This window comes from Telmatherina bonti, assembly GCF_933228915.1.
Source record: "Telmatherina bonti genome assembly, chromosome: 5".
NCBI lineage: Eukaryota > Metazoa > Chordata > Actinopteri > Atheriniformes > Telmatherinidae > Telmatherina > Telmatherina bonti.
In genome coordinates this window covers 31,012,921-31,157,099 of record NC_136623.1, presented here as the reverse complement: position 1 = coordinate 31,157,099, position 144,179 = coordinate 31,012,921, and the positions used below count along the sequence as shown (strand labels likewise).

Sequence of the window (144,179 nt, the reverse complement as noted above, 5' to 3'; positions counted from 1 at the left end):
TCTTCTTGTCATGTTTTTGTTTGATTGCATTGTGAATTTAATAACACGTGAATGATCATGCACCTAATTTGCATCTAGTGATTGATCTCTTCTTTGAGCTAATTTTACCATTAACATTGCTGAGGTAATACTTCATATTAACTTGCTCTTAAACAAGTGTGTTTTGGCCATGATCACCAAAGTAATAACAAATTCACACTGTTTTTGAGCTGGTTGATGTAAACTATTACCTTTAACCTGTCATGCTTGATTATAATCCTTTCTTTACATTTGCCTCCACTAATACAGAAAGCTGCACAGAAACTCAAAGCGGAAGAGCAGAAAAAGATGGCGGAGATGCAGGCTGAGTTAGACAAACAGAAGCAGTTAGCTGAAGCTCACGCAAAGGCCATTGCTGAAGCTGAGAAAGAGGCTCACGAGCTGAAGCGCAGAATGCAGGAAGAAGTGAGCAAGAGGGAAAACGCTGCTGTAGATGCAGAAAAGCAAAAGCACAACATCCAGCTGGAGCTGCATGAGCTCAAAAACCTCTCAGATCAACAGATCAAAGATAAAAGTCATCAGGTGGAAGAAGCACTAAAAAGCAGGTCCAAAATTGAAGAGGAAATCCACCTAATCAGGATCCAACTGGAGACGACTGTGAAACAAAAGTCTACGGCAGAATCTGAGCTTAAGCAGCTCCGCGACAGAGCAGCTGAAGCAGAAAAACTTCGAAAGGCTGCTCAAGAAGAGGCTGAGAAGCTCCGAAAACAAGTCAATGAAGAGACCCAGAAAAAGCGCATGGCAGAGGACGAGCTCAAGCGTAAATCAGAGGCTGAGAAAGAAGCTGCTCGGCAAAAACAAAAAGCTCTTGAAGACCTTGAGAACCTCCGAAGGCAAGCCGAAGAAGCTGAGAGGCAGGTCAAGCAAGCAGAGATTGAAAAGGAAAGACAAATCAAGGTGGCTCATGAGGCAGCACAGAAGTCTGCTGCTGCTGAGCTCCAGAGCAAACACATGTCTTTCGAAGAAAAGACCTCCAAGTTGGAGGAATCACTTAAACAAGAGCACGGTGCTGTCCTTCAGTTGCAACAAGAAGCGGCTCGTCTCAAGAAACAACAAGAAGATGCAGAAAATGCCAGAGAAGAGGCAGAAAAAGAACTTGAAAAATGGAGGCAGAAAGCCAACGAGGCCCTTCGTCTGAGACTCCAAGCTGAGGAAGAAGCACACAAAAAGAGCGTTGCTCAAGAGGAAGCTGAGAAACAAAAGGAGGAGGCAGAGCGGGAGGCTAAGAAGAGAGCCAAAGCTGAGGATTCAGCACTGAAGCAGAAGGATATGGCCGAGAAGGAGCTGGAGAGGCAGAGGAAGGTCGCAGAGAGCACAGCTCAGCAGAAGCTCACTGCAGAACAGGAGCTCATTCGGCTCAGAGCAGACTTTGACAATGCCGAGCAACAGAGATCTCTCCTCGAGGATGAACTTTATCGTCTGAAGAATGAAGTTGCTGCAGCTCAGCAGCAAAGGAAACAGCTGGAAGACGAATTGGCCAAGGTTAGGAGTGAAATGGATTTGCTAATCCAGATGAAGTCCAAGGCCGAAAAGGAGTCCATGTCCAATACAGAGAAAAGCAAACAACTTCTCGAAGCAGAAGCCATCAAGATGAAGGACCTGGCTGAAGAGGCAGGCAAGCTGCGAGCCATTGCAGAGGAGGCCAAGCATCAGCGGCAGATTGCAGAGGATGAGGCGGCGCGTCAGAGAGCTGAGGCCGAGAGGATTCTCAAAGAGAAACTTGCAGCAATCAGTGAAGCCACCAGATTAAAAACAGAGGCTGAAATTGCGCTGAAAGAAAAAGAAGCAGAAAACGAGCGGCTCCGACGGCAAGCTGAGGATGAAGCTTACCAGAGAAAAGCTCTGGAGGACCAGGCCAACCAGCACAAGCAAGAGATAGAGGAAAAGATAATCCTGCTGAAAAAGTCGTCTGACGCTGAAATGGAAAGACAAAGAGCATTGGTAGATGACACACTAAAACAGAGACGGGCTGTTGAAGAAGAAATCCGAATCCTTAAGATAAATTTTGAAAAGGCTTCATCTGGAAAGCTTGATCTGGAGCTAGAACTGAATAAGCTCAAAAACATTGCAGAGGAAACTCAACAAAGCAAGCTCAGAGCAGAGGAGGAGGCAGAGAAACTGAGGAGGCTTGCCCTCGAGGAGGAGAACAGGAGGAGGGAAGCAGAGGAGAAGGTCAAGAAGATTGCTGCTGCTGAGGAGGAGGCAGCCAGACAACGTAAGGCAGCCCAAGAAGAGCTTGAACGGCTAAAAAAGAGAGCAGAGGAAGCCAAACTGCAGAAAGATGAAGCTGACAAAGAAGCAGAAAAACAGATTGTTGCAGCCCAGCAAGCAGCTTTGAAATGCAGTGCAGCTGAGCATCAGGTGCAAAGTGTTCTGGCACAACAGGAGGAGGATAGTCTCATGCAAAAGAAACTTAAGGATGAGTATGAGAGAGCCAAGAAGCTTGCTAAAGAGGCTGAGGCCGCCAAGGAGAAGGCAGAAAGAGAAGCAGCTCTCCTACGGCAAAAAGCAGAAGATGCAGAACGACAAAAAGCTGCTGCCGAACAGGAAGCTGCAGACCAAGCCAAAGCTCAGGAAGATGCCGAGAGGCTGAGAAAGGAGGCCGAGTTTGAAGCTGCAAAGAGAGCACAAGCAGAAGCCGCAGCACTCAAGCAGAAACAACAAGCTGACAGTGAAATGGCAAAGCACAAAAAACTAGCCGAGCAAACTTTAAAACAAAAGTTCCAAGTGGAGCAAGAGCTCACAAAGGTTAAGCTTAAGCTCGATGAAACAGACAAACAGAAGCATGTCCTCGATGAAGAGCTGCAGCGCCTGAAAGATGAGGTTGATGATGCTGTTAAACAGAGGGGCCAGGTGGAGGAGGAACTTTTCAAGGTCAAGGTTCAGATGGAGGAACTACTCAAACTTAAAACCAGAATGGAGGAGGAAAACCAACGTCTCATCAAGAAAGACAAAGACAACACCCAGAAATTCCTTGTGGAAGAGGCTGAAAATATGAAAAAGCTTGCAGAGGATGCTGCAAGGCTTAGTATTGAGACGCAAGAAGCAGCCCGCTTGAGGCAGATCGCAGAGGAAGACCTCAATCAGCAACGAGCTCTTGCAGAAAAAATGCTCAAAGAAAAAATGCAGGCCATACAAGAAGCATCTAGACTCAAAGCTGAGGCAGAGATGCTCCAAAAGCAGAAAGACTTGGCTCAGGAACAGGCCCAAAAGCTTCTGGAGGACAAGCAACTAATGCAGCAGCGTCTAGACGAAGAAACAGAGGAATATCAGCGCTCACTTGAAGCAGAGAGGAAAAGACAATTGGAGATCATCGCTGAAGCAGAAAGGCTGAAACTTCAGGTTTCTCAGCTCAGTGAAGCACAGGCCAAAGCTGAAGAAGAGGCAAAAAAATTCAAGAAACAGGCTGATACAATTGCTACTCGCCTTCATGAGACTGAAATTGCCACCAAAGAAAAAATGACAGCAGTTGAAAGACTGGAATATGAGAGACAAAATACCAGCAAAGAGGCTGATGATTTACGCAAAGCTATCGCAGACCTAGAGAACGAGAAGGCTAGACTGAAAAAGGAGGCTGAAGAACTGCAAAATAAGTCTAAAGAGGTATTGTGTCAAAAATGGCATAGCAGAGCAGCTTATGTCATTGTTAACTCTGTCAAAAGACTAACTCACTTCCTTCTTAAAGTGTCCTCTATTTTTCCTCTGATCACACTAACCACAAATCTGAATTCTTGATTTTGAACATGTCTATAATTTGAATTTATTACAGTGCACTGTGCTCATGCAAATCATTTCCTGAATGCCTTCTCGTGTCCTGGAATGTTTTGCCATTTTAAGACATGCAACATTTTGCTTTCAATTTCAAAGCTCAATCAAACATCATCCCCTAGTGGCAAAGAGGAAATTGTTGTGTTTTGTGTCCAAAAAAAAAAGAAGAAAAGAAATCAGCCTTGGTTTGAATTATCAGCATGGCTGGTACAATTATCATCCTAATTGTTATTATTATAAACAGAGACTTTTTTTTAAAGCTTTTGTTCCATGGGAATTAGGTTCGCCTTTATGAATAATCTTTCTAACATTAACATTGCCCTACAGTTAGATTTAATAAATGCTTAATATAAAATTCTTTACTGAAGTGTCTAAACAAGTGTTAGACATTAGAATGAATTTTAGATTAAAAGCACCATTATTTCAATAAATGCAATTAATTTCAGTTTTGCAACAATAAGTGCTGATTTCAGTCGAAATCTTGTGTTAGTTTATATAGAAATGACTGACATTTCACGTATCCTACAGATTGTATCACTTTAGTTTTAATAAGCATTTCTGAATTTACTTTAGGCCCTTGAAGTGCCTAGGAAGCCTCTGAATTTTTATGCATTTCTGCATGATTGCAATATAAACATCACCAGTTTAACAAGACTAAAATACTGTATATGGTCATTAGTACATTGAGAAAAATGAGTCCATATGGCATATCTGTGAGAGGTATTGTGTGAACCCCACTTTTAGTAACAACTGCATTAACATGTTTTAGGTAACTGTTATTCAGTTGTGTGCTTTGGGAAATTTTAACACATTCCTCATCTGGTTTACACTCTCTTTTGTATATAAATGTGGCCCACTTTCTCATAGGGTTAAATTTTAAGACAGTGATCCAGATGTTTCTTTATCTACATTGTATGGTGTTATTATTGTGTTTTTGATCCATCAATTTTTTTAACTGCTTAGTTTAGTTAAGGTTAATTGGGAAACTGGAACCTATTCCAGCAATCATTGGGCGAAAGGCAGGGTACACCCTGGACAGGTTGCCAGGCTATCACAGATATTTTTTTTCTTTCAAATTTATTCTTCGTTTAAGAATAATGATGAGAAACCATCCTGGCCCAATTCAAATGAATGGGCCCAGACCATAATACTATCACCTTCTTGTTTCACAGATAGAATAAGGATGAAATAATATATGCTGAATTGTAGCTTTTAAATAATTCTATTTTTCTCAGCCACCTGTAAAAAATACAATAAGCTTCTGGATTGTTCACATAACATCTAAGTGGACAAATGAACTTTAATATGATCTGTTGCAAGACAGGTCCTGAGTAGCTGAAATGATACCTACATTACTTTATACCTGGAAGACTACTAAAGGCCGTGTTCCTGGATTTGATGATTGCTGTTCAGCAGTTTCCACAAGGTTTAGTTCAGACTATAATACATTAATACTATTAAAAAGAAATTAGGGTTTCACACACACCTTTATTTGGAGCAAAAACACCCCGACTTAGTGGTTTGCTTTAAAAATAAAAATCACTTTAAATTCAGATTAAAATGGTTTTAACAATCACTGTATATTTGACAGTTTTCTCAATATACAAATATGAACACATATTTTTGTCTTGTTTGTTTTTTCTTTATGTATTTTCAGGACTTGGTTGAATACATGGTGATGTTTTAAATATTTTCTATGTAGAAATATATAAAAATTCAAAAGGATTGGGAAAGTTTCAAGCACTCGTCTATTTCAGTCGACGCAGACTTCTACCTCTAGTTTGTCAAAATCATGTTAAAGGGTTTAAATTCTCTGGGCAGAAACAGAAGACAAATGCACTAACTTTTCAATAAGTTAATATTTTTATAACTGTATTTATATTTGTCAGCTGTCAGTAAAATTATCAGTAAGCTTATCAGTAAGTTTACATTTACTGAAGAAAAAAACTCAAGTGGTATAATTATTTTAGCGATTTTATACCTTTAAATGCATAAGCAGAGTGCATTGTACAAACAATTTTTATATTAAATTCAATAACCAAAGTTAACGTAGTTTTAAAAAAAAAAGTTAAGTGTTAAGGCTATAAACCGCATCGTAACTAATATTCTCCTTTTTCTTTCTTTGTCAGATGGCTGATGCACAGCAAAAACAAATAGAGCATGAAAAGACAGTGCTCCAACAGACATTCCTGACAGAAAAGGAGATGCTGTTAAAGAAGGAGAAACTAATTGAAGATGAGAAAAAGAGACTAGAGAGCCAGTTTGAAGAGGAAGTCAGAAAAGCAAAGGCTCTCAAAGATGAACAAGAACGCCAAAGACAGCAGATGGAGGAGGAGAAAATGAAACTTAAGGCCACCATGGATGCAGCCCTTAGTAAACAGAAAGAAGCAGAACAAGAAATGCTAAACAAGCAAAAAGAAATGCAAGAACTGGAGAAGAAGAGACTAGAACAAGAGAGAAAACTTGCAGAGGAGAACCAGAAATTACGCGAGAAACTACAGCAGCTTGAAGGAGCCCAGAAAGACCAGCAAACTGATAAAGTCCCAGACAAAGAGCTCATCCATGTAACAATGGTTGAGACAACAAAGAAAGTTTACAATGGTCAAAGTGTTAGTGACATGGAAGATGTGGTAGATGGGAAACCAGATCCATTAGCTTTTGATGGCATCCGTGACAAGGTACCTGCAAGCAGACTTCATGACCTTGGTCTTTTATCCAAGAAGGAATTTGACAAGCTGAAAAATGGCAAAACCACTGTTTCTGAGCTCAGTGAGACCGATAATTTAAAAAGAATTCTCAAAGGAAAGAATGCCATTGCTGGTGTCTTGACACCAACTAATCAAAAAATGTCCATTTATCAAGCATCAAAAGAAAAGAAGATTACCCCTGGAACAGCCATGATACTTCTTGAAGCACAAGCAGCCACTGGTTTCATTTTAGACCCCATCAAGAATCAGAAACTTCCTGTTAATGAGGCAGTTAAGGAAGGCTTAATTGGGCCTGAACTGCATAACAAAATGCTTTCAGCCGAGAGGGCTGTTGTTGGCTACAAAGATCCATACACTGGTGGAAAGATCTCTGTTTTTGAAGCCATGAAGAAGGGACTGATAGAACATGATCATGCCATCAGAGTCCTTGAGGCTCAGATTGCTACTGGTGGTATCATTGACCCCATCAACAGTCACCGTGTACCCAATGAAATAGCCTATAAACAAGGACAGTATGATGCAGAAATGAATAAAGTTATGCAGAAGCCTTCTGATGATTCAAAGGGATACTTTGACCCCAGCACTCAAGAACCTTTGACATACTCTGAGCTGATAGCAAGATGCCATACAGATCCAGAGACTGGTATGTTACTCTTGCCAATCACAGACAAAGCTGCTCAGTGCTCCAGTATCTACACAGAAGAAGAAACTAAAGACGTATTCAGCAAAACAACTGTGTCTGTGCCATTTGGAAGATTTAAGGGAAAAAATGTCACCATTTGGGAGATCATAAACTCTGAGTACTTCACTGAAGAGCAGAAGAAGGACCTTCTTCGTCAGTACAGAACTGGCAAAATTACAATTGAGAAGATCATTAAGATTGTGATTACTGTGGCTGAGGAAAAAGAAAAGAAGAATGAAATTACTTTTGATGGTCTGAGGGCACCTGTCCCTGCCAGTGAGCTCCTGGAATCCAAAATCATTGATAAAGATCTGTACAACAAATTGCACAAGGGAAATATTACAACCAAAGAGGTCTCTGAAATGGAGCCAGTCCACAAAGCACTGAAGGGCACAAACTGCATTGCAGGTGTAATAATTGATTCATCCAAAGAGACAATGTCCTTTTATCAGGCTATGAAGAGGAACATGATGAGGGCTGGGCATGCCTTGAATATGCTCGAAGCCCAAGCAGGAACTGGGTATGTGATTGACCCTGTTCACAAGCAGAAGTACACCGTTGATGAGGCTGTCAAGGCAGGCGTTGTTGGTCCTGAGCTACATGAAAAGCTGTTGTCTGCAGAAAGAGCTATCACAGGCTACAAGGACCCATACACTGGAAAGACTGTATCTCTTTTCCAGGCCATGAAAAAAGATCTCATTCCCAAAGAGCAAGGTATCCGACTTCTTGATGCACAGATGGCCACTGGTGGCATCATTGATCCTGTTAAGAGTCATCACATTTCTCATGAGGTGGCTTGCAAGAGAAATTATTTTGATGATGAAATGAAACAGTCTCTGAGTAGCCCAACTGATGAAACTAAATGTTTCTTTGACCCAAACAAGAAAGAACGTGTCACATACTCACAACTTTTCAAGCGATGCGTAACTGACAAGAAAACTGGTCTCCAGCTTCTCCCTCTGTCTAATGAGGCGATCAATGATAAGGAGGAGACAATGTACAGTGAAGCTCAGATGAAAGAAGCTATGACCCAGGCAACTCTGGAGCTTGATTCCGGGCCATTTAAGGGCAGGAAGATGACCCTCTGGGAAATAATCAACTCTGAGTATCTGACTGAGGAACAGAGACTTGACCTGCTCAGACAGTATCGGTCAGGAAAGGTGACAATTGAAAGGATTATTAAGATTATCATCACAATTGTAGATGAGAAAGAGGCCAAGAAAAGGGAACAGTCCACCTTCAAAGGACTAAGAGCTCCTGTCACAGCAAGTTCCCTGTATGACTCAAAAATCATTGACAAGGTAACATTTGACCAACTTCAACAAGGCAAAACAACACCCAAACATATCAGTGAGAATCCCAGTGTTGATAAATACCTTCAGGGTACTGAAGGCATTGCTGGGATTTACCTGGTACCTACAAAGGAGAAAATGACCATTTATGAGGCAATGAAGAAAAAGCTCCTTAGACACAACACTGGCCTTTCACTTCTTGAGGCTCAAGCTGCAACTGGATTCATTGTAGATCCAGCGAGTAACCAATACCTTTCAGTAGATGAAGCTGTGAAAGCAGGCCTTGTTGGTCCAGAACTTCATGAGAAACTGCTTTCTGCAGAAAAAGCTGTCACTGGATATAAGGATCCATTCACAGGCAAGAAAATCTCCCTCTTTGAAGCAATGCAAAAAGACCTCATTCTGAAAGAACATGCCATGCCACTACTGGAAGCACAGATGGTCAGTGGAGGAATCATTGACCCTGTAAATAGTCACCGTGTGCCGATAGATGTTGCATATCAAAGAAACATTTTCAGCAAAGAAATTGCTCAGACTCTATCTGAACCATCAGATAATAACAAGGCCTTCTCTGATCCAGAAAGTGACGAGAATATAACGTATAAGCAGCTTAAAGACAAGTGTCAAAGAGATCCAGACACAGGCCTGTATGTCCTCCCCATCTCAAAGCCTCAGTCCCCAACTGTTGTGGAGAAGACATACCTATACACAGAAGAACAAACCCAGAGTGACCTGACCAACACTCAAATTGACATTCCAATTGAGGGCCTTGCTGATAAACCAATGAGTCTCTGGGATGTCATGAACTCAAATTTGCTTCCAGAGCAGGAGAGGCAAAAACTCTTGGATGAATACCGCTCTGGTAACATCACTAAAGAAAGAATGATCATCATCATTATTGAGATCATGGAGCAAAGAGAGATCGTCAGGAATGATAGTCCTCTGTCGTATATGACCATAAGAAGAAGGATAACAATTGAGGAACTCTACAATGCCCGAATCATTGACTTGGAGACGTACAACCTTCTCAAACAGGGCAAGAGGAATATCCGTGACATAATGGAATTGACCAGTGTGAAACAGTATCTCTATGGCACAGGCTGCGTTGCTGGTGTCACAACAGACTCTAGCTCCAAGATTAGCATATACCAAGCAATGAAAAGAGGTTTCCTTAAACCAGAACTAGCCCTCAGCCTCCTTGAAGCACAAGCTGCAACAGGATTTATTGTTGATCCAGTGAAGAATGAGACTCTTACTGTTGATGAGGCTGTTCGTAAGGGTGTTGTTGGACCTGAGATCCATGACAAACTTCTTTCTGCTGAGAGAGCTGTGACTGGATACAAAGATCCATACAGTGGTAAAATCATCTCTCTTTTCCAGGCAATGAAAAAAGATCTTGTTCCAGAGGACTATGCTCTGAAAATGTTGGAGGCACAAACAGCCACTGGTGGCATTATTGATCCAGAATTCCAGTTCCACCTGCCAACAGATATTGCCTTGCAAAGAGGTTATATCAATAAAGAAACCAACGAGAGACTGAATGATGAAATTAAAGGGTTCGTTGATCCTGTCAATGATGAGAAACTGTCATATGCACAACTGCTGAAGAGATGCAAGCTGGAGGGCGGATTGCGCTTACTCTCCCTGGGAGATAAGAGATTGACATTCAAGGGTCTGAGAAAACAGATTACAGTGGAGGAGCTTATTCGTTCCAACATTATTGACCAACAGACTGTCACTGAATTAAATGAAGGTATTCTTTCAGTGGAAGAGGTTAGCAATAGACTGTCAAGGTACCTTGAGGGTACAGGTTGCATCGCTGGTGTATTTTTGGAGTCCTCAAAAGAACGTCTATCAATATACCAGGCCATGAAGAAGAACATGATAAGGCCAGGTACTGCATTTGAACTCCTTGAGGCTCAGGCAGCCACAGGATATGTCATTGATCCAATCAAGAACCTAAAACTGACAGTCAGTGAAGCAGTAAAGATGGGAATTGTTGGTCCAGAATTTAAAGACAAGCTTCTCTCTGCTGAACGTGCAGTTACTGGATATAGAGATCCTTACTCAGGCAAAACAATCTCCCTGTTTCAGGCCATGAAAAAGGGCCTCATCCTTAAAGATCATGGTATCCGTCTCCTTGAAGCCCAAATTGCCACTGGTGGAATTATTGACCCTGAGGAGAGTCACCGTGTGCCAGTTGAGGTGGCCTACAAGCGTGGCTTCTTTGATGAAGAAATGAATGAGATCCTGTCAGATCCATCTGATGACACCAAAGGCTTCTTTGATCCTAACACTGAAGAAAACCTAACCTACCTCCAGCTAATGGAGAAGTGTATCACTGATCCTGACACTGGTCTGGTGCTCCTGCTACTGAAAGAAAAGAAGCGGGAAAGGAAGACTTCCTCTAAATCCTCTGTTCGTAAACGCAGAGTTGTCATCGTAGACCCAGAGACTGGCAAAGAAATGACTGTTTACGAGGCCTACAGGAAGGGACTCATAGACCACCAAACCTACTTGGAGCTTGCTGAACAGGAGTGTGAATGGGAGGAGATCACAATGACCTCCTCTGATGGCACTGTAAAATCTATTATCATTGACAGGCGATCAGGCAGACAGTATGATGTGGATGATGCTATTTCACATGGACGTATTGACCAGAATGCTCTTGATACATACAGAGCTGGAAACCTCTCTATCACAGAGTTTGCTGACATGCTTTCTGGAAGCTTAGGGGGCTTCCGTTCCCGAACATCGTCATTCGGTTCCACCACTGGTTCCACTTACTCCTCATCCATGAGCCCCATTCCCTCTGTTAAACCACCTGCAGTCATATGGAATGACCCAACAGAGGAAACTGGACCTATAGCAGGAATATTGGACATAGACACATTAGAGAAAGTGTCTATCACTGAAGCAATTCATAGAAACTTAGTAGACAACATCACAGGACAAAGACTGCTGGAGGCTCAAGCCTGCACAGGAGGAATAATTGACCCCACAAGTGGAGAAAGATTCTCAGTCACTGAAGCCACAGAGAAAGGCTTGGTAGATAAAGTCATGGTTGACCGCCTCAACCTGGCACAAAAGGCTTTCAATGGATTTGAAGACCCCAGAACTAAAGTAAAGATGTCTGCCTCACAGGCTCTAAAGAAGGGCTGGTTGTATTATGAGGCTGGCCAGCGTTTCCTTGAGATCCAGTATCTGACCGGTGGACTTATTGAGCCTGAAGTTGAGGGCAGAGTGTCCATAGATGAATCTATTAGGAAGGGAACAATAGATGCCCGCACTGCCCAAAAACTGCGGGATGTCAGTGCCTATTCAAAATATCTAACATGTCCTAAAACCAAACTGAAAATCTCTTTCAAAGATGCCATGGACAGATGCATGGTTGAAGAAGGATCTAGCCTAAGGCTTCTGGAGGCATCTTCACAGTCTAGCAAAGGCCTTTACAGCCCCTACAATGCCAGTGGTTCTGGATCTGCATATGGTTCTCGAACTGGCTCAAGAACCGGATCCCGAACAGGCTCCAGAAGGGGCAGCTTTGATGCTGGCTTTAGTGTGAACTTGTCAGCATCCTCCTTCACATCCTCATCTACCTACACCCGTAGATTCTGATTAGCTCGCTCTGTTCTTAATAACTAGTGCCTAAGAACCAACATTACTAATGCACTTTATAGCTGCATTTCTAACAGGAATAAGATAGTTACATTAAGAAAGGAAATATAATTTATTTATTCTTCATTGCATGTGTCCACAACAAGATTTGTCTAGTCTATTGATTCATTTTATGTATACATAGCATCAGTGTAAACATGTGCTTCAAATATGAGGACATAAGCAAGAATTGATAATGTAGAAAATAGTCATTTCCTCCAGCACAGATTATCAAGTTGGTTCACATTTTTTTCAAAGCAAAGCATTATATTTTTGCTGTTTTTAAGCAACAATAGATTTGTCAGTTTAACACCTGTTCAAAAGATGTACACTAGTGCTTTTTAAAACTAATATATACTGTATGTACTTCAAACAAGTATTTTCCTGTATTTCTTGTTTCTTTTGAAATTCAGAATTATTTGTCTACTTTCTAACTTTTTGACAGTAGTAATGACATACTGAATGTCCACATAGCTCTAATGTTTTTAACTAAAACATAGATGCCTTCAAATTTCTGAATGTTTGTAGAGTTTGAACAGAAGCTGTGTTAATGTTTTTATGTTTTATGTTGCCTGGGTAGCTGTAGTTTTACCCAGAGTAAACACTACAAAATGAAACACGATATAATGTAAAATTTAAAAACAAGTGCCAAAATTAAAATCATGCAGACTTTTCTAAAACTACTTTCACATCTGTCATCATTTATGATCATTCACATTCAGTGAACAGTTTTATTGTTTCATTGTTCACGCCAAATGTTGGATTGCTCATATTCACCATCAGTCAAGTGTTTCTGCCACATCCCAAGATGAAGTCAGACTTGATCCCGATTCCCCCCCTCCAGACCTGCCACCTGTTGTTTTCATTCCTGTAAGTTTACATCATTATTTTTAGATTATTTTCCCTTTTCCTTTGTTTGTTTTCCTTAGTTGATTTTGACCACATCTAAGTTTAGATTGAAGCCTTTGTTTCTGTCTTGCATGCTACTGTGGTGTCGTGTGGTGAAAGCATTATTGTTCAAAACTCATTACCTCTGAATTTTCTTCTGTCTTGTTTTATTTTCCTAGATGCCTCAGTTACTCAGATTCCAACATGTGAGCACAGATTATCTGTTGGCCGAAGCAAACGACCCCCCCACATTGGATGGACTTGCAGGTTCATTTCCTTGTCGTGCAGTAACACAGGTACAGTGCACAGCTGTTTGAGTGGATATTTTAATTTCATTGAGCAAAAAATGAATTAATTTTCAACTTTATTTAATATTTTTTCTTGACTTTTGTTGTGTTTCTCTCACTGCATGGTTAGTCTTATTTATGTTGTATTTCATTTTCATTCTTTTATTTATTTGTAGATCTACCTTTGAGTATGTGCTTTCATCCATTGTTCATCACATTGAAGAAGCTGAGACCGAGTCAACTTCATCTTGGGATACCTTTCTAGAAACACTCTTCACTCATATTTTGCCACGAGTTATTGATTTGAATGATTAGGGTAACAAATGTTCTAAGGTTGTCTTGATATTTACGCTCCCCAGATTTTACAAGACTACTCTTTCACCCAGACATTTAGTGATATGACAGCTCATATTTAGTTAGCTTGCTCACTTAGTATATTTTTCTTTTATCTGTGATTGGTAATCCAGGACAACCAAAGTGCCTTTAACTGAATTTGGATTGCATGAATTTTTGCATTAAATCAAATGCACTCCTCTGAAAATGAACAGCTGAGTTTCAGTTATTTTTGTTACTTTTCTGCATCCGACATTTTCGCATCTCTTTGCATCCTGAAGCTGTGTTCATCATGTTTTGTTTTTGTTTTTTTGTTTGTTTTTATACCATAAAATTGGTCTTGCATGTTTACTAATTTTTCAAAGGAAATAGGGGGAGGGTGGATATTTTTTATGTAAAATAAAGATAATTTCATTTTAGCTTCACAGATTGGTTTGTTTTGCTTTGGGGAAAACAATTGCTTTAAATGATATGTTGAGGATTCTGTTGTATGTGAAAATAACACCATGATGTAAATAAATATGTTCTGAACAGGTACTTTTGTCATTCATGCATCAATGTTCATGCATATGAAACTCTTCATCATGATGTTTCACTGCTGAACCATTAGGTTTCATTGGAGCAAGTATTTAATTGCTTTTTTTTTTTTACAGTATACTGTATAAATTGGGACAGTCATTAACAATTTTGAATGATCAACAATTCTAATTTTAAAAATAGACTACATATATAGTCCCCTTAAGTAAAAACTCACTGATAATACATAAAAATCACAAACATGTTAGAAAATCCACAATAACTGAAACAGCTTTGACAAAAAATAAATAGAAGTATCTCAGCTTTGAACGGAATCTGTAGTTTTGCCACACATGGGTAAAAACAGGGAGAATTTAAATATATGTTAATATTAAGAGTGGTACCTTAAGGTTTTAATTACAATTAATTAACTCATTAATTTTTCTGTATTTAATAGAAAGATTTCATTTAAGCGCGGAACACTTGTCAGTGCATTTTTTCTGGTCCAAAGTTTACACTGATGCACACGGTAGGCTTCTGCTAAAACTTAGTGCTTTGGTGCTACATTTATCAATTTTCCAGTTCCCTCATCTAGCGACTCCAGTTACAGAAAAAAAGCCATTAACAATAAGTCTAGCAACCTTTTCGTGTGATAGTAGAAACTTTTGGTTAGTAACGTGAAAGCATGTATAGTTTACGCAAGATGTTTGTCCTCACGCAACATCCAGCTTGAGGCAGTTGTCGACACGAGTGATGATCACCTCTGCCGCCTGTCGCGGTTAGACTGCAGTTATCACTGGTTGATCTCGGTTCACTGGCAGAGATATTATTATCTAATTATGAGTCTGGATGAAAACATGCTGTCTTTATTATTAGAAAAAGTATTTCAGTTTCAAACAAAGAGTCCTAAACTATATGTGCCGCCATTTTGGACCTACCTACTGTACACCATAGATTTCAGAGCGTGTTCTACGTGCATTTTGAAGACATTTTGACACACCTTTTTTTGGCCCAACCGGCCTTCCGTATTCACTCGAGCTGTTGAAGTACTGAAATTGATACTTTAACTTTAGGTCTGCTCTGTTTTAAAATTAAACGCAATTAAATACATTTTAACATATGCGACTAGAGCTTCAGTCTGCAATAATAATGTCTGTCTATTTTTTGTTGCTATTTAGTGCAAGTATTGTTATGTAATTAAAATGGGATTTTTCGAGCTTAATTATAAGCTAGTAAGTAGATATATTGTTTTAAATCGAGTCCCACCCCTAGTTAATACTAAAGAATGACCTGAAAAAATTGTTATATTCGGTATTATGGAGAACTAAGCTACAAAGTCAGTCTATAAAACAAAACTCAAAAGCTGCCATTTACAGATGTTACTGTGGATAAATCTGTATACTTCAAAATGTTAACTTTCAAAGAAGAGTCAACCTGTAGAAGCAGGTCAGGAGCATTAAAAGAGAAGAGTAGCATATAAACAATCCAAATACACTGCCAAAACTCACACATATGAGCCTTTGGGTCGGGGAAAAAACTAGGAAATTGTAAAAAAAAAAAAAAAAAAAAATCTTCCTGACTTGAATCCAACAGGAAAACCTTTGGGTCATTTCACAGGAAAAAAAAAGAAAAAGTGGGGCAGCAAAAGCAGTAGAAAACATTGCCTCTGGAAAGAAAAAAGACAGGACAACTCCACAAAACCCTTTCATATCCATAGGGATTGACTCTGTGTTATTTAATAGTAAGCAGTGCACTTTTTAAGAAAAATTGTATCGAATTACATGATGATAAAATATTGACATCACTTGGATGTGTTCACTTTGCGTTAGATAATGTAAACTATAATTCCAAATGTATAACAAAATCATAAGCAGCACCACTAACAGGTTTTACTCCATGAAAGTGTTAATAGTAGTTATAGGAGAAAGAAAAACTAAACTATGCAGCTTCTTTGACAGAACAAATCTAGACAAATAACCGGTTCGCTCGTGACAATGCAGCAATTTACCACAAGAGGGCAGTATCGGACCAAAGTAAAGTCCTTTGTAAGAAGGCAGGTGAAGTTTATTTGTAAAAAAATAATTCATGTGCAAGACGATTCAGAGTGCTTTATATAGAACCATAAAAGCATTATTACATATGATGAAAAGGAAGCATTAATGCATGATTAAAGACAGCAACAACTGACAAAAATCACAATAAAATCAAGAAATTAGATTGAAATAATTAAAAGCAATGTAACTGTTCATATCTCCAGCAGCAGGTTTGTAGATGAGCTGCAGATGAAGGTAGGCAAGCTTAGTGAAACAGTTAGCAACGTTTGCTTTGCTATTGTTACAGTTGTAAACCCATGAAGGCCCACATGGTCATACAGTGATATGGTATTTTCAGTTTAACAATAAAACTAACGGCAGCTTAACTAGTCAAGTTGTGATGTATGCAGTTCATACACTCTTCAGCTGTACATGAGCAACAATTTTAAAAACAATCAAACAATAAACCTTGGATAAATATTTCAAATCAGAGTATGGCCCTGCGATGGACTGGCGAGCTGTCCAGGGTGTACCCTGCCTGTCGCCCAAAGCTAGCTGGGATAGGCTCCAGCTTCCCCGCAACCCTGAATTGGAATAAGCGGTTCAGAAAATGAATGAATGAATGAAATCAGAGTATGCATGTGATTTAAACAAGGTTAATTTACATTAGATGCATACATATTTTGCTCTTTGTGCCAACATTAGCCACTGGGTTTGATGGAGGACCATGCTCCCAGAAGCAACGGGGCTCTCACTTCCCTGAATTCTTCACTGAGCTCCCTTGACTACTCAGATCTCACGCTTTCACTCCCAGGTGGTGGCAGGGAGGTAAGAGTACAGTATTAGTACTCACAGTTGCATGAACTGCTTAATACAGAGCACACTGTAAAAGTGGGTAGTGTAAAGGACTAAGGTCTGACTCTGTACAAGATATGCCTTCCCTGTGTTTCTTGCAGGATAAAGGAACTGCTTTGGTTGGATCACCAACAACCTCTTCACTGGATCAGATACAAGGGTATGGTTCTGTAAGACTGTTAGACTCTCTGCTTGATCTAACTACCAAATAACTAGAAACCATGAAAAGCCGATACGTTTAAGTATTTGTGTAACTCAAATGCTCTCCTTCAGAAATGCTTGGGAAAAATGCTATTGCTATTCATGCTATGCTATTCAACAGAATGAATCAGCATAAGTGGCCACCAACAGTCACATTTAACAAAACACAGCCTGTTGTGACAGTTAGTTAATTGTATCGGCTTTGTAGACCGTTGCATCTGCATTTTCCAAGAACACAAACAAAGCGCTGAGAGCAGAGCAGTAAGCACAGTGTTGAACAAATAACTGAAACATAGTCAAACAGAAAAAAACAAGGTTCCAGCCCAGCAGACAGAGAGAGCAGATGCCTCCTTAATGGGGTATTTCAGCTGAGGAGGCTTTGTTATATTCCTTTGAAAGAAATGTTAGATTCCATGATCTGTTCTGTTCTCCAACGTTCTTCATCATTCATTTATAACTGAATCATCAAAACACACACACACACACACACACACACACACACACACACACATATATATATATATATATATATATATATATAATTCATATAGTTGATGCAACACCGATATATCCTGAATGTGGGAACTTTATATAGAATCATACAATGATAAGTTCTTCATTCAAAACAAAACCATTTATTGACACAATTTATTGACCCAATAGCTAAGAGTAGTGGAAGTACCAACAATATCAATGTTTCAATAACTTTCCCCTGTATTATTGTCTTTAAAATGTCAGGTGTATGGTGATGAGGACTATTTGAACACAAGTTGTCATGGGAACAGAACATTTAGTGTTTTATTCTGGTTCAGACAATTGTTTTTGTTGTTTTCCCAGCATCTTGTTAGAGAACAGCATGTTGTCCAGTAAATACTTAAACACTCAAAAGTTTGCACTCATCCAGGTGACTTTTGTTTTGTCACTGAGTCTGAACAAACTAATGGTTTAGCGGCCCATCAGTCTACAGGAACTGCAACAATCGTCTGTAGAGTAAACATCATCTCACTCGTCACATAAATGAAGTTATGTGTAGTTATATCACAGGATCATCTGTTTCACTCCTGTTTTTTATAGAGGAAGTCATTCATTTTTCAATATTTAGTTAGTTTATGTATTTTATTCCATAAAAGAATCCTTTTAAAACTTTATCAAGGCTTGATTTCTGTATTTTGTTTTGCCCTCCTCTGTTTCAGGAGTGATGGGGAGGACATGAGCCAGTGGCAGTGTGAGTTCAGAGGTCAAATCAGAGCACTGAGACAGTGGCTCAGGAGCATGGAGATGAGGCTTCCTCTGGACCCAAAGGTCAGTTGGGCCTTCAGTTTGTCTGGCTGTTGTTGTTTCCCTGCTTTTCTCTTTCATATCATATCCTGTTCAAGTGTGAGGAATCCACCTCTGTGGTATTTTGCATCTAATCCTCAGATTCAGTGTCTGCTGTTTTGTTTGTTTTTCCACCTCACAAATATTAAGTTATCCAACATGTGACATACAGTACATTAAGATTTCTTTTTTTCAGCTTTTAAGTAAACATTCAGTGTTGCTTTATTGTCATTAATCCGACCCTTGAGATGCAAAGAAATGGAAACTGAACCAACGACTCGTGCGAGCCAGTACACAACCAGTTTTAAATGTCTTTCAGAAAGAAGAAAGGCATAGCAGAGTTTTTCTGAAATCATCAGGCGGGCACAGAGGTGGCCCTCTTACTCCTGCAGGGACACTTCTTTAGGCCACAGGGGGAACAGAGGGGCTGGGGGAATCAGGCTCCATTGTGCCTGGCCTGGACAACCAGGCTAGAGAAGTGCTTGGCACAGGAGGCCCTCTGCACACATGATCGAACACAGTGAAAAGACATCAGACCCAGATGGGAGGAAGAGGCAAGAAAAAAATGAGATTCTTTGTGCTGAGATCTGACTATGTAGGTATTAATTGAACACAGATTTTATCACGTCACTATGAATATTTATTAAAAAAAAAAAAGAAGAAAAGATTTATCACAGCTAGTGGTAGTCATGGTATTGTACCAGTTGGATAAGAAAACTCAGATTGTGGACAGGCAATACATGAAAAGGACTTGATAAGTGCTACAAACTGCATCAAACTGGTTTTGAAATGTTAGTTCATGAAAAACCTCTATAGCTTTACTGAGTTAGCTTAAAGAGGCCATTATGCTTAAGTCTTAGATGGAGAAAGTACAATTTTGTAAAAGCTCAGAAACAATTTGGTTAAATGTTTTAACATTCAGCTTTTTATTTGCAAAACTAACACTTTCTATTTCTTTTTGTGTAAATCGTGACACAGTCTCAATTTCAATGCATGGATGGTCTCAATCAGTTTGCAGATTTTGTAGTTCATTACCAGTATTGCTTATCTCAGCCACCTGTTTTTTTTCCCCAGTTTAATTGACCATTGAATCCATTGTGTTGTTTTCCTTAAGTCTTACACCAGTTACATTATTTAAGTCCAACACATTCTGGTTTCCTGCTATGGCTTTTAAAGATCGGAACAATCAGACAATAACATGTTATATCCAAGAATGTGACAGAATGAATGCAAGACCTGATAAGGAACATTCTCATGGCGGTTAATCTAGTGTGTGTGTGTGTCTTCCCAGCCATCTCTGCTCAGTACATTAGCATAATAGGGTTCTGTAGCACTGTAAGGGCTGAGGTGATGCCGATGACTCCAAGGGTGACTTCACCTTTTTTAACAATTCAAGTAAAGATCAGGAGCATCTGATGGTTTTATCACAGCGAGAAATTGTGTTTTGGATCTGATTAAGTCACACAGTTCACTAAAGTGAGTGTGTTTAATTGTTCTGATTGTTTGGATCAATAAATGGATGGAAAAGGTCAAGAAACTGTAAGAAGCAGCACATTATTCGTGTTTGAACTTGCACTGTTGTTTAAAAAAAACCTTGAAACCATCACAGGAAGGATTTTTGTTTCATTTGCAGATCTTCTCTTTCATATGTTGCGTCTCTTTTGTATGTTGCGTTTTAAGGAGTCACCGTTTCCATAGGAACTGACATGTAAGGTGCTCAGGCATGTCTTATCACATAGTAAAAGCTTGAATGCTTTGGAGTGCTTTGGTCTGACCCCCAGTGAGTGTGTGTGAATTAAGGGGGTTTCTTTTTTATCTCTACCATGCCTTAATCATACTGCATCCGACCACAGACCTTTGTCATGGTAATGCTATTAGTCTGCTGCACTGCCGGCTGCAGCCTGAGCTGGAGGGACTCGTTAGTTAGCAGCATGAATGAGAACATCCCTCGGCAGCCCCTGACCCAAAGTCCCTGTTACAATACACAGGAGAGTCACACACCTGCTCCTTTACACAAAGCAAGCCCTGGCACATCTTAAACAACACGTTTGAGGCTGAAATTAGAGGCTGTCAAGCATGAATAGGGAGATGCCATGTCGTTTGTTAATCTGTTGAATATAAACAAGAAGAACCTTAACAAATGTGGTGTTTGAAGAATAGTTTAAATATTATTTAGTATTTGTATTTGGACTAACATAAGCATAGATTTGCAGAGTTTTCATAATTACCCAGTTCAGCCATGGAGTAGCTATTGTCAGCAACGGTTCAGAAAAAATAAACTGGTTAACAAAATAGTTCAATAAATACACCTTGGTATTGCTCTAAAACTATGAAGTTCTAAATACAACGTAATATTCAAGTTGGTGTGTGTTCTGTTAGAATTAAATGGACAGCTCAATACTTAAGGCTATAGTCTGTAATCTTGCTCAGAGACATTTTTTATTTTACTCTTGGTGAAGTGGTTCCTCATCCTGATAGTAGTCTGTACATTTTGTAATCATGAACAATAAGAAATATAGTTAGACTCCTCAGTTTACTGTAAAAACTCTGACCAATCCAAACGTTTGGAAATGGAGTTGTTCCTTTCTTAAAGTTTGTAAGCTTCTTCCGGCTCCCCTCCTCCCCCCTCGAACAGCGCATACCTGCATATAAATAGCGCGTTAGGATGAAAATACAAAGTAGTGAAGAAGAAACTCTGAAAGCAAACATGGCTGAGAAAATGCAGGAAGGATTTCCCAATCCGGCTCAGTTTATTTGCCTCCTCCTGCTAAACAGCTGAAAAAGAGAAAATCATTGGTGGAAAAAGCTGCAAGTTGGAAAGCCTTGGATCACGCAAGGAGCAAAACCAAAGGGGGAGGAGCCAAGACAGAGGGAGGAGCCAAGACAGGGTGCCACTTTCAGATATTGCTGGCTACCCAACATTACCTACCTTAGCTTTAACTTTAGACTCAATGGAGTTTTGGGAGTTTCTAGTCTTTTACATTGTCTACATATCATCAAACAAAAATAATCATTGATGCCATCTGATACTTTCATTTTAAAGAGTGGTGAGAGATCACAGTCTATTGTCTAAAAATGAATATTAACATTACTGGTGTAAACATCGTGCAGCATCATGGCTCATCTGCATGATGCACCTGACGTCTTCTCACAGAGCTAAAGGGCCATATATCAGATGTTTAAACTCCTTGAGTCTGAATGATGTCTTGAGTTTTGTACTCATGTCAGACGAGTAGTGTGTGTCAACTCCTAACATTCATTCATATTCTGTCCTGCTTAGTCCAATTAAAGGTTGTGGGGAAACTGGAGCCCACCCCAGAAATCACACGTAGGAGTTATTTAAACAAGCAGCAGAGTCGTACCAGAGAATGATGTTACTGACTAGTTAAAAGGCTCTTCACTTTTACAGTCGGGCTGAGGTCAGAAGTTCTTCTCCGAGTCTCCTTGCTCCCCCGCTGATGAGATTCTTCTTGAGAAAGACTCTGTGTTTTAAAGGTGTCTGGTTTCCTTGAGCCTGCAGCAGATGCTGCATCCTAAATAAGCCCCGTACACACAAGTTCCAAGCAGGCGCTGGAAGAGGGGTGAGAGATCACCGTCTATCGTCCTCTCCTCTTTGTCTCTGACAGCCAGCAAACAGCATCCCTGCTCTTTGACACTGCTTTTCTAACCTTTAGGAAGAAAGAAGCTTGTTTTTATTGCCATGAATCAACAAGACAATTGACTGATGAATAATGCTCACATCTGAAGTAAACTTGCATGGAACAAGTTGGGGTTAAATCTAAATGACAGCTTTTTCCTTACTCAGTGTGAAAAATTGATTTTTTTTTTATCTTTTAGCGTTTTAGTTAATCTCTCCTTTAGGATTTTTTTTCCTCACCCACTTTAATCAGGGTTACGGACAATGTGGGGCCTCCTCTTTTATCAGCCATGCCTTCCTGTTCTTGGGAGAAAATGTGGACTTATGGCTGTAAATCCTCTCTTCCTGGAAGCAGTTGAATCAAATGCAGAGCTGATGATGTGGTTGAACTCTTATGTGCCTAGGTTGCTAAATCCTCCCGCTCATCCAAGACAGTGATTTCCAGTATCCTAGCAGCACAACGGGGCCCAAGCAACCCAGCAGGGAAGCCCGTCGGCTTTTCATCCACTGTTTTGGAAGCAACCCTGTCCGTTGATAAATGACAGTGTGCATGCTGAATGGTGCTTCTGGTTTGACCCTAAAAAGGGACCCCCCCCCCCTCTTTTTTCATTTTCTCCAGAAGATGGCTAATTACCATGTTCTGTAGAGGAGCCACTGAGGTCTTATTTAATTTAAAGGAAGCAGAGAGCTTGAGATAGTGGAGATGGGGAAAATAAGTAAGTAAAATTAATCCCCCCCCCGTCCACCTTTTGGCTCATGGGATCTGTGATCAAATTCAGTCTCCCACTGGACACTAATTTGGAATCCCATTAATTTAGGAGCTCACTTTCCATTTTCAAATCTGTGTCAATTTAATTATAGACCGGATCCTCTCATGTACTCTGGAAGTCTAATAGTCTGAAGAGTTCTGCTGAAGGGCAAAATATTTCACCAGCTACCAATCTTGCCACAACATCACTGCATAGCTCAGCATGCCAGGTGCTCTTCAATCACATCAGCTAACTCTTTGAGAAGGTGATTTGTGCACATATGGTGAAATGGAGAGAAGAGAGTTTTGGCAGTGCATGAAGCACAGAGGGAGCTACAGCATGCCTAAAGCAGGGATCAGGTGCTGTGGTTTTACAACAATGTTTTCCTGGCAAAGTGGCGTCCTATCATTGCCAGCTTCTTTCAGATAAACAATAGGTCCATGTGAAATGTTGCGCTTCCTTTCTCATTAAACAGTTGTAGACACCAGCCTTTCAAATGACCCAGAAAAACAACAGTTATGGATTTTTTCGATTTGGCTAAGCTTATTCATCATTCCCCATCTGAACCAGCATGAAGCTGGTAGAAAATACCTGAACTGATGTTCAAGAATGCAATCTCCCCTCACCTCCCCTGCTAACAGAAATGTGGGCAGAGAAATGTAAACTATTAAAGCATTTGTGTTTTATTTATTTATATTTATTTTTATTATGACAAGGACATTGCATTTGTACGTTCATTAATTATCTTAACCACTCCGATTCAGGGTTTCAGGGAAGCTGGAGCCTATCCCAGCAGTCTTTGGGTGAGATGCAGGGTACACCCTGGACAGGACGCCAGTCCATCGCAGGGCCACACAAAGAGATAAGCAACCAGTCACACTCACTCACTATTTATAGTAACCAGTTAACCTAACATGCATGTGTTTGGAGCAGGAGGAAGCCGGATCCGATGCATGCACTGGGAAAACATGCAAAACTCCACACAGAAAGGCTCCTGTTTAAATCCAGCTTTCCCACAAACCTTAATTGGACTAAGCGGTTAGGAAAATGGAAGGACAGTACAAAACTTATATCACACTCACATATTCCCACAATATAACACCTTTAATCCATTACAAAACCTAAGTAAAAGTTATCTATACACACAATGTATAATCTATACTTCATTCACACACACACACACACACACACACACACACATACACACACTACTTATAAAAGGTATAATGTTGGTTCATTTTCAGCCCAGATATAAGCCTAGAGGTGAAGCTTTGCTCATAGCTGTGGATGTAAGTTTGGTTGTGACAGAAGCCAAACTTACACCATGAAACACTGCATTTTTAGTAAGACTGTGAGTAAGTGAGGTTACAGCAAATCTTAAGTTATCTAACATTTTTAAAAAAAAAAGCACACATATAGAATTCCAGCTGGCTTTATTCTGTTATTTAGCATAAAATTGAACTAAGAGCTAAACTAAGATGCTAGTATTTTCAGGATAAGGTATATTTTAGTTAAATTACCACTGTGTTTAAATACAAAGTGTTTCAACCTCACAGTTAAGTGTCAAAATGATTTTCTTTGGTGGAACAATGTGTTTTATTGTTGGAGGCAAACTGCTGAAGTTTTTGATGCATATAGTGGACTTAACCCTTTGTTAATGAAGTTACACTATGCTCATGTGACTCAGGCTGAGTAAATCAGGACTTTGCACACATCTCACGCTGAATAAATCAAGTTTGCATTGACAAGCTCAAAAATATTCCATTCATGTGTAACATGGAAGGTGCTTTACATTAGAGCGAGTGGTATTGATTATATATTTCATGTGTTGATGCCTGTACAATAGAGAAGTGCACATGCAAGATGTTTATTCCAGTAGTGGTGGTTGGGAAAAAAAAAGCAAAATGATTTATTCTTCCTATAAATTGATTTGGAAACTCAAACTTGACTTCATGGAGATTAAAAACATTGCATGTGTGCTGTGTTCATGGGTTAGAGAAAAGACCAGACTGTGTGAGGGTGTCCACTTCACATGCATGTAGGAATGCATTTGGTGGATCATTCGATAGGTTGATTACTTGGTTGACTGGAGAAAAACAGGAGGAGGGAATAAAGAGGGCACACTGGGGCCATAGTAGACAGTCACCTGTGTCAATGCTTCCTTTGGTTTACTGCAGACAATGAAGTTTCCAAAGAGATGCCTGATGTTATTCCAATCACAGCTGTAAAGTTTAATTGCATGTTGGCATAGTGGGTAGCACTGTGGCCTCACAGCAAGAAGGTTGTTGGTTTGATCCTCATCTGTGGAGTTTGCATGTTCTCCCCATGTATGCATGTGTTCTCTCTGGGTACTCTGACTTCCTCCCACCTTCCAAAGACATGCATGTTAGGTTATTTGGTTATTCTAAATTACCCCTAGTGGTTGTTTGTCTCTGTGTGGCCCTGCGGTGGACTGGTGAGCTGTCCAGGGTGTACCAAAACCCGCTGGGATAGGCTCCAGCTTCCCCGCAACCCCTCATCAGATTAAGCTGTTAGGAATTAAATCAAACTTTTTATTTTTAAAAAAGAAAGAAAAAAGTGGTTGTTTTACAGTGCTGGCATCATATTCTTCATATGAGACATTTCCAAAGCAAATATTGTGACTTTTTAAAAACTTCTCTATAGGGGTTCTTCCTTTGCTTTCCCATGCCAGAAGCCTAAAATAAACCCTGAATTATCATCTTATTACTCTCTAACTTGCTTTTGCTTTCAGCTCCTTTGTTTAAAGGCTTTAGTGGCAGTGACTGGAAGTGAGTTGAAAAGTAATCTGAGATGTTTTACAGTAATTAGTTGTCTTTGTTGCTGCTATGGAGTCTGGTGCACTAACTCTGAATGGGGAATTGGGGATTGCAAGGGGGTAGGGGGTGAACGTGGGAGTGGGTGGATAGCAGGGTGGGTGTGGGTCTCTTCTTTTGTAGGCTGCATTTCTCGTCCTCACCATCCAGAGAGGGAATGGGCTGAGGCAGCTGTCACTTAACATGTGAATGTTTCGGGGGCAGCCCGGGGCTCTTTAGAAAACTCTCCTCTTTTTTTTTTTTTGCTCCCTACCCCATTTTTCAAGCAGAAGCAGCATGGAGTTTCTGAGTCCCAGTCAGACACAGAGGAGGGGCTTTGTTGGATGAGAAAGGGGAGAGAGTGAGGGGAAACAAGCTTGTGGAAGGTAAAGAGGGCACTTTGCCGCCTAGCTGCCTGGTACGGGAACAACCTGAGTCGCAGCAGCAGCAGCAGCAGTGCTGGTGAGGATGCCACCGCCGTGGTGTTACATGCAGCCGGTACAATCTGACCTCCTTGTGAAAACTGCACTTGGCTGAGAACTGTGGGAGTTCAGCTGAGCCGTTGGAATACATTGTCTTCATCTGGGCGCACTATCCCATCAGCGGCGGTAAAAAGGAAGGAATTCCTCTATCACAGCTCCCACAACAAAGAAGAAAGGGAGAGGAGCAGAGCTGGTGGGAGGAGAAGTGAAGTGAAGGGAGGGGAGGGGAGGGGTGCACTGTGAGGGGAGAGGAGGACATTGTTTGCTTGTGACTGTGGGCAACGGAAAAGCATGAGTTATCAGGGCATGTGTGAGTGTGTTTAGAAAGTGTGTTTGTATATAAGCATGTGTGAATGAGTGGACTTGATTGAGTGTGTGTTGACTGGAGTATGCATGTGTGTGAGGAGTCTTCAGTTTGGGATGTTGGAGCTAGGAGGCTGTTCAAAGGATGCTCAAACAAAGCTGGATTTTTCCCCTTTCTCTTCCTTTTGAATGGTGATTAAGGGCTAACTGGATTCCTTTACTCATGCTGCCGGGTCCAGCTCTGCGTCAGGGTAAGTGTGATTCCAGCAAGCCTCTAACCGCCAAAACTGCCATTAATTCAGGATTGGCCTACAGAGAGTTTGGTTTTGGACTTTGCTGGACAGTGATTAGACCAGAGAACTATTTGATTGTAAATGTGTTCTGAATTAGACCTTTTTTTCAAATGGTTTTGTTTGTTTAAAAAAAACAACAAAACAGTTCAGCAGAGGATGAAATATTCCAGTAGAAACATCAACAGTGTGAAAGGATGTGTGAGTATATTTCAATTAGCTCAACAGTTTGTTCTTTGTGAACAGTTTCTCAGTTCCTTCAGCCTGCTAGCATGATACTTTAATCTCTTCATTTACTTTTCCAAACCCCTGATGATGCTTATGTCATTTGGTAGCTCTGTGGTGCACATTTACAGCACTGTTTGAAAGAAACATCTGACATTGTACTCTATCCACCCTATAAATGTTATGAGTCTCAAAGGTAAATGCACAGCTGCCATCTTTGATTAGGGACCACTACAATGATTACTAACTCAGGACCCCCATTAAGGCAGACCAACAGAAAGCAGTGAGGTACATTAAGGGGCTGTCCTGTTGTGATTGATTAGTATTCTGCTGCTATTTGAAAATCCACCCATATACAGCTTCTTAAATCATCTGCATTGACACATAAAATGCCAGTGATTATTATTACTACATTTTATGTGAAATGTTGCACACAAACATACAGTGTGTGTCCTACACTGAAAATAAGATAACAACTGACCATGCAATGTAACAATGGCGTGTGCTCTTACTCCAGAAATTACATTAAGGTCTTTAATTTCATATTCATCTTGCCATACTATGGTTTGGCCCCTATACCATGGTCCTAATTCACTTACTCCCAGAATGGACCACATACATGTATCATAAATCACAGCTGAGAGCAGACAGAGAGGGTTGGTCTGAATTGCAGGCAGTTTCACAATAGGTTAAGTGATGGAATGGTGAGGTCATTGGCAATATGAATTAAGTGGTGTAGGGGATCTCTGGTTTCCTGTTTTTCTGTTTTGTTTTTTTTTTATTATTATTATTACGTTAGAAAGCAAGAGGCCTGTATCAAATACAGACTTGAGAATTACTGAGTCAGTCTGGTTTGCTTTTATTTAAGAAATATTCAGGTTGCTTTTTACTGTATATTCCGTCATGTGATCTAAAAAGTAAGTCCCTCTCGTGTTACTTGTTTTATATCACCATGTGTGTGTGGACCTTCTTATTCCACAACATGAAGAAGAAACTAGGAGCATATTTAGGTAGAACACCATCCCACTGTTAGTGTATCATGTGATGAAACTACTAAGCACTTCTGCATCCATTTAGCTGAGATCACCGTTGAGGAAACTGTCATTTAGTAGACGACCACACATGTTGTGCAGCAACCAGACACGGCACACCCTCTCTCTCTCTCTCTCTGAATTGTTAACCCATGTGGACACGGCCACAGACACTCTGCTCTCCTCAGGAGGCTGTTGGGCAGTGATCTGAGCTAACTGGGTAATCATTGATCTTGAGGCAAGGGCTTTGTCTGGGCACCACTTTCTGATCTGACTGTGTACTCCCCCTGTGGACCCCTGCACTGAATCATCTGCTCACCAGAGACATGCATGATGTATGTAATTACTAGCCTAATGCACATGGAGCCATTTTGTCCAAGCAGGCCATATTTGGACTCTCACTAGTTTAAATCCTATATTATGTCATGCATTTTTTTTTCTTTTATACTTATACACCAAAACGAGATTGCCTCAGCGTTGAGGAAGATTCTGACAGCAGCACAGTGGGAAGCGCTCGCTGGCTGCATACTGTCTTTGTGTAACCTCGGGCAAAGATGAAAGAGCTGCATATTCAGCATAATTTCGTCTGCCAGTGCTATGCCGTATCCATGCACATTGTACATCTGCCCCATCTGCATCTTCAGAGTCAGAAGAAAAAACATCCTCAGTATCTTAAGGGCCTAACATCCCCGTTTCCTACTTGCTGACCCATTTTACCCCCACCACTATGAAATCATTAGTCACCAAGCATGACCTGAACTGACCTGTATAATTCTGAATGGACCAGTCTAGCCCTGACTCAGAGGGAGGACCAGGCCTCAACAGGAACCCTCCCTGTGATCTCCTGATGGGCTCACCTTAGTTCCTCCATGCCATAATTACATTCACCCTTAACCCCTCTGTCAAAACAATAAAGGCAATGAGCTGAGGGGGGAACGAACAGGCTGAGTCTGTCAGTGCCAGAGAGTACTAGTGGTAACATTTTGGCAAAATAAGATGCTAAATGTTCAGTTTCAAGTTTTTTAATATTAGATGTTTCTTCTATAAGGACCTTTAAGAAAAAGCTATTAGCTTTCTGTCAACAAGCATATGACAGTGTACTGTACGGTGTAGTGTTTACTGTCGGTTTTCCTGACAACCTTCCTACAATCCACTCTGTCTTCTTGCCCCTCCCCCTTGTTGACACCCCAGAGAAATGAGGCGATGTCTGGATTTTTATGGCTGTCATATTTGATCAGATCTTAAATGGGTTTCCCAGGACTGGTCCAGGCGGAGTTACAGAAAGAACTGGATGGTTGCCACAGGGGTTTCTGTGCCAGGCTCAACAGTGGGATCCTCGGCAAGCTTGTCACACTGATTTTCCTGGATATTTCAGCTGATAATGTACGATGGAGGGGAGAATGTGTGTTTGTGGTTGCAAGACAGACAAAAGGATGAGGAATATGCTAGCCAAGTATGTCAGTTGTAGCACTTTGTGGTCTGTCGGGACAGAGATCAAACATAGGAAGCCAGAGAGAGTGTGCTTTGTCTCATAGCTCTTCTCTGACAAAATAATATGCGGTAAACTTTAGTTGATCGAATAAGTTTGCAATTTTTAGGAGCTTGAATCATAGGCAACATGACTTCTGTTGGCTCTTTTATTAAAGAGACAAAAAGAGGTGCAGTTGCTTAAGATTCAAGCTCTTAAGATGGCCATGACTTGGGTGACTGAGAATCTACACCAACATATAACTGTGTTCACAGCATGATGACTCTGAGACCTCCTTGTCTTATTTTAGGTAGCTGAGAGATCTTCCGCATGCATGGCCAAGGAGCCTTACCTCACCCATTACCTCACTAGCCTCTGGGCTGAAGGATTATGGGTAACCTCATCAGCCGGCCCAGCTGCCTGGGCCAGAAATCCAAGCATGTGAGGACAGATGATGCCTTCTTGAAGGAGTGCTACCATCGCCGAAAAGAGTGGCAACCCCCCGAGCAGCATGGTGAGGCCAGAACAGAAGAGGATTTTAAAGATAAAGCCAAGGAAGATCCAAACAAGGAAAGAGAGGTGGAGAGGCACAATGAGGTACAAGAAATTGAACACAAGAGGGAGGAAGGTGCTCAGACTCCAATTTCAGATAAACCGCTTCACAGCTCTCCAGCCTCTACAATCAGGAGTACGAGCACACTGGAAAACGCTTGGCACAGCAGCCCTTCTCCAATAAAAACGTCCCGAAATGGGACACTAACCAGGAGGACAGTACCTCCGGAGTTTGCCAGGTCTCCCCTTGCTCACTCGGACATGGGTGCTGCAGACAGGAGGGCCAGTTTCCAGAGGAGAGACTCTCGAGAAGGAAGCCCGTGGTCCTGGAAGACTTTAGCTTCACGTGAGGTCACAGAGGTGACTGAGGTGACAGAGACAACTGTGACAGAAATCGTGGAAGTCACAGAGTATCCACTGGGTGATAAAAGAGGGAACCCAATAGTCACCAGAACTGTTAGAGTCCTGAATGGTGTGGCTGAAGAACTCGCTGAGGTTAAAACACAGACTTTCAGACTTGACAAATCTCATCTGTCTTCCATTCCAGTCTATCCTTTTTTGTCTGCACTTATCATTTTCACCTCCATCTTTACTTTATTCCATCTTAATGCAACAATATGTCTCCATTATATGGTGGTGGGTCATGATATAATTTAAATTCTATAAAATTGACATATTGCATGACCTGTATTTACTTTGCAGCTCCAAAGTGACGGACACTCAGGTTCAGACCAAGATTCCAGTATGGGTAGGTGGAAGGTATGTTTTCTCGGGTACTCTTACATTACCTGCGTTGTAACCGTCAAGCCGATCACATTTCTTAGAAAATCATCTCCTGATTGTCCTTTCTTTCACACCTAAACCAGTATTTTATGGTTTCTTCAGGGTACAAAGTCTCCCTTGGCACTGAGAGATGCCGCCACAGATTCAGACACATTGCTTCAAAACCTGGACACCCTGGTCACATGGGTCAGTGAGATAGAGGAACTAACAGCTAATCAGAAACCCCCATCATCAGAGGTCAAAGTGGTGAAAGCACAGCTTCAAGAGCAAAAGGTTTGTTATCTGCAACTTACATTATCTCAGTATCTTTTGTAAAAATTTAAAAAAAAAAGGGATTCCAGTGCAGGAAGAATGCATCTGAAAGATGGAAAGGTGTTGCGAGGTGGTGGAAAACACTCAGGTGCTTCCTTTATGAGATCACTTCTGCTTTATTTAGTGGTGAAGGAGTGGCAGTTAAAGCCACAATGAGCTTCAGTAAGTCTTTGTTAAAGGGCATGAGAAAAACAGCTCACCTTTCTGCTTCAACCTCACCAACAGTGAACTCTTGTGATAAGGTGAAACCTGCCTGGTTCCTGACAATGTACGCTTGAAATATGACACTGGGCTTCCTGCACCTCACACAAAGGCAGGCAAGAGACAGGAATAGGGATTTGATGAATGTTAACTCTTGCTGCAAGGAAGGTCTCCTCTTGAAAGTTAAACTGCATATAATATATCTGAATATACAGTACTTTCTGCAGTGTACCTGAGATGTTCTGTTTTTTAGCTCTTGCAGCGCCTCCTAACAGACCGAAGGCGCAGCATGGACTCTATGATGCTGAAGGGTCCTCTATTAGTGGAGGCCCACCCAGGAGAGGAGGGGGAGCAGGCAAAGGTCAAGCTCTCCACTCTCAAACAGAAGTGGGAGGCCTTACAGCTGCAGGCGGAGAAGAGGTCAGCCACTTTTACTAACAATGCCACACTTATGGCAAAGCTTAAGGTATTTCTGTGCAAAATTCATTCAACAAATACCATTTCTGTTAGGAGAGCAAGTTTGGAGCTTATTCTGCCCAGAGCCCAGCTGTTCCAGGAAGGAGTGGACAGCTTGCAACAGTGGCTCATCTCTGTGGAACAGACACTAGCTGAACTGCGAAATGCAGAGAGGGTGATGCTGCATCTGTCAGAAGCCACAGACAGGGCCAAGGTTAGAAACTGAAAATATATTACGATTAAATTATGGCTGTAAATTCATGTTGTTGTTTCAATTGAGAGGCCTAAACCCCCTCCTCAATTCTCCCTTTTAGGCAGTTGTGAATGAAATTCAAGTCAAAACTGCTGAACTGGGGAAAATCCAAAGCTCAGGTCACGATTTAATGGAAGCAGTTTCAGGTAATATGCATCAGACAGCTATGAAATACTTAGTTAACTTAGAAGTTAATTGTCAGCTAGTTTGCAATCCTGCATGTGGCATTACTTCTGAGTGATTATACAGATACTTGAAGCCCAACTATCACGGTCTTACTCTATGAATTGTGATTCATCCTTCATTTTAGAGGAGGAGGCCCAGCAGGTCCAAGAGAAGATGGATGGTCTGCGTATCCGTTGCTCTGTGCTGAGTCTGAGCAGCCTGGATGTGTTGCAGAGGCTGGAGCAAGCCCTTGAAGCCTCTAGCCGATGCACCTCTAGCCAAGAGGACCTCCATCTGTGGCTTGGCCGCATCGAGAGGGAGCTCTTAGGGGCAGCAGGAGCGCAGACACATGCCGGTGATGCAGTTCTGTGTGCAGCAGAGAGACAAAGGGTAATGTAACCGTGAAAAAAACAAAGTCAACTAGTTGTTCACAAAAACTCTCCACCTGACTGCCAAATAATTCTGGAGTATCAAAGCCAATAGATGAATAATAATTTGGTTATAATGAAGCCAGATGTTATGTGGTACAGTAGAGTTAATATAAAAAAGGACATTTACTCATCCTCGCATTTATCTATGTGCTCCATCCCCCATACTCTGTATGCAACCTGTTACAGCTATCTATGCAAGCTGACAGTCAAGATGGGAGGAATATTGTGGAGAGGTTGTCAGTTTAAGACAACCTGTTTGATCATAACCCCAACGTCAACAATTTTAAAATCACCAGTTCAAGTCAATCTAACATGGTTCTTAGCTGGGAGTCTAAGCACCATGGAGAAAACCATGCAAGCACCTTAACAGACATCAGGGATGGACTAGCCATCAGGAACACCTGGATTTACCCAGACTGCTGTGTTTATTTGGGCCGACAAGTTTCTTTATTGGTCGGATGAGTCCATTAAACTCAAAGTTTTAAACTGTGCCCTCTTTCACTCTGGTCCCTTTGACTGAGTAATTCATTCATCCAGAGTCAACACAAAGCTTTCTTTCCTGACAACCGGCCCATGAAACATGTTGATCTGTGGCACATCGGGTCTTTTCTGAATTGACACCAAGTTGAACCAATCAGATGCTGGAAGTCATTTTTAGTTCTGTGCCGGTGGATGCAGTGACACATAAGAACCAAAGAGAGAACTCTCACAAGACAAAGGATTAGCTCCTCCTATTCCCGACTCAGGCCATTAATGAGCTAATGTACTCCCAGTTTAAAACCAGATGGAAAAACACTGAACAACAATGGGAAAAGGAATACCAACCAGAAATTTCCAAACAACAGTAGAAAACAACAAAGTCCCCACATTGGAGGAAATTTACATGGTAAAATGCCATCTGCCTGCACTCCATATCAAACTAAACCATATTCAGTCAGACAGGCTGCTGGAGATGCCGTGGTAACGTAAAGAGGTAAATAACTCACATATATGTTGGAGTTGCCCTGCTGTGTTTTACAAAATTACAGGAAGGTTAAATCTGCTCTACAGCTAATATAGAGGAACTCAAAAGATAAATCACTGACCCAGTATAGATGAGTGAACTGGTATTGTGTATGATGTCTTTGTGATGGGAAAAAATATAAGACAATATATTATATAATATTCTATATTGAATAATATAATATAAGAATGCTGAAAGATATATTTATTGATAATTGTCAAATATGGATGACATGTCTCCACTGTTAGATCAAACTTTTGATAAAGTTTGGTTATTGTTCTTTCCATGGAGGCTTCTACAAATGTCTTTATACACATTGTCAAAAGTATTCATGTTAAAAGTGTTTTATTTTGTATTTGCATATCATTATAGTCTGACAAGGAAAGAAAAAAGGGAGGAGATACGGAGAAAAAAAAAAAGATGATGCTAAATTTCTAAAGACGACTGATGTTTGCCACAGCAGAAGCTTTCCTATGCATGATGATGATGATGGTAAAAGCTATGGTTAACTGTGCAGCTTTTAACCACACACGTCCCGAGGTTGAGCGACCAGTTAAAACCAAACGAGTCTGAGCAATACAAGACAGTTAGCTGTGAACATGATGTTTACAAAGTTATGATAATGTGACGATAAAACATCTGTTCTATTGTCATTTTAGTTTGTCTCGTTGCATTTACAAAACCAGTTTAATAGGTTCAGTTAGTGTTACCAGCAGGAGAACAGCTGGTTAACTGGTTGTTATTTGTTGTCTTCCTGAATAGAACCATTTTAATGGAAGTTCGAACATGATCATTCATCAATCTGTTATTGGTTGTTGCTTATAGACAGATAATTTTGGGACAAAAAATGTGTATGTAGGCATTTATGGACAACATACAGACGTAAAATAATCTTCTTCATCTTCATGCCGCTTATCCGGGGTCAGGTCGCGGGGGCAGCAGCCTAAGCAGGGAAGCGCAGACTTCCCTCCCCCCAGCCACATTTGCCAACTCTGCAGGGGGGGGAAACCCGAGGCGTTCCCAGGCCAGCCGACAGATATAATCCCTCCAGTGTGTCCTGGGTCTTCCCCGGGGTCTCCTCCCAGAGGGACGTGCCTGGAACACCTCACCAGGGAGGTCCAGGAGGCATCCTGACCAGATGCCCGAGCCACCTCAACTGGCTCCTCTCGATGTGGAGAAGCAGCGGCTCTACTCTGAGCCCCTCTCGGATGACCGAGCTCCTCACCCTATCTCTAAGGGAGAGCCCGGCCACCCTGCGGAGGAAACGTTCTTTCGGTCACAACCCACAGCTCATGACCATAGGTGAGGGTAGGAACATAGATCGACTGGTAAATCGAGAGCTTCGCCTTCTGGCTCAGCTCCTTCTTCACCAGACCGGCGCAGAATCCGGATTACTACAGACGCCGCAGCGATCCGTCTGTCGATCTCGCGCTCCATCCTTCCCTCACTCGTAAACAAGACCCCGAGATATTTAAACTCCTCCACTTGAGGCAGAACATCACTCCCGACCCGGAGAGGGCAATCCACCCTATTCCGGCTTAGGACCATGGTCTCAGATTTGGAGGTGCTGATTCCCATCCCAGCCGCTTCACAGTCGGCCGCGAATCGATCAAGCGAGAGCTGGAGATCACGACCAGATGAAGCCAACAGGACCACGTCATCTGCAAAAAGCAGGAACCCAATCCTGAGGCCACCAAGCTGGATCCCCTCAACACCTCGGCTGCGCCTAGAAATTCTGTCCATATAAGTTATGAACAGAATCGGTGATAAAGGGCAGCCTTGGCGGAGTCCAACCCTCACCGGAAACTAATCCGACTTACTACCGGCAATGCGGACCAAGCTATGAACCCTGTCGTACAGGGACCGGACAGCTAGCACAAGGGGCTCCGGTACCCCATACTCCCGGAGTACCCTCCACAGGAGCCCCTGGGGGACACGGTCGAATGCCTTCTCCAGGTCCACAAAGCACATGTAGACTGGTTGGGCAAACTCCCATGCCCCCTCCAGGACTCCAAAGAGGGTATAGAGCTGGTCCACTGTTCCACGACCAGGACGAAAACCACACTGCTCCTCCTCAATCCGGGATTCGACTATACGGTGGACCCTCCAGGACCCCTGAATAGACCTTCCCAGGGAGGCTGAGGAGTGTGATTCCCCTGTAATTGGAACACACCCTCCGGTCACCGTTCTTAAAAAGGGGGACCACCACCCCAGTCTGCCAATCCAGCGGTACTGCCCCCGATGTCCATGCAATGCTGCAGAGGCGTGTCAGCCAGGACAGCCCCATAGCATCCAGAGCCTTAAGGAACTCCGGGACATGTTCGAAACTCTGCTGAAGGTGGGAGTTGAAGCTTGCTCTGACAGGGGACTCAGCCAGACGTTCCCAGCAGACCCTCACAACACGTTTGGGCCTGCCAGATCTGACCGGCTTCCTCCCCCACCATCTGAGCCAACTCACCACCAGGTGGTGATCAGTTGACAGCTCCGCCCCCCTCTTCACCCGAGTGTCCACGGCATGTGGCCGCAGGTCCGACGATACGACTACAAAATCGATCATTGAACTGCGGCCCAGGGAATCCTGATGCCAGGTGTACATATGGACTCTCTTATGTTGGAACATGGTGTTCGTTATGGACAATCCATGACGAGCACAGAAGTCCAATAACAAAACACCATTTGGGTTCAGAGGGGGGGGACCATGCCTCCCCTCCAGATCTCACTGTCATTGCCCACGTGAGCATTGAAGTCCCCCAGCAGAACAGTGGAGTCCCCAGAAGGAGCGCCCTCCAGCACTCCCTCCAAGGACTCCAGAAAGTATGGGTACTCTGAACTGCTGTTCGGTGCATAAGCACAGACAACAGTCAGGAACCGTCCCCCCACCCGGAGGCAGAGGGAAACTACCCTTTTTCATATTTTTTCTTGGTGTCTTCATACTCTGCCATGTAGCTTACATGACTTACATTAAAGTGGAACTATTATATGCTTTTCAGGCTAATTTATTTTTATTATGGAGAACAGAAGGGCTGGGATTGATTGAGTTATTGTCACAAATTGCTTTATTTACTTCAGACCGACCCTTTCCTCAGGCTATCAGATCAGCCTGTGGGCAAAACGAGTGGATTGAGACTCTTCCGCATTAAGGCCCGCCTCCCGCCTGCACTACATCGGGAAGACACGCACCGCAACTGCTTTCACCGTCATTGTAACGTCTCATAAACAGAAGGATTAGGCTAATATGAACTCATTAAAAAAAACAAAATACAATGTTAACACATAGCATACAGCCCTACATGTTGGAACCTGAATCAGACCCTGAAAACGAAGTGGAAAACAGCAACCCACAGCAACGAATGCAGCAGGATGTCTCTTTTTGGTAAACTCACCAGCCATCGTTGGAAATAACTTTATCCGACATTTTCCACCCGCCTGATGTATTTGTACATGCCCTTGTTAACCAGTAGAAGGTAACCAATCACCGAACCTTATCCCCTGGGACGTCACAAGGATTTCCAAGTAGAAAAAACTCTCTGAAACGGCGCGTTTTTCGTCGCCATGGAAACTGAACGGAGAGCGTGCTGGAACTCAAAGTCAAACTCAAACATGCAATTAGGTAATAAAAAAAACAGTGTCATTCACATGTCTGATGAGGATTCAACACTGTAACACTGTAAAAAGCTCAGAAAACTTGAAATACCATAATAGCACCCCTTTAAAAAAAAAAATTCAGCTGTTGGTATATCCATCTGCCAGGGCGCACTGTTCCTCTCAGCTCATAGTACAGGAATAGATTCCAGCCCCCATGACCCTGTAATGCAATAAGTTGGTATAGCCAATGAAGGAAAGGATAGTTTGGCCAATGTTTGTGTCACATTTCAGAAATATTTAAGAAAATGTTGATGTTGATATACTAACATTTTATACTTTTTTTTGTATATTTATACATTATTTATCAGCTGGAACAAGCAGTGGTGAAGGAGATGGCTTGGTTCAAAGACATGGCACTCAGTCTTGAACAGCTGAAAACCATAGATCTGGATCCAGAGCTTATAGCAGAGCAGCTTTATGAACAGAAGGTCAGGACGATATATCACATTTGAATATTTAATGAAATATACAGTTTTGTTCCACTTTGAATAAGGTTTATTTGAAATTATTTAAATTATATCTAAACTGTGGATTTAATTTGATCATTTTTTTCGCTCAGATTTTGGCCGTAGAGATTCTACAACACCGGTTCAACATCGAGAAGATGGTGAAGATTGTGGAAATCTTAATGACTTATAGTGACGAAGGAGAAACTGGAGATCTTCGGGTAAACTCGCAACTGTATTTCATGTTACCATTTTACAGCCACGACAAAAAGAAATGTTGTTTTCAGTTCAGATGCTCATTGTTACGGTTCTGTGTTGATGCAGACCCCGGTGGAGGCTTTACAGGAACAATGCAACACCACCTCAGCCACCAATGCCCATGTGGTCCTGCAACTCGAGCATGCACAGTCGCTTCTTGTCCAATTCTCTGAGGGCCTTGCTGAGGTTTCACCATGGCTCGATGAAACCCAGACCCTTATTGGCCAACTCTCCCTGAGCACAATTAGCTATGAAGCATTCCGGGAACAACAAGACCTCTTACAGGTGGGAGATACTTGCCTCTTTAAATTAGAGTGCCAGTTTTTCTCTCTTTTTTCCTATCATCACTTTTTTTTTTTTTTTTTTGTCCTGGTCAACAAAGAAGTCCTTTCACATCTCACAGCCCACCATTTTCCACTGGATAAATGAGCTGGTCTCCTAGAGCTTAGCTCATAAATATAATCTGCTTGATAGGAGGGTTATTCTTCCACCAGTGTGCTATAATGCCACTTCTGTTTCATCCAGTTTGCCATTGAAAGGGACACTTTGTTACTCCAGTCTTTCCCAAATAATTTTGGGGATTCAAGTAAAAGAAATATATTTTTTGACTCGCTATTAAATGTCTCCTTGTCTTCTTTCCTCCACCAAGGGTCTCAGAGAGTCAATAGCGGAACACCGTCCTTTGATAGCACGCTTATGCTCCGTAGCGAAACGCTTGTCAGAATTAAACCCCATTCAGGGTGACCAGTTCTGTCGTAAAGCAACAGAGGCTGAGGAGCAGCACAGAGCCATCAGAGATCGCGTCAAAGAGACTGCCAGCCTACTCGAGGAGTCTTTACCACGATTAACACAAGTATAAATGTCTTTTTTTAAAGTCCAGTAGACACAGCATTACAATTTCACACAAGCACACAAACACCGTGTTTGTTTTTGATCTTCTAGCTGAATGAGAGAATGACTCTTATCAGAGAGAGTCTTAATCGCCTCCGCAGTCGCATACAAACACCAACTTCCCTTCAAGGTCTCACTCCAAGGATCCAGGAGCAGCTGCAAGACAACAAGCAGACCCTTGCTGAGCTGTGCAAGCTGGAACTGGGTCTCAGCAGTGTCAGAACACAGGCAGATGAACTGCTGGCCAACACTCAGGCAGCAGGAGACGGCTCTATCGGCACAGGTCATCATCTTCTCAGACGTTGACTGAGTACTTACAGGTCTACAAAAGGCTCAAATAAATGTTTATTTCTTTATTTTTGTTCTCAGCAATTCAGGGTAGAGTGTCCAGCCTTTCTCTGCAGTGGGATGAAACCCATAAGCAGGCCCAGGAGAGGAAGAGCTGGTTGCTCAAGGTTTTGGATCTTGCGATGAAGTTTTGGAGCGATGTGAGCGAAGTCACGACCGCCCTTAGTGATGCTCAGCAGGCAGTTTTGGATCTCAATGCTTGTCAGACAGACTCTGAAACAATCCGCCAAAGCCTAGAAACTATGCAGGTTTGTCTGGCTTTGTCTTGAAGGTTATGCATATGGAAGTCATTGTTAGGAGATGAGTTCATGTCTTTCATCTTTTCAATTTGTAGTCTCTCAGAGAGGACATAGACAGTTTGCAGGGAGACCTGGACATCCTTGGTGTTCTGGGAATGGACCTGATGTTAGCGTGTGGGGATACAGACAAGCCAGATGTCACAAAGAGCCTGGATGAAGTAAGAAGTCTATTTCAATATAATCCTGATGTGCTTTTTACCAACATAAAACTTTGTGTTTTTCCTGTCTTAAAGCTTTATTGCACATGGAACAACTTAAACAAATTGTGGAATGAATGTCACAAAAAGCTGGAGGAGTCTTTGCATCTGGCCCTGAATTATCAAGACACCATGCAGGTAAGCGATGAAATGCAGTCGTTTATATGTGCATGCATTCCTACAAACAGACATTCCACCAGTATGGCTACATGAAACAGGAATCTCTGGCCAAACCTGCCAGACTGAAGCAGAGTTATGGCCTCCTGCCATGGCCTTTTCTTCTGTTGCCCTGGCAAACTTCAGATTTCCCGCAGCTCCCTTCTTTGTATGAATGAATAGCAGATTGTGTGGTCCTCTTATGAATGCAAATAAGCTAAATTGTAGAGACTGTGTAGGACATTACTTGTATCATTTTAATATTTTAAGCAAACTCTGACATTGGTTTTTTTTTTTCCAATAGGGTCTGTTTGAGTGGTTGCGGTCAGCTGAGTTGAGGTCCACAGAGGAGTTCATGGTAGGAACTGACCTGGAGTCAGTCAAAGAGCAGCTATGTGATCTCAAGGTGGGTTTATATGTCAAGTCACCCCCTATAACCTGCGATAAAGCCAAGTGAAAACCACTAATGAGGTGTGAATAAATAAAGAAGAAATCGTTCATCAAACACTGACTTAGCTTTTTTTTGGCACAGGAATTTAAACGGGAACTGTACCAGAAGAAAATCGAGATAGAAAGCCTGAACCATCGCTTTGTGTGTCGGCTGTCTCCAGGCTCAGAGCGTCCAGGCTCTGTCTCACCGCTGTGTGACTTCAGACAGCGCTGGGACAGCCTCGAGTCAGAGACTGTAGGCAGACAGGTGAGAATATGCAAATGAGTATTATTAATTTAATAATAATGCAAATATTCCACCTTGGACATGACTGTAATCCTAACAACTGCAGAAGAAATTACACAATACATAACCGGCATTTCTGCAGAAAACAAGGCATATGCTTTCAGCTGCTGCCATCTGCAGTGCTAATCACCTGAACATGTTTTTTTCAATTGTGGTGTTTGCAGCATCAGTTGGAGTGCGCTCTGCTGGGTCTGGGTCAGTTCCAAAATACACTGGACGAGCTGCACACATGGCTTTCAAGGACTGCTGAACAACTACAGGGCGGCCAGCCAATCAGCATCGACTTGCAGGCGTGTGAAATAGAGCTGGCCAAACACAAGGTTACTGTAGAGTTAACGTATCCAGATTAAACATCTGAATTAATGCACTGTCAGCAAGATAAACCTCTGATGTCTGATGCCTCTGTATTCTTACAGGTGCTGCGAAATGATGTCATGTCCCACGTGCGCACTATTGAGTCGCTCAACCAGGCAGGAAGGGGCCTGCTGGAGGTTGGATCTGGGGACAGCCCACATGGTTTGCAGTCTCGGCTGGAGCATCTGAATGAAAGCTGGGAGTTTGTCCGCTGTGAGACTGAGCGCAGGCAGCTGGAATTAGAGAACAGACTTAGTCAGGTGAAGAAACGTTTTTCTAAACCAAAAGCCAGATGACAGCGTGTACTAGTAGCTATTTAAACATGTACAATACATACAGTGAATTTTAAGTGTATGTGTCTTTGCCTTATACCTCTTCCACTTGGTGACTGTGCCCCCCTTGTGGCAACTTTATGCATTACATCAACATGTAGTTAAATAAAGTGTCTTTCATATTGGGTCAAAGAAGAACAAAGGATGCTTTATTACAAATAATGTGAAATGATGCGACTTATGCAGTAAATTCATGATCTTACAGTAAAAATATTGTTTTACTCCAGGTACAAGATGTCACAATGGAGATCCAGGATCTTTTACAGTGGCTGGAAAACACAGACTTGAGACTGTCTTCTTCCAAAACCATGTGGGGCATGCCGGATTCTGCAAGTGAAAGACTTAATGCACACTTAGTAAGTCTAATTAACATTTTAATCATTAAAAATAAAATTTCATTGAAATGATCATTTATTTAAAAAAAAAAAACCAAAAAAAAAAAAAACCAACTAATTTTCATGACTACTCACCCACAACAGGATTTGTGCAATGAGATGGAGTCTAAACTCCACACCTACACAGATGTGAAGAATGCTGTTCACAGGATGTTGGAGAGCAGCAACGTTGTGCGGGGGTCCAGCATGGAACACAGCTTATCTATTCTTGAGCAGAAATGGGCTTCTGTTTACGGCAAAGTCCAGGAGAGGAAGGTGATCTAACTCATCAACATGTTCCATTATGAGTGCATGGTTTTTATTATGAAAATGCAGCCATGTGAAAAAATACATCCTCTTTCAGTTCTACTGTTTAGCATATCAGGACATAAAAAAGGGAAAAGGACAAAATAAGCTGATAGGTGTCATTGGTATGAACATCCCTACAAAGTTTCAGCAGTTTTAGCAGTTTGCTGCTCTCTAGTAACCATGTTTGCTTCCAAACAAGTACAAAAGACATCAGATGCACCTCAGACTTCATGGCTCCAGTTAAAGTTTATAAGAGCGGATTTGAAAAGACTGAATAAATATGGCTTGTTTTTAAAGCCTCTGTCCTCTCTGAAATGAACATGGCAGCATAACTTAGTTTTGCAAAGCTGCATCTGAACAAACCACACGACTTGCAGAATGTTTTCCTTAGACAGACATGACCAAAGTGGATATGTTGAGCTGTAATGTTTAGAATCATGTTGGGTGAGCAGTAAATAAAGAATATCAGTATAAATACATCAAAACAGCTTTCAGTTTTGTTTTAGAATGACCAAGTCAAAGTCCAGAACTTGATGCTCAGACCTGGTGAAGATGCAAAAAAAGAAAGAAAAAAAAAACTTCACTACACTGAAGCTGAACTGCAAATGTGTCAAAGTCATAAAAGAAAACATTTACTCATCTTTATTACAACTAATGGTGGTGTTATAAGCTATATGATGCAGGTATATCTGGTGAGGACCAGATTATTCTCATTTTCATGTATTTTTATTATGTAAATAAAAGCTTTGAACTGAGAGGAGATTTATTTTGTGCATAATTAAATCTTAGTTTAATTCCTTTCTCCCAGGTTAAACTCACAGAGGGAGTGAATCTGGCCAAGGAGTTTCACAGCTATGTGCAGGAAATCCTTACAAAGATGAGCAAGTGTGAAGAGTCCATCCGGCTTCTTCCTGCTCCCAGCTTTGTCCTGGACACGGTTTGCACACAGCTGCAGGATCACAGAGTAAGTTTCTTTTCCTTCCCTTCAACCTGATGTTGTCACACTTTGTCACTTATAATTGCTTTTCATTCACAATCTGCCTCTCTTCACACAGGCTTTGATGAATGAGTTGAACGGCTACAATGAGAAGAAGACCTTAGTAGAGAATATGGGACGGAGGCTAACAGAGCTGAGCAGGAAGGAGGACTGTGATGTCATTTATAACCTGATCATGACCGTCCAGGATCGATACAAGAAGCTACAGCAGAGAGCCTCAGAAAGAGGCAGGACACTGGAGGATGTGAAAAAGAACGCTAAACAGGTATAAGAACATTTCACTCCAGGATAAATGAAATATCTTCATATTTCTATGAAAGCTCTACCAAAAACGTGACAAATGCAACATTCAATTCAATTTTCAATTCAATTTATTTTTATTTAAAAAAAGAGTAAAAGCATATTATTCCATTATTAAACAATCATTATTATAAAAGTCACTACATTCATTACATTAGTTAATACACCCAACAGACGTGCCTGAGTACAACCATAACAAACTGCAGTCAATATAAATAACATTCAAAACAGCAGTGTTTCAGGGTGAAATACAAAATGCAGGTATCCTGAGTTTCTGCCGGCCGAGAAAGCGTTCAGCTTATTGTCTATTTCATACAAACGGGCTGTAATAGTAATAATCGAATTATACATGTGAATAAGTTATAATAATTATCTATTACATACGTCTGCTTTTGTTTCTTCTGTTTCAGTTTAATGAGTCGTGGCGCCTCCTTGTGGACTGGATGACGGAGGTAGAACAGATATTAGACACACATAAAGAAATTGCAGTGTCCCATGAAGAGATTAAGCAACAACTTACCGAACAGAAGGTGGAGTAGTCCATCTAATCAGGACAGCTTTATGGCATGTTGCACGTTAAGGACTGTTTTTACTTATCGTTTATTTGTGTGTTATTAGGAGTTTCAGAAGCTGCTGAGATTAAAGAGGCCCATGTATGATGCCACGCTGAAGAGTGGCCGCAGCCTCCACGAAAGAGCTCAAAGTGGCCACGACAGGCAGCATCTGGAGAACCTTCTAGCTGAACTCAAAGACACGTGGGACACTATCAGTGGCAAGTCTATGGAGAGGTACAGACAAGCCGTAGTTTGATTATTCATGATGCTGTAAAATGTGTTGTGTGTGTGTGTGAACTTTTTCTTCCTCCGTCCGTTAGACAACATAAGCTGGAGGAAGCACTGCTGTTCTCTGGGAGGTTCACCGATGCTCTGCAGGCTTTGAACGACTGGCTGTACAGAGCGGAGCCTCAGCTGGCAGAGGATGTTCCTGTCGGTGGAGACAAAGACCTGGTCAACAATCTCATAGACAAACATAAGGTGCAGAAATGACACAAATGAGTTGATTCTGTTTAGAGTTTTGCTGATAGTTTAGCGTTAATTTAATATTTCATGTTCTGCTATATACTGCACAGACATGTGAAACACAGCAGCTGTGCTTATTGGTGTGTTATTTTGACGTATTTTGGAGTTTCACTTTCATAACTAAGCACACACAGAGGAGTGTATAATGGTCTTGTGTTTGGAAAAGTGCAAATATGTATTATTCCTGAACTGGTACTGATTAATCTTCACAATTTAGTTCCTTTGGGAGATTAAGATGGATGTTAGTGGTAATAATTTGAATTAACTTTCATCACAGGCCTTCCAGAAGGAGCTGGGCAAACGAGCTGGATGCATTCGGACCCTGAAGCGCTCCGTGAGGGATCTGACAAGGAGCAGTACGGCAGATGCTCACTGGCTGCAGGAGCAGATGGATGAACTTGAGGGCCGCTGGGACGCTGTGTGCAAGCTATCAGTCAGCAAGCAGGACAGGCTGGAGGCTGCGCTTCAGCAGGTACTGCTCACAAACAGTAAAGGACATAAATTCACATGCACAAGAGTGAAAGTAAAACCTTCTTCCATCTTTTTATATGTGATCTGATTTATGGATCCAGAAGAGAGTTTCCATTAATAAGCAGAGACAAAGCAGTTAAAAGTGGCCTGATGCTGCCAGATAACACTCTTCCTCTCCTATCCGGGTCATTTCTTTCTGACCTCTTTAGGCTGAGAAGTTTGACGGTCTTGTTCACGCTTTCATGGAGAGACTTACTGAAGCAGAGAGGATCCTAAAATATGGGGTCGTACCGGAGGAGGAGGATGGTTTGCTTACCTTCCGCAAACAGCACGAGGTCAGTATAAGAAGTTACTTTGCCACTGCTGAGAGGGAAATTCTTTTCTCCTTCATATCTGCTTTTGGGGAGGTCGGGAGAGCTGCTACAGTACAACAAGAAGCTGATAAGGATTCAGTGTCTGACTCAAGGACAGTCAAACAAGGTGGGAATCCAGGTGTGAAGACGGGGATCCTGACCAACAAACATTTTTCTTTGGGATAGAGCAGGGACCCTCGATCCAGGTCCTCGAGGACCAGTGTCCTGCAGGCTTTCCAAGTGTCTCTGCTGCAACACACCTGATTCAGAACAGTGTGCATTTAGTGGATATGTGCAGGTCTTGCCTAATTCGGCGTCAGAAGTGTTCCAGCAGGGACACTTGGAAAACCTGCAGGAAACCGTCCCTCGTCGACCTGGGTTGATGATTCCTGTGATAGAAAGAATGTCCATGTTCACATTAACGCCTTTTATTTGGTTAATCAGAAAATCTTCCCTTTGAAATGCATTCTGTGTGTTTTTAGAGCCCCAAAACTGCATTTACATGGCAACATAAGTCATAAAAAGACATAAAAACCGAACCTGTGTGTGTGTGTGTGTGTGTGTGTGTGTGTGTGTGTGTGTGTGTGTGTGTGTGTGTGTGTGTGTGTGTGTGTGTGTGAGACCATGCATTAGCAAATGTTATTTGCATTAGCAAATGTTATTTTGACTGAATAGCTTCTATTATTGGATAAAAAGTAAATGAAATATTTTCTGTGATCTTCAGGAGTCACTGGATGCCTTGAAGGCTCAGGCAGGTGAACTGGAGAACATCCAGACTCTGGGTGAGGAGATTCTGGCCTCCTGTCACCCAGACTCCATAATCACCCTGAAGTCCTGGATCAGTGTCACAAAGACCCGCTATGAAGAGGTGGAGTGTTTCTCACAAGATATTTAAATCAGGTACCCTAAAATGCCTCTAACATTCAAGTACTTGATTAAACTGATTTTTCCTGTTTTTTCTGAGTCAGGTTCAGACCTGGGCCCAGCAGCAGGGCCAGAAGATCCAGGCCAGCTTAACATCACTTGAGGCAGAAAAAGAAGAAGTCCAGCGACTGCTAGACTGGATCTCCTCAGCAGAAGAAGCTCTCACCCTGCGAGATCTAGAGCCTCCGGCCGAGACCACCGAGCAGAACCAAGAACTCATTGAGCAGCACAGAGTACGGTTTCCCCCTCCTCTGTATGATGAACAGTTCAACTGAACAATGTTCAAGAACCAGGAATATCTTTAATCACTTATGTCTCTTCTTGCAGGTATTGATGGAGGAACTGAATAAAAAGTTTCCAGAGGTTGAACATGCCACAAAGTCCTGCAAACACAAGATTCTGCCCAAACACCAGGTTTCTCCAAGCAAGCGGCCTCTTACAAGTAAGACAGCGTTGCCTTGATGACCAGCTGTACATATATGTTCTTATCTCGTCTGATTTATGGACTCTCGTGTGATCGTCTCTCCTTCCAGAGAGAAGGAGTGCTATGAGGCTGCCTCCTCCCATACCAGTCCCCCTGGAGAACCTCGAGCCACAGACCCCACAGCTCAGTCAGCTGGTCAGTCAGTGGCAGAAACTTTGGCACCAGGCCGTGGCGAGACAAAACCGCTTGGAACAACACCAGCAAACACTCAGAGAGGTTAGTGGGCCTTTTAACAAATCAATGCAAAATATGAGCATGCTTGGGTAGCCAATAGGTTTTGGGGTTTGGTCTTCTAGTTTAGACTTACAGACTCGTGCCATAAAACCTGAATGCTAACAGCAACATGCCACAGAGGATGCAACGCTCCGCTTTTCTCTGCAGATGGAGGAGTTTGCCAACTTTGACTTCAATATGTGGCGAAAGCGTTACATACAGTGGATTAGTCACTTGAAATCTCGGATTTTAGATGTTTTCCGAAGCATTGACCGCGACCAGGACGGGAGGATCAGCCAGAAAGAGTTTGTCGATTACGTCCTTGCCTCTAGTAAGACTCTCTTGCTAATTATTATCATGCTTAAGTTTCAAATGAATCTCCATTTATCTTAAATAAAGTCAAACAATGACATCCTGTCATGTCTATGTAGTTAAGATGTCTCCTTTAATTACCACTCTGTAGAATTTCCAACCAACTCCCTGGAGATGAACGCAGTGGCCAACATTTTCGACATGAATAACGACGGCTTCATTGACTATTATGAGTTTGTGAGTGCACTCCACCCCAGCAGAGACCCCTACAGGAAAACCCTGGATGCAGATCAGATTAATGAAGAGGTACGATCAGAAGGTGCAAAAGAAAAGCCATGAAGTTAGAGTAGTACATGTACCATCGTCATCGTCATTATTTTGTCCTGTGTAGGTGAGTCGGCAGGTATCGCAGTGCAGCTGTCCCAAGAGATTCCAAGTGGAGCAAATAAGTGCCAACAGATACAGAGTGAGTCTTGGTTTTAAATACATGGATGAAGGAGGAGTTAAAGTAAAACCTGAAGCTTTACGTGGTTCATGGTTTACATTTCTGGTTAAAACGGACAGAAATCGGGAATTGCAGAAAAATGTGGAGTAAAAATATCCCCGTCTTGCATGCTGTTACCTGTGTAGCTGTAAACATCTTCTCTGTCTGTCTGCTGTAGTTCGGAGACTCTCAGCAGCTGCGAATGGTTCGAATCCTGCGTAGCACCTTGATGGTCCGGGTCGGAGGGGGGTGGACTGCTCTGGATGAATTCCTGGTCAAGAATGACCCCTGCAGAGGTGCGTTTAAACCACATTCTTTACAAAGACAAACTATTAGATCATCAGTAACAACAAGTAAAATCCATTTCACATTCAAAGAGCTGAAATTATTTATGTAGTTTTCAGATGTCAATCAAACCTTTTTCTGAGGCCAGATCGTCTCTTATAGATAATATTTTATCCAGCTTGCATTTTAAATCAGTTAATCTCTGCCTTTACTAAAGAATAGCTCCAGTTAGTGATGAGTATGATCTGAAGCAACATTATTTATTTATTTAGTCAGTTCTTTAAGACAACCAGGCAATGTTTCATTCAAAACATGGATCATTTTATTGTTATTTAACAGCTAAAAACAAACTATTTACCTCTTCATACAAAGTAAAGAGAAATCCTGGTGGTTCTCTGTTACCACAAATGTCTAGTGTTACCTTATTGGTTGACTCGAGTGGTCCAATCACTGCTAACTTTTTTAATTTATTTGGATGAAATTTTAGTCAATTAGCCTGCTGGTTTCATGCAGGTTCTGAACTTTTTTAGACAGTTTTCTGTGAGGATTGTGTATCGGAGTTTTATTTTACTAACAAGACAACGCTATATATGCAGTATTGATCGTGTAAAAACATTTAAACATACTTTCACTGGAACTTTAGTGATTATTTCACAGCAAACAATGCATCTTATAAAATATCCCGATTAAAAAGGACAAAAGAAAGAAAGCTCAACATCTTTAGTTATGTGTATACGCCTGCTTGATGTTTTGTCACATCTCCCGTCTGTCACCGACAGTAAAAGGTCGAACCAACCTGAAGATCAAGGAGAAGTACTTGTCACCAACAGGAAGCACCACTAAGGGTCTGACTGTGAGCCGGTCCAATTCAAGCCTCAGCCTTTACAGCAGCGCCTCTGCCCCCACCAGCCCCATGACACGCAAGGCAAGCTGCAGTAAAAGCATCAGTCATTGTGAAACTGCCGTGTTTGTCTGACAGGATCAAGCAATACAATAATATTCCTGCTGCGTATTGAAATAAGAATGATCTTTTTTCCTGTTAAAGGAAAGTTTATGTTGTTGCTTATTTTCATTCAAACAATCTTTTGTTAAACCACATAACAGTGGTTTAACTTGACATTTTTAGCTTCAGGGCTGATCACAGCTTAGAATGTTAAAGCAGAAATAAATAAAACCTAAAAAAAAAAAAATAATAAAAACATTTCTGGAAAAGTTTTTGATGCAAAACACTAAACTAAACATTAACTCGTGCAACATGTCTGCTTTTAGGCATTACTTCGGAGGAGTTTCTCAGGTGACCGGTGTATCCGCCCCAGGAGCTCCATCGCTGCTCTGGATTCGGATCTGCAGTTCGCTACAGCAGGGGAGGACAACTCCCCCTCACCTTCAGGTCAGAAAAAATCCGCTGTGTCATGCACCCTGCAGAATTCCACTGTTCACACTTGTAAAAATGATGGGGAAGTCAACCAAACTCCTGTTTGCAGATGAAGTTGAAAGGTTGCCCACATGATTACTGCTGCTTCAGAGCACCGCACGAAGGCGGCAGCGCTTAACCTCAAACGCGGCCTTGAGGCACCGAAACGGGGACAAGCAGAGGAAAAGTCTGAAAAACAACGCAGTCTGTTACCTCTGATCTACTGAAACTGAGGAAAAAGTTCAGACGGGGTTCCCTGAGGTGACGGGAGAAGTCATGTCTTTGTATGGACAATGAATAGTCAAATCAGGACAAAGACAAGTAGTCTTTAATGCCTCCTCTTGCTTTTTCTACGTTTATATGTGATTACCTAGACAGTCAGAAGTTCTGCATGGATGCTTATCGCATGGCAGCTGCAGCCTTGCTGAAACCAGAGCTGTTTTTGTTCATATTGCTACTCCTTTCAAGTTGTGGAAATGAGCTAATAGAGGCATTACCAGAAGCTGGCTTAACTCCTTAACATGCAGCCGGAACTCACATACATGTACAGATGGCATGTGAAGGGCTTGTGCTGTCTGGCTGTCCCACGAGTGTCCAAATAAAAGCCTCACATACCAAAATCATGACTCTGTGAAGGCTACAGCATGCTGTCCTTCTTTTTTGTGATTATTTTTTTATTTTATGTTATTAAATGAGCATGATGTTGTAGGCAGGGCCACACTGTTTTCTAGTAGTTATTTTTATTATTTGTCATTGTGAGGACATTTTAAACACTGAAGAATGTGTAATGAAGATTGCACTGAAATGTGACAGGCCATTAATGATTTGTAGAGATTATTTTCTCAGGACTGGTTTTGCCTTTTGGATGTATGTTTTTCTTATGGAACATTACTGTGAATGTGTAGACGTTTGGTTATCATTGTGACATTAAACCTTGTAAACCTTGCAGAAAACTCTTAGATTAGCACATTTTTTTCCCCCATAAAATTTCACACAGACACACACACACATATATATATGTATATATACATGCATATACATGAAGTTGACAGTTGTCATGTAGACTTAGGTTTGAAACATGAACTCTAATCTTCATTGGTGTCAAATAAAAAGGAAGAATTATTACAATGAAATGTCACATGATTGCGATGGTATTTCCCTTCTCTGTTAAATCTGTGAAAGAAAACATTCAACGTGTTTCCTTTAGCATTGTTGGTTAAAAACTATAAGTCTTATTTCATTTCCTGTCAATGCACTTCTACACTTACTGGTTTTTAACTAATTTCATACTCTAGTTATGTTATTAACTGTGTAACTGCTGTATTTGTAAGTCATCTTTTTCTACTATGTGTCTGCTTGAGGTTGCTGGATTCATTTGGCCTATGCAGATGTCAAAGGGATTTTATAGTCAATTTTTTACATGATGAAATACATTTGTCCTCTTCAGATCATGTTGATGATTTACTGTGTTGTATGAAATGCAGAAGACAGATTTCACTCTTGTTACTATGCACACTAATCTGTCTGTACTGTAAATGTTTCTATACCCAGCGCTCATTCTGATGTCTCATATAGGGGAAATTGTAGACAAATCTCTCTACTAATTTTATGTCCACTTATATAAAAGAAAATGTTTTTTGTAATAAAATACAAGTATTTGCAATAAATATTCAAACTGGTACTTTTATTTATTTATGGCAAAAACTTAAACACAAATGAGAATTATTGAATTTAGTGGGCTCACTGTTCAATGACAAACTAAATCAGCACTAAATGAAAAGACAGTACACATACATATATACATATATATATATATATATATACATATATATATATATGTATATATATATATATATACATATATATATATATATGTATATATATATATATATATATATATATACATATATATATATATATGTATATATATATATATATATATATATATACATATATATATATATATATATATATATATATATATATACATATATATATATATACATATATATATATATATATATATATATATATATATATATATATATATATATATATATATATATATATATATATATATATATATATATGTGTGTGTGTGTGTGTAGTTGTTTTTTTTTTTCTATTTGAATTGTTTTATTTCTGACATTTTCAGTTCTTTAAAAATTGTATTTATTAACTTTTGTCATCTTGGAGATTGGGCATGATCTCTGAAGGTAGCATTGACATTACCCTTAGGTAAACATGATAACGTAACTGTTAGGAAACAAAAGCAACCTACAAAAGAAATCTACAAAGAAGGTTGCTTTTCAGCCAGTCGTCTTGCACTTGAACTCCCCTGTGTTCACCACCTCGTCAGCTGTTTTTGTTGTTGCTGAGCAACTAAAGCACAGTCTCTTTCCAGAGTGCCTCTGAAAGCTGACGCAGTTTCCTGCAGTGGTCAGATCAATGCAATGAGAGCTGCAAAGAATGAAAAACACTAAGAATGAAGGCGACTAACTTTAGGTTAAGAAATTAACCCCCGGTTCTCTGAAACATGAGTGCGGTATCTCACTATGGGACAAGCCCCCAGACGCTGTCCCCAGAAGCTCTTCTACATTACACCAGTCCTGACTGGCAGACGGAGGTCACGTCTGCTCCAGAGGGGAGGAGCCTCCTCCCACCATAAGAGCCGGACGTGACCGTCACTCTTCAGTCTAAGTAAGCACACCTCTTCCTCGCTCCAGGCAAGGACTGGGAACTGGGCCTCATGTTTCTCTCTTTTCCTCTGTGAAAGATACTAAATATGATCACGTTTTCACACAGGCTTACTGTCACACACCTGATGATGGGATAGAGACAACTTTTGTTTTGTTTAGAAAGAGTAAGTTGTTGTTTCCATCTAGAAACAACCTACGTAGTTCTGCACAACTCTGCAGAATTTCTGAAGGCAACACTGACATTACTCTTCAGTAATATTTCAGATTTTCTCTCTAAGTACTTAAAGGTCAGTGTCTTATTCTGAATACTGTCTGAGTAGTTTAAGTGAGGACTCAAAGCTTTTCAAAAGGACAAGCTAATGCTAAAAGCTAACAGAACCATCAGCAGAGCAAATTAGTTTACCATCTAAAACAACTGAAAAGTTTTACGGATGTGCATGTGTAAGACAGCCTGCAGCCGTGTCGCTGGACAGAGAAAGTTTCTTTTTGGTTTTAGATGTATCAAGTTTTCTTCTAAAGTTGTGAAAAATAAATGATGGCTCAGCTCTCAACAGCTTTCAGTGTTTTAGCTTCCAACTCCTGTATATAAACTAAGTATTCTGTGTTTTATCAATTATAATTATGACATTATTAAAAAAAAGAATTCCTTATCTTGCAATACAAAATATTTTCAGATCAAAAATTACCCTTAACTTCAGTATTTTTTCAAAATTATACAGCAGTGATTTTATACACTTTTTCTTGCACTTGTACGTCTAATTCCATGACAAATACTTCCTCAGTTAAAACTGAATTAGGTCTGTTTTTGGGTGAGACCTATGCTACGTCCACTAACAATACAAGGTGTTTATGTTCAGGGTTTTTACGGGTAGATAGCTACATGCTGACTCTGCCACAGCATCTTTGGTTGAACACAGCTGCTGTTGGAAAAAGATCTCGGAGTAAGCCAAAACAATAAAGCTGCAGTAGTAAAATCAAAACAACGAGCCAATGGACTTGCAGAATCAGACGATAGTCTGCTTTAGATTCTCTGTTACCCAACTCAGATTCTTAATGATGTGAAATCACCATTATTTTCCCTTTATCCACTAACAACAAGAAAAAGCCAGTATGTGACATTTCCTTATCTTGGACATCATTGTGTGTTGTTCTCTGTATGATGAATAAATCTCTATTTGCTGAGCTGAATGACTACATAACCAGTCTGTAGGTCAGGCAACAATGTTTTGTCTTAATCAAGGTTAAACTAAAGACATTTCATCTGTAGATTTCCATGTCAAGCTGCCCTCCTGTTGATGTGTAACAAGCGACTCTTTCAGATGCACTTGCAGAGTACACACAGTACCAAAAACACAGACATATTTGTTCAAACAGAGAGCTCAGCAGTTATGAGAAAGACAGCAGAGTATTGTACTTCTGTAAAAATATTTGCCCTGATTTGCTCGCAGCAGAGTCCCACCAGTACAGTGCTGGACATATTTTTACCTGGACATTGGAGCCTTCAACTCGCAATACAAACAATCATTTATCATGTAGTGATTTTTTTAGGTTAACAAAACAGCCGCCGTGCCATCATCATCTTATAAGCAGTGATATAACTTCTGCAAATAAAAGTTGATGTTCATGAATCTCTACACTGAAAACGTCACTATCAAACATGCAAATTAAAAAAAGGAGTGAAACAGAATGGGAGTAAAAGTTGGTTTTTTTTGGTTCTGATAGAGACAAAACACTGAATTTTAAATGAATTAGAAATACAAATTTCAAATTAAAGGCAATGTTCGTTTTTTGTGTAATTCGATGTATCGCATGACTTAACGAAGCAATTATTTTCACTTAGGGAAGAAATTTGAAGCTCCTGTCATTTCAGGGGTTGGTGTAAAAGGGAAATAATGATACGCCGTGCAAAGAAGTTAGTGCTCCACAGGGGTCTTTCTTTTAAGCTGGAATTTGTTCTGAACAAAAGCCAGCTTGAGCCCGACCAAACCCACGTTCACAACACATTGAAAGCAGTTCAAAGCCAACTTCTGCATGCCTAAGCTGCCCACCAACAACCAAACGTTTAGTAAAACCACATCTCTGCATGATTTCTACCAATTTTACCCCAATATTCAAACCCTTCTCTGTTCTCCATCCTTTTCTCTTTCCTGCCACCTGACCTTTCGATTCCCTTCATCCACCTACTTGCCCTGCATGCTTGGGACTTTGGTTCCTGAGCCAAACCCCTGGCTCAGCCTTGAGCAGTCACATGGCAGAGACTCAGATTTTCAGACGAACACGGTTCAAAGCCAACAATTCAGTGCAGACTCTAGCAGCATCAGAGGACTCCTGCCCTGTTACGCATCGCTGCACTCGTGCAACCTTTCACTAAAACTGACAGCGTGCCTCTGTTCCCACAGACAGGTGAGTGGATTTTCATGATGAACAGATTTAATTTGCTGAACAGTGTTAGTGTTTTATATCACGCTGACCTGTTTTGTCCCTGGTTTGGGTTAGTTTGAATTTTAAAAACATTTCAAACCTGCTCTGTGCCACATGCATTTGTTAACCATCTTCAAATCCAAAAAACTTCATTTGATAATCTGACAGATTTTCAGATTTTTGTTGAATTGAAAGCATAAAATTACACAGCTAGATTCAATCGAATATGGTAAATGGTAAAATGTTAAATGAACTTGTACTGTGTTTACAATATTAACAACATATTAAGAGAATAGAGAATAAGCCAGTAAATACTAAGAACTTTGTAAATGTCAGCTATAACGTTCTTGTTGGATTCAGAACCAGATCCTAGTAAATCCAATCGTGCTGGTGGCTGAAAAACCTCGAAACAAGCTACATCTGTGAGCGATATAGGTGCTTGCAAAAAGACATTTATTTAGTTTATGCAGCTTATAGGATATGTCTAAATGGAGTACTATCATTCTATTTTTTAAAAAAAAGTTGCAACTTTCCTCAAACTATATAAATATTTCACGTATTCAACATAAACAAATAAAAAATAAAACAATGAAAGCTGCGTTACTGTAAATCCAAACCTGCACTGTCGCATTTCCACTGGACACACCAAACTCACAAAACCAGTCCTCTCATTTGACTAACTGTATTTACCGTTTGTGAAACGTGAGATAAGCCACATGCAAGAAGTTTGTTTGGTTTAAGAGGAACTCCGGTGCACTGTGACACCAAGATTGACTCGTGGAGGAGTCGAAGGCCAAGCCAGCTAAATATAATATAGTCTTTCTCCAGTGAGTGTGAATCTATAAGCAGCTGGAGTCCTAACACACACACTCTGCTGCCTGCGTGTTTAAAGGCGGGCAGATCACAAGGTCTGTCTGTTTGTTGGGGGAGGGGCTGGAGGAGTGAGAGGGAGGAGTTATCTCCATCCTATCACTGGGCTTCCTGAATCAGAGGTAGAGCACATGGCTGCCTGGTTTTGAAACCACCCTCTAACAGTGAGATGATGCAAGTGTCATGCTGGAGGACAACATGTGCGCCTGTGCAGTCCCTCCCCCCATCGAGTGCAGCAAAGACAAGGAAGCAGAATGTAAGCCTGTGAGAGTGTGAAAGAGTGTGTGTGTTGGGGGGGGGGGGAGAAAGGAGGGAGGAAGTGGACGCACACACATATATTTGCGGCAGATGTAACTGGAAAAACTGTGATCACAATTGAGAGAAGGCGAGAGATCGAAGGGAAGGCGAGAGATCGAAGGGAAGCTGGTTTCTCTGGTCTGGAGAAGGTAAGAGACAAAAATCTGCTACCTGAGGACAGCACGGAGCTGATGGAGGAAGGAAGTAGGTTTATCCAGCAACCCAAAGCCTCATGCTGATCTTTTTATCAGTGCCTTGGATGAAAACTGACCAAACTACTAAGTTTGAATTGTAGATTTTCATCTAAAGCTTAAAGAATTTCCTTGTTCCTGTATTTTCTGATTCACATGACTTATATTGAAATTTTGGATTTGTATTACAATTTTCCCATTAACAACTTCTGCTTTATTGAACCCTCTTGTGGGTATACCTAAAGCACTGTTTTCCATATTTTTAACTTTTATTTCCTCACACCATTTAAAAAAAGGACTCTTTGACATTATGTTGAGACACCACACATGACACTAACTGGCTTCAAGATGGCAAACACTGTATCATTTTAATTAACTCAAACTTTCCAGTTTCTATTTCTAAGTGGAGCTAATCCTTCACTAATTACAGATTTGACTTTATGAAACAGCTTAACAATCACTGCCCTTTAATATGTGCAGCACATGGGGCTTTTTATGGGACCACTGTGTCAGTGTGTGAAAGGTCAGGCATCCATTGCTGGACACTGCATGTAAGAGATGAAGGTGGAGGTAGAGAGAGACACGCACTGGGAAAGTCATTCACAAGAACAAAGTGCTTTAAACCTAATGAAATCTCAAGTTATCCTTATTTAGCGACAATATATTAAGATGTTTTTGCTGGTAAGAGGACACCTTATATCATTCTTGTTGTGCAGAAGTGTAAAAAATGTTCTTTAGAGCTGTCCAACAGTGAATAAAGATGTAGTTAAACACATAAAATGCCACTTAATCCTTATTTTACAGGATAAACTTAATTATATGAACACATTTACATATCTAAATCTATAACATATATCGCTTTTAGGATGTATTAATGAGCAAACTGTGCATACTTAAACCTCTGACATGTATGGTGTTGCCTGCTGTTGTCTTTGCTACAGAAAGATGCTGAGTCATTGTATGACTTTTAATGTGTAAAATACAAAAATTTTAGAAATTTGTATGTAAATTTCTAAGGTTAAGTTCAGCTCGATCATCAACATTTGATTTTATGACAAATTACCGCACAGCAGTTCAACCAAGAAACAAAAAAGCAGATATTTTCCCAATATGACTTTAACCAAAACAACTTGGAGTATCTCACACTTCCGATTTTTCTATTTTAGTGGCAGCAAAACATTGTAACATTTAAATATTTATAATTCGAGTGGAAGAGAATCATGTACAAGTAATTGCTAATGAGAGATTTTAAAATAATATTAATTACCTGTGAATAGATACATATGCAAGTTGTGTAGATTAATGTCAAACAGTTCTATAAGTTTAAAGAAGAAACTTTTAGAAGCAATAAAAGTCTCCAGGAACCCATAAAGTCCATCATAAGATCTCAAGGTAACCCTGCAATTGTTATGTCAAAGCCCATCAAGATTAAAGTCTGTATAACTTTGACCCATGTGGGAAATGTGCCAGAAAAACCAAACATAAAGCATAATGTAGTATGTTACCATGATGTTGCATCCCACAGGATGAATTTTAATAACGTCCACACATTCTCAGGAAGAAAACTGGGCTTGTTAAGTCCCTCATTCGCCAGTGTAAATGTGTGTCCTTTTCCACCACCGCTCTCCCAGTGCTCAAGGCACATCTGATTACAGTGATGTTTCACTCATGGCAGCAGGGTGTAAGACTGAAAGGATCAGATACAGTAGAATGCTTGCTGGTTTTCTCATGGATCATGGTTTGTTTCCAACTGTGAACCAAACCATGGGGTTTTTATGAAAATGGCTGAAAACCAAAGATCTTCTGTCCAGAAAAAAGACTCCACAAGTGTGAAACTCAGTAAATACAGCAGCTATAAGTTACATAGTTTGATAAAACTGAAATATTTAAAGGGTGTAATATCCTCTAAATGCCACTAATCAAACCTTCCTGTGTTCTTGATCTGTTTCAGATTGTTCACGTCTACTTTTTTTTTTTACCCATTCCTACTTCCATCATGTCGCTGTTAACTCATGTGCTGGCATGCCTGTTCGGCATGGGCTCTTGGGTGGCCATCAATGGGATGTGGGTGGAGCTTCCCCTGATTGTACCAGAGATTGCAGAGGGCTGGTACCTGCCCTCTTACCTTACTGTTCTCATTCAAATGGCCAACATAGGTCCTCTCTTCATCACCTTGATGCACCGCTTTCGGCCAGGCACCCTGGATGAGCGGCCGGTCATCTATTGTATCGTAGGCTTGGGGATAGTCGCTACATTCCTGCTGGCCTTCTTCTGGAAGCACACAGTGACCAGAGCAGACTCGAATCACAGCGTACCCCTGCTGGTTTTAAGCTTCCTGCTGTCTGTGGTGGACTGCACGTCATCTGTCACCTTCCTGCCTTTCATGATGCGCCTGCGTCCACAATATCTCACAACCTATTTTGCAGGTGAAGGCCTTAGTGGTCTTGTTCCTGCATTAGTGGCCCTCATTCAGGGTGTTGGTGTGGCCCACTGCGAAAATGCCACTTTGGGTGAAAACACATCAGCGATTAATTCCAGTATGGTGAACATTGATGAGCTGAAAGTCATCTACCAGCCGGCCAAATTCTCCGTCCAGGTCTTCTTTGTGTTTCTAAGTGCCATGATGGTTGTATGCCTAGTAGCCTTCATACTTCTCAACCACCACCCAGCTGTGGCTCGGGAGAGGAAGAGTGACCGGTACTTCAGTGGAGATCTGGAACATGAGAAAAGGGAGCAAGGTTTGTCTTTGCACGCCCAGACACCGGAGCAGAAGCCAATGATTAGTCCCCTAGAAGCCATGAGGAAGGAACCCAAAAGCTCTTTTGGGAGAGGGACCTATAGCAACCTTGAGGTGGCCTTCATCTTTATGGTTCTGGCTTGGGTCAATGCTCTGACCAATGCCGTGCTCCCCTCAGTGCAGTCCTACTCCTGTCTGCCTTATGGGAATAAGGCCTACCATCTAGCTGCCACCATGGCTGCCGTTGCTAACCCTGTGGCCTGCTTCATTGCCATGTTCATTCCATACAGGTGAGAAATGAAGATCCTAATAATAGTTGATTCCATTAAAATAAATGCCAGTGATCACCCCACAGGGTGCTGTAAAATGGTGTGAAAGAAGAAAAGTTTATTTGCAGTTGTTGTAGTGACATATAAATGTGATTACGAGATACAATCTCAAGGTGACTTAACCAAATATTCATGTTTCACACAATTTTGTTTCAGGTCTCTTATCTTCATGGGTTTTTTGACCATGTTCGGAACTGGATTTGGAGCTTACATCATGGCCATGGCTGCTCTGAGCCCCTGCCCTTTGCTGGTCCACAGTACCTCTGGAACTGTAGTCATAGTAAGACTTTTTAATCAATCATTGCATGCCTGCTGAGCAGTCAGACTGGCTTGCTGAGTCATGCTGCACCTTGAAGATGAATACAGGTTCCACCCACACATCATACCCACTCATATTTTCAGATTTCTGATGAAGTGGGGCATACAATGGCATCCGCATGTTTTGCAATCATCACAGCTCAATCCTGTCTGATTGTATTAGGGCAGTGATCTTTGCAATGGTCCACACCCTTCATAAAGTAGTGGATTACAACATATTTCTTTTATAATAAAGGCTCATAGCAGGTCCTAAATCCTAACCAGGTAAACTTTTATCAGAATGATTTGGATGAAAATCTAAACTTTGAGATTTTTAAACCTGTCTGTCTCTATATATTTGTGTAAAATAGATGGAAATGGCATTATTTCACAATTTCTATAAAAAACAAAGCAATTTTTACACATGCTCTGATTTGATGCTGTGTGATTTCTACAGTGTTCCACAGCATAACCTGCATTCTGTGTGCTCTATCGTGACGCTCCCCAGCACCTCCTCCCGCATTTCCAGCACAGAATCTCCTGCTGTGAAGTGCAGGATGTGAATAGCAACTACAGGAAAATTCCAGACCAAATTGTTTGCACATTTTCTGGAAATCTCTGGTGTTCGTATGTGAAAACAGTTCCACTGGATCTGCTCAAGCAGTGGAAAGTGCAACACAGAGAGAAACGATTTACATCAACTTTTAAATTTGTCATTAGGTGAAACATGTTTTTACAAAGTCCTGCTTACCTAAATCCAGTTTATTCAGTGTGCAGTACCATCTGCCATGCCATGTCAGGAGAGCCAATCAGACAAAACTTTGCTGAAGCTCAGGATATATGAGGTGAAACTTTAAGCAATGTTGCTTTTGTAGCAATACATGTTCATTAAAGATCTTCCACTTTCAAATGAACTGCATGCAGCTACAGTCAGGAAAGTGCAGAGACTGATTTTGCTCTCTTCTTGCTGGACAATGCTTCTGTATCACTCTGGCCACACAGCTCTCCCCTGATTGGTTGAAAACTCCAGTGACATGCATGGCCTGAGACACCACTTTCTTCTTTAATTATTTTCCCCAAACGAGATGTCTGATCTTTCTTCCTGGCAATTCATTAAAAAAAACACACATATTTGGGAATCAAACACTAGCTGGAAATGCTCACAGTTTAGTCAAAGGGTGATTTTACTGTTACTGGCAAAGGCATTCATTTGATAGTTATTTTGAATTTTATTCTTTCAAGCCAATTTCATTCAGTAGTTTTCTAAAAAGTTTTCTTTGAAAGTGATCCAGAGAGGTTATATCTCTGGATTCTGATATCACTCCCATTTAGAAAACAGTAATTAGATTTAAAAACTCCCTTTAGGTGATTTTAATCTGTTTTGGAAAAGACATAATGCATGTTAGAGGGGCTAAAAGCAAATACAATGTTTAAAGTTGTTCACATTTGGACCGTTGATAATGTCAGGTGTTTGTCACTGACTCACCAGCTGGATGTGTAGGTAGATTAAGTAAACTTCACCTGTGTGTTGTTTTCCACTCTGATCCATCCTGTTAGGTCCCAATATTCAACATGTGAACCGTTGTGAAACTGTCAAAATAGGAGAGTCAAGGCTTCCTGTAGGCGACACCTGGAGGTTAATTAAAAAGAAGAAGCAGAAAGTAAACACACACAACAAACAGGGGGATAAACCATACAAAGTACAACAAGAGCAAGACACTGCTATGTTTACAGAACCAGAATAGAAAGACTTCTAATCCAAGGAATATAGATTTACAAAGAATAACAGCCCAAAAAACCCAGACAACCCAAACTTCAGGGCGACTAACGAAATGAATTAACAAACAAATGAACGAATGAAGCAAAAGAAAGTAAAAATTAACAGGCAACAGATTTAAGCGAAAAGCAAAACAAAAGTCATCCTGAATGAAAATGACAACAAAATCCAGCAGAACAACACCTGCGCCCACTGCATGGCCCAGTTTAAACATGCACATTGTGCCAGTCCAAATGTGTATAAGGATTTTCACCAAGACGGCAGAAAAAGACATGGATGGAAAATCATCTCAAATCCCAAGTTTTTTTGTTTGTTTGTTTAAAAAGGTGGAAAGAAGAAAATTGGATTTTTAAATTTGAAGCCAAACTGTTGATTGTTAGACAAACCAAACCTCATTCTAATGGCAGTGATAGTTTTATCAGAGATCAAAACTTTTATCACAAGATCTCCAAAATCTCACAAATGTTTTTTTTTTTCTTTACTTTTCACCTTGTCTTATGATGAATTTAAGCATGACTATGATCATTAATTTTTTTTCAACACTTTTTACAAAATAATTCAGAGGGAAATGACATTTGGAGCACAGACTGCTCAAAGGTTTGGGATAATTTCTCACTAAATCCAATAGGAAAGTCATCCTACAGTTTAGACCGGTCTTGTATTTTAAATAAAACATAAGAGCAGAGAGATAAAATGATAAAGTACAACATTATTAACATGGTTAAACACGTTTTTAAGTGACAGCTGCATGTAGAAGGAAGAAAATACTACGTAAAGTTTCTAACTCAGCACAGATGAACACATTGTGTTCTCTTTTATTAAGCAGATGTAATTTCATGCATCATATTGATCTCCTCTCTGCTGCAGGTGTTGGCCTGGATCCTGTTTGTCCTGTCTCTGTCCTACGTCAAGGTCATCATCGGGGTGATTCTGAGGGACGAGGGCCACAGCGCCCTCGTGTGGTGCGGAGCTGTAGTGCAGCTGGGGTCGATGCTCGGCGCTATCTCCATGTTCCCACTTGTCAGTGTCTATGGGCTTTTCAGGTCGGGTGACCCCTGCAACACCAAATGCCCCTCGTAGGACATGAATTTGTTTCAAAGTTAGATATTGCTGTACAAACTTGAGCTTGTAATGCACTTATTTTAGTTGCACTGAACTCAATGCAGCCATGAGTTTTACATATTCCAACTGGTTTTAGGAGAGCCGAAAGGTCACAGGTGATCATTTTCCCCACAGTATTGCATCACTTCTGTTGGCATTTTTTCTGTCTGATTTATTTATATTTATTGTCACGCGGAGTGAACACTACAAAAACCTGACGATACATCTACATGTCCAGTCAGACCACTGGAGACCAAATCAGAAGGGATTTTAGACCTTTTACAATTCCTCATCAATTTAGAAGCCATTTTACTTGAACTTTTAAAGTGTTATTGATGGATTTTACATCTTTTATAACTTATGTTACGTTTTGGCTTTAAACTGTGCCTTGATTGCAGATAAAGATGAATTGTGCTTTTTACTCTATAGAAAAAAAATTATTGCTGGGAAATAGTTGTTTCTGTTACTAGAGTGGAGTGTGTTATACCAAATAAACAGCTGTTTTATGACAATTATCATACGGCGTGTTTAATAAGTTATTGTGAAGTATAATTAGTTCCTATCTCAGCTGCTGCAGAGGAGAAAGAAAAACAAATTAAAAGGGATTTTAAGCAACCTTCCAAGGAGACCTGTAAGAGGTTTGTTTGTTTTTCTTTTTTTTTTAGGGGGCGGGATTCTTTAGTTTGCTCACTGAGTTTCATTTCTCTTCTTTCTTTGCAGGTGGGTGTATATTTGTGTGACAAACAAAGATTTTTCTCTTTAAACTCACAAAAGAAATCAGGGTATAAATGAAGGACAGTCAGTCCAAAACTAAAAGTCTATTAAAAAGGATAAACACAATCTGTTGGAGATTTAATGTAAAATTAACATCTGTTGTATTACCGTTGCATCCATTACTCAAACACATGGATGAATGTAGGAATATTTCAATAGTAGCTCTACCTTAAGATTCTAAGATGATGATAGATACACACAACTTACAATACACCAGAGATGCAAAAATTTTAATCTTAATACATTAATTAGTTCAGCAAAGTACAAAATTCTTGTTGGATTTTCTTTAAATTGTTTGTGGGAACTAACAAAACTCATACATATGTTGTTGTCCCGCTGAAGGGGTGGTAACAGTGAATCATTGCTCAGGTGAATTGGCACGTTTTACACCAGATGCTCTTACTGGCACAACCCTCTGCATTAATCCAGGCTTGGGACCCACCCTCAGAGAAAAATCATTCCCCCTCTGGGCTGAAGCAGGGGAGCAGGACTCAAACTGCAGACCTTCAAGTCACAAAACAAGTAGCTCTGCCACCTGAGCTACTGCCATCCCAACAAATATCACACATATGATCATAAAAAATTCTTGATGAAATTTGTCCTCACATTTGCATGTTTAAACCACAAGAGAGCGCCATAGATCTACTTTTCTTAAATATATGTGACTAACGTACTTAATTCATGTCAAAGGCGCTTGTTAATACATGTAATATGGAAACAATTTATGTTTTTAAAGAGAACAAAAGAAGAAAATAATTGATCCTGGAAGCTCAAACACATTAAACAGACTTATCCATGAGGAGAGGAGATGGCAAACTACATTGACCATAACCAGCATGTCAAGCGACTGGCTTGTAGAAGAGTTATCACAATGTGCCCCGCATAAAGCCATCCTTAGAAATGACTGTGCAGAGATAAGAGCTATCAGATAACCACACATTGTCTGAGTATAGCTCAAATTATGGTCATAATGCCAGTGACAACACCTTCTTTTCACCTGGCTACAGAGAGGATTACAACCTTGAGAGAAACAATAATAACACACAAAACAGCTCATAACTACAAGAAGTAACTGTCCAATAAAAGCAAAACAGCTGCTGGGATTTTGTGAAGAGATGCATCTGCCAGAAGAACAAAGTCCTGAAGTTTAGTTTAGATCAGACTGAAAACTGCACTCAGTAGTTAGTGATGTCATCAAATTCAGAGAGTGAGCTAAGATATCTACCTCCAGAGATGGCCTCATCATTTGCTCTTTGTAAGACATGGTGAATATTTTGACCTTGTGCAACAAACACAGATGTGTTTTCCATGGTTATGAAATAGCTAAAAGTTATACTGGGACCACAAGTGTGTTTGGTCAATCAGGTTGCAACTCAAAAAAAAAAAAAAAAACAAGGTTCCCAAAAGCCAGCATGATTCCTTCTCTTTAATCCCTTCCATGCCAGTAACAATGCAGAGGCATCACTGCATGATAATACATCTGTTTATTGTTGCCAAGTCCCTGACTTTTCTATATTATTAATTGGTTTTTAATGTAGTCATTTTAAGTGTAGTTGTATTGTCACAATGGATTTGTCCTAAAAATTGTCTATATTTCCAATTTTATCATTCTAAATGTTAAACCAAGATAGTAATTTCATGAGTACAACAATTATGTTTCATTCATGTCGTCATTTTTAAATTGAAGTAAAGGTCCTGATCAGCAAAATCTAACCTCCGACTTCTGACACACTTCAGGGGATTTTTATATTTTCACTCTTTACCCTTTGATTCATGGTGTCCATTACAGTGGACAACTATTTAAAGGTTGTTTTCTAATATTATCATAAGTGAGGATGGTATGTTTGCAATTCAGTGGACATTACACAACACGCTGCCCCTTTCTAAAGAAGAAACATGTATAATATAAAATTTCATATCTACATGTACATTACCAACTTTATCTCTGTGATAAACAGGAAAAGATAAGTCTATTTTATAGAATATTCTATTATAGGAATATGACAACATCTTATTTTGAAAGTATTTCTATAGCATAGATAAAAACAAATAAACAAACTAAATAAAAAGTAAAATAATGCTAAAGACAATTTTTTTACATGTCTGTAGAAGCAAAATATTCAGTGTAAAAAAAATAAAAAAAAACAACCTACGCTGGTTTTTGATAATTCATGCATCAGAAGGTTAACTTTTAAAAGAAAAAAGTTAAAAAGTTAGCATCTATTTATATTTTTTAAAGTAAGTACAAGTCGTGTGGAACTCCAAATCTCTTTACAGCTACATGTTTATAAATGTACCACTAGATGTCACCATATGATATGAAGCGCATCACCAGGATGCAAGGACGTCTCATAAAGACAAACTAACACCAAGACTCAGGTGCTGCTGCAGCATTTAGGAGTTATAAAGATAATGGAGTATTATATTATTTTAGCTCAGTTTTCTGGTTCTCCCAGTAAGATTCAGTGTTTAAGTAACCTGTCCTTCATGTTGAAACAGGTTTTAAAAGTTTATACTACATGCTCTTATTAAAACAGTATTTATATTGGAACTTACAAAATCATCTAAAAATTGCTTACAGCTCAACTTAATGCAAAACAGCGATGCATCTCCTCTCAGGTGTTCACCAGGGAACTGGAGTCATGCATGCATCATATCCTCCACACTAAGTCAGAGACTTTGTTCCTTGTGTAGGAGTGGAAGCGTGTGTGTTTATCCTTCATCCAGTCCATGGAGACAAGCAGGAATGAGAAACTCACGGCCAGTCAATCTGATTCAGATCCCAGTGGCTCCTTGGAGAACATCTGGGGTCATCATCCACTGGTGTCTCATACATGACCCATCCTCTTCATCTTCTCCTGCAGTTCCAATGACTTATGGTGTGTTGAGTTTAGAAGTAGTATACCTGTTTGGAAAGACTTGACCATTGTCTGAATACTCGGAAACATGAAAAGCAAGTCTTGATTTGAAAGTTTTTGTTTAAAACATGCCCAGGTATTCAGACAGCAGTCTCAGTCTAAATACATGTGTGAGGGTGTTTTTAGTAAGAGAAGGAAAGAAAGGAGGAGTGTTACCATCTATGTTTTTCAGGATGATTCTCTGCCTTCCTCTCCTGCAACTAGTGTGGCATCTCCTCTCCATGCATCTTGTCTTCCTGTCTTTGTGCACACGGCAGACTTTGTGACCGTAATTTCAATTTAAAACACATGAGGGGAAATCCTAGCCTGTGCTGCTCTTTAATGGGCCGTCATGGGATTGGAGTATGCAGAGAATGATTGAATTTTGTGAGAAGGCCAGAAACAATCAAGTCTCGCCTGCCGTTATGCAATCGACCATTCCCCTCTCGCAACGCGACGTCTGGTAAAACCTTGTGGAAGAGGAGGAGGCAGTGGAGGGTTCAGGCTTGGAAACCTCAGCGTCTGGGCCCAAAGAGAGACAAATATTTTTTCTTCTAAATGATTCGAGCCCTTATAAAAGAGAAAGTCAGCTGTCATATGTAAAAAGATCCAATGAGATCTGATGCACCACTTCAAACGCAGAGATGTTTGACCAGATTGCTTTTACTGGTTGTAAATGAGTCTTTTTACACTGACATGCATGACATCTTATATTTCCTCACAGACGGAAACATGTGGATCATATACAAAAAGCCAGCCGTACTGTTATATTTATGTGATTGTGTCATGTCTATTTTCTCCTGCGGCTCTCAACTTGCTCGGCTTCACTGTGACAATGTGAAGATAAGAGTTCAGTTTATTACCAATTTATGTAGACCTTCACACCCGTTGTGTCAAATTCCACCACTGTGACACACACACTACCCTGTCAGTGAAGCAAAACAGATCGACTTTCCTGTTAAGTCCATTATATTCAAATCGACTAAGCCTTTTTGTTTTGTTTTTTTTTATTTATTTATTTTTATTTCTTTCCGTCTTTGCAACAGGACACAAAGTAATCAAAAGTTAAAAGCAAACACTCAAGGAGGCACTTAGCAAAAAGAAAAGCTTTTATGATAAAACATTCATATACTGTTCAGCGGAGGAGACAGGTAATATTTGAGGATGATAGGGTTGTCTTGTGGTCAGTTTTGTGTGGTATTACTTGGGGAGCCTTGAAGATAAATCCTCCTAATAACACCACCGCCCACTGAACATCCATCAGACGATTCATTCAGAATGACTAATACATGAGTCTACTTCTTCAGGGGTGTGAAGTGAGCCTGATAGAGCTGTTAGAAGTCTGGTTCATTACTCTGATAGGCTGAAGACAGCAGAGGTTGGATGCAGGTGTGTTGAGTCATTTAACCACTTATAACCAAGTTTATAGCGGCCAAAATAAAGCCATATAAAGTTGTACAAGCATGCCTTGTTATTGTGAGTGCATGATAGCAAGAAATACAGGCTACTGATAAAGAACTCTAAATTCACATGAATAAACACGAAAAGAAGCTTTGAGTGCAGGAAAATGACTTAGTTTCTCCAAAATTTAGTTCAGGTAGCAGTGTTGCTCTGTTATTGATTCATTTTTCAAACCGCTTCGTCCAATGGAGTCGGTCCCGGCAATCATTGGGCAAAAGCAGGCTACACCCTGGACAGGTCGCCAGTCCATCACAGAGCCAACACAGAGACAAACAACCAGTCACACTCACAGTCACTCCTATGGACAATTTAGATTAACCAATCAACCCAACATCCATGTCTGAGGACGGTGGGAGGAAGCTGGAGTTCCTGGAGAGAACCCACGCATACATGGGGAGAGCATGCAAACTCCACACAGAAGAACCGGTGACCTTCTTGCTGTGAGGCCATAGTGCTAACCACTACGCCACCATGCAGCCCGTTGCTCTGTTAATGGTCGCCATTCTCGACCTGAGGAAATATTTGTGTGGCTCACAGAAGAACTGACTGAAATACAGCGAGGTGGACAGTTTGAAGTTGTCTCAACTTGCTGTTCAGTATCCCATCTCTAACATGTCGCACACCGATGAATGGAACGATGATGACCAGGATGAGCTAGAAGAATGCAGGTCTGGGCAGCCATGCAAACCAACAAGGTACAAACCACTAAAATCTAAACACAACTTAAAACGCTATGTTAAAGTAATAATAATCTATAATTGTATGATTATCTTTTCTTTGTATAAAAATGTTTTTCTCATATGACTTCTTGCATTGCATTCATTTGGAGCAGCTGGTGTTTAAGATGATGACTGGAGCACAAGCGCTGGTGTGAATGGTAATGGTGCTGTGCTGGTGCCACAACTAGATCCCATTTTGAGCATTGTGACACACACAATCTAAGTTTATTAGCAAGAAAATAAAGGCTGCTAAGAGGCTGATGGAGATTATATTCATCCTCAAGTCAACTACTTCAGAGTTCAGCCAGTCAGAAACTGGTGCTGCTCAGTAAGAGACTGGTTGTTGAACATAATAGTGCAAATATTTATGTATAATCCAGCAACCCATTAGCTCAAGTACTGCACTGGCTGGGCTTTAGCTTGCCAAGGATAAAAACTTACCAGTATTATGAAACACTACCCTCTCTGTCTTTTGTCCGAAAGACATTTTTAAGATGCTGTTTTCAGGTATTATAACTATTGAAAATAGAATTAAAAGTTTCCTGGTTATTATCTGAAAAATAAATAAATTAAAATAAAGTCAAAATGCTTAACTGAACTAAGCTAGCTGTCTCATGTTGGAAGTCTTTGTGAAAAGCTAGGCTAACAGTTTTCTGGCTGCGGCCTCATATTTATTCAGTGTCAACATACAAGATGATAGTAACATTATTTCTTCATATTTGGAACTATCTTGTCTTGTTTTATTTCAAGTAACCTTCTATTGAAGCCAAATTTCAAGCTAGAAATAGCCTGCTAGCAAGTAACACATCCCTTAAACAAGAGCTTAATTTTCACACATTTCATGTGTCTGCTACTGTCTGCTTTGGAGGGAGATTCAAGTATCTTTTGACTGATCTTTCAACTTATTTCTGTCTAATTTTTGTGTACATGCTAAACTAATCCAATAGCTTCATATTTATTGCTATATCGTCTCATTTTGCTTGCTCTTTTATTGTACATTTTAACACACCAGGTAGAAGTTGTGACATCCACGGTCACTATCAATAACCAACAAAATTTAAAACAAAAGGAAATAGCAAACAGCAAGCCCTTTAATATCAGGAAGTACCTTCATAGGGGTAACATGAGGGGTCAGCTTTTGGTCACGCTGGGCATCCATTAGTGGCCTTATTTAGAGACTTATTCCTTTAAGAGGAGTGATTGAGAATCATTACCTTTGCCCGCCCCCTCCCTGCCAACAGTCAATAATGAGGGATCATTAAAATGAATAGATGGACATTCCCCTTTTCTCCGGATCCTTATTGCAAAATCAGTGTCAGGGGAAATGAAGATTGAGCTTGGAGAAGGCGTCTAAAAGCCTCACAGTGATTGTCGTGAACTCATCTCCAGTGCCAGGCTCCTTTATCTACTGTAAGAGTCTGCACCTGCATGAACTCCAGACTAGCAAGAGCTTTTACTGCAGGCCATTAAGAGCCTCCCTAATGCGTGCTACCTTCAACATAAACATTCTGCATATGTACCGAAACATTTACAGCAACAATGGAAGAATGATTGCTTCGGATGTCTTGAGCTTTTTTTTTAAAATTTATTTATTTATTTTTTTTATTTGCTTCCTTCCCTTCTTGAAGAACTCGAGCTCTCAGACTGGGGCTGGTGAATGCTGCGACTTTGATGTGAAGAATAGAGAACTCGTGTTGTGATCACATAAACAGACACTTAAAGATAATTCACACTTTTCACATTGCTTAAGCTCAACCATCTGTCCCGCCGCTGAATTTTATAAATCCTTGCACAACATTTCACGCATCACAAAAGAAAGAGCGAATCAAGCTGAATGATTGCAGATGGAGAATAAAAGACGGCACAAGATTTTCCAGACCCCATCTGGTTGCCTTTCTGAGCGTCTCTTAAAGTGTCTTTTAAAAAGGTGATTTGTCTGTGAGGCTGCAATGATGTGACCATGTCAGCATGTCATCTGCTGAACCTGTCACACGTGAAACGATCCTATAAAAGGAGCTTGTGTACACCTGCGGAGCTTGACAGTCCCACCCCAAACATGTGTAAACACATGCTCAAATCCACACATGCACGCGCACACATGGTCCTCATCTAGTTTCCAAAGGTAACTGATAACAGGGTCTGTTTATTATCATCTAACATGTGTTTCTGAAGAATAAAGAAATCTCAAAAACTGACTTTAAGGGACCAAAAGAGATCAAATACAGCCCTGGCTTATGGGGCAGAACTATCACAGGTCCCTGAGTATGGTCAAGCAATTATCTCTTAAAGCATCTCTTAAAGCCACCCCCATGGTTCTCTCAACATGCCCTTCATAACAGAGGTATATTGTGGATTTACTGCCTGCAGATGGCTGTGAGAGAGAAAGGCAGCAGCTCTAGCACAGTGCCTATGCACTGGCTTTATAAAAGCCCAAATCAAGGGCTCTTTGGGAATACAACTGAGAGGAAGTGGGGCAATAAAGACACTATAAATCTGTACAGTGAAACTTCTAAGTCATGCCCTCTGCCAGGTGGCGTGTACATGTGGACCTCGGGGAGGAAAGGCACGCGCTACAATCATTGTGATCAGAGATGGACTTCTTTTGCTTGCCTGTGTTGTCTTCCCTAAAGGGATGCTTCTGTTGGACTGTCTGTCAATAAGTCAGTCTGTCAGCATGAGCAGCAGACAGTTGAATAATTTGACAAGATGAAGACTCTTCATCTGTATATATATATATATATATATATATATATATATATATATATATATATATATATATATATATATATATATATGTATATATATATATATATATATATATATATATATATATATATATATATATATATATATATATATATATATATATATATATATATATATATATATATATACATACAATGGTGTGCAGTCAGGGTAGGCAGGGTAGGCAGTGCCTACCCAAGACAAAAGGGATCAAGTGAAATAATTTAACTGTAGTGATTCGATTTATTTTATTTTTTAAAAAAAAAAAGCTTTTATTTTATAATTACTGATCTTTAAAATACGTTTTCTAATTAGAATTTCTTAATGCCTGTAATGCTTGAAAGTGCTGGCATTTAATGCTCCTCATAGTTCAATAAAAATAAAAACATCAACAGCACCCCCTCCTGGCCATGAAATGAAGCTGCATAAGTGACTCATCATTGCACGCTAATATGGTCAGGCCACGCCTTCTATTGAAGGCACAGCGCTTCTCTGCCTTTACCTCCCATATTATCGCAGTGGTGTGTGTTTGCACATGCGCAGTTAGTTTCTAATATGAAGATTATGTACGTAAAAAGGGAGATCACTACTCTGCCTTTTTACGTTAGGCAGCGTAGTGATCTGCCATTTTACGTTACTGTACTATGCAAATGATCTATGTACGTTAAGAGAGAATTTGTAAATTGATCCTCTGGTCTGAAGTTTGCTGGCGGGCTCACCGGCAAAATGACTTCTCTTGAGAGGCTGAAACAGTTTTCACGTCTTTCTTATGAGGAAAAACGTAAATTTTTGAATGATCGGAGACCAACACATGAGCTACCTGATCTTCAGCAAAGGAAGGGTCAGAAAATTGTTCGTATTTTTCAGAGTGAATGGTACAAAAGGAAGGATTGGCTGTGTGGATGTCCTAAGTTGAACCGGCTGTTCTGTTTTCCATGTTTGCTTTTTGGCGGCACCTCTGACAATGTCTGGACTAATGCTGGATATTGTGATTTAAACAACTTGCCCTGTGCCATAGCCAAACATGAAAAATTGGTGGTCCACATTCAGAGCCAGATTGCTCTGAAAACATTTGGTCACAGCAGAATTGACCTGGCTTTGGATGAGCAAAGGCGGCTGGGCATTAGTATGCATAATGAAACAGTGAGGAAGAACAGAGAAATCCTCAAAAGTTTCATAGATGTGTGTTTCCTCAGAAAACAAGAGCTGGCTTTCCATGGGAACAATGAAACTGAAAACTCCTTGAATTACATGCTAGTCTCAACGCCCACTTGGCTTCATCCACGGTGTTTTCTGGCACTTCCAACAGGATTCAGAATGACCTGATTGAGGTGATCGCAGATGTTCTGAGGGACAATATAACAGAAGAAGTGGGTGTGGCACCGTTTGTTCTTGTGGAGGTAGACGAAACCACGGACATCACAAATAAGGCACAACTCTCGATTATTTTAAGATACATGTCTGGCAGTGAGGTGAAGGAGGCTTTTCTGGGTTTCGATGATGTCAGTGAAGACAGGAAAGCGACAGCAATCGCCAACTATATCATGGGTGTCCTGGACAAGCTGGACTGTGCACACAAGTTGGTCGCACAAACATATGATGGCGCTTCAGTTCTGGCATCGCAGCTAAACGGAGTGCAGGCAAAGATCAGAGAAAAATTACCCGAGGCATTGTTTACTCACTGTTACGGGCACAAACTGAACCTCGTCCTCTCGTAGTCTGCACAGGTGATCCCTGACTGTAAAGTCTTTTTCAAGACTCTGGAAGGCCTTGCTGCTTATTTCAGCAAGTCCACAAAACGCAGCAATCTGCCGGATGAAGTGGTCAGAAGACGCATTCCACGCGCAGCAGCGACCTGGTGGACCTCCAGGCTTGTTCAGACCGTCTTGTTCCACTATGCAGAACTTCTTGAGGTGTTCAGGCTCATTCAGGAAAACCCTGATGACTGGGATGGACCATCTCTGACTATGGCCTCTGGTTTCAGCATCTGGCTCTCCAAAGCGTCGACCTGCTTCCTCCTCATGGTGTACAGCACGGTTTTCACAGAGACAGGCGCATTGTTCCGTGTTGTTCAGGCCAAGGTGATGGACATAGGATTCTGCTCTCTACGGGTCAGAGACACAATGAAAGCCTTGATGAACCAGCGCGAGTCCTTTGACTCATTTTACGAGCAGTTTCAGCAGCGGTGCAAAGTGCTGAACTTGGTGCACAGCGACACATGCAGCCAGCGGCTGCCCGCAGATGAATGACGTCAGCTGTTTAACGGCATCCTGGATAACATCAACTTGCACATGGAGGCCAGATTCAAGAACTTGAGAGAGTTGGATTTTCTGACTTTAATCAATCATCGAAATTTTGATGAATTGTCAGCCAAATTTGATGATGCAAAACTGCACAGCCTTGCTAAATATGGGAAGCATTTTGATTTTGTGAGGCTAAAGGCCGACCTTATTGGCCTGTACAGCTCACAGATGACCAGAAACAAGTCACCTCATGAACTGCTTGCTTTCGTGGTTGAACATGACCTAGAACACACTGTTCCAGAGGCTGCAAAACTCTTGAAGTTGGCGTTGACCATTCCAGCCACCACAGCATCAGCGGAGAGGTCTTTTTCAACCTTAAAACGGATCAAAACCTACAGCCGCAACAGGACAGAGCAAGGAAGACTTTCATCTCTCGCTCTGATATCGATTGAAAAGGAGAGGCTCATCAAACTGAAGGCAAACACAGAAGAGTTTTACAACGCTGTGATCAACAACTTTGTCCAGAAAGACAGGCGCATGGACTTCATCTTCATATAAAGTAAGGTTAAACTCTTTATCTCCCTCCCTCTCTGTTGTTATGGCAGTGTTCACGTGTAAGCCACGTGGTTATTATGTGTCCAACATCACGTTGTTGTTTTATGGATTTAAAATGCTTTAATACTGACATGATTTTTTTTTTTTTTTTTTTTTTTTTTTTTAAATTCTTAAACCTTAATAACTGTGTAAATTGCATACCAAAGGCACAAGGAGCTGCACATGGGTGCAGTAGAGTATTCTTGTTTTTTGTGTTGCGCTCAGGTATTTTTACATTAAATGTCTATCTGGGGTGTGGACCCTTGAGATACCGACGTTTCAGCACCGCAGACAGCTCCACGTCCTAGTTGTCAGTCTCTCCACTTATTGCATTTGGGATACAATCAGGCTGAGCTGTCATCAGTTGCATAAACATGGACGGTCCATACGGCTCAGTTGAATTTGCTAAGCATTAAGTTCGTAAGATTCTCCGTTATGACTTACGAGAATTTGGGGGATGTGGCAACTTGTAACTTGTATGTTGGAAAATTGAGCACTTCTGCTCTGTATTCTGTGTCCAGGTTGATTAAATTAGATTTCCCTTAGATGGCTGTGTAGAGGAAATGTTTTAATAAATTGGGAATTTGTCAGGAGTAATAGTTTTAAGTGCTGTTTATTACAAGCAATGATACGAAGCTTTGGCTGCTGCACTTGTTGCGGAAAGGCTGGTTTGCTGGATGGGTATATTGCCAGTCACAAATGGCTGTGCGTATGTATGTCCAAGCTCATGCGTGCTCGCTGCTGTGCGAATGAGCATGTCCATGAGTTTAGAGCGGGGATGGTGTGCACAAAAATATTTTCAAAAAGGCATATAACTATAATGTTATTTATCCTACTCGTTGTCGTGACGTAAAATTATTTTGAGAGTCTGACGTCTTGTTAGATTAAGAAGGGAACTTTCATAAATGATAAATTCATTAAAAAGTTTTTATTGTCCCTTGCAATTTGCCACTGCCTACCTAAGCCTAGAACTCACGGCACGTGCCTGTATACATACATATATATGACCAAAGTCAACATTGAACTGACTTTTGATGGGTGGAAAGAGCTCAGAGAAGAGTTAGGATGCAAGATGGATGCTAACACCTCTCTTTGTTTGGAGACAGGTGTAAAAATGCAGCAAAATAAGACAAAAACACATCTCCTGCCAAGATCCGGGAGGGCAACGGCGTTAAAACACTCTTTCATACTTCTCTGAAATTGAATCAAAGTTCTGTGCTCAGACTAGGTGAGGTTGATCAGTTTTTCTTCGCTGTGCAAAAAATGTCCTTTTTTTTTAAAAAAAATGGTTGAAGAGCTCGACTTTTGCACCTGATGAGGAGTTTAATCATCCACAGCCATGACATAATAGTGGCCGTGCTTGCTCACAAAAGTTCTAGGCTAATTGATACATCAATTTCCTTCAATATGAAGATAATAAATGCTTACATTGTCTGTCACTTTCTCACCTTCTGTCTTTTTCTTTTAATTTGAATGATACTTAAGTAGATAATGCATTGTTTAAATGCACTGAATACTGAAGAAAAGCAGGGAAACATGTCACATTGTCCTTGTAAAAGTTGTAAAACATTAACTCATTATTTTAAAGCACCTTTCATCAGTTTTGATCAGTTCACTTAAGTCATGGAATACAAATACTTTTTAATCTCGCAAAAAGCAGACAGCTTTCTCCATCATTGGGAGAGTGTTCACATCATTTCCTTTGAGCTGTGTCTGTTACAATATGATATCACACAATAAGGAGTCAGATGGGAAAGAACTTTTACAACTGCCTCTTAATACCAATTAAACAATTTAAAAGCCACAACATAACTGAATGTTGTCCATTGTCCATCATGTCCATCCCTTTATGATCAGTGTAGAATCTTCTGATGGAAACTTCCAGGAGGATAATCCACCATATCACAAAGCTCACATCATATCAAAAGTTCTTTTTTTTTTTTTTTTTTTTTTCTTTGACAGCGATTTCGCTGTGGAGGCCATGGAAGCATAAAGGTAGTTCTGAAGGTAAAGGGGGTCCAACCGGGTACTAGCAAGCCTTAAAGTTAGTTAAAGATTTTGTGTTGAACTAAATGTATAAAGTTCCCATGAGTGTTGTTTAAAAAGTGAACATCCAGGCTTTTATTTTTTAGAATGTGCAAGTTAAAAAAAAAAAAATATATATATATATATATAAGGAAAGTTGGAAATTTTGGAATTCTTTATGACATACTCTCTAAGGTGTGAAGAGATTCTGCACCCGTGTTGATACGACAATAGGTATTTCAACGCTTGAAAGGTGCTTCTTCAGCTGCTTTACCTGCATTCAGCCCCAATGTTATCAATCTGTGTCAAAGGCTATGGCACTGTGAGAGGAAGACTAAGGTAAGAAGAACAAGGTGCCAGGAAAATGGGGTGTGACTGCATCTCTTAATAGTGGAGCTATTTTGGGCATACAGGGGCACACCGCCTAGCCCTGCCTTCTGTTACTATGGGAGTTTCATAACTTTGCTGAATGGAAAAAGCCTGTTGGACTGGCAGGTGGTACACAGGAGCATGGCACATCTCCCATGGCGAGGAGCTGTTTTACTCACAATACCCACCACAAACAATACTGACAGGAAAACATGCAGTCCTCTGCCCAGACTCGGTATATATCAGATACTTGTTGCACTTTAACAAGTTTGTAAGATATGGAAACAGTTGTTTGGTATTTAAAAATAAATGCTGGAAAAGACTTCTCTCATATCTGGTCAACTGATTCCAAAATTCTGTCTAAAAATATTTTCCTATCTATTTATCCATCTAATTATCTATCTTTTTCTTTTTTGTCATTTTATTGGTTTTGTTGATCTTTTTAATTCTTGGGCATTATAGCAGCAGTATGAGGGTCTGGCTGTCTTGATCTGATTTGTTTTTTTTCTTATTTAAAGAAAAATGACTAGGAAAAAAAAGTTTTGTAAATTTTTTTCTACAAAAATAAGCAATATTGTGGAATTGGCAATTCCATAATTGGCCAATAATATATATATATATATATATATATATATATATATCTACTGCTCAAAAAAAAAAAAAACTAATGGGAACACTAAAGTAACACGTTACAGATCTGAGTGAATGAATTTGAATTTTTATTCAATACTTTGTTTTTTCCTTAGTTGAATGTGCTGACAACAAAATCACACATAAATTATCAATGAAAATCAAATGTTATTTGATGTTATTTATGGAGGTCTGGATTTGGAGATATACTCAAAATGGAAGTGGAAGAACACACTATAGGCTGATCCAACTTTGATGTAATATCCTTTAAACAAGTCAAAATTAGGCTCAGTAGTGTGTGTGGCCTCCGTGTGCTTGTATGACCACCCTCCAATGACTGGGAATGCTCTCGATGAGGTGGCGGATGTTCTCCTGAGAGATTTCCTCCCAGACCTGGACTAAAGCATCCACCAACTCCTGGACAGTCTGTGGTGCAACTTGGTGTTGGTGGATGGAGCGAGACATGATGTCCCAGATGTGCTCAACTGGATTCAGGTCTGGGGAACGGGCGGGCCAGTCCATAGCATCAGTGCCTTCGTGTTGCAGGAACTGCTGACACACTCCGGCAACATGAGGTCTAACATTGTCTTGCATTAGGGGGAACCCAGGGCCAACTGCACCAGCATATGGTCCCACAAGGGGTCTGAGGATCTCATCTCAGTACCTAATGACAGTCAGGTTACCTCTGGCAAACACATGGAGGGCTGTGCGGCCTTCCAAAGAAATGCCACCCCACACCATTACTGACCCACTGCCAAACTGGTCATGCTGAAGGATGTTGCAGGCAGCAGAACATTCTCCACGGCGTCTCCAGACTCTGTCACGTCTGTCACATGTGCTCAGTGTGAACCTGCTTTCATCTGTGAAGAACACAGGGCGCCAGTGGCTAATTTGTCAATCTTGGTGTTCTCTGGCAAATGCCAACTTCCAGCACAGTGTTGGGTGTAAGTGTAAGCACAACCTCCGCCTGTGGTCATTGGGCCCTCATAATACCCTGATGGAGTCTATTTCTGATGTTTGAGCAGACACATGCACATTTGTGGCCTGCTGGAGCTCATTTTGCAGGACTCTGGCAGTGCTCCTCCTGTTCCTCCTTGCACAAAGAAGGAGGTAGCGATCCTTCTACTGGGTTGTTGCCCTCCCACGGCCTGCTCCATGCTTTGGACACTACGCTGACAGACAAAGCAAACCTTCTTGCCACAACTCGCATTGACATGCCATCCTGGATGAGCTGCACTACCTGAGCCACTTGTGTGGTTTGTAGACTCCGTCTCATGCTACCACTAGAGTGAAAGCACCGCCAGCATTCAAAAGTCACCAAGACATCAGCCAGAAAGCATCGGAACTGAAAAGTGGTCTGTGGTCACCACCTGCAGAACCACTACTTTATTGGGTGTGTCTTGCTAAATGCCTATAATTTCCACCTGTTGTCTATTCAATTTGCACAACAGCATGTGGAATGATTGTCAATTAGTGTTGCTTTCGAAGTGGACAGTTCCATTTCACAGAAGTGTGGTTGAGTTACATTTATGTTGTTTAAGTGTTCCCTTTATATCTATCTATCTATCTATCTATCTATCTATATATATATATACATACATGTGTGTGTGTATGTAAGGTTTACTGTTGAAATATTGTTTATTGTATGAATATGTGTCCTTCGTACTTTCCTACACAGATTAAGCCAAAAAAGCCATATGTATGCCTAAAATGTCATAAGGCAAGTTGAGTTTAGTTTATTGGACAAAATAAGAGGGACAAGAGGGAAAAAAAATAGAAATATAAAACCAGGACTCTTGTTATTTATGGTCACCATTATACCATTTATTAATTCATTTTAGAGAACACATTAAATGCACCTAAAACACATTTAATTTTTTTTTCCATAAATATTTCATATTAAAGAGAAATATGTTTCACCTTGTGCCTACACAGAAAAGCATCACAAAGTTGCAGCAATTCTGAAGCCAAGAAAGAGAGTAAGGCACAAAAATAGAAACCTTATTCATTACAGTTTAGTCATGCTATTACAGAATATGTCCACAACTGCACTAGGAAGCCATTGTGGAAGCCTCTACTATTAGCTAAATGATCCACAACATTAGTATGGTGTGCATGCTCCAAAAAGACAGATAACATGAAAAAGGCTGCAGCTTTGTGAAGGAAAGGTTTGTGACACAACTGTGGAAATCACTTGACGAGATTTGGCCCGGTGTGCTCTGTTCCTGCAGTAAAGTGCAAAATGTTTTATTTACGAGAGGGGAAACCGCTCAGCGTTGAAGTCTCCGACAGAAATAGGAAACTTGGACAATAATTTCACCAAAGATAAAATCCTTTGGTTTGCTCAGATCAATTATTGCCAGCTGTAAGTAACAGTCCTGCCATCTCCTTAGTGATATCACCCAGATGATGAGGAAAACGCAGCCAGTGGTGCACTTACAATATCCCTGCGCCTATTTACATGCAAACAGTACAAGAAGGAATGGACTTAAACTGTCCTGGAGTACTGTCATTTACTTTCAGCAGGTAAGCATACCGTTGTTCATTGATCCTGTTGCCGGGGAAAAAAACTAAACTCTGTCACTTGCCTTTATCAGCTCCGATAAACCAGAAGCTGCTGTCATACGATATGTAGCTACTTCATTTTCTCTGATTGTCTTTGCATTATAATATCATGATCTGGGTGGAAGACTGGGGAAGGCTGATTTAAAAAATAGGCACCAAGGTGAAAAGCATAATGCAGGATAGAAGTTAAAAAGCTTATATAAAAGGGAAGACAAAGGGAAAAGCGGAAGCTTCAAAAGAAGAAGGTGAAGTGTTGATATAAGCATAAGGCATACATATTTTCAAAGACCAGTTTATACAAAAAGAATATTATACATAACATTCAGTATATATGAACAAAGATAATAATTAGGAAGCAAGAAAAGTACAATTATAATGTATTCACACACTCCCTACATATTTCCCAGCCTTTTTATTCTTTTTTTTCCCTGTAAACAAATTATTGAAATGATACAAAAACATCATATAAAAACATCTGCTTTGGGTTTCAATGAACCGTTTGTGTGACTGCTGTTGCTGTCAGGATCACTGCTGTAAGGCACCAGTTTGGTTGTTACTGACCATCTGCACAAATAAATGAACCAAAGTGATGAAGCTTGACACTTCCCATTAGCTTGTCCATGCATTAACATACAAATCACGCTTGAAATGAAGATTGTCATTTATAGAAGAGCAGAAGAGTAATTCAGTCTCATTGAGCTGCTTGGTCCACTAAAGAACATCTGCTGTGAATTAAGGCAAGTGTAGTCACATACTTTGCCCCTGATATCACGTCCCTTTTTTTCTTTTCTTTTTTTCTTAAACGCAACATTCACCTGTTTATTCAAACACAGCTTGCCAGCGACTGCCAGGGAGTCTGCAAGACGACAAGCAAAGAGGAGCTGATGGTGATGACGGTCAGGTGGGAGACCCTCCTAAAAACTCCTCCTTTTTTTCTTCATTATCACTTTTTTTTTCCCTTTCGTTTTGTCCGCATGTGGTTGATGCTGCTGCTGGATTGTATGTGTGCTGCAGCAGAAGACATCTGGATGTCTACGCATGAGTGTGCACTGAGATGCTGGAGAGGTCATTCCTAATGATCTCGTTAACTGTGGAGACAAAAGAGAAATAGCAGCTCATTATTAAGCAGCCGCAGTCATTGTCAATTCAGATTGTTATGGCTTTTTACATTTATTGAAAGTTGCTGGTCGATAGGATGATAGTTGGTTTAAACACAGAGAGATGCTGCATTACCAATGATGTAGCCCTGGTCCAGGTTCATTTATGAGGATCAATCCATCATATATGTATAACTCTACAGCAAGATCATTCATTCATTTATTCATTCATTCTTTCATTCTGGCACAACTATGTCAAATTTATAGTCAGGGACACATCACAGGACACAGTAAAATCAGTTATAGTAAAAGCATCTTCAGCCTGATGTAGTAGTTATATAATAAGTTATGAAGTCTGAAAATATAAAACTGATGACGCCTCAAAATTTGCTTCAGTCTGTCTAACAGAAAACCTTTGTTGCAAACTAGTGATGGAGAGTTTGAAAAAAAAAAAGATGAAAGTAAAAATCTGATGTTTACTCCACATGGAAATAGGCTTTTATATGAAGCTGTATTATGGCTGTGGATCTACAATTTTTTATCCACAAACGCAACAAGAAATGGCATGATGATGCCCTCACATTAAACATTAGGTACCTATGTTAATGTTGAAACTTGAGGCCCTGGTTGAGTCTATATCCCACTTAAAGGTCTTACTAAGTTCAAGTATGGGTTTGCACTTCTGTCACCTTTTCCTCTGTTTTAGCTTCAGTCACTTTAAAGGACCCCCCCCCCCAAAAGGCCCGTTTTGCTTTAACAAACTGTTGGTGGTTAATTCTTTTGTTTGAGACGTGCCGAACAATGGAAACATTATCCAAATATGTTAAATGACGATGCAGATAAGTAAGAGAACAAAAGCCGGACTGCAAGCAAAGTGTTTCAGGATGTGTAGGAGCTAAACCCCTTGGTAGATTTAGTCCTTTATGACTTTCCAAACCTTTTATAGGGCCCCCTTTGTAAAAAAAAAAAAAAAAAAAGGGGGAAATCATATACATTAAAAAAGGGGAAGGAAGAAAAAAAAGAAAAATAAAGAAATACTGTATTGTAAAAACTGCAAAAGCAGGATGAGTCTGGTTTTAAAGGGACCATGTGGACTGTTTTTACTGTAGGCTGACATAAGCGTGTTTGATCCAATCTAGTCAATAAATGCTTAAAAAAAAAAAAAAACTAGAGAAACAGTAAAGACTATCTAACTTGGTAAATATGGTCAAGTCAAGTTAATGTTTGAAATTTATTCTACAGTGGATGGCATCACTTCTGGTCTACTTCCTTTTTACACAACATCTAGTGAATGTGATCTGACATCAAACACACCAGTACTAAGCTGAATACTTCACATAGTTCTGGTCAAGATGACAAGTACTGCATATCAGCAGCTGCAATCCAAACATATCAATGTCATTACGAAGTGCTATCAGCGCTGTACACACATCTCTGGTTTCGAGCCATCGATTTGTCTTTCCTGCATCAGTTCCTGTGCCCGCGCTTTTCCCACAGTCGGGCAGACGTCGATCAGTCCCCTCGTTTATCTGCTCTGTGTTCTTTGGCAAAACAGAGGGAAGTGACTACGAAGATGGCGAGGAACCCGAGACCTGTGGCTCGACACAAACAAGAAGCTTCATAGTTGTCGAGTTCGTTGTGATAACGAAGGCTGATGCAGACACGGAGAGAAAAAGGCTGGTGAAACCAGAGACAGGAAGTCCACCCACTCTGAGGTTCAAAGTGGGCCTCCAGTTTGTTATCACTAGATACTGTTTGGCGAACAGTGAAGCATCAGCAAAGATCCAGATGAAAACAATAACAAAGCAACTTCTGTTTTAATATGAATTTTAAACTCTCTCAATGTTGCTGATTGTTCTCCTCACATGGTGAGAATGACTGGATTGTGAGCTGATAAAATGTTCATTTTATCAACTTCTTTCAGAACATATCAGCTTCCTAACCCCAGTCATGCGAAATGAAAGTGGAATCAGATAAATTATGACGGTAATAAACCACGATGAACTAGGTTATCTCTCTTTTACTGCAGAAATAATAACAGACTACATTCTATGTGTGTGGGTCTGTATGTGTGTGTGGGTGGTGGCTGGGGTGCATTGGTGCTGTTAATGTGTTTTTACTACTAAGGCAGTTTGGAAAACTGGTGAAGCATGTTGGATTGACTTCAGGTAGAATAGCTGTCTTCAAACAGCTAATGGAGATCAAAATAAATAAATCCAAATGCAGATTACATCCGCTTCTGTGTGAACATCTGTATGAAAACAAGCGTGATGGAGGCTTGCTTATTTGGAGCATTAAGGTGTGTTTACACAACGTCACATCAGAAATACATCAGAACTGATCGAGGAGAAGTCAGTGTTGCTTCCCGTCAGTCTGGAAAAGGTTATATGATCATTTCAAAAACATAAAAGTCCATCATTCTCATGTGAGAAAGGCTACAGAGACAGTTACCAATTTTCCCAGGAGTGGACCCCCCAGCATGTACGCCAGCAGGTCAGATTGTGAAACAATCAAAGAAAGTGCAAAAACCCCAAGAACAACTTTTCCGACTCAAAAAGCTTCTGGTAGCATTTGAAATGTTAAATGTTTACAACAACATGTTGGTAGATGACTTCTGATCTGGGCTTGTTCAGCAGCCGCAGGACCTGGACATGCTGCAAGTCAGTGAGTGGACCGGGAACTCTTCTGTATGAAACTGGATCATGCAACAGAACAATGAACTCCAGCACAGAAGCAAACCAGCAAAAACGGTCCAGACATCAACCTGAATAAGAAATGAAGTGGTTTGAGCTTAATGGAGCTGTGGATAAACAAATGATGCCTTTCTGAAGAAGAGCTGGCCAAAATTCCTCCGCAACAATGTGAGAGTTGATAAATCATACAGAGAATACTGAACTAATGTTATTTTAACTCAAAGCACTGAATCATGAGGTGCACCTTGTTTTTCTCCACAATGTTTCTACATTTTAGGTTTATGTTAAAGTAATAATGACATTGTATAATATGTCTTTTGTTGTTTTCATTTGAGATTCTGTTTACCTGATTTGATGCCTTGGTAATGAAGAGTTTGTCCTGATAGAGAAAGTTAGATTTGTAATATGGAGTATACTTTTTAAATGAATATAGTGCTGACACACATGTTCAATACTGAAAGCTGTAATGTGGCGCCAAAAGAAAAATACAGCAAATGCATGACAACTACTGATTAAATAAAGTGTAATATGTCAAAAATGATCAGACACAGACTGTACATGCCCTGCTTTTTGTATGGCTACACCCACAGATTCACTGAAACACACACACACACACACACATGCAGGTTGGTTGGGACTCACCTCCCTGAACAGGAGGAACTCCCACTGGAAAAATCCAACCTGTGCCAACACTGCTGGCTGTTTTCAACCCTGTTCCACTCCGGGCTAAACAGGCATTTACATGCTGAGGTTATTTTTAGTTCTGCCAGTGCAGGGCATAAAGGAAGTACAGGCACATGCAACAATAAAAATGATCCAGCTTAAACTTTGCTGTTCAGCTCTGTTTGCAGAGGTGAGAAAAGGGACTCCAGGTGATTCTGCAGAAGGGACTGGAAAACCCAGCAGCTCAGAAGAAAAGCCACAAGTGTTCCTTTTGTCTTTCTCAATCTGAAAGCAGTGGCTTCCTTTCTTCTTTTCAGTCATTAAAAAAGAAAACCAAAAAAAAATAAAAAATCATGACGTCTCCTCCACCCACATATTAACTGCTGTGTTATTTTACTGTGCTTTATCAACCCATATTTTCCACTGGCATGCTCAGTGATGTTCCACTCAAACAAAAAAAAAAAAAAAAAGAGTGATAAAAAGAGAAGAAAGATAAAACGCTGGCCTTTGTCTTTTCATGTTTGTACTCTGTTGGCAACGTGAGAATTTTAGAAACAGGATGTGGCCAACTGTTGCACCCCAACACAACACCAAGGTGCTATTTATAGCAGCTTAATAGTGTAGCCCATGTATCTATTTAGCTGCAAGAATTTCTGGGAAATGAAGAGATTTTGAAGAACCCAAGTGGCCGAAAGTGATGAACCCCCACACAGGTAATGACACAGAGTGCATACCAAGCCCCATTTGTCTTACTCTGTTCATTTCAGAAAGAAAAAAAAAAACGCAAACAGATATCAGAGCTCTGTAAATACATATTTTCCCTAAAAGTCAAACTCTGTTGCATTACGTCTGTATTTCTGAGCCTGTCTCACCTTCCATGAAGTGACTAGATAACCACAAATATGCAGAATGGGGAAGGCAGTCACACAAGCAGAGGAACATTTTGTTCTGAGTGGAATTTGGCTTCAAATGTTCAGACCTTTGCATAATGTGGATGGGCAGGGGTAAGTACAAAAAAATCAAGTCAATAAACTACATTAGGTGTAATTTTCCACATGGATATTTCCCAATTTCCCATCTCTATTCTGTAGAAAAAGAAAGAGCAACATGTTTTGTTACCCAACAATAAAAACAGAGCAGAGTTGCATATCTCAGCTCTGGAAAATTCTTTATTTTCATATTTGCCCTGGTTAATAATGGAAAGCTCTTAAAGGGAGGATACCCTCTCATGAATAAACAAAAACAGTGGAAAACTGAGCTCCAAATATTCCCCTGCTGAAAAAAAAAAAAGAAACACGTGCACTGCTAGTTAAACAAAGACTCTTCCTTTATTAGCTACTCTGTCGGTGCAATCAGTAAGCCGCAGGCCGAACCTGTCAGGACTTATACCTCAGGTGGGGCAGCTGGAAGGTCTATTTTAAGCAGGTGTGAGAATGACATGAAAATATGATGCTTTACTGGGATGCTAGCTGAGCTGAGAAGTCAACCAGACAACTCAACTCTTTTGAGACCCTACCGGTGTTTCTTGGCAGGTAATGCTCAACACCGGCATGCACTGGGTGTGACGGCAGGCTGAATAAATGTTGACCTCTCTAGAATAACCTGTCTGTATAAACCATGATGAAGATGATTTGTTTCAACCTGCTAAGAGGGGTCATCCTGCAGTTTTTAGAAGCCACAAAACATTAATGGTGGGGCAGCAGGTTCATGTGCTGTGATCCTCAGTCCTGCAGAGGATCATAAGGGACGTGTTGCATCAGGTGCTGCAGAGAAAAAACAATCTAACGTTGCGTAAATAACTCAAAGCTATGTGTGCAGAGCACGGCAGGCAGTATCAAAGCTTATTGATGATTGGAAGATAAATATCAGACGAGTAAAAACTTCAGACAAGTATGCGACTGAACTGCACACGTCTTGTTTAAGTGTCATCCTTCCATGTTCAAGAGGCAGAAATTTGTACAATACAAAAGGTTTTAACATTTCGATATATTTACAAATATGGTAAATAAATATGTCTTACGTGGATATTCAGGTGCAATGAGTAAAATACCTTAAAAAAAAAAACAACAGCTTTTTAATAATCAAATTACAATAAAAAGGTTAAACATCTTTATTCATCAAGACCTCACACACAGCCAACTGATTCTCCAAAATTTCTGTGTTAAAACTCCCATTTTTCTTTTTTAATTCGTATAAAGAATCACATTTTCAGACAGACATACTGAATAGTGAAGTTTCATTAGTTGTAATTTTTGATCATTAACATGAAAAGAAACAAACACTTGAACTGTATCTGTCTGTGTGTGATGGATCTTTAAATAGTGATGTGTTTTACTTTTTGGATTCATTTAAGCAAAAGTAAACTAACTGATATTCTAATTTACTGAGAATAATAGAAATTATTGAATTTATTACTGACACTAAAAGGTCAGCTTTTCTGCAAAAATATTTCATCTGATGGAAACAAGTCTACTAGATTTTCTATGTATCTTGAGCGACCTCTCATTCCTTTAAAAATGTGCTTCTTAAGTGGTCTTAAGCAACACTTCTCCAAATTTTTCATTTAAATATTTTCATTTCCAGTCCAGTGATTGTGTCTGCCAAAAAACGAATGTAACTTTTGCTTGTTTTACCACTTAACACTGACCAGTGAAAGATAAAATGGCAGGTTTTACAGGAATAAAATAACATCTTTGGTTTTCAAACAGCAGTTAGCCAGGACCTTGTCATGTCTTTGTATGATGTGAAGCGTGCCTGGATGAAATTGCGGACACTTGACAAGTGGAGGAAAAAATAAACAGTTGCAGATCTGACACCTTTACAGGTGATACAATTACATGTGAGCTTATATACAGAAGAAATAAAAAATATGGTTCTACAAAACATGGTGATGTTGGAATGGCTGTACTATGAGAATCAGTTCAGACGTGTTGTGTAGGATTATATGTATCCTTCAGATCAGGAAAGCATCAGATGGATTCCCTCCATAGACTGTATATAACAAGATGGACGGAGCTTTTGTGACGTCACCCATCGGTTTCTGAAGAGCTTAATTGAAGGTTGGTGGGCGGTTCCTGCCATCGCCATCTTAGCAGGATAATGCGTGTCGTCTCGCCCGGAAAATACAATTAAGGGCAAAGAGGTGGAGCTAAGAGGGGGGCTGTGAGCATCATGGTGGATGATTGATATCAAGCGAACTGTGAGCTGCCTGTAGTTAAGAGCTAACCAAGCTAAGCCGGACATAACAGGAGCTAACCAGCTAACGGAAGTAAGCAGGCTAAAGCTAAATCACTTTGTTCACCGGCTAAAAACTGTTTGTTCTACATTCTTCTTACTTGAAGCAGGAGATTGGGTACCTCTCAATCAAAAGGACACGCCCCTAAATATGCCAAACTTTGAGATTAAATTATTTTTAAATGGGCAAGTTAGGAAAAAATTCACTCCCCCCCCCCCACAGTTGTCATGAAGTTAAACCTGACCTATTAAACCTAAAATGAATTTTTGTACCAAGCTCGTAAATATATTATTTCTGCTGTGAAGTTGGTCTTTTTAACATGGGAGTCTATGGGGATTTGCTCTGTTTTGGACCCCTAGTGGATGAAGGGGGAACTGCAGTTTTATGCACTTCCGCATAGGCTTCACTTTTAACTGTCAGAGGCTCTGTCCATTGTTCATATATAGTCTATGGTTCCCCCAACTTTCCCTCTTTGTGTTTGTTCACTCTAATGTCTGCATTCTGTAACATGTATGATATATCAGACTGTGATATGAGAACAAAGAAGTTGCGGAGCAACAGTGTCCTCCTTTGTTACACAGTAATCCAAGCATGAGTGTTATGACTTCATTTAGTTACTCTCAGAGTTCAGCCTGAACATAACCTGCACTGGGGATTTAGTTAGCATTGTCAGAGGCGAGCTCTGTGCATTGGTGTTCGATAACAGCCAGGCTTCCTTAGAGAGCAGAGGATGCCCTGTGGTCTGGAGAGATGCAGAGCCTCCAGGCCTGAGAGCCTCTTGGAGGTTCTTGCAGTTGTAACATGATCTCCTGCAGTCAATTCAGACCTGGTTGGCGATGACCTGGCACCTCACCCTGGCTTCCCTCAGCTGACTGTCCAAAACACGACCTCTGAACTTGAGGTTGTAGCAGCAGCTTCCTGGCAGCAACTTCTGTTCTCACTTGGAGTCTCTTGATACTGAAGAAGTCAAGGGCACCTTCCTGAACTCCTCTTAATTTCACACTGCAGCTCTGTAAAGGTCAAGGACCTTCACAGTGAGGCAAAGGGGAATATTTCCTATGCTTACTCATACCTCCTGTAGTACAAGATCAGCTTTGTGAGAAATAAGAGGTAGCTTCCTTCGATTGTAGCAATCAGACTCTCAGGAGCGGCGAGGAAGTTCATCTGAGTCACAGAAGTTCGATCATGTAAACACTGAAGCACACAAACGCATGCAGGAGCAGGAGAGGGTAAAAGGAGCCTAGCTGTGAGGCAGACTCACAGTTAAACCTCGTCTGAACTCGTGCTTTCATGTGAAATTGATTTGGTGGGGAAGCCAAAGCAAAGCTCAAACTTGCTGGAGAGAGACAATTGAATTTCCTGCTACATATTACTTTTGTTTCCCCACTATATCAAATCTTCCCTCGGCCTCAGCAGAAACACTTAATGGACAATTTGCTGCCTCCCACACTCGGCTCAAGCGGCTTGGACAGCGTCACTTATCTTCTGCTCATAACCAGCAGCGTCAAAAACGGGGAGGAGTCAAAGGTCAGAACACACACGTGCACGACCCAGATGGAGCGAGAAAAAGAGAAGGAGCGGAATGGAGGGAGACGCAGTCATTATTCCCACAGATAAACCCAAATGGAAAGAGGCAAGGCGTTCTTCTTTCGCTTCATCATGATAAAGTGCTTCATAAATTCATCCGAGCTTCGCAGGTTGACAGCTTCTAATCCATCGCAGGGATCCCTTTGGGCCTAATGATGTGATGATATGTACAGACAGCATATTTCATCTGCACAGCTAGGCTGCTGCGTGATGCCTGAGGCTTTCCCATGTGGAAACACTCTGTCTCTACAGCTGACAAGGAGGCTGCAAAAACCCCAAAAGCTTACCTCAAGTAGTCAGTTTTTACAAGTACCTGCAGGAGCTGCATGGTACCGTGCACTGCTGTTTTCTTATGAAGAGGGAGGAAGAGAAGTTACAACTCATTATCTCATATCTATTTGAGTAAGAACTCAAATATTTCTAAACGGGAACAACAGACTGTCCAGCTGCCCAGAGAGAGGAGCTGTTTACGTGCTCTTTGAGGTCAGTTTGCATTAGAAAGGATGACATATTCACTGCGATTAAACCATCCATGCAGCAGTCAATGCCTGAGAAGATGACTTTATCCATCTCCCCAGTCAGCAAATTAACTTGCATCTTGTTTTTAAGCAGACAGATAACAACTTCGATTCCTCAGCAAGACTCGTGTTTGTAATGCCAAATCCAGCTTCTATAAAAACTGCTTCAGTAGTGAAATGAAAAAGATTCCACATACATCAGAAAAGGTTCTGCACAACAGTTAAGATCAAGTAATACAATACAAACTCATCCTTTACTGCATTTTTCTTCCATCTGCTCTGATCTAATTTCTAATAGTGTACATAACCCTTTAAATCAGCCGGCCAAAGTATTTTTAACTTTCGCACAATAACTCATCTTGAGGTTTTTACAGCTATTTGTGATGTGAAGAAGAGCAGTGGTCCTGGACTGGATGGAATATTGTCCTTATTTATTGTTTAATCTTTCATTACAGACGAGTGAAATACGAGTTATTTGGACGTACGCATGTCTTACTTGATCTGAATAATAATAGATGCATTTAAATGATTTCTATCTGTATGTGCTGCTTCAAAGTATTTGTGACAAAAGGCCGTAACTAACTGTCACAGCACATCCCTCATATTTATAACCTTTCACAACACTGATCAGGTTTCAGAACACAGTTTCCCACAACTGTGGAGCTAAATGACTAAATAGCAATGATCACATTACTAATCAAGTTTTTCCTTTCTGCATCCCATCCTTGTCATCTTCAGAGGAAGGGTTGCAAACATTGCTCAGGGGTATTTGTCATGATGTGACTTTTCATATGTTTTCTTGGTTTTGGTTTCCTGTCTTATTTTGTAGTTTTCCCTGTTTAGTTCCTTCAGTGTTTTCTGGTTTTCTTTCCTGTTCATTAAGTACACCTGGACTCAGTTTGTTCATCCATTTCACCTGTGTCTTGTTCTGTTTCCCAGTATTCCCTTGGTTTCAGTTCTGTTGGCTGGTTCATTTTGTTTGCGTTTCTGTGATAGTTCTGCCTTCAGTTTGTTCGTGAACATTAAAGCATCTTCGTTCTGCATTCCTGCCTCCCATCCCCGCATTTGGGTCCACATCTCTACCAAACCGTGACAGTATTATTATGCTACAAAAGCATCTTAATGGTTTTAATGGTTAATATTCTGCTATACACCACAAAACTTTGTTAATAAAAGAATATTAATCCAAATTATAAGAAATGCAAAGACATTTTAAATATACATTTCTTTATGGTTGACTTTTTGTTTATAGGAGGGGGGAATCCTTCCATATCATTCACTCCTCAGCCCATCTTACCTCTAAAACTTTGCTTATATCCATAATGATGAGAGAAAAAATTATAGCAAACATGAATGGGAGAATAAAGTCCAAGTGGGAAAAAAAAGTTGACAAAATCTGTGTTTTTTAGGGATTTAGGAAAAAAGAAGACAATGAATGATGGGTATAGCTGTCACTGAAATGCTGGAATTTTAAGATGAAAGCTGCGTCGGATGAGGCAGATGGAGTATCCTCCTGAAATCATACACTCTCTGTGGCTCAAGTAAGGAGCCAAAGTGCAGCTGGGTTCTACTCTCCACGTCTCTGACTTGTCTCACTTCTCAGACGGCCATGTTCTGTGCCTCTCTGTGGCAGAGGAATCAAACATCTCGCCAAACCAAACGTCCTGACCGGGAGAGTTTACACCCAGTTTACAGTCACTTAAACGTGGCCAAATTTACTACAGACGCTTAAAAACAATAAAACAGCACGAACCCAAATTAGAAATCTAAAGACAAGTTTTACTGAAAGCCCGCCGCTGATGTGCTTATTTTGGCCGTGCTGGTGCAAAACCTTTGCCTTTGATCCTGTGTGGCATGTTCTGCCTCTCCCTATCTCACCTCACTCTGTCTCACTTTGTGAGCCTGCTACTTCCCGCTCCTCCTCCTCCTCTCATTTCCTCCCAGACCCCGGAGGCCGTGGGTGTGTGCGCTCGAGGTCGGTCTCCAGAGAGGATGACGGGGAGGTGTTTACATGGAGCTGATCTCCAGCGCCCTTAACACCGACTCCTCTGAGTTAGTCGTGCACTCGTTACTGACTCAATCATTAACAACACTGAAAAGAGATAGACTCCACTTTTTTTTTCAGCAAAATGCACGAGGAGCATTTCACACTTGAACAGCAGTAAGTGAACATTTTTCGATGCATGAAGAACAAAGAGATGGACGGACACGACCCGCAAATCTGGATCTCTGAGTAAACTCAATACAACGCAGATGCTTGGATGCTCGGCTCCAAAATGTTGCTTTCAAATTTTCTGATTACACAGTTCTGCTCGATTGTGTTAAATTGCCTTTATGTAGCTGCAATGGAAGAATACCACAACACAACCCTACAATCAGAAGTGTTTATCAAAAAGTAAGCACAGAAGTATGAGGCTAAAGAGCTTCTGTGCAAACTGATGATGAAGAAAGACTGTAAAATCAAAAGCTAAGCATCACACAATCAGTGAAGCATAAAGCAAACACTAGAGCCTGAATATGAACCAAACTGAGCAAAACACACATACTTTAGTGGTGGAGATATGAAAGGAGACATACTTTTACTCTTTGCATGGCTCATTACCAGTGGGTTTATGGTAAAATAACTCAGCCATCTGATAAACTTGAAGTTCATGATTCTGAAGTAGGAACGAATGTTTCTGTGCAGACTGAGACAGTTTGAAATTTCTCGAGGTTAGGGTGGCTCCGAGTCAAAAACATGGGCATGAGACAATCATGCTGTATCAGGCCACAGCCGTTTGGGTGAGAATTCGGCTGTGCACCTGCAGAAAAATGTAACTCATAACTGCATTTGTAGAGAGCATCTCTATATCATCTGCTGTCTCTTTTAAACAACTTTCTTTTATTTATATATAGAGAAAAGACTCTTCGTGCTTAACAAAGGTTACCTCGGTTCATGCTTTATTGTTCACTATCCATCATAGATCCTTCCTGTTGTTTAGTGTTCTGTTGATGTGTGTTGTAACAGCATGTCATGGCCTTTGGGTAACCCCACTGCTTTGCCATTGGTGAAAAAGCACAAGCTTTCCATGCTGTCATCAGCTGCAGGATGATAAAGTAAGTTATTTATGGTTGTTTTAAACTAAATTGATCCAGTTGTTTGTGACTGAATGTAGTGCATGAGAGTCTCAAAATTTTTTTTTTTTTTATTATAATTTTATTTCTCAAACTAAACAGAAGAACATCAGCTAACAAGGCTCTTGGGTGCAGTACATCTTCAGAGCTCAAACTAGCAACCTTAGACTCTTATCAGTTGTTTTACAGCCTTGGGTTGCATGATATGATGAGACTAACATCTCCACTCATCCAGCAGTGTGCTTAGCTGGATAGAGGGTTTTTGCAGGCTTCATCCTAAAGTCACGAAAAAGGCACTGAAGAGTATAGCAGAGGTAACTTAATCTTACAAAAGTTCCTGCTGAGCACAAGAACATGGCCTCTCTCTTTTCAACATCCCTGCGGCGCTCCACTGATCCGACTCTGTACCATAGCAGAGCGGGATCTGATTAACACTCTGTCTGCTGACCCTGAGAGCTGCCCTTCAGCTTTAAATCTTCAGCGCCTGCAGGGATTCAAAGACACAGAGGATGAGGTCTCCTCAGGGCACATCACAGACTTATTCACATAGAAGAGGGAGGAAGGTGGAGAGAGCAATCTTGGCTACAGTTCCTCTCATGTCTTTTCCAATGCGTACAGTCTCGCTTTGTTTTCCAAAGACAGACAGAGTAACATCCATCTGGAGATTATACAGTTCCAGACTGTCTGAGACGAAGGTGAAGACAGAACTGCTCTTCCAGAGACAATAGGTGTGGCAGAGACGTTTTCTGCCACTTGTAGATCCCAGAATCCTATTTTCACCTGCTTCTATTCACGCCGTTTTATCTTGCAGCTTTAACAGGTGCCGTGGCTCAGGTAGTAACTCTGCCCCATGAGTACCTTTCCAGAAACAAACACCTGCTGCTGCACTCTAATTAAACCATATGTGATTTTTTTTTTTATTTTATTTTTTTTTTTTTAACGTAGAGCTCAAAAGCAAAGTTATTTAAATTGATTTTACTGTAGATTTCTGGGAGCTGGTTTACTTCATGAGCTTTCTCAGATTTCGAAGTATTTTAATTATAACATGATTTTGTACAACAAAACGCTTTATTAAGTGATAAATGACCAATGTTTACCAATGCATACCCTAATGTTGTTTTACTAGTCTATAACCTTCAAAAAATAAAGAAATTACTTTAACCAATACTTTTTCTTTTAAAAATTAAGAAATCCCAAATTTAATACCTTTCTTAATGCACAATTTATAACAGAGTGTACTGACATTAATATTTTTTGACAGAAATGTGTAAAATGTAAGTCTTTAAACATATTTAAAATTATTCACAGCTAAAACACATCAGATGTTAAAGATATTAAAACCTTTGTTAATTTGTGAACGCAATGGTTGTTCAAAATATCTTTAAAATATTGTGAATTTACATACCACCTAGCTGAAACTCATGTCCTTTGCTAATAAAGATACTAAATTGCAGAAAAGGAAAGTCCAAATAATTATATTTTCAGTAACTATCTTGGGTAAAGGGGATTAGATATGGACAAAAAACTATTCCCAAGTCTGTTGTTTATATCACTGAATTTTTAAAACAATGTATTGTGATTTCTAACCTTCAAAACAATTGAAAGTCTGGATACTTAGTTTGGCTACAATCTCCATCGTTGCCATGAATATATTTGAAAAGTTAGACTTCTAAGGATCCAGCAGAGGTTATAAACTTGTAGCTGAAGAATGTATATCCCTGTCAAAACCAGATACGGAGCACACCTCCTGATAAACCAGGGCTGCTAAGTAAGCAGCAGGCGATGGCATAAGAGAAAGAGCTCATTTACTCAACCTGAACAGTAAGTGATGCCTCTAACAGCTACTCGTTAGATTGTCAATAATAGTGTAGGATGTATATTAGCACAGAAAGGCTAATGCCTAGCATCTCTAAAGCTAGTCGTCCATGGAAATAGATGCTTCCTCAGCTAGGCATTAGCACAGGAAGTACCTAATCTATGTCTGTCAGCCTAGCTATTAGCAGTTCTCTGCTGGCAACTACCATGCCACGTTACAAGCGATACAAGTGAAAGATTGTGCAGTTAACGCTACCACTATTTACTGTTGACTTGGCTGTTAAAGTCATCTTTAATTCTTTCAATTAATATTGCAACTTCTTTAAGCCTTTTTCTGTAAAAGTCCTATTTGATCTTGAAAAGATTTTCTTGTAAAAATATACCAAATAAACTGATAGCCTATAACAAAATTTTTGACTTGGAAAGCCAAGGCAGTATCTTTTATCTAATGTAATAATTCACCAGTTAATGGAAGCCATTTGTTTGCTTTTCGATGCCAATATACAGCTTAGACAACAGAGGATCCAATAAGGAACGGCATTAGATGTATAAAGTTCTAAGGAAAAAAAAGCCAGCTTTTCATTGGTTACCAGTATTGTCTTTTAATTGGTCAGTCCCAGTCAGTGGGAATACAGCCACTGATTTCAAGTATACATTATATGAGTGGCTCAGTATTCCTGATTTTGACACTGTTGCTGTCCTACTGATAAACTCAATGCAAACAATCATTCAATTTATGATCTTACAAAATTTTATGATCAAAAAGCACTTTTTAGAAATTCATTTCTGACACAGAATATAATTCAAATGTGTTGACATATTTCAGCAGTCATGCGTCATCAATTAATCTGTCAGTGGTTTACAATGAGGGCTTATTAAGCATGAAAAGATTTCCCTGTTTCTCAAGACGAAGAAGAAACCGAGCTAGGCTGAATACAATCAGAGAGTCAAGAGTCCAATGGAGGTTTATAAGTGCCATGGGTCATATGTCAACAGTAGGACACTTACAGTTCTGTGGTAAGGCTCATTCCCTCCCCTAAAGTAAACGTACATGCACCCACTGCGTGGTAAGTCTTTGCACTGCAAGTAGCAGGTGGTGTGAGAGGAATAAAATGTGACCTTTAAATTTGGTTGTGTTTTTCTTTCTTTACTTTTACTTTTCTGGTTTTAACAGCTTGAGTCAAGAAAGAAGTACATAGTGTCTGTGTGTTTCTGTGTGAATTTGTGTGTGTGTGTGTAAGGAACGGGGGCAATGGGAGAAGCTGCCAGGGAAAATCACCAAGATTGCATGCTACTTTCTTCCACCTCAAATTTTCCCCTCTTTCTCTTAGCCTGTCTGCTTCTCTTGTCTCCCTTATTTCTACAGCTGACCTGCTTCTCCTCATGCTTGCTGAATATTCCTGGATGTGATGAAATGATGAGAATCTCCTGACTTCAAAATGTGAAAAACTTTAAACAACACAACTCATGACTTGTGGTTGCCATCAGACACAATCTGGTGAAAGATATCCCACTAAATATTCTTCGAAAATGTTCCTGTTCGGGCACCCTGAAGTTATTTTAATTAACATTGTGTGAAATTGAGACCATGTATTGTGTAATCATCATCTCTTTTGGTATATTCATTATTTTAACAGCTGCATATTATATTCAATTTTTAGAATAACTGACATTTGTGTTTGAGTTTAGCCTTGTGACTGATTCCACTCTCCATTCCTCAGAACTGCGTTTTTAGTTAATCTCTCCTGTGCTTTCCATCTCAGCAGCCCTTTTTCTCCTCCATTATCTTCTTTCTGAAGCCATTTGTGCCAACAGTTGCAAGATCCAACGGCTTTCCCCATCCCACCATGCTGGACCAGACTTCTCTGTTGACATCCGTCGCTACAGGATACTATTTCACTGACTTAACAAATTTCAGATGGGGAGCTGTTATTAAGTGGTCTGGGCAGGAGACCTGCTCCTGTTTACTGATGCCGCAGGTATTTATATCCTCTAAATACAACTTCTAAGAGTAAGCAGCTCACTGTGGATATTATGTCCAAATGGAGCTTACCCCCCCCACCACCTCCCACTTTAACCACACACAACTGTCAGCATCTGCATGGAGGACACTCTACGATCTACATGGCTGCTGTCCAGTGGTTGATCTTGACTTTTGACCAAACTCTAAAATGTAAACCTTTGTCTTTTGGCAAAGCAATTGTGCTTGTTGAATATTTAGCATATGTCTGGGCTCAATGGGTTTTCCATGTGCTCATACTCTCTAATGCCAGGAGGAAATATCCCAGATGCTAAAGAAATTTATGGCCTCTGTGACGGTGCATCATTTGTGGTGTTCTCTCCGTAAGGAAACGCTGTTCAAGAAGAAGTGGACGTATGTATTTGCGGAGTTTACAAAAATGCTCTTTTAGTTATAAATTATCCAACACAATAACTGTCATCCCTGAAATCACTAAAGGGAATTGAGCTCTACACTTTCCAAAGGAGGGGGAAAAAAAGCCTGTTTTGCCTCATGAACAGTGAATGTCAAAAACAGACTTTAAAAAAGAAAGAATACAAGCCAGAAAGCAAATGGATAAGAGCTTGGATAAGGCTGAAATCACAGCTTAAATGAAGCCTCACCAAGGCTCAGATAACCTCAGAACCTACTGGGACAAGGAGACTCATTCAGTGATCAATCTGTCACAGAAGTCAACCACACTGACATTTGTCATGTTATGATTCAGTAATGAGAGTGTCTGGCGTGAGGTGGTATCTCCGTGATGTACTCAGGGAGGGCTCAGCCAAGCCACAGGCCCTGTCTGAATCCTGACCTGCTGTGATCTGTGTGGCTCAGTGGCTTTTCAACGCGCGTTTCCTAAACCTCAGAATGCGATCCACATGAACCGAGCCTCTAAACGGCTGTGTCAGGAGAAACTATAAGAAAAACATTACGTATGATGAACTGAAGTAATATAGCTTTAATGAATAGACCCAAATGTGTCTGGAGGGGAAGCGTCTACTGTGCCTTGTGGCTTCACTCTGCTACATTTAATTTTATATTTCACCAAAGTCCATTTTGCTATTGATGTTGGGCAATTATCCTGCACAGAAAGCTCACACTCTTTCAAAGCAACTTGGATTACTAGAAATGAAGAAGTATTTACAGTAGCAGTTCTACTTTATGCATTTATGCCATTTGGCAACATGAAACCAGTCAACAATCAGAATCAAAGTCTGTCATCCAAATGTGTTCATGTGTGGACCCCAGACACAAAGAATCCCAATTTGTTTAGATAATCTCACTGCAGGTTTTCAGCAGACACATTCTTTCACGGTGACTGTGGATATTATGACGGAGGGACTGAAACCAGACCAGATCCTTTGGCTCGGCTGCCGGGGTTGTGGATGCACAAGCACACACACGTGCAAAAACTAACCTGCTGCCATAATAAAAGGATAGAATTCTCACAGATTTGTTTTTCTGATAATATCCCCAACTGGCTTTACAAAGAGTTACAAAAATGTGCGAATACAGTGACCCTATTGGCACTATCATATGTAACCACTTGAATTCAATTATTTGCTAAACTGCAAGCACTTTTAGGCAATAGTGGCAACAACTGAGATGGTTTCATAGTATTGTTCAAAAATCTGTGATTAGAACCAGTAAAGTTATGGCCCTCATCAGCCAGCGGGACAGAGATAAAAGGGATGGGAAAGGAAACAGTGTGTGCTAAGGTAATCCAGACGACCTCCACTGAAAATCTATTTTTTCCTATTTTTCTGTCACGACCCCATGCTATTCTCTGGTTCCACTGAGAGTATAATACGTTTCTTTAAAGTCACTCATGAGTAGTTAATATTCCACATGCAACACAAAACAGTTTGGAGAGGCTGGAGCCAAACTAACAGCTACTCATTATGGAAACTCCAGAAGACCAAAACTGTTTGAAGGATTTTTACTTTGCGCCACTTTTACATGAGACAGTTTTGCACTTTGTCAGCACATAGTCTTAAACCGAAGAACGTCAGTGATGCAACACAACGTGTTGCAATCCTTTGTCAGAGGCCCAGTCTGTGAAGCTGTCAGAAGTAGAAATCTGAAAATTTGTCCGGGGCTGGAACTGCTATGAAAATTTTTAAAGTGGTGTTTGCATAAATTCAGCTTCAGAATTACATGGATTCTCCAAACTGCTCTGACAGCTGTCTTCTGCAGATGAGAGATTAAGTAATCACACTTCACACAATCCCACTTCTCACGAGGGGCTTATGTGAACCCTGTTATGAATGTGTTGTGGTAATAGTGTCTTTTTGTGAGCTGTTGTAGGAATTGCTGTGACTACTGTGACTGCACAGCAGTCTGATTGCTTGATTTTTTTTACTGGCCATCTGCATCCTACAGTTCATGTTTGGTTCAAGATCCTATTTTGGTTTAAGAAATTACTTTGATTTGGCTCTTGGCATCCATTCCCATTATTGTCAGAACCCATGAGTCAGGTTGAGACACTTTAACAAGCTACCATCACACCTTCCACATGATGTGGCAGATTAAACTCGTTCATTGTAAACTTATGGTTGCTTTATAATTTTGCTGACTGAGGAATGGATAAGGTTCTTTAATCATTTATCCATGATATGGCATGTTTTACTTTTCTTATATTAAAAATAACTAGTTTGGAAGATTAAATAAGATGCCAGTGTCTTATATTTGACTTTTGAATTGATCACAAAACAAAAACTTTACAATGCGCTGTGAAGATGTCCATACTTGCTACTGCGCGCTCCCCTCTGAGTGCTTAGACAAGACTGTAGAATCAGATAATGTGCAATAAGAGCCAAAGCTTCTTAATCCTCACAGCAGAGGTAACAGTTTTTAATCTTAATAAGAGAAAATTGAATCAAATCTATTCCTGATCCCAAAAGTATAGTTGTTGATCCACAGCTCAGGCAGTCAATGACTCTCAAAGGCAAATGCAAGAGTGCACCCGACTATTAATTTTTCCCATGACTATAAAACTTCTTCAAGAAGCTCAAACTTTTACTTATACCTCACCATGAGACAGGCTGCCAGGAAAACAGGACTCCTAATATGAGAAGGCAGCAATAACAACAACAGTAAAATGTCCACATCCTCTCTGTAGTCATAAATAATAAAAAAGCCAGCACGTTTTTTCTTGTACCTGTCAATATCCCTACAACTGGAAGGAGACTGCATTCTAGGCATTGCACTTAACCACAAGACAGCCTCCCTTTCTGCACACTATTAGCTGGACCTTGACCTGCTCCCTAAAGGCCAGAGGTTCAGAGGTGGAGTGTTGTGAAAGCACCCGCTGTCACTTATAGCACTTCCGCTTCTAAGCGCGCACACACACACACACACACACACACACACACTACAGTTTACAGATACAGGGGGCAGCCCTGCTTTAGTGAGTCCCATCAGACACTTCAAGCAGCACACTAATGAACACCCCACCCCTCAAACACACACACACACACACAGGCACACACACACACAGGCACACACACCTCCAAAACCCAGCCAGCCCAGCCTTGCGGCACACTCCAATTTAGCGACTCAGCATGTTTTCAGCATGGTGTGGACGTGCTCTCAATCATCATTAGGGGTTTTGCAGAGTCTTTTGCAGAGTCCTGGGGTCTGGGCAACGTGCCAAGATGTGTAAAAGTTTCCATGAGGAATGCCTTCAGTCGCCTTTGGAGGCATGGAAGGTGGACGGAGATCCTCGGGAAGGTTAGAATGCTTTTTATCTTGCTGGGAGGAAGCAAAGAGGAAAGAGACATTCACAATAATTCTGTTTCCAGTTCGAGACGAAACAAAGCTTGCAGAGTTTCAGATGCACCAACCTTGAATCGAACAGGAAACAATCTAAGTAAACTAGCCAACAACATAAGGCAATCAGTGCACATATGTCAAATGTCAGAAATCGGCAGAGGGGATTTTGTGTTTGGGTTGGGCTCAGTGTTTTTTTATTTGGGGGGAATAAGGGCCCTCTGTTTCTCAGAGAGGCAGCTGGTTGAAATCTGGCTCATTGATTAGCACAAGTTCCTTTGCCGTCTGCTGCATTCAGCTGTGTTGCATGATATCACCCATCACAGCAACAGTTAATACAACAGGACGCCCAACGTCAACTTTAAATGGCCAATACTGACAGCCACAGCTTCTGCTGGAAACACACAAGCACACACATTTCCAAGGTAAAATTCCAATTAACACCAGGGAAAGCATTCCAATGCAATGTTTTGTAAAGCCTCATTTGGGCTGCTTTTCCTAAAATTCAGTGTGTCAGTGATTGCTTAAGACTTAAGACAAGGGGGGGGGGGGGGGGGGGGGGGTATGATGTCATCAGGACTGTTACTAAAATACATTTGACAAAACATGCTGTCACTTCAACTTTCCATTTGCTAGATTTAATTAGTTTGGTTCACAAGGCAAACATAAACGCTGACATACCCTGATGTCATTTGTCTGCCATTATCCAGCTTTCACATGCTAGTAAAATCCAGATACGGGGCTGTGAGTAAGTCAGTCATGGCCCAGAGTAGATTTTATATGAACCCCACTATGACAGTGAGTCAACAATGCAACGAGGCATAGTCGTCTATAGCAGGGTTAAGGTGTTTCATCCTTTTCTGCTTCCATTCCCTAAACCATGCTGCGGTTTTACTTTCAGCTAAAAGAAGTGAGACTGTGGCAGGCGAGAGCAAACATGCCACTGAGTGAAAATGGGTGTTCCAACAGCAATCTGACGCTTCATATAAAGCCTCTTTACAGATACCAGAATCACCAGCAAGTGATTTTTCTATGTCAGTGAGGGGAAGAGTTTAACAGTTTGCAAAGGCAGTCCTGGGGCTTTACACTTAAGGTTCCATGCATAGTAACCCAGTTCCTAGCGGTACAGTAGCTCACCGTTGATAAGTTGAGTGATTTCTCAGAGGCTGTGTAAAGTCTGGGCCTGGCTACAGAGACACATTTCCTTTGGCTGATGAGAGCCAGAGGCCTCAGTGTTCAAGCGTGGGAGGTGCACCACTCTTGGGGAAGATCAAGTGTTCTCCTGCAGACTCCAAATCACTGGCCCCCCGGTTGCTGAGGAGGAGAGCTTTACTACACGGCTGGCGTTAAATCACCGCCGCTGCGGTGAGGTCATCCGCTTGCCTTCCTTCGCTAATGGAGCGCTGACTCTCTAACATACAGCCGTAATGCGTGTGAACGGGGGAGCGGGGCGCCCTGCGAGCTGCCTTCCGATCTTATTTATTTTAGCTTAGGGCTCATTTGAGGTGCTTGGGAGCAGCAGATGCCTTTGCAGTATGCTGTTACCACCACACACTTACCGGGTCTCCAGCAGCTCACCGCAGATGCTCGCACAGACGTTAGGTGATGCAAAACGGCAGTACGCTGAGGTTTTCAAGGAGCTGCTTCACTGTCCTTGGTCAATCAATACGCATTCCTTTGTGTCTCTAATGCAACTGTAATCACTGACTAGATACATTTGGCCACCAGGCTGCAGGAAGCCTGAGCCCGTAAAGTGACAGGGAATGGAGTGGTGGGGAAGATAAACAAGATTACCTGATTTTAGTTGCATTAGCACTGCTTTGAACATTTGGTTTTACTTCATACTGCTGGTGTAAAAAGACTCAACTGCCTTTTTACAATGAAAAATGTAGCTTCGCTTCATCCAATTAATACAGAAATGGAAGCTTTTTCCCATCATGGCCATTAAAAACAATGAGGAAAAATCTGAACTGTGCAGAGACGATTCAAATGACATTTCCAGACAATGTAGCCGGGCTAAAGAATGTGTTTGAGGAGCTGATAACAGACCTGTCTGTATAGTCTTGATGAAATGAAGACTAATGGGACTCATCAAGACTGACAAAAATGCTGACAACTGAAATTCAGTTGTCCCCCCCCCCCCCCCCATGCCTATCACGTCTCCAATCTGAGTTGTTGAGTGAAAAGCGAATAAACAGAACTCATGATAGAGCACAAGCACACACACACACATAAACAGACATTCATGTGACATTAGCTTACTAAACAAAAGGTGTGCAGGAAAAGAGATATTTTTGAGTTCAATGTGAAAGGGGTCCCCCCCCCACCTCTATTAGGATGCAGCCGGGTTTTTGGCATTTCAGACTGGCAGTTTGCCAGTGATTTGGGCCATTAATGTATATCATAACAAGTGAAGCCTCTGCTAATACAGATAACAGGTTTCTGACCCGCGAGACATTATGCGAGATGGGCACAGGAGGCAATAAACCCAACCATATGGTCCCTTGGGTGTGACTGGTTTCATTGCCGGAGGGAGACCAGTGACCCCGCAGTCTCCCCTGATGACGACAGCCACATGGTGTCGACTCCGTGGGGAGAAGACGGGAAAACAAAGCCTTTCCCTCTTGCCTCTCTGCATCCCTCCCATAAATATAGGGGGGAAAATGGTTCGGTTCAGGAAACCCCTACCCATTGTTTTGCTTCCTTCATTAGTGGTTGTGTCAACAGTTTGGCTCTCTACGCGTGTGCCACTGTTTTTGTTCTGCTGCACCCCAGCTGACCTCAGCCCTCTGATGTTTTGACAGATTGTTTCAAAATCCCATCATGGCAATTTGGCGTTTTAAAGTACAGCAGCTACTTGGACAACATAAGCTGGGCCGAATGTTAGACCAAAAGCAAATAAATCTGCTGGGTCTAAAATTAAACAAATGTGACGCAAATCTGCAACCGGAGTTTCATCAGGAAATACTGAGAGGTGCAGCAGGGTGTGGTTGCAGATAAGCAAAATGTGTTAAATGCAATGTGCTACATAAACAGACATTTTTGGCACGAGTATTGAGATTGTTATGAGTATCTATTTATTCAAGAAATTCTAAATGTGTCAAATCTTGTCAAATTTATCTTTTTTGTCTGCAAAAACCCCACTTACCATCATCTAGGTACATCTGGTCCAGTTCCTGTGGCTCCTGCTTGATGGTTATGGCCATTGAGGGGGGACTGGAGTCCTCAGGTAGCAGGCTGGGTGGACTTCCTCCAGCCTGGGCTAAGCTGGCTGCTGCCTGTGCCTGACTGGGACTGTAGGCCTGAACAAACGGGCTCTCTGCAGGCCCACTGGGAGTAGAAGGGTGGGACACTGGTGAGGATGAGGGGCTGCTGTTGGCATAGATAGGGTGGTAACCATGGTGTGCTGGGCTGTTGAGGTGATTGGGGCTGCTCTGGGACTGGAGCATCCCTACAGAAGAGTCGTGATCTGGTGATGTTGAGTGGGCAAGATTATGGCAGTTTGGAATCTCCTGAATAGGGGGCACCACAGGAGTTGTCGGTGTTGCATGGGTGGGGCTACTAGGGAGGCACTTGCTGTATGCCACAGGGGAGAGGTCATGCAGGGTAGGGCTGGAGCTGGGAGATGATGGTGGAATGGCAGCATGGCAAGGTGGGCAGGGAGGGTAACCACCAACAAGACAGCTGTCGGGATCGGCCACAGGCATGATGGAAGTGAGCCTGGGCTGGCCGTAGTACGGCTTCGAATGCATGGACAGCCCAACAGTCCCCAGAGAATCATAATCATCATTGGGTTCTGTCTTTATTATCGGCACTGGAGGGGGAAAAAAAGCAGAAAGAAAGGTGGAGATGTTAAAAAAAAAAAAAAATTGCAAAGAAGCCACGTGGCGCAGTACGTGCTTGAGTGAGAGAGGTGGGCAGACACAATTACGACCGTAGTACCTTCTATAATCCAAACAAACAACAACCAGTGGATACAGGCTGAGTTTCAACTTGGCTGAATCTTCACAGAGGAACCTTCACACCTCCCCACTACCACCCATCTTAGCCACCCGATGAAAAAATAAAAAAACACAGGGAGGGGGAAGAAAAATGGATGAATCATCAGTGTGGAAAGCCACAGCTGGCTCTAATAATGAATAAGACCTATTTTCTTTGGACTCTCCTCCAGCTCTGATATCCAATAAAAGTACTTTAAAGCACTGGACTGCTGCTGGTGCTGCTCCTGCTGCTAGAGGAGCCCTGGACCCCCAGGTTTCCTACACACTCTCGGAGTAATTGTTTCTCTCAGGGCCAAAAGATAGGGGGGAGAGTGAAAAAAGGAGATGATTTGATTTTGATTAGGCTGCCTGAGCTTCTTAAGAGGCTGCCGAGCTGAGCCTGTGGTTTCAGGAGCATGAGACCTCAGCTAATGCAGGAGAGTGCAGTGACCCTACTTGATCATCCTGCCTTCTCTCTTTGAATTTCTCATCCGGTGCAGAGTGTCAATGCGATCAAAAAACCGAGGTGCATATGTAGAGTGGGCTGCAAGATGTAGAGAGGTCCACATTAACAAGGTCTCTGCTGAGTTATTATAGAAGTACGTATGCACAGACTGAGCCAGCGCAAAACTAACGGGCTGGCGTTAAGATACCCCGAAGCATAACAAAGTATTCGGAGTCACAATGGACATACTGTTTCTATTTCTACACACTGTTAAAATGTGTTAATGGGTGTGGTAAGCGTTTGATGCCAAGCATGAAAAAAAGTTCTTTGGCTAAGCTTGCTCTAAGTGACATTTACCCAACGTGCTGCAGTTGTCAGTGTGAATTAATTGTATGTCTAAACTATTTGATTTTGTCCATAACAGAACCATTAAGCGATCGCGACAACAAAGAGTGCAAATGAAGCGTGAGTGTGTCCTATGAAAGATGGGCTGTTTTTCAGTGTGTTATTTTTTTTTTAAGATGGATTGGAAGAGCCATTAATCACTCTCGTTGCCTCTGTGGTGCTGAGCTGTGGTGGAGTGATAACGCAGCAGGGAGCACATTTACGTCAGCCATGTCTGCTTCAAGAGCCCAGGGACCTGGACGGGTTTCTGGGGGAGCATTGTAAGGCAAATCCCATGATGCACTAGGCTCCGATCGAAAGCCAGGGGAGCAACGAGAGAAGTCACATGGTTATAATACATCCACAGCCACTTCCCCTCTCTTAATGTCTTCCTTTTTCTTTACTTTATTAGTTTGAATGGCTAACAGAGGACTAAAGAGCCAGAAAGTGATGTCATGATAGTCATGTGGAAATCATAAAAATGTGACCATTCTAGCTTCAACTAAGGCACTGGATTGTTATCTTTAAGTTGAAGCACAGTTTGACTACTTTGTTTTTGTAATGAAAGTCCTTAAAACAAATACAGTCGTACATTGTCATCAAGCTTGATGGGACCTAAAGACATATTTACTGATGCACATGCATAAAAGGTTTCCTTTGAGCAAAATGAGGGAAAAATATTACAACATATAGTTTTCCAAACCAGTTTTATGACTTTAAGGTTGAACTGGGAACATAGATGACAGTTGTTATTTAGTTATTTAGAATTTAGTTATTTAGAATTTATACCAACTCATTTAATTAGGCAATTGATATTAAAACTATTTTAATTTAATTATTCAAAATACAGTTACTTCTTTTCTTTGATGAGATTTCTCTGCCACAGCTACAGATATATATACTGAGATCTCCCCTCCATCGTTAGCCATTTGTGAACCTGTGTGTGTGAGTTGAGTAAATAGATTCACCAGGCGAGTTCCAACTTCAGTTGGCTTCTATTTCCTCTCAAGCTGTGGGTTATGGCTCACAGACAGTCCTGATATTCTGCACATGGTTTTCTCTCCCTCTCTGGCTCTATACCCAGCTGTCTCCTTGTGTTAGTTTGATCAGGCGTGATCTAGGTACAGATCACTTCTTTCTTCTGAAGAGAATGGGAAAGGGGGCATAGATGAGTATATCTAACTCTATTTCATTAGCAATGGTAAATTGTCTCCTTGAACCATTTGTATTTTGGACAATTCAGTAAGCGGGATGCAAAAAATTCTTGTATTTTTTTTTTTTTCCCCCAATTGACATGGACCTGCTCCACATTTATAATGGAGCAGGTGGTAGTTCATTACCTCCAGGTTACCTTGTGCACCATCTCCCACTGCGTAAGCAATCTGGTCACCCAGCCTACTGTGGGCTTCAGTATACTGCAGATGAGTCTGGCAAAGCTCAAAACTGTTCGGTCAAAAGACACATGTTTGTCATTATACAATTTCTGGAATAGCATGATTGTGCAAATTCCTACAAAGGAAAAAAAGAACAATGTCTGGTTCATTAACTTTTCCTGTATGTGTCATAGCACATGTTTTGGGCTGTTCTCCCTCAAATGTCGACCCAAAATGGGGTGGGGATGGGGGTGGTTGCACTCTATTGTGTTAAGAATAGAACTTGATATTTCAGAGGAATCTCCAAACGGCCTGTAAAAACGAAGGGGTTCCGAGAAGCTCTTCGCCTGAGCTTCCGTCATTGCCAGAACTTTTTTGGCGTTTGTTGTTTAATGTGGTTAGTGAAAACTGTTTCTTATTTAAGGAACAACACGTCACGTCTCAACTCACGCAAGAATGATTGGAAGGAAACTTGGAAAAGGAAGGCTCATTCTAGAAGCCAGACAAAAGTTGTATCTGCATCTCAACATCATGGTTGAGCACTTCGGCCAGAACCACAAAAGCTACTGATGATAGATCTTAACTGGGAACATTTTCTTGATTCAATTATTATTTTCCTTTTTGGCAGTTAAACATTGACATAACTGACTCAGCTGTTATGTATTCTCATGAATTCACCTTTAGCATATTTCACACAAAGATAACATTTATGTTTTTTGTAAAGCAAAAAAAAAAAAAAAAGCTAATCAACATAAAGGTTTTTATAAGTGAAATTAACTGCAAAACTGGTAGTCAATTTGTCCATATTTGGGAAAAAGTGGAACCTTTATTCCACCATGACACACAATGTGTTTGAAGGGAGGCCTGTTTACAAATGTACTACATCATCCTTTCTTCTAATGGTAATGATTAATAATTTGGAAATTTACTGTTGGCTTTAGGAGGACTGAATGTTAATTTTTGTTGAATAAAAGATTTTAGATGTTCTTTATGATTTAGGTAATAGCTGTTGTTTTTGTGTCTCTTATTCATAATGTGCCATACTTTCCTTTAGTGTCTGCCTACTTAATATCAATGTAAAATGTGCCAGAAAAACAAGAATATATCACTATATTCTTGTATAATAAAGTTTTAAATTACATTTCAGATTAGTAGACTGTTTTTAGCGAAAATAGCTTTTTAAATGTTAAAAAGCTTTAGATGTTAAACAAGTTGTGTGTTGCATAGATTTTTTTCATTTCTGCACGTTACTGAAACTCTGAGTTTTGCAATAAGTAGTAGATCATGACTCATCCTTGCTTGGAAAGATCAAGTTGTTATTGGCTGCTCCTTTTATACCCAATCTTGACACCCTCATCAGATACCAATTAATCTGCTGAAGAAACTCCAAAAATAAAGTTACTTGCAAATGCCATAAACTTTTCTGTCTTTGCTTTTCTTTTTTGCCTTCCTCTCACTTTTGTTTTTGCCTGATGTTGCTGTCATATGGTCTTTTTTTTTTAAAATTAATATGATACAGTTGGTAAGTTAAAGTTTTTAAAAAATGAAAAAGAAAAGTCTTAGAACTTTGTATTGCATTTTAGGAAATTTCTCAGATTTTCTGGAAGATAAAGCAAAGAAGATAAGCAAAATAAGGGATTCTGTTTGTTCACACACACCCCACCTCTGGGCTTGCTGACATATGTAGTGTTACTGAGAAATTTCAAAGGGACTGTATATATGAGGCTGAAGTCCTGGTTCACTTTCCATGCATTACTATGGCAGTGTCTCAGCAGGTTTAAAGCACTCGTCCACTCATATCACAGAAGTTCATCTATGTCTGTAAGGCACTTTGAGTGAGACAACTTTGTTTCCACCACAGAGTAAAAAAAAAAAAGTTAGCATTCATGCAGGAAGAAGGGTGAGCCTGAGAGGTGACAGAATCTGTTTACAAGTCTGAAACAATGTAATCTATTGAAATCTTAAATGGAGAGGGAACATTGTATGCAATTTTTTTGTTGTTATTTCTAAAAGCGTTTTAGTTCTGATTTATTTAGTTGTTTAAACGCAGGCTTTAATGTCAGCAGCAGTGCTAACAATGTTTTCCCTGAAAGAAACAACAAGGTGGTCACATGACCCAAATGGAAAATAAAGGTGGTTTTTAGCATCTGTGTGAGTCTTTGCTTCATCCTTCCGCTATTTAAAACAAGTTGGTTATTTTAAGAGTTGGGTTTGCCTTTTTATAGACGAGCAGACAGTAGAGTGTGAAAGAAATGTCCTCTCTAAACAACGTCACCAACCACAACTGTGCTTGAAGTGGGACATGAAGCCAGATGAGTCTTTTCATACACGCAAGAAAAAAAAATGTGTTGACAAATGTGTGTGTGTGTGTGTGTGAGAGTGAAACCGTGGGTGTCTTCCTCCCCATTCTGCTCCGAGTACCTGGCCAAAGTGTTTGTTGTTTTACTCACTGTTGACACACAAACACACAGTAAAACCTGCGAATGCAAACAGCTCACTAGGATTTCCTCTTTTCCTGACGATGTACTGAAACCATGAAACTACTATATCCATCATCATCATCAAAGTTCTGTTCTTGCTGATTTGAACCTTTATAAATTCCTATTTTAAATCTATTGCTGATTTCATTCACAAAAAAGTTATTTTGCTTTCTGTTTCTAAACTGTGGTAGACAACACTACAATTATAAATTAGCCTAATTTAAAGTTATAAAATCTATTTGTCATTGTATATTTTTTTATTTCAAGTAGTATGGGAAATTACAGTCAGCTCTTGCCCAGCGCAGTTGTTAAACTTGACTCTTTGATCTGTCAGTGACTGACTGTTTTTTTTTTTTTAATATTCAGGGTGCACGTTTTAATGTGTGCTTGAAAAATAATGGAAAATCTCCAAATACTTCAAGTATGTGATTCCTGGTCTCTTTGGCTGTAACACTTGTGAGTTAATTATGCATCTTTGAGAAGACATTGGCCCTGCTTGTGTGGTCCACACTGTGCTTGTGGTTTACTTGGCAGCAAAAGAGAGCACAACGAGCCATCTTTTAATTAGAGCTGTGTTTACATTCAGGGAAATGACTAAGAGATGGTCATGGTGGAGGCTGAGAAGCCTCATATCTCTGTCTGTCTCTGCCATTGTGCATGTAGAGTATATGAAATGGATAGTCTATATACGTATGGCCACTGCTACTTCTAGTTACCCTCAATCCATTTGTTCATCTCATAATCAGGCAACTCCAAACAGGGCCATGCCTTGCCTCATCCAAAATCATGATCACTTAGCTCCTATGCCCATAAATACATCTGCTGATAAGGTAAATGTCACATCTTATTAACAGCTGTAGACTTAAAACACACTGTAGACTTTCCCTGAGGCATTAGAACCATTAGGCACTGATCAATGAAAACAAGATACCATTGTTTTGATCTAATGGATTCCACTTGTTATCATCATGCAAGTCTAAGAAATGTGTAGATGCGGGCTGGGACCCCTAAACCAGCATAAACGTTTTGGAGCATCACCCAAACTGCTTTCACCAACCACAGTTTTTAAAGCTAGAGGTTTCATTTAATGTCTTTAGAAGCTCTGAAGTAGTCTGGTATGGCTTATACCTCTCAGAGCTTTTACCTGTGTCTTGTGAGGGAGGCAACTAGGTTTTGTGTAATTTCGAAGCTGAACTCATCTCAAAACACCAATTCATTCTTCAGATTCCAATATGAAAGCCGTCTATAAACACTGAGGCCAGGGGTGCATGATAAGCACACAGAAAAGTGATCCCTACTTTTCGGGTCGCTACTTGAATGACTGGTGGGATGTGTGTGTGCCTGCATGTTTTTTTGTCAGTTTTTTGTCAGTTTAGTTTGTCAGTTTGGTGTGTTAGTGAACCAGGGAGGTATTGTGTGAGGCAGGCTGTGAAAGTCAGGTCCCTGGGAGATTGACTTGTCTACATCGACAGCACTCGGAGGCTCTATCACTCAGCAGGTATACCTCACGGCTGGGGAACGCGGTTTAACTGCAGAATAAACACCCCTCACATCTTCTGCTCTCACTCATAGAATGCAGGCATGTGTTACCAGTCAGGATGTCAGGAACATCCACCAAAATTGACTACAAATTCCACATGGCATGTTGACAGCAAAGTGAAACGGCAGTGTGTGGATGTTAAGACCTATAGAAATACTCCAAATGATGAGTGCAGATAGTTCAGCTTGAAAAAAGCATACATGTGTTTTAGAGTCAATGTTAACATAAAGATTAAGCTGATGATTACCATTTGGAGGCAAGTAGGTGAAGCGCTGGTACTGACTCCTCTTCCTCTTGCCGTTGCAGACATAGAAGTTAACCGACACAGGGCTGGATATTCTCTGGTTTCTGTATGGTGGGATCTCCACAACGAGAGTACTCTGAATTAAAATAAAAAAAAAAAACAAAACATAAAATAAGTTGAAATTCACTTGATTAAAAGCTCTATAAAAGCTGTAAGCTTGCTAGTCTGATGGAGTAAAGCATTCAGGTGCGTGGGAACACAATACCATAGAAGAAAGACATCAGCAATGATCTTGGAGAAGAATTTGTTTCTGATCGTAGATCTGGGCAGGATTTTAAGAGCTTTTTCAAACAATTTTGAGTTCATTGTTCTGCAGTGAGAACAAATTTTCACAAGTGGGAAACATTCAAGTCAGCAGCCAGTGTTCCCCAGACTGTATGTCCCTCTAAGTTCAGCCCAATGCAGACTATGAACTGCTAAGAGAAACTGCAAAAGAAACAAAAAGTAACCAAACAAAGAGGCATTTTAGTCTCTACACTTTTATGCATAGGGAATGTTATAGGTTAAAGACGAGGACAGACAAGTTGCCCTGCTAAAAAAAATATGCCTGTAGGAAAACTCATCTCTCTACAAGTAACATGGCAGCACAACTTTGGTTTGCAGTGTTGCATCTTACATACACATGAGACCTGTTCCATTAATGTCCTTTGAAAAGACATGAAAGTGAAAAGTTTGCTCATGTGCCTTGGCTCCTAAATGTGGTGAAACTCAGCACCAACATCTTACACCAACTGTCAAGCATGCTGGTGGAGGTCCCTGGCCACCTTGCAGTCATTAAGCCAACCAAGGACTCCTCTTTAAACCAGAATCAATATTCAAATGAGAGACCATCAGTCTGGCAGCCACAGCTTGGAAAAACTGGGTCATACAACAAAACAATGATGCCAACAAATCAGCAAATCTACATATGAGTGACTGAAAAACATAAAAAAAAGTGTTCAATGACCGACTCAAACTCCAGACATCAATGACATTTAAATGCTCTGGTGGGACCTTAAGAGACCTGTTCATGAGCAAACACCACAAACCGGAGCAATAAGCAAGTGCAAAACTTTTAGGTAATGTGGCTAAAGGTATTTCAGCAAACTAATGAGTCACTCTTAAAGCCATTTTGATCCATGCCAAAGACAGATACGGAGCATTTTGTTTGTCATCTGCATTATTTATGTACATAATTTGGTCTGTTTTTGGAGTCCATGTGGATCAGTATCTTGACAGGGCAAACTGAGTGATACTACCAGGAACCAAGGGGGTAATGTTGAGCAGTATAGTTCATATGCAACCAAAACAGAAGAAGACACAAGGAATGTATTTAATTGCTGCTGCTACCTGCTAATATAACTTTTACGTCCAATTTTTCCAGATTTCGTTAGAAATTGTTGCATCTTTGCAATGATGGAGTCTTTATTGGAAATTAAAATGGTATTTTAGTTTGGCTCCTCTTCAGAAGGTTACAGTGTAATACACTGAGCCCAGGAGGGTTGAGAAGATAATCAACAGCTATGTTTATTTTTCAGCTCACCTGAAATTAGGACTGCTTCCAAGAGGCTTGGGGGGGACCTGGCCTAAATGAGTATGTCTGGACTGTGTAGATGCGGTAGTGGGACCCATGAGGTTGGTCCACTGCCCATGTTTGTCTCTGAGGAAAACCCTGGGGGCTTTAGCTTTTTTTCCCTGTGCAGCACAGGAGAAGAGAGGCCGGCTTATTTGTTTGCACAGCCGTTCCTTCTATGGGAGGGGTCGACTGTTCCCTTTACCCACGCCGCTAGGCCAAAGCAAGTCTGGACGGATATGAACTTTTGACTGCTTTAACTTTGACAGGGAAAAATGGTGAAATTTGTCAGGGTGTTTGCTTCTAATTCCTGGGATTGCTGTCACTCTCATGAGGGCCTCCCCACTATAGCCTGGAACTCTGTCAGGAAGCAGGTTTTTGTCGGTCATCCCTGTGGTTGGAGGAAAGCGGGTGGGAGGGGTGGTTGAAGGTGAGCTCACCGTCAGTCTGCCTTCCAGATGATGACAAGGGAATTGCAGGTGGCTGATCGAGTGTGTTAAATGCATGTGAGCACATGGCTTTCCCTCTCAGTCCCAACCACCCAAGGTTAGAACACTCTGGACACCAATAAAACACCACAGCCAAGCAGGCAGACTGGATTAGCTTAAAGCTGCCTGGTTGCAACTGACAGAAGAAGCACATGGCTCTATTGCTGTACCACACTATGTATTATATTTAGAAATATGTATATTATAATAGTTCTGATCAATGTTGCTTCGCTTTACCATCACCACCATTCAAGCCTTGCACACTCACCTATTTACTAGCATCTTGGACTCCATTACAGCTCAACAGTTACATCTAGAAACAATTAGGCATCTCCGTACATTTTACTCGCTTGATGCAACCGCAATATCTACCTTAAATAAAAGCAAGAAGAAGAAAAACATCTTCAGGCTGCAGGGTGTACATGTTTTATTTTAGAGGACTTGCCAGTGTAAACTGCCTCAGTTGGTTTACAAAGAGGTAAGGGGGTGGGGTGGGGAGGATGAAATGCCGCTGATGAAAGGCATCAGCAATTCAAAACATACTGTCATGCTGCACAAACAAACAGGTTTTCAAAGGCCCCGTGCTGGAGTCTCCACTCTTAAAGCAGACCGAACGAACTTCGATGAAAACTTAATTAACTCCAGAGCTCAAGAAGCTTGTGACACGAAGAACAACATTTGCTTCATTACTGGTGTTGACAATTCCTTTTTGGTTGGTTTTATATTAGCACAATCCCAACGTGTGTCTGAGCGTCAGTAAAAATGAGCGCACTGGTTTATTTTGTTTTTATGGCCTTCATGAAAAGCAGCAGGTAGAAAGCAGGGGTGTGAGCCACACTCAGCTGCACGATCCCGGCACAGATGAGGTGTTTAAGCCCAATTCACCACAACGCTGCATGAACTAAACGTCTGGCCATGCCGTGGCATGAGACTGTGTTTGTGTGCGTGTGTGTGTGTGTATGTATATTCATGCCTCTGTTTCGTAATCCCTGGCTGGGTTTTCAAGCAAAGATCCGACCGCCTGTGTTTACCTCCACGAGAGCAAAGAGATTTTGTGAAAATTCCATTTAGGATTGCATCGGCTCATCACCGATGTCTGTGTTTCAATTTGTAATACCTTAGCAAGGGTTACATCATTACATGGGACAGATGAGGAGGAGATAGAAGAAAGAGAAAAGTCTCAGAGGGACGGTCGAGGGGGGGGGATGAAGACGCAGGAGAATTTCCAATAAATCATGTCTGTGAGAAGCACTTACAGATTTGACGGAGTCCTTGTCAACTTTGGCTTCAGTCTCCCACAGGTGATGCCCATCTATTGACACAAACACACACACACACAAAAAAATGATTATGCTTTCAGGTTTTAAGGTCTAACATGAAGTTTAGTGTATATATATATATATATATATATATATATTTATATATATATATACACACACACACACACATTCATTTGAGGTCAAGAGGTTTCCGTCGTTGCAATGCTGTAGATGTCAAAGGAGCTCCCACAGCTGTTAGGGGTCTGCAGAAGCTCAGCTCGCATTCTTTGCGTTTTCTCGTTTTTTTCAGCCACACCAACAGACGTTGCGAGTTCTGTTAGGTCAATCAACACAGACCACAGTGCCCTTTTTTTTTTTTTTTTTTTTTGGCCTTAATTTTTTGAACCAATGAGTCATTACATCTGTCAGAAAGTGAGGTGACAGTGCAGTCTTTGTTTCTGTTGCACATTATGTGAGGCAGGTTTGTAAATTGAAGAAGCAGCCTCCAGTATGAATACAACCATAAACGTGCTTTAAAAGTTGCACTTTGTTTTAGAGACAGAGAAGCATCAGATAAGATAATCAGAGTAGTGATAGCAGAAGTCCAGCAGCTCTGGAAGAAGTAAAAACCTGTGTTCTTTTTCCAAAAGCATGATGTTTTTCACATCATGTGGTGAGTGAAAGAGTAAAGGATTCCAGTCACGGTTAGCTTATTATTGGTGAGATGTTGCAGTGGGGGCGGGTGGGAAGCTTTATTATCAGTTGACATATTTTTCCAAAATCGTCTTATTAAAGATGACAGAGGAGAAAAACAGACGGGGGAGAGATCAGATAAGAGGTTTCTATTTGAACTTGGGGAAATCGGATGTGAATATGAAGAAAACTTTCTTCCTGAGTTGTGCCCACAGAAAGGTCATGGAGCAGAGCTATGATTCTGTGCACATGGCAGGTGACTGAGATGCAAAAGCAATGATAAAAAGTTTAACAGAGCATGGAAGGGCAATTAGAGAGAGCGCAGACAGAGAGAAGGTCAGAGCAATGCTGAGAGAAAGAGATGAGTGTTCCTCATGTTACGTCTAGAGGAACCAAGAGGGAATCTCACCCGCCTCCGCTCTGGGAGACTCTCCAAGAGGGAAACCTTAGACCACGATGTCAACCCCAAGCTCCCCTAGTAAACATGTTTTTCAAAATTTTCATCTGTTTCTCTCTCTGCTTTTGCTTTTGATCTTTTCTCTCACCTAAAGCACCTTTTATCCATTATTCTGGATTTTCCTATCAGCGTTAATAAATGTAAAACTGGCTGGATTGGGATGGCGTCACCTGTGGTGTACCGTTGCAGGTCGTACAAGCGATAACCACAGGACTTTCCATTCTCTCCTTCCCTGCAACATCTGCAAAATGCTTCTGTTCCCGACAACACCTCCTCATTTAACCAACTTCCACCCACACATAATGCACACAAACAGATGCAGATGTGCACACACACAACCGCAATATCCTTCACCTTTGTTCTGGTCCTCTGCTTTAATTGTAAGATGGGGAAGCACAAAACAATAGATGGCATATAGCTGGGATTGAAGTGGCCTCGGCATAATCCTGTCTCAGGTAAATGGATAAATAAATGGACATGGGAATGCTTATTTTTAGGCTTTGTGCTTAAAAGGTAAACCAGCAGTCTCTGTACTGCTTTACATGAGTCACACGTGCAAATGAGATCCACAAAGACTAGCACCAGACAACCAGCACAACATACTCATTCATCGAGCAATTAAGACAGCACGTGGGGTGAGGCATCTTCGACTCATCATGTTCAGCTCTTGACAACACATAATGCTGTGTACCAAGTTACAACCTGGCAACCCTGTTGTTGTCATAGTAAAGCTCACACAAACAAACTGCTCATTTGTCATATTTTCATTGACTGAAGTTTTGTTTAATGAGCAGAAAGTAGACACTCCACCTGGTGTAAACTAATTGCCAACTGCAAACAAACATTTTAATCATCACCAATGATTCCAGCTTCAGACTCTCCCAACAGCTGACTGGTGATTTGACTGACCTAATTAACTCACAGTTCTTGTCTCTTTCCCTTCTTTTGTCTTTAATGCTGACAGCCAGTAGGGATGTTTCCTTCTACAAAAATAAATAAATAAATAAATAAAAAGAACAGTTTTGTGCACAACAGAACTTAGCAAAAAGAGTTCAGTTCAGGATTTTTGAGAATGGAAAATATGATTCACATGCCTAATTGCGGAGGCTGTCTTGTGAAACAACCCAGATGTATTTTGCAGTCTCTTTTCTAGAGATGATTTTAAGGAGCATTTTTCTCTTTTTCCTGTTTACATATCTCAAGTTCATTTTCCATTTTATTACCTTTCTGCTGCTGTTGCTTTGAAAGAAATGCTTCAGTAAATTTTACACTCGTTTTCACAGCAATCAGTGAAGAAGCGAAGCCAGTGAGGTCAACCAGGAGATTCTCAGTGATTGAACCCAGAAATACAGCTGCTTTCTCCTCAGAAGCACCTGGCCTCTGCCAATCTGAAAACTGGTGAAACTGGAGAAATGTGGGTCTGCTTCAGATTGAGAGGTTTCTGTATAAATTATGACCCGACAGTAGATTTATGATGGGTTTATAGCCGGGAAGTGAGTTATTCTGGGTGTAAAACAGGGAAAGCATGAGCGGACATGACCTGTGGTTGTACAGGCTGAGAAGGACGGCTATCAGAGGAATGAAGTTTCATCCTTTTATCACTAGTCCAGCTGTGTGGCATTCAGTCTGATGATGATCTAAAGATTTAGACTGATGACTGAAGGATCACCCAGACTTGCACATTCACACAGGATCTGCTGAGGGTGTTTCATTCACAAGACATCAAAGCAGTCTGCTCTAAAAATAGTGTTTTGCCGTTTTAAAAAGTCTAGCAAAGGTCACAGCAAGACCTATAATGTCAAATCCTGAAATTAACCATATTAAGAAAAGAAATGCAGTTTAGAGGCTTATTTTTTAAGTTTTGTTGGTCTCTTCAACACCCTGTTGGAATGCAATGAGGCATATTTCTTCAAGACAGATTGTAATTCCTACCATAACAAAAGCACAATATTTCATTCCTGTCTCAGAGAGAATAGTTGTAGCTCACTGATTTAAAAAGATAATCTTTATATAGCATGTTAAGACAAGTCTTAGGAAAGGGTGGAGGCCACAGGACTCATGCTATGATTAACTGACTGCTTTTATGTATAGATGTGCCCAGTGCTGCAGCATAGCACAGCTTTTTGTTTCAGTAAGCGTGGTGTCTTGTAGAGGTTACTCCTCATTACTTTTCAAAGTCTCCAGAATGAAATCTGAACTTTAAAAGTGAGAGGGATTCGCTACACCCATGCTTTACACTCCAAGGGAATCTATACATTTAAGTTGGGAGCTTTACTCATTCTTACAATACAGATTTGTACAATAGAGGTGTAGCTAGCTAAATGACTCATTTAATGGTGCAGTTGCATGTCCCGTTCCAAAGAGTATGCTCTGGTTTGCTATTCATTAGCAGTGACCCATCCAGTCCTAAACAATCATCCACTTTTTTGCTCTATAATTATTTGTAGTGAGTCAGATATTTCATTGAATTGTTAAAAATTTCGGCTGCAACCTTTCATCTATGTATGCAAATATGTCAAATATGACACCAAAAGATGTACAAAATATGCATGTCGACATGGTCATCATGCTTAAAGCTTACCAGTAAAGCTGTTGGAGAGAGTCATTGCTAGCTTCTGCTTGCTAATGTTTTTCCAGGTTGACGTTGCCCATTGTGCAAATAATATTTCTCAGACATTTCAGCTATGTAGAGACTAATCTCGATTTCTACCTATGCAGACAATTTATTTTTATTTTTGTCATTCTGTCCAAATAGTAAAGCTTTTGGGGATATTTTAAATTTTTCTAGCTAGCTTTTTAAATTATTCTAATCAAGATACAATGTGGCTATTGTGGCCCTAAACATCAATATAACCATAGAATTAGACAACAATTTTGCAAATCTGCAGCCTGAAACAGGGATGAAGGTGGACCATTTCCCAATGGCCCTACACTGTAAATATTATAAAGTTTATCCTTGCTGGATGCTAAAAGATAGTCTAGACATATGTTAGAAACACAACACATGACAAGCATTACTGATGTTTAAACTTGCTCATGGCAGAAGCATTGACATAAGGTATAAACAGTCCTTGATTCAACTTTAACAATTCATATCATACTGTAAAGACTGGGCTCCTTGAACTGTGAAAATCTAAACATTTCAGCCTGCTGCAGAGGCTTCTTCTCACAAGAATATTAATAATCAAAGCCTGTTGTAATAGGCTGAGAATCTTAATTTTACAGACAATGCAGATACAGCTAAAACTGCAGCTCAGAATTCTATCTGAAGCCAGGAGAAGATGTGGAAAAGACTCGATTTCATCCTGGTACAGACTAGGCTGTGTGGCGCTGCTGAGCTCCAGGCAATACTCCAATCAGACCAGATGTAAAAACTATCCAGCTCACCAGGGAATTCCCTCACCTCCCCTCTGAGTCAGAGGGCAGGCTTTCCCCATCCCTCTCTCTCTCTCTCTCTTTCTCTCTGTTTGTCTGTCTGTCTCTATTTTCCCTGCCTCTAGCACTGATTCCACCCATGGAAAGCAGGGCAAGCCAGAACACACACTGCAATAGGTGCGTCAGGTATGTCTCCCTACTGCTGTGCCAAAAGAGAGGTTTGGGCAAACTGCAACACTGACACGAAACATATACACATAACAGAAATAACAGAAAAATTGATTCAAGCACAACAATGCAAAAGAAGATGGAAAGTCTCAGATCCGCCAACGTTGTGGCTTTTTAAAAGGTACAACTGTTCCCAGCAGGGGAAAAATATGACAAGGCCTGTTAAGAATACCTGTCAGTGAGGACAAAAGAATGTTTTCATTGTGAAAAAAAAAGGAGAGCTCTTCAGTCTATTATTAATTAGCGACAGTCTGATTCACCTGATATCTTTTACTATACGGTCTGCAATGAACAAAAAAAAAAAAAAAAATTGAGAAAACAGTAATATTCAATAATCTGATGATCAGAAATGAGATAGTGTTGAAAATCTGATAAATCTTTGGCAGCGACAAGTAGAAACTGATCCTACACTTAAACAAGACTCAACAGTAGCCTTATGCTAAAGAAGTATTAGCTTAACGATGCAGTCCACGAGCTCTAGTCTTTCTAAGGAAGCCCTGCGCTCTCCATATACAATCTTGGGATCTTATCTTTTCCGTTTCACTCCTCTGCAGGGAATCCTTTGTGGATGACTCACTGAAAACACTTCCTACCGAACAACAAAAACAGGCCCGCAGGCTAGCAGCTTCAGAGGGTACACATGCACAACAGCAGACACAGATGCACATGCAGTGGATGCGCAGAGTTTGCATCAGCTATCCTGTGGGTGACAGAGGGGAACATTGGGGATGGATGTGGCATTTAAAAAGTAGAAGTAATTATTTTTCAAGGTGCATTGAGGTTCTCCACTGTGATAACAATGAAGGGCTCTGCTCGTTTGATACTGGGAATGGCAGTTCAAGTGGCAGAGAAAAAGTTACAGATTAATGCAGGCAAACTGAAAGACATGTTGATTTGACATGACAGAGGGTTTAAAGGAATCATGCATGTCTAGCAGTTGTTTATGTTCCTTGCAAATGTGCTTCTATATGCACTGCCTGGCAAAAGGCAAAATTAAATACACTGAAATATTTGCTGTAGCATGTTTCAATAATCTTATGCAGTGTCACTGCTCATCCACAGTTGCATGACTTTTTCACTAAGCTTTCAGAGTGATGAAGGCTCACTCAAGTGCTGTGGCCTCACAGCAAGAAGGTCGCTGGTTCGATCCTTGGCTGGTTTGGTCAGTGGCCTTTCTGTGTGGAGTTTGCATGGGTTCTCTCCAGGTACTCCAGCTTCCTCCCACCACCCAAAGACATGCATGTTAGGTTAATTGGTCACTCTAAATTGCCCCTAGGAGTGAGTGTGAGCATGAGTGTGGTTGTTATCTCTCTGTGTGTGGCCCTGCAATGGACTGGCAAGCTGTCCAGGGTGTACCCTGCCTGTTGCCCAAAGCCGGCTGGGATAGGCTCCAGCTTCCCCACAGTTCAGAAAATGAATGAATGAATGTTATCATGGAATATACCATCAGGGAAAAGTAAAGATTTACAGTTATGCAAATCAGTTACTTCAGTCAGCTGACATAATTTTATTTTCTGCAAAATGCTGGTGAACCTAAAGCTATATGGTAGGCACAAGCTGTGATAAGTGCAGACCTTCCTATGATGTTCTTCTGAATTCCGTGCACCCATCACTCTGGGATAAGGTCAATCTGGATCCAGACCACATCACCACTTTCCACTGCTCCAATGATAAATCTTCATGGTGAACCATGAACTTTAAGGAAGAAGGCTGTTTCATCACAATCCTTCCAGATTTTATTCATGCATGTGACAGTTTCTTTATCCCGTTTTAATGGCTTCGGTAATTTGACCTTTCTGAAACAGAACAGTATTTCTTCACGACCACAAGATGTGTATTCCAGCAAGGTTGTTCAAGGAAAAAGAAGTTACTTACTGCATCAGTTCAGGTTAAATAACTTGTTTCCCACTGACAAATATCAGGGTACAATTATGCTCGCCATATTGTTCATTGAGTGAATTGTGATGCTTATGCAGCACAATAACCATTTCTCTAAACATGACTCATTGCTATTAACACAAGGCTTAGCTATATCACAATAACAGCACAAGAGGAACTCATGTGGAGAGTGCAACAAATACTTCACAGTTTCAACTTACCTCTTTAAGTTTAAAATGCAATTGTCTGACATCCTTTGTGAAGGTGAAAAGAGCGAGTTAAAACAAAAGATTGATCACTGCTGGGCACACACCCTGTACCATGAGTTTAGGAATAATTTTTTTTTTTTTTGCTCTGAAAGCTTCACATTTAATTAACCTCACAAAGTCTTTGTCCCACTTTTAGGAAAAGCCAGTGGTTTAATGGTTTGCCAGGGACTAAAAGATCTTTTTGTGGGTCTCTGTTCACTTAACCGCAGATTGTAAATGGGACAATCTCTGCAATATTTTGTGGTATCTGTTAAAGGGCTTTTCATGAAAAAAAAAGAAAAAAAAAACTGCAAATAGGGGCAGTTAAAGACCTGCATGCAGTTATGATTTATTTCTGTCCCATCTGATCTAATGGGCTTTTGCGAGGTGTGTGATCTTTCTCCCGCTCAAATTAGATGATTCTAACTCTGCATAATTATTCACATAAGTTGGATTGAGTCTCTCAGAAATCCGTCTGTTGTGTCTTAGATTTGTGGAATTTTTTGGAAGGTGTTTATTGGAGTCAATTTTGGAAAGCGAGCAGCCACTCTGACCTTTGATGGCAGCAGCAGTAATGGCTGTCACCACTGTGGCAAAAGCTGTGATTGGTGTTGTGCCTTACAAAAAGCTTGGCTATATATTTGTGTGTGTGTGTGTGTGTGTGTTGCTGTCTGATGTCTGCGAGAAGTAATTATTGCGGTGCAATACTCTGTCTTTCAGGACTGGATTTAGCCATGAACTTTTCCAGCGGAAAATCAGACTGAAGTTTTAGAATAAATTTGTAATATAATTATAATTTTATAGGTTGTTTTTTTTCCTCATCCCAATTTGGTCCTTCTAAATCAACAAAAAGATGGATCTTGATGCATGGATCCTTTAAGAAACAGCTGAATTCTCCGATTATAATGCCAGGAGACAACATCTTACAATATATTTGGGGCGTAAGTACTTTTCCACACTCATCCTTGCGCATACATAGTTGCCATTAGTGAATGATGTGCGTGCTCCGGTGTGTACATGTGTGTTTAGAGTGTGAGTATGTCTGTAATGGGCTTTTTAAGTTAGGAGACCCTTGAAGTGGTGGACCATTAAAGTTTGCATAAAAGCAGCCTAAGTGGCAGACAGACAGCCCCTCTTTCAATCTCTTTCTATGCTTCTCAATAACCACAGTAAAAAAAACAAAATAAGAAATAAGAAAAAAACACTGAAATGTCAGAGACAGGACCAAGAGTGGGGATCCCGCTAGTGCAGCGCTCCAAACCAGCTAATGTCTTTAGCGGGTATTGAGGACAGAGGTAGGAAAAGCAAAAGATGGAGGCGGTACAACAGAGAAAAAGGAGGAAACAGCTAAAGTAAGAAGAGTGGGTGAAAGCAGAGAAACACAACCTGGAAAGGGTCATGAGGCTTAAATGGCAGGGGGTGTATGCATGGGCTTTCCTCTCTAAGGTAACTCCCTGCATGACTAAGTAAAGCCAGGAGGAGGGAGACCCAACATTACCAAGTTCAACTGGTCCCTCTCACCCCCATCCCTGTCTTAACCCCTGAAGTGCTTTAAAACAGATAATTCAAATATGGAGAGACATCAACATTAGGATTGGCTGCACTTGTTCAAATGAAAAGGATTTCAATCCACGTTTTTCTCACCAGTGGCTTTCTAATTGAGAATCCCTGGATGGCCATCAGATGACTTTTAGTACATTTAGGGGAAAAAAAAACAACAGTTGGCTAAACAATTCCAGTGTAATTTGGGAGAATGGAAAGAACTATCGTCGTTTGAATTGTATACGCTGTGTTGATTCAATTAAATCTTCTGCCAAGAATAAAGGTGAAGAAAGAGCTTTAGCAGAATTACATTGGCAGTGCTGAATATCTTTGTTTGATTTTAAACAAAATTACACAAAAACCAGACTGAATTTTATGACAAGTGACGCACCAGTGAAGGAAGAATATGTCAAATGACGGAGTGGCTTTGAGTCATTTCTTTGTAAAACACTTTGCCATTCTAGTGTTTTATGATTTAATGCAACCACAAATTATTTTGGTGATCAAATGGTTTTATGTTATTGTATTGCTTAGTTAATGGAATAATTGTATTATTTGTTCCTATTTATTGAGGTAAAAAGATTTTAGAGGCCTTTTTAGACCCATATATTTTACGATAGAATAACTTTGCTGTTATAGTCATGCAGTTGAGTCATGGTCCAGACAGTAATTGTTATAATGTCAGGACCTGATGGTTACAAACACCTGATGTGCAACAGTCTATATGTTATCCCCTTGTTTTAGGTGTTACTAATTAGCAACTACAGCCAAATCTCTTCTATATTGACTGCAGAGGTATCGTGTGTTTAAGCTGTGCTTCTACTTAGTGGGTGTGATCATGGAAATGATCACAATCATCAGTCAGTCTACAAACTTGATTATCTGTCTTATAACTGTTGCTACCATCCACACGGATGGCGAGGAGAGGACTATTCAAAGAGAATAAGAGAGAAAGTTCGCAGTAAAAAGCAGGAGAGTACGAAGAGAAGGGACGTGAAAGGAGAGAAGGAAAGTGAGAGAAAGGAGACGTTGCACATGGCCTGGTTGTGATTCATTTCTTCATTTGTGGCGAGCGCCACTGAACAGGCAATGGAAACTTCAGCAAATGTAAATACGCTTTGGTTAAAAATATAGTGGCCTAATGCACACCACATGTGGCTCTCTGGCAAGTCCGCCTCTATTTTGACGGGAAGAAAGACTAAGAAAACGCAACTGGGAAAGAGGAGGATAGGCACATTTGAAAGAGATATTAGAAAAGGAAATTAAATTGCAGTGAACGTGGTCTGATAAGGTTTAACTCCAGCTTACCCTGCGCTTTCTCCACGAACACCACCTTGGACTCAGGGAGGAAGTTGAGACCACTGAGAAACATCATTTTGCCTCCAGTGGCGGGGTAGCTTTCCACACTCTGCTTCTCAACCAGGGGAAGCTCTTGAGCCGATCGCTGGGCTAAAGAAGATGTCACACACAAACCTTTTAATACAGAGCGCAAGGCCATAAACATGCTTCCTAATCGTCATCTAACCTGGGCAGCAAACAAGCAACACACAGCCAGTAAAATGGCCGTTTTTGATTAGGGACACAGGCTTATCAAATAATAATGCTGATTTCATGACCTCTAGCTGAGAGCTTTTTAAATGACAGCTGCTTTTTAAATGACAACTAAAAAGGCGCAAGGCGAATCAAAACACTATTTTCACGGTCAAATCCTTGTTCATTATTTTTCATCAAGCAGCCGGCGGCCAGTCACCTGTCTTTGCTTTCTGTGAAATGAGGCAAGCGTGTCGCCTCTGACCTCTGGAACGCGGTGACCACATTCATTGCCAGAAAAACACAATAAATATTTATTATCACGTAATAGTGAAATTTCATCTATGAATTTACCAAAATGGGAATTCTTTAAAAAGCTAAACAACACTAAGTCTTCAGTAATGATGAAGCAACTGATTAACTGCTACTTAGGGCCATAAAGTACAATGCCAGCTCTGTCTCACCGTCTAGTTTTTAATTGGTTTCCTTGGGTGCAAATAACATCACACCTATACCCTTATACACACAAATGTATGACAAAGAAACAGAGGTTTCTTTCAATGTGCTCCTTCGACTGTGCCAAAACCGGGGCTGGCAAATGACCTTTGTGAAATCTGTGCTAATGGGGTACTCTTACCACAATAACTTTCGCATTCAGTCATAAAATGTGAATTTGAGATAGATAACACGTGTGTACAATGCATCTATTGCCTTGGCAAATTCCTTTGATCACATAAAGCTTTCTGGGTGCAGAGGCAGTCAATTTGCTCCACCAAGTAATAAAAATGTGGCTCAGTTTACAGGATTACAACAATAGATGCCACCTTTCGCTTAAGTGGAAAGCCAAGACAAAGAGCCAGTCCTTGTGTTTATTTCTGTGAGTGTGTGTGTGTGTGTGCATGCTAGTGCATCAGACTTACAGCATTCAATGGGGTTTGAGGATGCCTGTAGGGACACTGTCCTGCCATTGGGCTGGTTGATGTGTACACGAAACACCAACCGAACACGAGTGTTTTTACGTCCAATATCTGTTTCCCCTTTACGTAGCTCAATATCTGAGTTACGCAGCTTGAGGATTCCTGCACAGTCGATGCTGGGAAAAAAGAAAGAAGGGGGAAGCTTTTCACATGATAGTTATAACACAATAGATAAAGCATAATTTTCTCTCCTACGTAATTTCTGACCCTGGAATCCAGCAGTATACCTTTTACACAAATTAGACTGTTTTAACTGCAGCACTAAGCAAAGCTGCTGTGGACCAGCATGATGGCTCTAGTGGTGTTATAGATCACACTCTGGACGTTCACTGTAGCATGACTATTTCACCAATAATCCTGAATGTCATCAAGGCCAAAACTGGATGAACGTGATTTCATCTAAAAGATTTAAAGGGTCTCAGTGTTCCATGAATGAGCAGCTAAGCAAAACCACAGGTCCCATCAGTACCCAAAGTCACTTTGCTATCATAGCACATCCAGATTGCCATGTCTCTTCACACTATTTACTTCATTTTTACATTAAAACCACTCCTAATCATCTCCACATGTAGCAAAAGACCCTTCGCAAAGCTGTCTTTCTTTATTTATTTCATTTCACAATTTTGGCGGTAGAAAGGATACATTTTCTTTCCCTTTTCTTGGTGGAAAAAATAACCCAAACATTATTTAGTAGGCATTGCCATTTGTGAATTTATATGAAAGTAATGTGGCTGGCAAAACTGAGGGAAAACAAATGGGATATGGTTTGGCATTTCAGTTATTTTACATGGTAGACTTTTGGGAAGCTTTCCTGGAGTATGGTAACTGGTTTTTTTTTTGTTTTTTACTTTAGCAATTTCATCCTTAACTCTGAACTACACAATTTGAGTGGGGAAAAATTTAGATGAGCCACCTTACCCACAACTACTCCTCATCATATTTACATAAACTTATGCTTTGTTACACGGTAGTTTAACGAAACTTTCTCTGTCCAACAACCTGATATAGGGTGATTAACTCTACAGCGTCTGATTGTTTCCTTTACATAAAATACACACATGATGCAAACTCTGTTATATCAACTCCAGCACTAGCTGCTTATTGGCAATTTATTTTGCTAACTTGTTCATAATTAGGAGTTATAGCACAATTCCCCAGGTACTTCAAGTAAATTTAGATTAGTTAAATTATGTATATAAGATTAATCTTTTTTACAGATTGAGAAGGAAGCTCAGAACATTCTGAAACTTTGATTGCAAGTTTCAAAAGTCTGCATCCCACACAGCAAGCAAATGATTGCTGGCGCAAGAGCAGAGAGATGGATGTTGCATTACCAAGGCGGCTGTTTAATAGTTCAGTGGAAAAAAAGCAGGCTTTTCTTCATCTTTGACCGTTAAGATCGTCAGAGGAAAGAGAGGGAACTTTCACTCCTCTGCTTTTAACCTTATTTGCTGATGACAAAGGAAAAGAGACTTCCTCTTGACTTGGATTTTTTTCTTTTTTGTAAAATCATACCCTGGAACACATTAAATAGAACAAGTGAGCAGTGCCCCTGAAAATGTTGCAATATAAAGGAAATTGTGGTATTGCTGGAAAAGATACAGCAAGGCATTACAAATGTTAAAATCATTTATGCAGTCGGGAACCACTTTATGTCCCATAAATATCTTTATAATACCCATCATTTAAACAAACATTAAAATAAGTCTTGAAAATGAACCGTGTTTCCAATTCCTTTCATCTAAAAAAACAAAACAAAACAAAGTATTTCAAAAGTAAAGTAGTGAGGGATAAATATGAAATGCAGCATGAGGTATGATAACCTTATGTAATTCCCAGAAGCAGTGGTTTTAGCTATAATACAGAGTTCTGGGCCTCAGTCCAATAAACTCACTGCTGCCTAGTCTGAAAGGAGCCCCAGGACAGGAGCTACTGGCTGGATGCAGTGTAGGGTGCAGCCCTTTGGATCACTTCAAATCTAGAGGGAGGATGAGAGAGGCCCAGCATGTTGCCTCAGCCTAATAAATGGATATGTATTTCTAAAAAGATAAAGTACATCATATATAAGAGCACTTTCCAGAGTGGTTCTAAGTATATTTGATTTGGTTTTTAGCATCTGATGGATCTCTTAGACTTCAGGAACTTAACTTAATGAAAAGACTTTCATCTGGATTTGTCGAAAAAACAATTAGCATGTCAGCCAGCTAGCTTAATTTGCAGTATACGCTAAGAGCTAATAGATGAAACAGGCAAGAGTAAGTTATCATTGCTAAGGAGTAGGTTAAGGACAATGATTCAACATAGTAACAAAAATTTTTGATGTTGTTGCTAAAACGTTAATATTTGTGTAAATTTAATGTAAGCGGGGAGAGCTAACGTTGGTGGCACCTAAATTTTCAATACTTGTGTTCACTTGGTCATGCTCTTGAGGCACTTTTTTCATTATGGTGTAGTCAAGATTATTTGTGTTGTCCCTCTTGACTGATTGTGGCTTACTGGCACAGTTGAGTACAGTTGAACTGTCATTAATCTGATCTGACTTTTAAAAATCCCAATGAACAAGCACGCTATTGGGAGTAATTAAAACGTATGGTGCTTATGCATTATTTAGTATACCGCATGTATATGAAGTATATACAATTGTCAGTAGTATTAAAAAAAGCAGTAGCCAATTTTTAGTAAAAAAAAAAAATTAGCACTAATGGCAATGACAACTGTAGCAAGCTATCCAACAATGTAGGATTTTTATCAGATATTAATTTTGACATTAATATTTCTTTTTTTTTTTTAACATGTACATATATATATATATATATTCTGGTCATATTTTGATGAAAACATGCTTCAATTTAAGACTATTTCAGTTGTGTATATTGCTTCCCTGTTACTAAGTAGGTACCACAACTGCTGGTTCAGATTGTTTTTCATTGCTTTGGGCACTGCAGACTTCAGGACATAGACTGATTGGCCCTTAACTGTCATGTATGGACAAATAAAACAATGTGCTTTAAAGTACAGTACACTGGATAATATAGTGGAAAACATTTAGAGAAACTGATATGTCAATATTCTGATATTTAATGTCACTTACATAGCTTTCATGTTATTTTCAGGCAGGAGAGGGATTTCCAGAATCTTGGTGTTGGATTGCATAACTTCATGGCTGGCAGTAGAGACAGTTTTGCCGGTGATGCGGTGGACCTGGTAGAAGGCATGTGGTCGCAGGAGGCGGTCGTCTGCGGTCCCTATGAACAGCTGCAGGGTGAGCGGCTCACTCTCCATGTAGCCATAAAGCTGGCGGGAGAACAAAGAGAACCAGGTGAGAAGCAACATTAGGTTTTCAGACCTCCATCTAAGGCAACCTCACAGTTAGGAAAGAGAGATTGAATATATATTAGCTTCTGAGGATAAAAGTTCTTTAATTATGGCTTAAACACAGCATAGGGAGTTTGAAAACACACCCTTTTTGGTTGTTGTGTAGTTTTGGTTTGGAGACTCTTTTTCAATTGTATGCTGTTTTAAAGTTAGCTTCACCTCCCTGATGACGTTTTTTTCTCTCTCTTTTGTTCCATTTAGATGTTTTTGAAAGTACGTTTGTGTGTAGATCTCTGCAGAGCTCTTTGGTGAAGAGACATGAATTGTTTATTAAAATCTCAGAACTGCATGAAAAGACACCAATATAGCAACAAGAAGCAAAGAGTGGTGTTATTAAAATACACCATTTAACAATAGACTGCTTTAAGGTGCAATGCGATTACCCTTTTCCCAATTTCCATGAGTTGCATCAACAGAAAGAAAACTGAATTTGTGACCAATTTTAAATCATCCAATACAGCTAGACTCAAAGCTAAGACAAAAACTAAGTTGAGCTAAACTTTATATACAGGTGATAAGTGAACAGTGAAAGCTTACTCTAAAATTTAATTGGTAATAGCACCCACGAACGCCACACAGTGCAACATACACAACCCAGCCCCATTGCCTTTGGGCAGTTATGAACATGCATTATGATTTCCATTAAAGCTTAGAGACTGTGTCCCACTGTGATGAAAGAGACTCCTGTATCAGAACCACCACTTCAAACAACTACCACTTCCTCTTGCAGGCCTCCATTAGCTGCTACTGCTCAACTAATAAAAAGATCAAATCTTTTTTTAAAAAAAGGGGAAGAAAACTCCATGACCAAGTACTGTTGAGTTTTGGGTCGGCTGTGCTTAAGATATCATCAGCACCCCGGCTCATTTTTTGATAGTGGCTAAAGTAACATAATTTGATGATCAAACTAGGATTATAATGGTACAAATTTATGAACATTCAGGCAGGATTTCAAATTCTTGTGTGGTGAAGGACAGCTAATATCTTGTGAGTAATCTCTGACTATAATAATTTGCCAACCGAGGCATCTCTGGTGTAACTGAGTCTTAGACCTCCCAAGATATACTTTTTTTTTTTTTCTAAGGCAAAGTGGTCCCATGGTTGGAAGGCAGGAAGTTGATGTTGGCATAGAAATTGCTCCAAACTTAAAAGCTGTAAGGAAGCTGCAGAATCCATCTGGTACAGTACACCAAAACAATCAATACACGGACCTCCATGGATCCACCCAGGTGGCTACTTGACCACACGGTGACATTTACTGAGAGAGCTCGGTTTTGCTCAAGACCGGAGCTCACCAAGCCACGGCCCTCTGAAAAAATCCCACAAATTGGTCAATTACTCCAGCACACACCAGCACATTGCTTTAGACCAATTTTCTTTGAGCTCTGTCCGAGTGAAAACAGTGGTAACGTCGAATGGAATAAAAGACCCCAGTTGTTTATCCAATAGACTGACTCATATAACAAAACGCAGACCACATGTAACCTATGACATAATCTGATTAATGGGTTTATAATTACCTTTGAGAGGGCAGGAAGGGATGGGGGTGTGAGGAAGAGCAAGGTTGAAGTCTGGAGAGCTGTGTGGAAATTAGTGCTAGAATGTCATGGACACTTAATGCCTGCGGTCTGAGAACAAATTTGTCTGGATGCATTTATCAGAAGATGTCTACTCAGATTTTCAACACTAAGATTTAATGCCTATTGTCCACGTTTGATGGCTGATCTTTTGGGTTTAAGACAAGTCAGAGGATGTGCTCTTTTTCTCCCTAGTTGTAAAAATTTCAGAATTAATCATCTTGCATCAAAGTGGATATGACCAGTCATTCAAGTAGAGTATATATCCATATGCTTCACAATCTCAGTACCAGTGGTTATCCAGCTTAGTTCTTTGATTCAGATATCAAGGGGGAGCGAAGGGAGTGGTAATGCTAAAGCTGTCAGTCATCTCCAGTTCCAACTATCATATTTTTCTCTTCGGCTCACCATAGTGTCTCTCGCAGCTGTCTCGATCTGTGAGCAAGTCACACATGCTAGTCATCAGTGAGTTAGGCAGAGGTCAGGAGCTTCTTGAAGTCTTGGCATCCCTAGGGGCCACTTCATCTATGCGGTGATCTCACCGGCAGACCCTGCTCCCCTTGTTATATTTTACTTCTAGTGTCACCAGAAGTAATTATCCATAGCCACACATGCTACCAGTTACTTGTGCATCGACTTGTGGGAGGGCAGTGTCGGAGCATGAGGTACAAATCTGAAACACCGGAGCGTTAAATTGCATGACGTTGCCTTTTGATTTAATAAAACACAGGCAGCCGCACTACAAAGCTGTGTCGTCTGTCCCTTTTGCCTCACTAGACCTTTTTTTTTGTGTTTCTCTATGACCTCCAGCCATTACCTCAGCCGCCACGTGTCTTTAAGGAGGCCCTCTGGAAAGGCTGGATAGCAGTGGGGGATAGAACGCAGTTGGTGAGAAAGAGGGAGAGAGAGGGGCTTTATCTCCTCACTCGTCCTGCGGTAGCACACGATGATGCTGGCGTCGTCACTCAAAACCTCATGACCTCATGCGGGTAGAGGAAGTGATTAATGAGGTCAGGTAGTCCTCTTGGTGACGCTGGCCAACCCAGCAGCAATAGAAGGCCGTCTAGTCCCCCCGGCAACTTCCCTCAAATCTTTTACCATATGTGCTCTCCTTGACCCTCTCCCCGCAGTCCTCCCTTTTTTTTTTCTCAGAAACTCCCATGATGCTCAATCAACTGCTCACCAGAAGCAGAGCTCAAAACTAGCTTCTTCATTTTATTTATAAAGGATAAAATAAGTTGATGTTGATTTGGTGGCGAGTGGGGGGCTAAATAGAGACTTCACACACACACACCTGTGACCTCAGCTTTTGGTTGGAGAAGAGAACCCTTAATTTCGACCAGATGAGGTTCTCTTGGTGTGACAACAGCCTATCTGGCAAACACACTGTATATTTCCTTGAGCTAATCTAAACGGAGTTTAAAACATATCTTGATTTGCAGCTGGGACCTTGGTGCCAACTTCTACCCATTTACATCTCTCATCACCAGCCGCTGTTGCGTGAACCATTTCTGATAGATGAAGCGTGAGTAAAACGTTGAGAATATGGCAGCTGATGCCTTAATTGTGTAATTATACGCAGATGTACTGTCTAGGTCAGTTTAAATGATATGTAGTGTACACCGTGTCCAATTCTACAATATTAATGGCTGATTTAAAAAAAAAAAAAAATTAATACATATCTTAAACAGCAGTTGTCCAAAGTAGGTTTGATCCTCCAGCTCCTGTAGCGATGGTGACATTTTAAATGCTGGGCTCAACAGTTCAAATGAAGAATTTGAACATGTTCAATTTAATAATGACTTAGTAGTAAATTAGATGTGTCTGTCCTGGCTGGAAACTGATTGCAAGTACACTCCACAGGCCTACAGCGGTCTGCCTCCTCTCCCTCCGGAGTGATTTCATCACTGCCTGGAGAAATGTCATGACTTGTAGAAGTCCACGTGGCGCAATGAACTGAGGGAAAGGAGAGGATGACTAGAAGCAAAAGAAGGGGAGGGGGGGACCAGGGAAGGCGAAAAGAAATAAAACAGCAGATTCAGGCTTTTTCCCATTATCACGCTCCCTTCTCTGTCAAGTGCTGACACGCACACAGGCCAGCCTTTGCTGTACCCAATTAAGCATACACTCATCCAAGTTGTCTCCGCTTCCAGACTTTACTCCATCACCCTCCTACCCTGCTCTCGTCTCCTGTGTCTCATAACGAATGCATAAGGCAACATATACATTCCCTTGATGTGCTTCGTTTCCATGGCTCCACATGCTACTTCTTTTTATAAGCAACCAAACATCTATAGCCCTTAAAGTTTTTGTTGAATTGAGTGCTTTGGCGTTATGTCATCAAGGGCAGCCTTTCAAGCACAAGCCCATGTCTAGACCAACCTAAGTCCAAATTCCATATAAAAAAAAAGGAATGGCTTTGTTACTAGTGCAGTTTGCCATGAGAAGTATCATTCAAACCTACAGCAAAATTTAAGTAAGATGATGCACATATGACTGCTGTGCCCCCTTCATCTCCGCAATAGCAAGAATACCCACTTGTTACCTCATAAATCTGTGGGCCGTCTGGTTATCACCTCAAACCAGTGAAAACGATACACATCTCTCTAAACTTTTTCCACATGTTATTAACTGGTAATTAGTGGTAGCCCAATACTACTGTAAGGGAAGCCTCGCAGACATAGAAGCACAATTTGAGACTGGCATAAATACCCCTTTGGGCTATGAATAATAGCCCTGACCAAGCTCTAACAGCACTGCAGGGTAAACCAAGCCTTTTGGATATCAAACAAGAAGCAGCAGTAGATTTAATGGGCAATTAACAGCTACAGTATAGTTTCATGTATATTGGGGAGAGGGGTGGGGGAGTTCTTTTGAGACATTGCAGAGCCAGTAAGCACCGGATCCCAAGGTGAAAACACACATGCGAAAAGCCAGCACGTGTTTGCTGAAGGCTTTCATTTCGCCATGCCGGAAACATACGGCAAATTTGCTGTGCATTACATACAGTTGCAGAGGAAGACAGACGGTATTAAGTCACACATTTTAATAGGGATGATGGCTACATCCTGTTGAAATTACAACACGTCTGTTGCTGCTTTCGAGTTAATGAGAGAGTGTATGTATGTGTGAGGAGGAAAGCCTATAGGCCAGTGATTACCCTATATGAACAAGCCATGAGGATGACTGCACTGTACTTAACACTCCACAGGTGTTGCTGTCTGCTGATACCAAGGGCCAAGCAGATCTCACCATGACTGAGGATGAACCTTAGCAATATCTGGGACAGAATCAACACTTTTAATCAGAGCATGGTCACATGCTCATATATGTATTTTCTTATCTTTTTGTATTTCTTCCCATAATCTGAAAATAATATGTGATAATACCACCCAATGGAGGCTTTGCGTAGCAGTAGCAATGAATGGTGTTGTGGTCTGCACCAACAAATATAATAATAACCACAATTGCAAGTCGGGGCGGAGGGGTTAAAAGTCCACAGATGAAGAGCAGCATAGGGCACAGTGGAAGGGTTACAACGTGATGCAGAGATGTAGTAAGTCAATGCAGCCCATAATCTATAGCTTCTCATCAGTGTGCACCTTAAGCGATGCCTTCAGATCTTCTAGATGAGCCTCCCTGCAAACTTGCAAAAAAAAACAAAAAAAAAAAAAAACCCAGCCAGTTTTTTAAGCAATACCACTAAAACAACCCTAGTTTGGTTTGACCATGCTTGTACAGGCTGCAGAAACAGCGCACCCCTTCACCCTTGTCATCTTGCTGTTTTTTTCACCTGGTGTTGCTTTCCAACACACATGTCACCATCGTTTATAGCACATGCATTTGATCATGCATGGGGTAAAAAACAATGGTGACTATGGATGACTGGGCTTCAACCGAGGAAAGCCTGCTGGGGAGCGTTTGGGAGACGGTTGAAGGATAAGCAGTTCAGACAGAGTGACATCCTCAGGCCCCCCAGGAGAGAAGCAGGGAGTGAGACGCCAGTGCATTGAAAGGGAAGATGGCATCTGATGGGCCTTGAGATTCTGACTCCAACACACCACCCATCATGCTCAACCAACCTCAGAGCTACTCAGGTCCTAATCAGCAGGATACAGAACATCTCTGGGGGGCAGCCAAGCTGCCTGGTGCCGCTTTCTGCCCCTTTGCTCTCTTGCACTAGTCTTGAGCAGCACACACACATAAACTTCCTTGAGTTTCTTCCTACACCCATGCCCCCGTGTCATTATTGACTCATTCTCCTTGACTGCACCTCACCCATCCAACGCCTGCCACTAGGTACCACAGGGCACAAGGGACTACAGAATATCTATCGTCCAAGAAAATAACACAGTTTTGGATAACACCACAACAAAGTGAAAGAAAGGAATACTTAATGTAACATTGTGTACTTAAAACTACTAAAAATTCACTGAAGTTGTAACATTTCATTAGCATAAACACTTGCCTAATCTTTAAAGCTTTATCTACCTTGCCTGCGCTGGTTTCTGCTGTTATAAAACACTCAAGACATCCCGATTGACTGCACATGCAATATCAGTGGAGTACATAATCATTACTAAGTAGTAAAGGTAAAATGTGAAGTAAAGGAGAAGTCGTGACAGTAAAAACACAAGACACACACAGTAAGACGTGGAAATATCTTCACAGTGTCAGCATTAAATCTGTACCTACGAAGCATGAAAGTCCATGTGTGAATGTAAATCTGTACAATGCCGTGTTTGCAAAGTCTTTCATGGCCAAAAAAGTGACTCAGAAAGAGATGAAATCAAAGCCAGTCTCACCTGCTACAGCTGCACATGGCGGCCTGAGTCTGGTTAGCTGCTGTCTGCAGCAAGGCTGAAATGTTGATTCATGCTTTTTGATACACAAAGGTTTTTAATGAAGAGAAATAATTACCTGTATTTACAAAAACAACCTGCAGGTTGACAGCTTTGTTTATAACACCACGTTGGCTAACAGCTGTCATCTGCATTTGACACCAAGTCGACCAGGATGTGCTGACAACATCTATTTACAAAACAGCCGCGGTGCTAACACAGTGAAAAGTGTGTGACACGGATGGACCACCAACCTTTAACTGTACTTGAGTAATGAGTCTTTTTTTTTTAGGGTACAATTGGGTACAATTTTTGCATCAGCTGTACAGAAAAATAGAGTGTCCTTTAATTCATTCATTCACACAATTGTTACGGAAGGAAACAGACACAATTGATTGGATAAAGACAGATTTGCTTTGAATTAACTGCATGAAAGTCAAATTTACCTTCAGCCTAAAGGACATACACACAGCACTAAATCCCCACCTTGTGTAAACGGAGATGTCAGCGCAGTATGATGACAGCGGAGCGGAGAAAGGAGCTCTGTGCTGTGCTGCTGGTGAGACTGACGTGTGCTCTTTAAGTGTTCGCCAAGCACAATAGTGAGAGGCGATGGGCCTCCTCTATACTAATTGAGTCAGCATGCTGTGCTGCTGGTCACAGTGACCTTTTACACCAGTCTCAGCTTCAGGGAATATTACCAACACAGCAAACAAGCACATGCTCAAATATAAAATAGATATGTAAATAATCTGCAGCTGTTAAACCATACAGGAAAGGCAAGCATTAAGAGGCAGTATAATTATGTTTCTAAATTCAAGAAACTGAAAATAGCTGAGGGAAAACTTGGTAGACATTTTGTGCATGGGTTTGATTTGATATCAAGTAACTCCAAACTTTCCTAATCTAAAAGGCATAAAAGAAAAGGAATGAAAAAAAAAAATCAAAGTTCGTGCTAATAACAGAAATGCTCAGAATTTCCTCTATGACTGCATCCCAAATGCATCCTGTCCCCAAGACAGTAACAGCCAAGTGGTCATGTCACTGGCTTGCTGTTGAACAGAAAAGCTGCCGTTCATCAGAACGCACGTTTTTCCACTTACGCTGCAATGGAAGCAATTTATTCAAGCAGGTTTAAATCCAACAAGCTGAACCTTATCACTGGAAAAAAAAACTATACAGTCTCAAAGATCTGACTCAAAAGCCATTTACCATCTGAGCATGGTGCATGTAGACATACCTGAACCACAGGGTGTCCTCCAGACAGTGCCTTCACAGCTCCTCGGCTGCCCTCAGTCTCATAATGGGCCCTGTGGTGGGACTTCGGCTGTACCTCAATCTGCAAGCTGTACGGGCCGGAGCAGGATGGCAGCTGCCAGTCAAGCGCTGGAAGAGAAGGGCTGCAACAACATTACACATCGTATGTCAACTGGTGAAGGTAAAAATACACACAAGCTCTGTTTCTAAGCCCTGAATAAAAATGTATACTGTTCAAGTCATTTTACTTTCTAAGCTAAAAATCAAACATCTGATTTATCTTCATTAAAATGAAGCAGGTGAAGTATTTTTTTAGATTTTCAATTTACCTGGAATAAAACCACAAAGATAAATGAGGAATGACATTTTTTTTTTTTTCGACTTCAATTCTAAATTAAGATATGTTTCGTTGCATTTCTTCCAGGGTTCCTTCACCATCAAGAAAACCTGAATCTAAGGTTCTAAACTTGCTTTAAATTATCTTCAAATTGGGACACACTGGTTTAATCAAACTGGCTTGATCCTTCTCCATTTCATCATAGTCTATAATCTAATCAGCTGAAATCATTCACTGACATGCACAATGCTTTAGGTCTGGGTAATAATAGGTGGCCCTGTTTTATGAAGAATAAATGAAGGACGAATGTGCCTTGGTTAGAGAGCAGTGTGTTTTACATTATGACGTGAAAGGTAGAAACATGATTAGTTAGAAAAGTAACAGAGGGAAGGCAGACATTTCTTTGGTACAAAAACCAATCTGACACTAACTGGCACTTGAGCTGTCCTTTGATACAATTATTGTCTGTCTCAAATTGATAACTGAGAGATTAAAAATGAAAGCCGCCGCAGTATCAAAGACAATGGAGTATGAAGCACACCCTGCCTTGGAGCATGATATCTCTTTCTCAGAGCTACAGCTGGCCTCCCTCAACATCATTGTTCTCCATATGGAGAGTCTGAGATTTCCATGTGAACACCGTGGTGATATCTAAACCAAAACAAACAAGCGCAAGACAATAATTCTCTCTGCCGGATGCCTGGCAAACGCAAACCCCTGACCTGAAGGGTGGCTCAACTGAAACCAATCTCTGGCATCTTTGGGGAACTTGCAGGCTGTTTGTTGACCCAAAACGAACTGATTTCCCCCCACAAGGCTTTATCTGCCCAGTCAGTGCATGACATCACGTTAGCTACACAGAGAAAAAGATGGGCTGATGGCGCGACACACCAGTGCAGCGAGCTGCCTGATTAACTCACAGTCTGCTTCCCCTTCGGCCAGGCCTGTCACCATTACTTCCTGTTTCTCACTATCTTAATCAAACACTTGATTTCCGACAGGAAAGTGTGTTATTGGCTTGGAAAAAAAACAAACCACAAGGGAGACAAAAGAATTTTCAAAAGCCTACCTTGCTCAAAGGACAAAAAACAAATGTATTTGTGCATTGTTATGTTTGTGTGTGTCGGGTTGTTATAGCAACGGTAGCACACACATGAAGCGCAGCTCCTTCATGTGAAATCTGATTTATGAAAGAGTTTTGATCTTCAAAGAGAGGTTGTTTGGAAGTGAAGTGGATGTAACATTGCTTCTCTGCCTTGTAATGTGGTCTTTGAAGATTAAACACCGAAACAATGTTGTCCTCAATATGAAATATTCAAATAATTAGCGAAGCTTCAAGAACTAAATACTTCTAAATATATTTTTAAAGGAATATTCTGACACTGCCATTAAGTTGGGTTTTGTTAAAATGAACTTTCAGTGTCTTACCTACAGCAGAAAGTGGCCAGAATGCTCTAAATGTAAGTTTACACTGTCTTGTCAGTCAGAGAACTTTGGGAAACTACTGGCATGCAGTAAGCGATCAAATTTATATGCTACAATTCCTAACACAATGGTGGGTAGCAACATGGATGTTCTTCAGTCGGCTATGATGCTTTTCCATTACATGGTATGATACAATTATTACCACTTTCCGCAACCTATTTACAGAAAAACTGAGTATTTTTTTAAAGCAAGATGGCTGCTGATGGGTGTCTCATCTTTAATAAGGGCAGAGAGTTCTGTTTGAAAGTGGGAACATTAATGAAGCTCAACAAACCTGAGGTAAGGCTTGGGTTTAGGCCAGGAATATGGATGCTGAGGCACATCCAGGAACCCTCCACAGTAGTTCTCCTTCTTGAGGGCCAAGCGGGAGGGGTAGTCCTCATGGCAGAGCTCCACATCTGGTCCCAGCTCCTCACCACCAGGTTCCACCTTAAGGCTCATGGAGGGTGAGAGGTCCAGCATGGTCTTACGTGTCTTGAGTGGGATCCCCTCCCCCATGTCCACCACTCCATCTGTGGTGAGAGCATTAATGGCTGCCACAATGGCAGAGTTGGTGTACTGGTTGGTGTTGGCAACCCAGGTCTCATCTGAGACACTGACCCTGGGGGAGCCATGTGGAGACGGGGTGGGTGATTGATTGGGTGAGCAGGGTGTCTGATGGTAGGTAGAGCCGCTGAAGCTGTACTTTCTCTTCCCAATGCCGCCATTGTTTCCTCCGCTGCCTCCACTGCAGGAAGGGGAGTTTGGTCTGGAGCCACGAGGCTGTGCTGGCCACCCTTCCTCTGCCACAGCTCCTATCTGAGGGGAGGTGGAAGGCGAATGGTGAGGGGAGCCTGCAGGACCGACAGCGTGTGGACATGACAGAAGCGCGGATGACCCTCGGGGAGAAACACAGGGAGACTGCCATGGGGAGTTTTGTGGGGAATTGTCGTAGTTGTAGAAGCCAGACTCATATGAGGATGCCTCAGAGTTGCAACTGCGTGAAGATATGCTACTTGCAGGACTGAGGCAGCTGGGATCACGATACCCATCTGCATTGGGCAGTGTCAACGTAACGATAGAGTTGACACCTCGCTTAATGATATGGTCTTCACTACTGCTCTCCTCTACCTCATCCTCTGGATACTGGCTGTAGGCAGTGATCTCAATGCGAGGGCTTTCCAGAGCTGGAGCCCCATTGGGTCTCAAGCCATGAGGCAGGTAATACCCTGATGCTGCAAAGTTGTCATTCTGAAGGCTGTAGCCTGTCTGATGGCAGGAGGAAACTGAGATGACTGGGCTGGACTGTAAGGTGTGGTACTGTGTGGCAAGACAGGGGTTGCTCATGCCCAGGGGAAGAGCCAGGCTGACATTTGGTGTGTAGTTGTATGCATCTGAAAAACAAAAGAACATCATTTTAGAAATGTTAAGCACTAATTTCCAACTAAAGTATGTGCACGTCTTCTCATTTCTTTATATATTGCGCTTGAAGGTGGAATTTCTTCTAATCTTTTACATTATTCTTCAGCAATATTTCTCCCGGTTTTCTGAAGGCCTTCTAAAGTTTGAATTTGTAGCCCTTTTATTAGAAGACTATTTATTAATTTAGCTATTTATTTTATGAAGTATCTTAACTCTAAGCTGAACCCTCGAAAGCCTCCATGTGAAATCCAGAACAGAGTGTAACTTACTTTTCCTCACATATAATGCTCTCCATGACCAAATCTCAGCTGTATATCAAAGATCACATAGTTCCTTATGTTCCCAACAGAGCACTTGATGTTCAGACTGGAGGTTTACTTGTAGTTCCTAGAGTCTCTAAGGGTAGCATGTGAGGCAGAGACTGTGGCTGTCAGACCTTTCTCTTACAGAACCAGATCCCAGTTTGGGCTTGGGAGGCAGACACACTCTATATTTAAGATCAGGCTTAAAACCTCCTATTTTAAAAATGCTATAGTAGTGGGGTGGTCTTGTCATTCCCAATTTAGGATGACGTAACTTTAGACTGCTGAGAGGCATCCCATGATGCATTGAGCATTTTAAATTGATGTTATAAGAATGCATTTCTCTTCTTTCTCAGCAGGTTTCCCTGGCTGAACGTTGAAGTACCTGTTGATCCTTTTTTCCTGCCCTCCCCCCTCCAACCAGTCGAGGCTGATAGTCCTCCCTGAGTCAGGTTCTGCCACAGGTTTTTCCTTCCTGTTACAAGAGAGCTTATTTTTTCCCTTTCCACTGTCGCCTACTGTCCCATAAATGCTCAAGACTGGGGGTCGCATTAAAGTATAAAATACCCTTATACTTAGAAGGCAATATCAAAAGAATTATTAGCCAATAGCATCTTAGCAGTGTGGTCTTTTAAAAAGTTCATCTAAAAGTTATATAAAAATATTATAAAGGAAAAAAAAAAGAATCTATCAGGAGCATTGCAGTGCATCTGCTTTTATCAATTGATCCTTAATCTATTGAGGCTTTTACACTTTATTTATATTCGTATTTGCACATATTTCAATTTATTATTGCATCTTTTTTCACATTCTTCAACCATTGTATGAAGAAATAAATAGTAGCCCATGGCTTTTGCATTACACTTTCCATAGAAAATGCTTTAATGCTTGGACTAAACATTGTAAACCTGCACACATCTTACAGGGAGAGCAACTACGCCCCCATCTTTATAAACATCTGGAGAGGCTTAGCAATCTTCTCAAAGCAGTTACTGTGACTGCTGTGTAGCCACACGTTGCATTGCCATTCTGTTTGATCGGTTCATCTAGAGCTCAATTTGGCACACCCTGCTGTCATATGTACTCCAGGAATTCCTCCAGCAGTACTGATGGATGCTTCCTTTGATTGATTACATCACTCACTGAGCAAATTAGACCCTCCCCAGTGGAAAACTGACAGCACTTTTGTATCGCTCTGAGCTTGTGATTAAGTCAAGGAGTGTGCTGCAGCGTTACACACAAATGCACTGCGTTTAAACAAAGGGCACACAGAAGAAATCACAAGCGGGCTCACATACAAACTCAGTTAGAGGAAGCAAGTTTATCTTGGCCCACGTGCCTCCTCACTGAGAGTTATAGTGTTTTTGTCAAGTGTAAATCTCATGCCTGCTTTTTTTGCTTTTATTCATAATGTCGATGATGACAAAAGAAGTCAGAGAGGATAGCAATCAGTCTGAAACCCAGTGGAGGGCATTCCCCTCGATGGAGAGCGCTATATTTGTAAACCACAAAGATGTGCATCATTTCGAATGACAAATCTGTCACATGTCACATAATACGTGGGTAGGTAGTTTAAAATTAGTTCATTAGAGCTTTTTTCTGTAGCAACAACGGCCATGCCCAAGATACTAGCAGATCGCATTAACATATATAAAAAAATATATATATATATAATCCCTCGAAAAGACAGAAAAGCACCATCTCTTAATTATAATAATTAGAATTCTAATAAGTAAAGACAACAATCCCACTGTCCACTCACCTCTCTCTGGCTCATTCTGGGCACCTTCACTGTCCTCAAACACATAACTGAAATCAAACTCTTGCTCTTCATGCTGGAAACTCATTTCGGCCCCAGTCACTGCATAAAAACTGCCAGCTGAGTCTTCTCTGATGCTGTTCTCCTTTGGTTTGAACGGATAATAAACTTGTGCCCACTCCACCCGTAGTGACACCCCTCCTTCAAGTCAAGCCTGACTGCCTTTCCTTAGAGTTGCAGCTGATGTTTTTTTGTACCCGTCTGAATGAGTGAGTGATCAGCACACTGCGCTGTAACATATTTGACTTCTTCTGACACCCACTCAACACACAGACTTTCACTCTTGCCTGCTTGCATCTTGAAACTTGGCTTTTCTGGGTCATATGCACCATGTCTGCTGAGGTAACAAACTCATAGAAGCCTATGATTTATGTGGTGAAAGAACTGAAAGAAAAATGAAAGGCACATATGAACACAAAGTAGTGCCGCCCCAGTTGTTTGCAGCTCATTTCAAAGTGTGGTGTAAGCAGAGTTTATTTGAAATCACTGACAGTCACACAGATTATAGTGTGTTTTCTCCGTCCTCAGCCATTTTTCTTGACTATTCTATCATGATCAAAACATTCTCTCCCCACAACCAAACCAGCTTGACTGAAGAATGGAGGGGTTTATCCACGGGGATTGTGGTCTGTGCTTTGCTCAGACTGACGGGACCTCAGAGAGAGATACATGGTCACACACAGAAGTCATCTGCAGCCTCTGGAGCTGGGAACCCCAGGGCCACTTCTCGAACATGACTGACTTAGAGCTAAAAACCAGCAGGGTCTGCGTGTGTCTGCACTTCCTTGTCTGGGCAGCTGAGTTTATGTGATAGCAGAGGAGCCCTTGGCACGCTGCTGGATCTGTGTGTGGTTAAGCACGACTCGTCAAGCAAGCTACCCGACTTCTCAGAGCACACAGATTACAGACACGCACACACACACACACACACACAGAAATTCGTCTGCTACCAATTATAAGGCTTAGTACAGAGGGACAAAAATGAATAATAATACAGCCTGCACCCGTCCGTCTGAAACCTCAAAGACAAAATGAAATTCCAGAGACCCACAAAAAGCCAGAGGCATCAGCACAGTGAATTAAGAGAAGGCAGACTACCAGAGATTTCTGATAAATTAAATCAAATGTTTCAACCATAAATGCTGAATCAAAGACTTTGAAAAACGGGTGTTTCTTTTTTATTTTTTTTTTGGTCAGCAAACTAAAGCAGAATTTTTTTTCCACATAGTATCCACAGAGTATCAGTTTAAAACAAGCAACTCCTAAGCAAATCTTCTGTCAGCTCCCTGACTCCCATTTCATCAGAATGGAAATGAACGTTTTTTTGCATCTAGAAAATGTGAAATTGACATGAACCTCCACTGATTTGTGGAGGTTCTGAGCTGCAGAGGAACCCCCATTGTCATCTTGGATTGCACACCTGCAAAGACGGCTGGAGACACCTAATGGCGTGGATGTAAAATGGGTGCATGTCAATCACAACAATGAGCTCATGTGCTTCTTTTGCAGAACCTGTGTCTAAATATGATGTGAGAATGCAATGACGTTGACACAAAACTAAGGCTACCACATAAGTAAACTCACTGATCATTTATTTGTCCTGAAAAACGTAGTTAATTTGAGTCACCCTTTACACACAGATCCCCATCAGTTTGCATTATCTCTCTTTCACTGAGAGGACACGTCAGACAAGCTTCATAAAAGACGAGGCTGTATGATTTTACCTTCTTCTGCAGACTTCATTTCGGCGGCGAGAGAGGTGAGAAAGTCAAGTTCCCGCTCCCTACCGGCTGGTCCAGAGCTGAACTTGGATTTGACGCTCAGGCAGAAGATATCCTGCATTCAACAAGCGATGCGCAACTTTCTCCGGCTGCCACGCGCAAAGACCTCACCGGTTATATATTCAGGCTAAACAAAAAGAAAGAAAATCTGGCTTCACCTTTTGCACCATTAATTATAAATTGAACAGGATTAAAAAAATAATAATAATAAAGTTAAAAAACAGAAACTATGAGTCCACTACTCCGAAATCTGTGCGCAACGAGTAAACGGGAATAAATGGATCGGTGGAGGTGGCAGCTGCGGGAACCGAGGTGGAGGTGAGTTTGGCTCGCTTTGCCACGGTGAAGGTTTTAAAAACTCTTCCCAGGTCGATGACGCAGAGCGAGTTTGTGAGAGGGGCAGGCTCTGGTGCTTTTTAAAGCTGGAAAACACCCTCCGTCCTCCTGTCCGCGCGCCGCCCAGGAATGACGCGGCGGGCTCCTGCAATACACCGCCTGATGATGTCTTCCACCCTGGGATCCCTTTGGAGGTGGGAGGTGTGTGCGTGTTTGTGTGAGCGTGTGTGTGTTTTTGTGGCGTGTGTGTGAGAGACAGAAAGAGAGAGAGAGGAGAATAAGAGTGAGAGTCAATGAAACACAATGAGAAGCAGTCAAAGTTAAGCTTATGTCAACAAGTTGTCTTTATGGCATGGCCAACATGATCTCTGTTCAATACAGTAGCTGGAAATTGTTTCAGTTAAATGCCACATGGTTAAAGCATTCGTGATTGCCTAAAAATGGACCATTTTTGGACACAACAGGAATCAAACCTTCGCCCTGCAGTTTTTCTGTAGATGACCCCACGTACAGTGTGGATGGTGTAGGTGGATGAAGGGAACCTAGGGGACCAACAGTTGCAGAACGTGTTGCAGTTTGACCTCCTTTGTTAACATTGCCAATCACATTATTATAAGATCATCAACATCATTCAAACATTCACCCAATCCCCGAGTGGAACCTCAAAAGCTATCAAATTCCATTTTCAAACTGGTTTTCCTTGTGCTTGACGGAAATATGGTTTCACTTTTTCACCCAAAATAACCATCGTCGACCACTGACAGCACAAACAGCTTGTATTCTCTACTTTCCACGATGTCGTATCAAGTGACTCCCCCGGTGAATCCAAGACAAGGCCTTGTGATTTGTCTGTTTTTGGAAAATTCTGAGTCAGCTTATTTGCCTAATTATGTTCCCATTGCCATTCATCAAAGTAATAGATCTCATTATATGATTTTGTTGTTGCAGAATGGGGTCAAAACTGATACATAATGATAAAAACAGGGTTGGTGATTTGGCTTTATTTGCAAAAACACTCGAGAATTTAGGTTTGCGTTTCGTACAGTGTCCAGATAAATAAGTTTGACATAAGTGATTGATTTTCCACAATAGGAAAGTCAAATGAAATTATAATAGACTCAAATCTTGCACGGATATGGAGTTATAATATCCTGCTCCAGGACTTAGTGATGCCCTAAAAATGTGCTTCAGAAAATTGTAAATTAAAAAAAAAGAAAAACCCTGTCATGTCCTGTATATGGCATGCAGTATGACTCAGTGAGTGAAGATCTATTTATACTGTGTACTAAAACCATAAAGTTCCACCTG

The 144,179-nt window shown here is 40.9% G+C and overlaps 3 protein-coding genes across 19 annotated transcripts in view; 2 read left to right on the top strand and 1 right to left on the bottom strand.

Moving 5' to 3' along the window:
- Positions 1–14,189, top strand: part of plecb (plectin b) — a 115,013-nt gene extending 100,824 nt beyond the window's left edge. For 15 of the 16 annotated variants that reach the window (XM_079240588.1, XM_079240602.1, XM_079240601.1 and 12 more), the window contains 4 exons: positions 289–3,642; positions 5,937–13,016; positions 13,214–13,330; positions 13,498–14,189. In XM_079240588.1, coding sequence (XP_079096714.1) covers positions 289–3,642; positions 5,937–12,107 — 9,525 coding nt within the window. In that variant the 3' untranslated portion in view covers positions 12,108–13,016; positions 13,214–13,330; positions 13,498–14,189. The remainder of the gene's footprint in view (positions 1–288; positions 3,643–5,936; positions 13,017–13,213; positions 13,331–13,497) is intronic. The other variant, XM_079240594.1, reaches the window with a different exon arrangement.
- A 41,503-nt stretch (positions 14,190–55,692) lies between these two features.
- Positions 55,693–62,592, top strand: slc52a3-2b (solute carrier family 52 member 3-2b). Of its 2 annotated transcripts, none has more exons than XM_079240842.1 (4): positions 55,693–55,827; positions 57,821–58,896; positions 59,092–59,215; positions 61,877–62,592. In XM_079240842.1, exons 2-4 carry the CDS (start codon positions 57,866–57,868, stop codon positions 62,087–62,089), a joined length of 1,368 nt encoding a protein of 455 aa, XP_079096968.1. In that variant the 5' UTR covers positions 55,693–55,827; positions 57,821–57,865; the 3' UTR covers positions 62,090–62,592. The 2 variants fall into 2 exon arrangements, with proteins under 2 accessions (XP_079096968.1, XP_079096969.1); XM_079240843.1 differs by having other exon boundaries at positions 55,793–55,882.
- A 17,509-nt stretch (positions 62,593–80,101) lies between these two features.
- On the bottom strand, positions 80,102–142,774 carry LOC306756167 (nuclear factor of activated T-cells, cytoplasmic 1-like). Its single transcript, XM_079240841.1, has 10 exons — positions 142,479–142,774; positions 137,507–138,605; positions 135,394–135,553; positions 127,452–127,654; positions 124,304–124,476; positions 123,162–123,302; positions 113,430–113,485; positions 110,077–110,209; positions 102,776–103,441; positions 80,102–80,220 (listed from the first exon to the last, which is right to left on the bottom strand). Exons 1-10 carry the CDS (start codon positions 142,594–142,596, stop codon positions 80,165–80,167), a joined length of 2,805 nt encoding a protein of 934 aa, XP_079096967.1. The 5' UTR covers positions 142,597–142,774; the 3' UTR covers positions 80,102–80,164.
- Positions 142,775–144,179: the final 1,405 nt, after the last annotated feature.

Coding starts and splice junctions, on each gene's coding strand:
- slc52a3-2b (XM_079240842.1), top strand. CDS start 57,866: ATGTCGCTGTTAACTCATGTGCTGGCATGCCTGTTCGGCATGGGCTCT. Junction 58,897..59,091: donor GCCATGTTCATTCCATACAG/GTGAGAAATGAA, acceptor ATTTTGTTTCAG/GTCTCTTATCTTCATGGGTT. Junction 59,216..61,876: donor CCTCTGGAACTGTAGTCATA/GTAAGACTTTTT, acceptor TCTCTGCTGCAG/GTGTTGGCCTGGATCCTGTT.
- LOC306756167 (XM_079240841.1), bottom strand. CDS start 142,596: ATGCAGGATATCTTCTGCCTGAGCGTCAAATCCAAGTTCAGCTCTGGA. Junction 103,442..110,076: donor CACCTACTTGCCTCCAAATG/GTAATCATCAGC, acceptor TTCCCCCTCCAG/TGCCGATAATAAAGACAGAA. Junction 80,221..102,775: donor CCAGATGTACCTAGATGATG/GTAAGTGGGGTT, acceptor TTGTCTCCACAG/TTAACGAGATCATTAGGAAT.